This window comes from Loxodonta africana, chromosome 8, assembly GCF_030014295.1.
Source record: "Loxodonta africana isolate mLoxAfr1 chromosome 8, mLoxAfr1.hap2, whole genome shotgun sequence".
Lineage (NCBI taxonomy): Eukaryota > Metazoa > Chordata > Mammalia > Proboscidea > Elephantidae > Loxodonta > Loxodonta africana.
The window spans coordinates 92,045,424-92,189,253 of NC_087349.1; the positions used below are offsets into that span (position 1 = coordinate 92,045,424).

Sequence of the window (143,830 nt, forward strand, 5' to 3'; positions counted from 1 at the left end):
ATAAAAAGGCCCCTTACCCACCCCAGTCAGATTCTCCTGTGTCCTCTCCTCCCAGGCCACTGTCATGGGTCCCCTATTTTTGGGAGAAGTGTCATCAGAGCACAAAGGAATGAGCTAGAAGAGACAATCCCCTTGTGACAGGACTAATCAGGCTGGCTAATTATGAGTAATTGGAAACACTTCTCTCCCCTTCTTCGGTCCCTGGGTGGCCAGTGTGAAATAGGAGTGATGACTTCATTCCCCTGGGATGGAAGAAGGAGCGCTGGGCAGATGCACCAGAGGAAAGTAGCTAAGCGTGCTTGACTGTCCCCACACACCTGGCCTCCTAGCCCTGCTCTCAGTCTGCCATTTGGCCCAGGAAGTTCAGGAAAGGGAGCATCATGGACTTTGGGATCCAACCGACTGACTTGAGTCCTGGCTTTGCTAATGTGCTGGCAGTATCTTTGGACAAGTTACTTAACCTCTCTGAGATTTCATCTGTAAACCTGGAGTCATCATAATTTCTAACCACACAACTTTATGTTTATAATTGTTTATATACCTCTTCAAGTAGCTAGGAAAAGAATTGAACATGGTGCCTGGCATATGAAAGTGCTTATTATTGTTTCAGCTTTGTCATCTGTTGCCTTGGGTGACTTGAAACAGTCCTTTCTCTTCTCCAGGCCTCAGTTTTCCCACCTGTACAATGGAGGTGTTGTTGTTAGTTGCTGTCGAGCCAGTTGCAATTCATGGTGACCCTGTAAACAACAAAACAAAACACTGCCTGGTTCTACACCATCATCAAGCTTGTTGGTATGCTTGAGTCCATTGTTGTGGCCATGGTGTATTTTGAGTGCCTTCCAACCTAGGGGTCTCATCTCCCAGCACAATATTGGACAATATTTTGTTGTGATAACACGGTTTTCACTGGCTAATTTTTAGAGGTAGATTACCAGGGCCTTCTTCCTAATTTGTCTTAGTCTGGAAGCTCCAATGAAACCTGTCCACCATGGGTGACTTTGCTGGTATTTTAAATACTGGTGGCATAGTTTCCAGCATCACAGCAACACGCAAGCCACCACCATACAATGAACAGACAGATGGGTGGTGGACGGTGGAGGTGGAGGTTGGTGATTCACCTTTTTAATCAATAAATACTTCCTGAGCACTGACTTTATGGCCAGCACTGGCTATCAAACAAGACTTTTACAGGTTTTGACCTCAGGGAGCTTCAATCTACAAATTGCACCTACACTAGCCCACCCATTCCAGAAGCTAGGACATATGAATAGTGTTAGGCAGAAATTTAAGATGGCCTCCAAGATTCCTGCCCCTTGGGGTGCACAGTCTACATAAGCCCCTTCCCTGGAGTGTGGGCAGAACCTATGAACGTAAAAGAACTTCAATCTCATGATTAGGCTAGTTATGTGGCAAGGAGGAAGCGATTTTGCAGATGTAATTAAGGTCCCTAATGAGTTGACTTTAAGTTTATGGAGAAGGAGATTATCCTGAGTGGACCAGAGCTAATCAGATGAGTCCTTAAAACAGGGTCTAGAGGGCAGAAATGGAAGAGGCAGCAGAAACTCTCTTCTTGTTTGCCTTCAAGAAGCAGACTGTCATGTGTGGAGGGGGCCACATGGCAGGGAACAGTGGGCAGCCTTGAGGAGCTGAGGGCCCCAGTCCTACAACCATAAGGAATTGAATTCTGTAGAGTCAGGTGAGCTTGGAAGAGGACTCTGAGTTTCGGATGAGATCACAGTCCCAGCTGACACTTTGATTGCAGCTTTGTGAGACCCTGAGCAGAGGACTCGCCCAGTCTCCTGACCCAGAGAAACTGTGAGACAATAAATGTGTGTCTTTGTGAGCTGCTATGAGTGGCAATTTGTTACACAGCAGTAGAAAATAAATATACAGACCCTGCCCCTGAGTGTGTGCAAGGCCTCTGCTCAACCCCATCCTGCTAGGCTCAAACTACGGGCTCAAACCATCTTCCCAGCCCTGTGAGAACCTAGAACCCAAGTTCCCCAGTGTATAACTCACAGACAATTCTCTCATCAGCCATGGCAAGCGATTGTTTCATAAGCTACCCAAAGTTGGTCGTCAAAAAACGTTTTATTTGCCCTAATTTTAATATAATTATCAGCATCGTTTGCACGACACTGAGGCAGGACTCAGCTTGTCACAGGCCCCATATTATCCTGAGCTACTTTTCTGGGAACGGCTGTATCCATGCCTCATGCAGACTGCCTCTTCCCACGCAAATTATCTGTAATTTCCACACCTCCATGCTCGCTGAGACTGTGTGTTAAAGCCAGAAACTGTGTTGGGTTAGGGTGCACTATTCTTCTGTGAGTGGCCAAGCCAGGCTGTGAGGAAGCTGGAAGAACACCAAATGGGACCTGGCCTTGTCTTTGGTACTATGAGGGGTTAGGGAGGACCCAGGGTAAGAGGCTGCAGGTGTCCACCCCAGCAGGAGCTGGAACCAGACTAGGGCAGTGAACTGGCCTCTAGCAATTGAGGGCACCCAGTTGCCTTTGAGTAGACTCCAATTCATGGCAACCACAGTAACCCCATGTGTGTCAGAGAAGAACTGTACTACATAGGGTTTTCAAAGGCTGATATTTTGGAATTAGATCACCAACCCTTTCTTCTGAGGCTCCTTTGGGTGGAGTCGAACTCCAACCTTTTGGTTAGCAGCCAAGCACATTAACTGTTGTCACCACTCAGGGATTCCTAATTAAGAGCAGGACAGGTGTAATATGGCTCTTGAACGCACACAATATGGCCCACTGGCAGGATACCCCGGAGGGGTCCTTTCTACAGCAGGAAAGTAATACGCACAACATCTAGGGTGTGCAGAAGACAGAAGAGGGGGTGTGGAAAGGGCTAAAAGGCTAAGAAAAGAAACCCGCATGGAAACGGCATATATCCTTCTCCTTCACCCATGGGCCCCTGCAACGTGTTCAGCTCCCATCGGTAAGCAGCTGAGTCCGTGGGGAGGGCATAGGGAAGGTGAATGGGAAATGTCACTGCCTAACAAGAAGTGCCTGACAGTGGTGAAGCAAAGCCTCCAGACAGGCCCGCTGCCGGCCTGAGATGTTGCAGGAGAGAAAACATCTCTATCTTGGTAGCAAAGATGTATTTTCATACTGCAAATGTGTGAATGGTGCCTCTGTGTGTGTGTGTGTGTGCACGTGCACGTGCACGCTTGGACCCATGCGAATAAGCCTATGTGGGTGGGAATACCTACGTGTATGTGTGCAGAGTATACTCATGTATACCAATTTGTTGTTGTTGTTCGGTGCCATTGAGTCAGTTCCAACTCACAGAGACCTTGTGAACAACAGAACAAAAACGCTGCCTGGTCCTGTGCCATCCTCACAATTGTTGATATGTTTCAGCCCACTGTTGCAGCCACTGTGTCAATCCATCTCATCGAGGGTCTTCCTCTTTTTTGCTGACCTTCTGCTTTATCAAGCATGACGTCCTTCTCCAGGGACTGGTTCTTCCTCTTAATACATCCAAAGTATGTGAGACACAGTCTCACCATTCTCGCTTCCAAGGAGTCTTCTGGCTGTACTTCTTCTGAGAAAGACTTGTTTGTTCTTCTGGCAGTCCATGGTATAGTCAATATTCTTCACCAACACCATAACTCAAAGGCATCAATTCTTCTTTGATCTTCCTTATTCATTATCCCGCTTTTGCATACATACAAGGTGACTGAAAATATCATGGCTTGTGTCAGGTGCACCTTAGTCCTTAAAGTGACATCTTTGCTTTTGAACACTTGAAAGAGGTCTTTTGCAGCAGATTTGCCTAGTGAGATACATCATTTGATTTCTTGACTGCTGCTTCCATGGGTGTTGATTGTGGATCCAAGTAAAATGAAATCCTGGACAGCTTCAATTTTTTCTCTGTTTATCATGATGTTGCTTATTGGTCCGGGTGTGAGGATTTTTGCTTTCTTTATGTGGAGGTGTAATCCATACGGAAGGCTGTGGTCTCTGATCTTCATTGGTAAGTGCTTCAAGTCCTCTTCACTTTCAGCAAGCAAGATTGTGTCATCTGCATAACGCAGGTTGTTAATGAGTCTTCCTCCAATCCAGATGCCCCATTCTTCTTCATATGGTCCAGCTTCTCGGATTATTTGCTCAGCATACAGATTGAATAAGTATGGTGAAAAAATACAACTCTCATGCACACCTTTCCTGATTTTAAGCCACACTGTATCCCCTTGCTCTGTTAGAACATCTGTCTCTTGGTCTGTGTACAGGTTCCACATGAGCACAATTAAGTGTTTTGGAATTCCCATTCTTTGCAATGTTTTCCATAATTTGTTATGATCCACACAGTTAAATGCCTTTGCATAGTCAATAAAACACAAGTAAACATCTTTCTGGTATTCTCTGCTTTCAGCCAGGACCCACCTGATATCAGCAATGATATCCCTCATTCCACGTCTTCTTCTGAATTTGGCTTGAATTTCTGGCAGCTCCCTGTTGATATACTGCTGCAGCCATTTCTGAATTATCTTCAGCAAAATTTTACTTGCGTGTGATATTAATCATATTATTTGGTAACTTCCACATTCTGTTGGATTACCTTTCTTTGGAATGGGCACAAATATGGATCTTCTCATCAGTTGGCTAGATAGCTGTCTTCCAAATTTCTTGGCATAGACAAGTAAGTGCCTCCAGCATCTTGGACTTTTTCCTTCAATACCATCAATTCTCGATTCTATGCTACCTCCTGAAATGGTTGAATGTTGACCAATTCTTTTTGGTACAGTGACTCTGTGTATTCCTTCCTTTTGCCTTTGATGCTGCATTATTCAATATTTTGCCCATAGAATCCTTTAATACTGCAACTGGAGGCTTGAACATTCTCTTCAGATCTTTCGCCTTGAGAAATGCTGATCACATTTGTCTCTTTTGGTTTTCTAACTACAGGTCTTTGCACATTTCATTATTAATACCTTACTGTATATTCTCAAGCTGCCCCCTTTGAAATCTTTGTTCAGTTCTTTTACTTTATCATTTCTTCCATTTGCTTTAGCTACTCTATGTTCAAGAGCAAGCTTCAGAGTCTCTTCTGACATCCATTTTACTCTTTCCTTTCTTCCCTGTCTTTTTAATGACCTCTTGCCTGTTTCATGTATGATGTCCTTGATGTCATCCCATAACTCATTTGGTCTTTGGTCATTAGTGTTCAACATGTCAAATCTATTCTTGAGATGGTCTCCAAATTCAGGTGGGATATACTCAAGGTCTTACTCTGGCTCTCATGGATTTGTTTTAATTTTCTTCAGTTTCAGCTTGAACTTGCATATGAGCAATTGATGGTCTGTTCTGCAGTAGGCCCCTGGCCTTGTTCTGACTGATGATATTGAGCTTTTCCATAGTCTCTTTCCACAGACTTAGTCTATTTGATTCCTGTATATTCCATCTGGTGAGATCCACATGTATAGTCACCATTTATGTTGTTGAAAAGAGTTATTTGCAATTAATAAGTCATTGGTCTTGCAAAATTCTATCATGTGATCGCCAACATCGTTTCTATCACCAAGGCCATATTTACCAACTACTGATCCTTCTTTGTTTCCAACTTTCACATTCCAATCTCACCAATAATTATCAATGCATCTTGATCTCTTTGTTCGATAAATTTCAGACGGCACAAGTTGGTAAAAACCTTCAATTTCCTTATCTTTGGCCTTAGTGGTAGGTGCGCAAATTTGAATAATAGTCATATTAACTAGTCTTCTTTGTAGGCATATGGATATTATCCTATCATTGACAGTGTTGTACTTCAAGATAAATCTTGAAATATTCTTTTTGACAATGAATGCAGTGGCATTTCTCTTCAGTTTATCATTCTTGGCATAGTAGGCCATACGATTGTTTGATTCAAAATGGCCAATACCAGTTCATTTCAGCTCAATAATACCTAGGATATGGATGTTTACGAATTCCATTTCATTTTTGATGACTTCCAATTTTCCTACATTCATACTTCATACATTCCATGTTCCAATTTTTCATGGGTGTTTGTAGCTGTTTCTTCTCACTTTGAGTTGTGCCACATCAGCAGATGAAGGTCCTGAAAGCTTTACTCCATCCACATCGTTAAGGTTAACTCTACTTTAAGGAGGCAGCTCTTCCCCAGTTGTATTTTGATGCCTTCCAGGCTGGGGGGGCTCTTTTCCCAGCACAATACTAGACAATATTCTGCTATTATTATTATTTTTTTATTAACTTTTATTGAGCTTCAAGTGAACATTTACAAATCAAGTCAGTCTGTCACATATAAGTTAATATACATCTTACTCCTTACTCCCACTTGCTCTCTCCCTAATGAGTCAGCCTTTCCAGTCTCTCCTTTCGTGAAAACTTTGGCAGCCTCCAACTCTCTCTATCCTCCCATCCCCCCTCCAGACAGGAGATGCCAACACAGTCTCAAGTGACCACCTGATATAATTAGCTCACTCTTCCTCAGCATCTCTCTCCCACCCACTGTCCAGTCCCTTTCATGTCTGATGAGTTGTCTTCGGGAATGGTTCCTGTCCTGTGCCAGCAGAAGGTCTAGGGACCATGGCCGCCGGGATTCCTCTAGTCTCAGTCAGACCATTAAGTCTGGTCTTTTTATGCGAATTTGGGGTCTGCATTCCACTGATCCCCTGCTCCCTCAGGGGTTCTCTGTTGTGCTCCCTGTCAGGGCAGTCATCGGTTGTGGCCGGGCACCATCTAGTTCTTCTGGTCTCAGGATGATGTAAGTCTCTGGTTCATGTGGCCCTTTCTGTCTCTTAGGCTCATAGTTATCATGTGACCTTGGTGTTCATCATTCTCCTTTGATCCAGGTGGGTTGAGACCAGTTGATGCATCTTAGATGGCCGCTTGTTAGCATTTCAGACCCCAGACGCCACATTTCAAAGTGGGATGCAGAATGTTTTCATCTGCTATTATTTATAAGGTTTTCACTCATCAATTTTTTAGAGGTAGACCACCAGAACCTTCTCCTTGGTCTGTTTTAGTCTAGAAGCTCTGCTGTACCCTGTCCACCATGGGTGACACTGCTGGTATTTGAAATACCTGTGGCATAGCTTTTAGCTTCACTTCCCCAATACCAGTAAGTACGTATATCTGGATGTGTGCTACTCTGGGCCTGAGAATGCACTTATACTGGAGTCTTGAATGTTTCTGTGCACATGAAGGGAGATTAAAGGCATTCGGCCCTTCACATGTATCTTTCTCTCTGTCGTGGATTGAACTGTGTCCCCCAAAATGTGTGTCAACTTGGTTAGGCCATGATTCACAGTGTTGTGTGGTTGTCCTCCGTTTTGTGATTGTAATTTTCCTATGTGTTATAAATCGTGATCTCTGCCTGTGGTTTATGTGACAAGATTAGATTATGTTAAAGACGATTAGAGTGGGATTATAACATGCTTACTAAGGTCACATCCCTGATCCAATGTAAATGGAGTTTCCCTGGAGTGTGGCCTGCACCACCTTTTATCTCACAAGAGATAAAAGGAAAGGGAAGCGAGCGGGGGGCGGGGGGCCTGGGGGGCCTCATACCACCAGGAAAGCAGCTCCAGGACCAGAGTTTATCCTTTGGACCTGGGATTCCTGGCAAAGAAGCTCCTAGTCCAGGGGAAGATTGATGAGAAAGACCTTCCCCCAGAGTTGGCAGAGAGAGAAAGCCTTCCCCTGGAGCTGATACCCTGAATTTGGACTTCTAGCCTACTAGACTGTGAGACAATAAATTTCTCTTCGTTAAAGCCATCCCTTGTGGTATTTCTGTTATAGCAGGGTTAGATAATTAAGACACCCTCTAACTCTGGACTTCAAGGAGTTTCTTATTTCCCTCACCCCACTCCCAACACACCTACACTTTCCAACTTCTTAGAAATGGATCTTCCCTTCTAAGAGTTATCATGGCTCAGGGGAGGGGTCATAGAAATAAAAGTCTTAAGATCTGGCTCTACCGCTAATTAGCCTTGCAACTTTTAGGAAATCATTTCCTTTCTCTGAGCCTCAGTTTCCTCACCTGTGAAATGGGATGCTAAATGATCAAGGCAGCACTTAGAATTTAGGGTTCTTTGGGGAATCCCAAGAATCCTGAGGGTGAGGGTCTTTGGGGTCACTGGAAAGGCTCTGGATGACACTTTCTCAACTGATGAGGATGTTGCCTCCTGATTCCTTGTTGTGAGTGAGGGCAGGGGGTAGGGTGTATCTGACCTGCAGGAAGCTTCTGACCACCTTGGGAAAGCATTTAGCAGAGGTCTTCAGCAGCAATTCTCAATCCGGGATGCACCTTGCAATGTTGGTGGAGCTTGAAAAAATACTTCGTCTTAAGTGTCACCAAAGACCAATTGTCTAATTCTCTCTGGAGGTAAGGCCTGGGCACGGATATTTTTTAAAGTGGTCCAGGGGATTCTGTAGCACCAGGAAAGTTGAGAACCACTGGCCTCAGACACAGTGAGCATGTTCAGTAATGTCAGCTGTCTACAACGAAAACACCTCTGTGTCCTCACGTGGGCTCTTCTCCCCGCCTGAGCAGCCAAGGGCGGGTGGGGGGACAGGAGTCAAAGGAGGGAACTGCTGCTCTGGAGAGACGAATGCTGGGTAGGGCAGCCTGGCATCCATCTCTCTCAGCCACGTCTCAGAAAATTGAATTAAAACCCATAGTTTTCAGCTGTTGCCCGCCTGGCTGGCTGGCTTGTGGGAAGTAGCTGAGGTGGTAAGCACTGGTAGAAAAAGCTAGGGAGGAGAACCCAGCCTTCTTCCCCGAGAGAGAAGCCAGTTCAAGGGGTCTTCTGGGAGAAAGGCTTTCCCGAGGGTGGTGCTTAAGCCTCCTGCCTTCCCAAAGCCAGTGAGATGAGGTGGGAATGGGGGGGGGGAGTGGGAGGGTGGCTGGTTAGAAGGTCAAGGTTCTAAGACCTTGAGATGAAATTGATTTCTTAGCCACCATCATAGATTGAATTGTGCCCCCCAAAAATGTCTGTTGCCTTGGCTATGCCATGAGTCCCAGTATTGTGTGGTTGTCCAGCATTTTGTCATCTGTCGTGGATTGAATTGTGTCCCCCCTCCGCCCCCCCAAATATCTGTCAACTTGGCTAGGTCGTGATTCACTTATATGACTGTCTACCATTTTATCATCTCATGTGATTTCCCTATGTGTTGTAAATCCTATCACAATAATGTAATAAAATGGATTATCAGCAGTTATACTGATGAGGTCTACAAGATTAGATAGTGTCTTAAGCCAATTTCTTTTGAGATATAAAAGAGAGAAGCCAGCAGAGAGACAGGACTTCATACCACCAAGAAAGTTGCTCTAGGAGCAGAGCGTGTGCTTTGGACCTCGGGTTCCTGGGCAGAGAAGCTCCTAGTCAGGGGGAAGATTGATGACAAGGACCTTCTTCCAGAGCTGACAGAGAAAGCCTTCCCCTGGAACTGATGCCCTAAATTTGGACTGGTAGCCTACTGGATGGTGAGAAAATAAATTTCCCTTTGTTAAAGTGATCCACTTGTGGTATTTCTTTTATAGTGGCACTAGATGGCTAAGACAGGCATTGTTACCACATTGGTGGTCCCTGAGTGGCACAAGTGGTTTGTGATTGGCTGTTAGCCTAAAGTTGGCAGTTTGAACCCACACAGCAGGATTGAGATCCTGGGGATTAGCTTCCATAAAGATTACAGCCAAGAAAACCCTCCTCTGTAACACATGGGGTCACCATGAGCTGGAATCAACTCAGTGGCAATGGGTTTGGTTTTTGGTTACTGTGTTAGACTAGGGCAGAAAAGAGGGAAACCCTGGCCTGAGGAGGCCCAGTCTGGGGGTACAGAATTGGTGTAGCTTCTGTTCAAGAAGACCCAAGATTGTTGAGACCAGAGTCACATGCCTGCAATGGGCAGGGAACAGTCAGGGGCACAAAAGCTTCCCAAATTGTGTGGTAGCCCATGAGGCAGCATAGCACTAACTGGGCACCAGGCATCAGGTTTAGTCCTTGTCTTAGTTTGCTGGTGCTGCTGTAACAGAAATGCTACAAGTGGGTGGCTTTAAAACAGCAATGTATTTTCTCACAGTTCAGAAGACTTAGAAGTCCAAATTCAGGGCACCCGCTCTAGGGGAAGCCTTTCTCTCTGTCAAATCTGGGGGAAGACCCTTGTCTTTTTTAGCTTGTATAGCCCCTATGTTCCTTACTTCCTTGGCACTTTTCACATGGCATCTATCTTCCCCTGTTGACGCTTGGTCCTGTGTCTAATCTGATGATTAGGTTTAGGACCCATCCTATAGTGCTATGGCCTCATTAACATAACAAAGAAAACCTATTTCCAAACTAGATTACATCCACAAGTATGGGGTCTGGATTCCAAGACATATTTTGGGGGACATAACTCAATCCATAATAGTGTCTAGTCAGATAAGAAAGTTACCTGTCTGTCTTGTGCTAGTCCCGTTACCCCTTTGGGCTCAGCCCACAGAGAAGGGGGCTAGACAACCCTCATCAGTCCCAGCTCTCATATTTGCTTCCATGTCTTACCTGGGCCAATGCTACTACTCAGGGCTGGGCTTGGAATCCAAGTCTACAAGGACTGCCAGCTATACAGCAGCCTCCTGGAAATTAGAAAGAGGTGCCCCCTCCAGGTGGATGTCATTTTAGATGAACTAAGTCAGTGCCTGGCTTGGTGGGTGGTGGACAGAGCAAGAGCTGGGTTTCTGCCACCCTCGTCCCCTTGGGAATATAAATATCACTGTATACCTGGGGTCCTGACAGTTTGGGGGTCTGTTCCGCTAGGAGCTGATCCCCTGCTCATGGGTCCTGAATCAAAGAGAGAAGAGGTAAAGGGGATGAGTGTGAGCAGAGGATGGCTGGCTTCCTCTGCTGCCCAACTGGCTGCCCAGGCAGAGAAGAAGGTGTGCCTTATGGCCTGAGCCCTACTCTGCTGGCACCAGGCCAGCCAGCTCACAGTACACACCAAGGCAGACAGCTACGCAGAAAGAGCAAGGGATCCAGAACCCAGAGTGAAGCCTGGAGAACCCAGAGTATGGAGAAGAGAATAAACATGAGTGCAGAACCTCAGAGCCAGAAGGGCACCCATCCAGAACCCGACATCGATTTTTCCAGAGGGAGCAGGCCTATGGTAGTGACCTTGGTCTCCAGTCCTCCCCACGCTCCCAGGCCCCCGTCCTGCATGCTATGTTTCTCTTCTTCACTCTCACCACATTTCACAGTTTACAGAGCACTATCACACACAGCACCTCATTTGATCTTCACAACATCCGTGTCAGAGGCAGGTGAAGGTAGTGGGCTCCCAGGGGTTAGAGGGCCAAGCTAGGAAGAGATATAGTCAGGTTCAGAGGGAGATCCTATTTTACCGTCTGTCTGTCTGACTCTAGAACAGCACCCTGTTCTCTTCTCTCCACCAGTCCTCACTTCTCCTCGAATAGGGTCTCATTCTTTGCTGATACCAAGCCAAAAACTAAACCCATTGCTGCCAAGTCTATTATGGTTCATAGTGATCTTACGTGTTACAGAGTACAACTGCTCCCTAGGGTTTTCTTGGCTATAATCTTTTTGGCAGCAGATCACCGGGCCTTTCTTCCACAGTAGCTACTGAGGGTGAGTAAGAACCAACAATCCTTAGGTTAGTAGTTGAGCACAAACCACTTGTGCCATCTAGGTGCTCCCTTGTTGATACAAAGGGTTAGGATTTTACTCTTCCAGGAAGCTTTCCTGGGCTGAAAGGAATGTGAGTCATGAAGACCAGCAATGTGGTGTTCTAGCAGGGCCAGTGCTCACTGAGTAGTGAAAACAACAAAACAAATCCATTACTGACAAGTCGATGATGATCCCATGTGTTACAGAGTAAAACTGAGCTCTGTAGGGTTTTCTTGGCTGTAATTTTTATGGAAGCAGATCACCAGGCCTTTCTTTTGTGGTGCAGCTAGAACCCACCAACCTTTCCATTAGTACTTGAGTGCAAACTTTGCACCACCTTTGGGCAGTGAAGAGAAAGCTTCAGCTTCCTCTGTGGACTTAGGAACTCATGTCTCTCTGGGCCTCAGGTGCTTCCTTTAAAGTTTCCCTATTGACTCATGACCCACCCACAGGTCCTCTCAGAGAAGTCAGGGAAGTCCCCCAAGGGGAGGCCCAAGTCTCTTTTTTCTCTCTCCTCCTTGAGGGTTCTCAACAAGGTGCCACACTCAGGACATGCGCCCACAGGGAGGGTGGCCAAGATCTTACTTCAACGGCGAAGGACATATCGTGTTTGCAGAACTCACGTTTGGGGATATGAAGTGGGTGCTCAAGAAGCTGGAGCCTGGGGTAGTGAACAAACAGTTCAGAGTAGGTGGGGAGCAGCTGCGGGGCACAGAGGGGTGAGTACCTCACCTGGAAGTGGATAACTGCTCTTAGCCAGACTTTGGCTCCACCATCCACTGGCAACAGGACTTTGGTCTGTTTAGGTCTCTAAGCCTCTATTTACCCATGTTTTTTTTTTTTTACTAGCAGGAGGTAGCACAAGATGACAGTAACAGTAGCAATAGTAACTTATTCAGTATCAGAGCTGGCAACCCTACTATGGGAGGCATGTCCCATTCTTATTTAGTACTGCAGTCAAGACCAGGACTGTGGTTCCACAGGGACTGAGGACCAGGCAGTCTAAATCAAAAATACCAAACCCCTTGTGATGATTCCGACTCATAAGGATCCTACAGGACAGAACAGAACTGCCTCATAGGGTTTCCAAGGCTGTAATCTTCATGGAGGAGCCCTGGTGGGCAGTGGTTAAGAGCTCAGGCTGCTAACCAAAAGGTCAGCAGTTCGAATCCACCAGCCGCTCCTTGGAAACCCTATGGGGCAGTTCTACTCTGTCCTACAGGGTAATCTTTACGGAAGAGATTGCCACACCTTTCTCTCTCGGAGCAGCTGGCAGGTTTGAACCACCGACCTTTCCGTTAGCAGCCAAGTGCTTTTAACTAAAAAAAAAAAAACTCTAGAGCCATATTATTTAAGTCGCCTCTGTCCTGTAATCCCACCCCCCTCTTTTCTTACCATAGAGCATTCTTTTTGTGAGGGACATTTAAGGACATCCAGGCAGGCACCCAAAGCTAGCTGACCCTCTCAGGCCCAGACTGTGGGGGCAAAGAGTAAGGAAGGCTACCTGGAGGAGGAGAAAGGGCAGGCTCTGACAGCCTCAGGACATGAGAGGCAGAAGGAAGCCGGCTTTCTAGCTCTGGGTATCTCCGGGAGGGTCAGAAGGAGGGCGGTGAGCGCCGGGGAAGGCCCGACCCCGAGCCCCGGAAGCTCTGTTCCAGAGAGGGGGTCCGTCGCCTCCGCATCCTCATCCCCAGGCCTCGGCTCCGCAGCTCTTGCTGGTGTTTGCCGCGAGGCCAAGCAAGCGCAGCGGGCGGGGTCCGGGCTGGCTCCCCCTCACTCCCCATCCCTAAGCCCGCCCCCGCGCGCTCATTGGCCTGCACCCGAGCCCCCGGCCTGAGAGGTCCGCGGGGGGAGGAGGTGGTCCAGCGCCTCCTTCCAGCCCCCAGCCTGCCTGCGCCGCGGAGGCGGCGCTTCTCTGTCAGGACGGAGCCGGCTGGGTGGCTGGGCGGACAGGTTGGGGGCGCCGCTCTCCGGCCCCCGGCGCTGACTGACGGCGGCGGCAGAGGCTCTAGGCGAGCGCGGTCCCCGCGTGCGCACACGTACACGCTGCCGCGCACAGACACACGGACACCGGCCGCCCCCGACATACCGACGCGGAGACCCGACTCGGCGCGCGCTTCTCCGCGCACACGCACGCTCTCCATTCCGGGCGGCGCGGGGAGCAGGTCGCCCGCTGCGCGCCCTGCCCGCAGAGTCGCCCCGGACGCGGGTCCGGCGGGCGGCGGCGAACCGGGGCTCCAGGCCGATCGCAACTCCGCAGTCCAGCGGGGAAGCCCCCTGCGACCAGGTAAAAGCCACCCCCGCCGCTCATTCCACACCACGGATCCCCTGTCTCGGCTCCAGAATCTTCGTCCCTCGGGGACCTCTGACCCCCTACTCCAGCTCTGGCGGTCTCCGCAAGCCGCGTCCTCGACCGCGCGGGCGAGGGCCAGCGCGGGGCACATCTCCTGAATCCGAAATGAAGCCTCCTCCCAATGTTGCTCCCATCTGTGTATCAGTCTGACCGCCCCCCTCCAAAAAATGTCTGATTCTGGGGGCTGTGCTTGGGACGACCGATCCCTGCAGACCCCGTGGGAGATGGGGTCGGCCTAAGTACCTCACGCCCCTTCCCGTGCTGCGAAGGGAGCACCAGGGACGGGGAGGGCACTGCGGCCGAAGGGACTCAGAGCGACCTGTTTCCCTCACCCCGAGACGAAAGGACGATCCTACGCGGATAGGGAAAGCGAAGCTAGAGGGTCCTCGGGGGCTGAATACTGTCACCCTAATGGAGTGGGCAAGAGATGTGCTGGTTAGAGGGTATTGCGGCTAGCTAGCGCAGAATGCCTTCCTGTAGTGCTACATTCGGGGTTGTGCAAAAGAGCGCCGTCCCTCGATTCCCTGCGGTGCGGAGGGCTTGGGGTTGGGATGCCCGGGCTTTGGTGGTCCCTCGAGGAAACGCCCTAAGGGGGCCTGCTGGGGAAAGGCGCCTGAGGTGGGGCCGCCCAAGACCCCTTGCCAGACCCCTGCTGGCCGCCTTAAAGGCACAGGTTCCTTCGACAGCTGCGGGAGGGGGCAGAGGCCACATCTTAGGCAGGACCTTACAGGTGGGGTGGAGGTGGAGGTCAGAGGGGACCAGGGCCCTACGAGATGGAGCTAGTCCGTGATGAAGGAGCTTAGCCGGAAACGGATTGCGTTTCACGGTGGAGCTGGGGAGTGGTGCCTTTCCACTGGAAGGGGCTCAGGCTCCCTTTGGAAGACCCTCCAGTGGGGTGGCGGAGCCTTACTGATTCTGGGACCATTCCTATGCTTTTAGTGCCCATGTGTCAGTCTCCCTTTTTGCCTCCCCCAGCCTTGTAGTGCTCCACAAAGCCACCCCCCCAAAAAAAGCAAAACAAACAAAAAAACAGGACATAGTCATTTGGCTTTTCCTGGGAGCAGCCCTGTGGGTATGGGAGGGAGGGTGGGAGGGGTGACACAGTCTGTGTAGGATAGGTTGCCTGGGGTTGCAGTCTGGGCCGAGGCAGCCAGGCGTCCTGAAGGTCAGGATACAGGCCTGGGGTGGCAGTGAGCATCTGAAGAGGACTGGGTACTATGTCCATGCATTTGTGGGGTCAGCAGACAAGCACCCGGGTTTTCTCAGGAGGCTCCAATCTGAGTTTGGTGCTGGGTACAGGTGGGACTGGTGGAACCCCCAGTCCTAAGCTGAGCCTGAGGTTCCTGCTCCCCAGTGACCTTGAGGAGGGCAGGCAGAGGCACCAGTCTGGACAGCAGCTGAAATTTGAACATACAAATTAGAGGCAGAGCACACTGGAGCAGGCCCTGAGCCAGATCTTCCAACCAATTCATCAACAAGTGTGTTTGTGGGGTGACCAGGGAGGTGGAAGGAGACCTGGTCCCTTTCCTCCTCTGCCACAGATGGTCTGTTTACCCATATGTACAGCGAGGGGAGCTGTCTGTGGGGAGCCTCTATGGAGCCATCCAGCCTGAAAGGGTACATGGCTGTCCTATTTTGTGTAAGGTTCAGGCTGGCAGGGAGTTGATTGGAGAAACACTTGGGGGCCATCCTTTTTTTCTAAGCCTCTCCTCTCTACCATGCTCCTCCTGTGGAACACCCCCTCAATTTGTGTTGAATAAATAAGCTCACAAAATGTGTATTTACCAATCAATATGTGCCACTAACAGGTAGGAAAGACATGAGTTAAGGCCACAAGGTGGCTTTCTACATGGGGACATGGCCTCTGGCTTGAGCTCCCAGGAATGAAGATTCCACTGGTAGAAGGCTGACACTGATAGTGAATGGTGCCTTGTGCTGCCTGCCAGGTGACAGAGTCGAGGTGTGCCAAGCACAGAAGCAGGGGCTCAGCTTGGTGCCAGAAGGCCTTGTGTACCTGAGAGCCACCTACCGGGGAGCTGATGCCTAGGGTGGCAGTGAGTTTCTTGTCCTGGGGAGGTGTGTGAGAAGGGGCCTGATGCCCCAGTCAGGTCTGCCTGAGGGCTTTCTACACGGTGGAGGGGCTGGAGGCCTCGACCCCCACTGAACAGAGGAGTCAGAGACTTCAGGGTCTGGACGGGTTGAGCTTAGTGGCCTAGCTGCCTGGCAACCTGGAGCTGGAAACTCCTTAGCTGCGACGTGTTTGTGCCACGTGTGGATGCCGTCAGAAGCACACAGTGACAACCACCCCCACAGTGACACACAGGGAGGGAGTGACACACTGTCAGGGAGGCATGTAGGCCTCCCATGACACCTGCCAGGGAGCTGGGGCAAAACAGAGACAAACACATCAGAAAGACAAATGGACATCCTGACACACCCTCTCACACAGATCTGGACACACCTGGGCACCCACAGGCATTTGCCCAAGGAAGGCCACAGAAATTTTCCTTATAGAAAAGTCCGGATACATGTTGAATGGAGGAAGTGTGTGTGTGTGTGTGTGTGTTGCATGAGGCTAGACCAGGAGTCGCAAACTTTTTCTGTAAAGGGTCTGTCACAAAAAACCACTGCCATCGAGTTGATTCCAACTCACAGTGACCCTATAGGACAGAGTAGACCTGCCCCGTAGAGTTTCCAAGCTGTAAATCTTTATGGAAGCAGAGTGCCACATCTTTCTTCTGAGGAGCAGCTGGTGGGCTCTAACTGCTGATCTTTTGGTTAGCAGCTGAGCACTTGAACCACTGCACTACCAGGGCTCCTTTGTAAAAGGTCAGATAATAAATATTTTTGGCTTTGTCGGCCATATGTTCTATGGAAATTGCTCAGCTCTGCTCTTGTAGTTTGAAAGCGGCTCTTGTAGTGTAAACAAATAAGCATGTCTAGCTTCCAATAAAACTTGGAACACTGAAATTTGAATTTCATACAACTTTCGCATGTCATGAAATATGAGTTTTCTTTTGATTTTCTTCCCCTGACCATTTAAAAATGCAAAAACCATTCTTGGTTTGCTGGCTGTACTAAAATAGGTGACAGGCTGAATATGGCCTGCAGGAAGGATTTGCCGATCTCTGGGTCGTAAGGTTAGAAAAGAGAAATGGTTGAAGAAGGGAGAGGCTTGGAGCTGAGAGCCGAAGAGCTGCCACTGGCACCTGAATATTTTGTTCCATTCTCCCTGGAGTTCAGATGCCTATCTGTGTAATGGGTCAGTCCAAGGAGAAGCTCCGAGCCTGGCCATAGCACCCTACTCCAGATAGGCCTCCACTGTACCAGTGGGATAAATCTCCCACCCTAGGGATCCCTAAGGTCCCTGGGTGGGGGGGAGGGTACAGTTTTCTCTTGGCTGCTAACGGAAAGGTTAATGGTTTGAATCTACTCAGTGGAACCATGGTAGAAGGGCCTGACGATCTACTTCCATAAGGTTACAGCCACTGAAAACCCCATGGAGTATAGTTCTGCTCCGAAACATGTAGAATTGCCGTGAGTTGGAATTGACTCTCTGGCAATGGGTTTGATTTTTTTTTTTTTTTAAGGACACCTGGGAAAAACATTCATGAATAAAAAACTGAGTGAAGTCATTTGAGCTCACCAAATACTTCCTGAGTCCCTCTCCTATTCACCCTCTGTGCCCAGGTGTGTGCCCACCTCCACTGGGAGTGAGACCAGAGAGAAACCTGGGCCTACCCCCCTTGTTTCCAGACAAGAGTCATAACTCACAATGGATAGGACAAGACTTGAAACTGCCCAGGCTCGTCATCTCAGGGCTGGGGGAGCTCAGAGGAGAGGAGTGGTCAGCGGGGCTGGTGCAGCCTGGGAGGGCTTCCTGAAGGTGGTGTTTGGGGGCACACTTTAGTTTTGAAGGCTAGCCAGACACTCTCATCCCAACTCTCTGCAGATTCCATGCGTTGCTTTAGCAGTCCACACCTTTCCTTCTGACAAACGTGCACCGGGGAGGGTTGCCTGAGAAAAAATACATGGCTGCTTCGTGGGCCCCTCCGAATTACTCAGCTTCTGATTTCAGATTTGTGCAGTAAACCAAGTCTTACCTTGTATTTCTTCCCCTCCCGACTGCCCCCTCCTGACCTTTTCTTTCTCCTACCTCCTCAGAGGTGGGCCATGCAAACTTCTCTCCCTCCTCCTTTCCGACGCCTCTGGATTCTGTCCCCAACTTTCCAGTCCAGCTGCCCTTGTCCTGCCCAGGCCCCATTGCCTCTATCCTGGATACAGAAATCGGCATCCACTGTGGGTCTTCTGCCCGCAGTTCCCCTTTCCACTCTGCTCCCAGCCTTCCGAAGGTTATCACCTCAACAGGAAGCGGAACACTCTTTAGTGCCCCTGCCCGTTTCAGCTTCGTGGGCTCCAGGGACTGGCACCAGAGCCTTCCACCCTCTCCTCTACTCTCTCTCCCACCTTCTTATATTTTGCCATGCCCCGAGTCACTTCTCAAATTATCCAGCAGGCATCCATCAGAGTGCCTGCTCCTGTCCCAGGGGCCAGGGCCTGGACGTCCTTTCAGGGGCTCACCCACCCAGAAGAGAGTGCTGGCTCACAAGGCATCACGGTGTGAATGGAGAGGTGCTGGCAGCCTGGCCTGCCCACCTCTCCTGGAGTGTCTTAGCTTCCTAGGGCTGAGATAACAGCAGACCACAAAATGGGTGGCTTCAAAGAACTGAAATTCGTTTTCTCATAGTTCTGGAGGCTGGAAGTCCGTATTAGGGTATCTACCATGACAAATCCTTCTCAGGGCTTTGAGAGAGGGGCTGTTTCATGCTTCCTTCCTGTTCCTGGTAACTGCCAGCCATCCTTAGCATTCCTTTGCTGCTTCTAGGTGCATTTGCCTTTGTGGTCACATGGTATCTGTCCCCTCCCTTACCCCCCCTCCGCCCGCCGTGTGCTACCCTGTTTTCTTGTCTATTCTCCCCTTTTATAAAACACTGCTCAGAAGGGCTTAACATTAGGACCCACCCTACTCCAGTTCGACCTCATTTAACTTGACTGATAACATTTGCAAAGAAAAACCCTGTTTCCCCAAACATGGTCAGCTTCACAGGTACAAGGGTTAGGAGTTCAGCATATCTTCGGCAGGGGCACAATTCAGTCCATAAGGTGGAGCCATGTCTCCTGCTGGGTAGATGCTCAGGAGACATTATCTTATAAATCATCCACGAACAGTTGCCTCCCCTGGCTCTGACTTCTTGTTCCTCTCCCTTCCCCTTGCTCTCCCTCCCATGCCTCCCAGCCCCCTTCCATCAGTTCTCTCCCTGCCTTTCTCTTCCCCCCAACTTTTATCCTCTGCTCTTCTTTTCCCTTCTTTCTCCTCTCTTTTCCTCTTGCTTGGCCCAGGGGAGCTCAGTCTTTGGAGAGCCCTCACGAATCCCCCAGGACAGGAGCTATCCCTGTACTGTTGAGTGTGTGAGGGGCTCCTCGTTACTCAGAGAGAAGGACTTCACAGCGTGACCTTGGGAGGGTCTCTTGGTCTCCTGGAGCCCAAACTCCAACTGCACGTGTGTACTTCAGCCTGGCCCTTCCCTGCCCTGAGCTAGGTTCCCTGAACCTGTTTCTTCCGTGTGAAATGCAGGGCTTGGGTGAGATCATCATCAGAGTCCCTTCCTGTGCCCTGGCTCCTGTCACCTACTGTGAACAGAACCCAGGTGGTCAGGGCTCTGGAGGAGGAAGGTTTGAACACCAAAGAGGACCCTCCGCATAGATGATTAACCCCATGGCTGCTGAGACACTCCTCACCCAGGCATTTGGCTCTGCCCTTTAACCGTTCTGGCCTCTTTGTGAAGGAAATAGATTCTAGAGGCTCCTCCTTCCTTCCTTCCCAGAAACAACTTCAGTTCCCTGGTTTGAAGGGTGAGTTGGCAGGGGACAGTGGTTTCAACTTTCAGCCTTCCCTTCCTCCTTCCAGCTGAGGAGGAAGCCAGGGGTTCAGAGGAGACATGCTAAGGTTTCACTAATAAAAAGAGCACATTGAGAGCAAAGGGGGTGAGTGGTCCGCTTCCCCTGGGCCATATTCTGTCTTGTGTGCAGTCTTGATGCTGTCCTGTGAAGGGAGGGGTGCTGAACAGCTGTAGGGTTCCCATAGGAGGTGATTCAGGTGGTCCCAGTCCCATGAGGGGCAGGTGAGGGACCCAGGGCCGTGTGGCCCAAGGGAGAGGGAGGGTGAAGTGCTGTCCTCCACCTATGTGAGTTTCCACTAGGCAAAGAAGCATGTACTTCTCAGGGCTGGCCAGGACGTGGAGGACATCAGCTGCCCATCCAGGGCCTAGGGACCAGCTGCTGGAGAGGGCTGAGTTTCCTAGCACAGGAGCCAGACCACCCTCCATTGGGGTGCTGCAGAGGTCCCTGCCTGGTTTGCGGCAATGGGGGGATCGCTAGAGGATCTGTGAGCCCCTGCCATTCAGAGAAGTGGAAAGTTGGCAAACCTGGCAAGTCATTGCTCTGGTGTGCAGACTGATGATGCTGCCTTCACGTGTGCAGGACAGCTGCCTGGTGCAGTGGGTGACAGGAGGACATGGGTCTGTTGTCACGTCCCACCCTGGGTACCGCTGGGGTTGGAAGTCCTGAGGAGGGTGGGCCTTCCTGGGTCTGAAAGGGGGATTTGTGTGCCTTTGGGGTCCCTGAGCTTCCCCCAGTCCAGGTATCTGCCATACAGACCCTTGCTGCCTGGTGGGGTACTAATGCTTTATACTGTGTGACCTTGGGAAGTGTCACCTCCTCTGTGGCCTCAGTTTACCCAGCTGTACCATGGGAAGGTGGCCTTTAAAGTCCATTTCATGTCTAAAATGCCATGTCTATAACTGACTGTTCCTATGGTGGATGCTTCAGATAGAGAAATGTGGGTGGAGATAGCAGAGGGCCTGACCAGCCCCTAAAAGCATGAGGCAGGTCACTAAATGGGTACCTGTGGCTCTGTGCTGATTCTCCTTACTGGTAACAGAAAGCAGCAGGACTGTAGGGATGAAGTGCACAAGCTTTGGAGCCAACTGCTTGGGTATACTTCCCAGCTCTACCACATACTTGATGTGTGACCTTGGGCAAGTTGCTTAGCCTCTCTGTGCTTCATTCACCTCAGCTATAGAACGAGGATGATGCTAGTACCTACTTCTTAGGTTTTGGGAAGGTTAAGTTAGTTAATGCAAGTTTAATGCTCAGAAAAGAGTTTAATAAATGTTAACCATTAGCAAGTAAAGCCTGCTGTTCTCATTTTGAATGTGACACAGGGCTGTGGGGGTAGAAGTGACAGTATTCCATTAGGTTCTAAAAGGCTGAACCCAAAGTAGTAAGATAACGGTAATAGTTAACACATGTAAGGCCCTCACCAGGTCCCAGGCTATACTATACACTCTCTCCTAACTTATCGACATGGTTAGGTTACAAAGACCAGGTCGTTATGTGAAATTGGCATTATGCGAAAATAGAGATGACCATATCAGATCACAAAATGGTGGAAGACTACATCATTACATAACTGGTAAATTACAACATTACATAACTGTTAAACCATGGAGAAATCATGGCCCGGCCAAGTTGACACATAACCATCACAGCCAGTGTTACTCTTGCCTCTCACCTCAGTGTTTGTTACTGCCAGACGTACATCATTAATGGGCAGAATACACTGATAGTAGATTTTTTACTATTGTAAATGTGAAATGTCTGATAATGAGATAGTCGATAAGTGAGGAGAAAGTATACTCTAAGGTTTATTTATATGAACTTGTAGACTCCTCACAGTAAGATCTATGAGGTAAGTATTACTATTATTCCCATTTTACAGATGACACAATTGAGGCACAGAAAAGGTATGGCTTGCTCAAGGTCATAAGTCTAAAAACTGAAAAAATGGTCCCTGAGTTCACCACACTAAATACCAGGAAGTAGAGTTAAACAGTTTGTGATCTGTTGCAAAAGCCAGCTGCCCCAGCAGAGCTGACAGAGGAAGAGGGAGAGAGGTAGGGAGGGAGGCTGGAAGGCTGGAAGGCTGGAAGGCAGGGAGGCAGGTAAGGAGGCAGGCAGGCAGGCAGGGAGGCAGGCAGGCAGGGAGGCAGGTAGGCAGGGAGGCAGGCAGGCAGGGAGAACGAGATAATGAGTGCCAGGGGATATTGGGTGGCCAGGTCTTTCTAAGCCGCTTGTGTAGCTGGGCTGAAAGAGACTGTTGTCCGTCCCCAGGGAGGGGAAGACTCCACCCTGGGCTGCAGTGGCTGGGCCCAGCCCTGTTCCCTGTCCCATGAGGGTGTCACTGACAGGTTGGGGGAGTCCAGAGGAGGGAGGTAGCTGGGATATGGAGAAGGAAGAACAGCTAAGAAGGCTGAGAATGGCAGACCCAGAGGACAAATCCTAGAGGGCTGTCCTGGGGCAGAGGAGCCATATTGGTAGCCCAGAGGAGCATAGGTTTGGGGCAGGCGGGGTAAGATCGTAGTCACCTAGCATTATCCACAGGGAATGGTGTAGGGTGGCCTTGGGGTGGGGGTGGGAGCAGGAGTGCCAGGAGGGGCTAAGAGATCCTGCCCTGGAGAGGCTGGATAAGATGGTCCCCAAGCTGAGATGGAGTGTGGGAAGGCAAAGGCCCAGGGACTCCCAGGCACTCTCTCACAACCTCGGAACTGGTGAGCAAGTGTCTGTGTCCATTTTGTGCAGGAGGTAGACTGTACCGTGGGTTGGGGGAGGGTGAAGAAAGTGGGCAACAATGGGAGTCAAGGACCCTGAGGGTGCCTCAACCCCTCGTCCTGCGTCACTCACTTGGGGCACACCCTTCTCCTGGTTCACGTCATTGCTGGAGCAGCCTGCTGACAACTCAGGGAGCTGGGGTGGGAGGGGGCTGGGGACGTTGCTCCTGCTTGTTTGTAATCCACTGCAGCTGTGGCTGAGAAGCCACGAGGCCTGGAACCGTGATGAGCATTCTGCAAGTCTAGGTACTTCGTGGTACACCCGAATCTGAATCTGAATGTGTCTGATTGCTTCTCTACACTGGAGCGTCTTTGTGGGGTGAGCGTGTAAGTGTGTGTGCCTTATCTTGGTCATATATAAAGACTGATAAAAATATCAGAGCAGCCCAGTCGCTGTGGGGTTGCATCTGCATGTCCTTGCTCTGTGAGTGTGCCTATGTCTGCGTTTCTGAAAGTTTGTGTGGCAGGGGCGGTGGGGGGCGTTGGGTTGGCTCCTGAAGGAATCTCACCTTTGTGTGTTCCATCCTGGGTATATGCATTGATACCTTCAGGTAGGTATTCCAGGGATAAATGTCTCTTTGGCTCTGTGGGCTTGTCACAGCTTTCTGCTCATCCCCGTGGACCTGTTTCTCTCTCTCTCTTTCTCTCTGTGCGTGTTTGTATGAGACAGACAGAGAGACAAGAGGAGAAAATGGAAATCAGCCAGCCCTCAAAGCGCAAACCCATTCTCTGCATGCTCCCACCACCTGCTTGCCCTCTAGAGCCACCAGAGCTGTTCAGGCCACTAGCTCTTCTCTGTCGACTCCCTTGGTCTTAATACAGGTTAAAACAGAGGCTTTACAGAAGGTGGAAACAGCCTCAATGTCCGCCACCAGATGAATGGATTAACAAGGGGTGGTATATACATACAATGGAATATTACTCAGCCATAAAGAGAAATGAAGTCTTGGTACGTGTCTCAACATGGATGAACCTTGAAAACATTGTGCTGCGTGAAATAAGTCAGTCACACAAAAGGACAAGTATTATATGGTTCCACTTATATGAAACATCTAGAATAGGAAGGTATACAGAGATCAAGGTTTATTAGTGGTTAGCAAGAGTGAGTGCGGGGGAGGGAAAACGGAGGGCGCTCAGTGCTTAGGGGACCCGGTTAAAGGTGAGGGAAGAATTCAGGAATGGTTATGGTGATGGTTGAACAACAGGACGAACATAATTAATGACACTGAACTGTACATATGACAATTATTGAAATGTCAAATGTTTTGTTACTTATGTATTTACCACAATAAAAAAAAAAAAAGCAGAAAATGAACAAAGAAAAAACCCCCAGAAGCTTTATAATCCTCTCCATAGGAGAGTCATCTGGAAGCTTTAAGCAATGATGACACCTGATTCTAATTCACTTGGGCTGGGTATTAGCCTGGCGCCACATGAGCTGAGCTGTCTGAACCCAGGGCAGGGCAGGGGAGGAGGTGGCGAGTCTCCACGTGGAGGAGCCAAGGCCCAAAGGGGTCTTGCTGCTGCCTTCTTGGTTGTTGCTGAGAGAAAGTAGTGTTGGTTTCACCTCGTCAAGTCTCCTTCTCCAGGAAGTGTTCTTTCTGCCCCAGGGCAGAGATCTCTCCCAAGAGACAGACACTGGGCTGGCTGGCTGTTTCTGGTGGCATCAGGGAAGGAAGCACTGTATGTCCGTTTTGTGGCATGTGCTATGTACCCGTTTCTCATCTCCTCCTCCTGTTTGGGCCCTGCTAGCTGTGAAGTAGGCCCGTAAGGAACGGAGACAAGGAGGTCTTCTATCAGCCAAGGGAGCTGAGACCCAAAGAAGCAGAGGGCCCAGACTGTGGCCACACGATGGGGCCAGAACCCAGACCAACTTGCTTGCACTCCCCAAACCAGAGCAGCTAAAGGGGGTGCTGGAGGCACAAGGGGTAGGGCATTGCCCAGACTAGAGACCTCTCTGACCTCAGGCCTCACTGGCCTTTGACCTGTGGTTGTGCAAGGTGCAAGAGAGGCAAGCCCAGATCTTAGACCACTTCTGCCTTGCGTTAACCTCCCTGACCCTTCACTGGCCAGAATGACTTCAGCTTCTGCTGAGGGTTAGTGGGGCCAGGCCTTCCTCCGTTCCAGCCAGGTGGGTCAGGATTGTCATCTCTCTGCTGGTAGGGCCTTGGGCTGGTGAAGGTGGTGGAGGTGACCAAGCCCTTGGGGATTGCTGAGGCCAGAGCCTGGAGCTCATGCCAAAGGCAGCCAGTGGCCACCAGGACAGAGTGCTGGAGAGGAAAGCGGCTTGAAGGGCCTACATGGGGTATAGAGGCTGGGGTCTGAGTGTCCAGTGTGGGCTGTGCATTGGGGTGCCCATGGCCCCCTGGGCCTCCCGGAACATCTCCTGGGGGACATCCAAGGCCTTCCTCAGCAACTCTGAGTGAGGCCTGGGCAGGCAGAGGAGGGAACAGCTAAGACGAGGGCCACCATTTGTGGAGCCTTCCTGTAACCAGTTTTCTGTCTAATTTTTGGTTCTTGCTTGTCACCAGCTTGAGCTTGGAGGGAATGTGAGGGAGGCAAGGCTAGAAAGGGAGGGAAGTGTGGCTAGGCAGAGCATCGGGGCACCAAGGACTTGGGAGTAATGGCAGCTCTGCCCACTGGTGGGGGATGACAGGACAGGTGGTGGGGACTCAGGTGAAGGAGTTTGCTCTAACCCCACATGCCTCCTGAACAGGCACTTGTGGGCTCATGGTGCCCTGATACGGCCCGCTCCATCTTTTTAACAACTGCCTAGTATTCCACTGTGTGGCCACGCCGTGTCCTAGTTAACAGTGCCTGCATCGTGGACACTTTGCTGCCCCATTTTGCTGTGGTTATTTTAAATTGTGCTGCAGCGAATCTCCTTGCAGATATAGTGAAACCTGTGAGAACCGAAACTCGATAGGACTGTTTTTTTTTTTTTTTTTTTTTCTGGGTCTTGCAAGTTTTCTGCCTTTAACGGAGTGCAGTCTTACCACTTTCCCATTGCATTTTCCTTCTCTGACAGGTTTCCGCCTTACAGAGCTTCTGGCTTTCATAGATTTTACTGCATTTCTTTTTACACACATGTAAATATTTCTCTAGAGTAGACACCTGGATGTGGGATCTCTGGATTGAAGGGTATATGCATTAATGACTGAGTTCAGGAGCAGGGCAGACTCTTCCCTGGGAATGTACCCACACTCCCCCAGTCTCCTGCCCTGTGACCAGTCTGGTCGTCACTAACAGTTCCAGCTCTCCAGTCCTCACAGACCCCCCCCAGGCAGTCCTGCGTTTACTTCATTTTGTACAGCATGGTGTTAAAGGCTTTCTCTTGCAGGATGAGTTGGTCGAGGTAGGGTGAAAGGAGGGTGTATTTGTTAGGCTACAAGGCTAGGCAGCTGTAACGATGTGGCCCTCTAATGTGAGTTAAGTCAGATATAAGCTTATCTCTTTCTCACGGAACCATTTGGACATGAGGAGGCCATTCAGGGTGATGCAACAGCTTGGCTCCATGAGATCACTCAGTGTCCTGGTTCCTTTTGAATGTCACTCCTATCCCTCAGGTGTAGTCCTTGTCTGCACAGTCACAGCTGGGCCAGCACTTGGGACGGAGGGAGGAGGAAGGAGTAGAAGTGGAGAGCATGCACTGACCTTATGAACATGGGGTGCAGAAGTGGTACCGTCGTTTCCATCCACGTTCCACGGGTGAGAACTTCATCACATGGCTACACCTGAGAGCAAGAGAGTCTGGCAGTCTCTAGGTGGACACACGTGCCCCAGCTGCAACTCTCACTGTGGAGGAAGGGGAGAATGAACATATTGGGGGGAGGACAATGTATTTTCTGTAGAGGAGAAAGCCATTCCAGACTCTTCCACTAGACTGATGGAGGCTCAGGCTAGCCTTGCTCCCCACTGTATCCATGGTGCCCAGCATAGGGTAGGTGCTCAGCAAGTGTTTGACGTACAGAAGAGTCAAGAACAGCATGGATGAAAGCATGGAGGTGGGATTACCCTTGGTGGCTGAAAGCCTGGCTGCAGGTAGGGAAGGGGTAATGAGAAAGGGAGCTGGCTGGATCCAGGATGTCTCTGCCCCTCCCTCTTGCACTGGACCCGCAGGAGTCATGCTTTTCCATTCTCTCTAACCTAGAGACATCTGGGGACTGGGCAGCAGCTGCGGGAGTGTGAGACCTGCACCTCCTTTCCTGCCTGAGAAGCACCATGGCCGCCAGCGTCCTGCAGACCTCTCTGACTGCTCTCTTCTTGCTGCCTGTGGTAAGGGCCAGGACCCTCCCACCACCACCAGCTGGAGCCCCCTCCCCGAAAGTCCTCTGTCTCTGTGTGCTCTTGGCCAAGCTCTGTTCACCTGGATGCTGTCTCTGGGATCTAGGTTGATCAGGGGCAGCATCACCACTGGACCATACAATGCCTTTGTGAGAATTAAAAAAGGGACCCCTTACTCAAAAAAAAAAAAAAATCAAGACCCTGTAAATCTCTTATGATGGTGATGTGACTGGCCACCTTTATAGTTGTGCAGTGCAGGTCCTGCTCAACTGTATGCAGCCACCCTGACCAGGGCTTCAGAAGGCCCTTCTGATCTTCCATTGTCCAACCCATGAGGCTCTATCCAGTTAGAGTTCAGAAGCCTGTCCGCTGCTTATGTCTCTCCCTGAGGAAGAGCAGGGTCAGGGGGATGGTTCCAGGGCATTGGCACCACCACCTAAGCTGGGAGTTCAGAACAGCAGTGAGTGAGGCTGTTCTCTGAGCCCTGGGTGCTAGTCCTGACTCACTGTGTGACCACAGAATGGCCCCTCCCTCCTTCTAGAAGCCACCTACACATCTGTGAATAGTCAGGGTTGGGCCGGATCTGCACTCACTGATACCCCCTACAGAACCATCCCTGCACTGGAGTTTTGAGTTAAAGTGAGCACTAGGAGGCTGCTGTCCTGATAGCAAAGCAGGGGCTGTGAAGTCATTTGGTCCTGTGTTTGAATTCATATCTTTCACTACCCAGCTGTGTGACCTTGGGCAGGAGTTTCTTAACTCCTTTGAGCCTCAGTTTCTTCTTCGGTAAAATGGGACAAGAGTAAATGAGAGAGGCGAGCAGGCCCTTTACTGAAAGCTACCCCTGGACTTTTCTGGATGCCTTGTCTGCAGCTCCTGGGTAGTATGCCTCCTTCCTGATCCCCAGAGGGGTGGGGATGCACTTCCAGTCTATCCTCTCCCCCACCTCTAGCTTGCTCCCCTAAAGCGCAGTAGTAGCCTAGTGGTCTCTAGAGCCAGGTTTCCTGAGTTTGAATCCTGACTCTACTGTCTGCTAGCTGTGTGACTTTGGACAAGTTACTCATCTTCTCTGGGCTATGTTTCCTCCATAGGACACTGCCCTGGGGCTTAGGTAGCCAGGCTTGCTGATGGACCTCTCTGGCCCCTCCCACCCACTCATTTGTGTGTCTCCTGCAGGTCACCACCATGCACTCTGACTGCATCTTCAAGAAGGAGCAAGCCGTGTGCCTGGAGAAGATCCAGAGGGCAAATGACCTGATGGGCTTGAACGACTCCTCCCCTGGTGAGAGGGGCGGCGGGGAGGGCGTGGTATGCCCACCACTTCCCAGGCAGTCTTTGGAACTGATTTCCCAGCCTTTAGCGCAGCTCCTTAGAGAGTGTTGGAGACCACTGGTCCCCTGGGTCCTTCAGAAAGCCCTTTGGGATGATGGAATCCTAGATATGCTTTGGGCAGTGACACTGGGGTCACCCTCCTTCGGGCTGGCCTGCCAGGCTGTTCTGAGTGGCTGAATGTGGCTGCCTTCTCTCCCATGGGGACTGGGAGAGAGCTGATGCCTGGGCTAGGCAGAAGCTGTCAGACAGCTTGTTAACAGGCAGCCTGGGCCTGGTGGCAGCAGGGACACAGCTGTTGCCAGTGGCTGATCTGGACAGCACCTGGTCAACCCAGGGCAGGAGGTGGGGGGACCTTTGCCACCTGCTTTGCTTACTCCACCAGAAGTCAGAGAACAAAGCAGCAACAGCAACCCCAGTCCTGAAGGCTGTCTGGTGCAGTGCTTCTCCTGGGGCTGCTGGTAGCCTCTGGGGAGAGGTAATGCTTCGTTGTGCCAGGCAGAGCCGTGCATTGCAGACATTTAGCATCCTCAGCCCCATCTCCACTAAATGCCACTCACACTCCCTGATCTCAAAGACAGCCAAAAAACACCTCCCAACATTTCTCAGTGTCCCAAGGGAGTGGAACGGCCCCTGGCTGAGAATCAGTGGTTCCCCATAACCTCCTGCCTCCTGCACTGTGCAGATGGGAACAAAGGCTCCCTCAGTTTCCTGACTCCCAGTAAAGCCAGGGGAAGGGTCTGAGTGTGTGTGTATGTGTGTGTGTGTGTGGAGGGGGGAGGGTGTTCAGGTAGAGGCATCCCTGGAGACTTCCCCAGCCTCACTTATGTCTCAGCTGCTGGTGGGCCGGCTCTGCAGCAGGCTGAGTATTGGGCTTTCACTCAGGACAGAGGGATCCACTTTTCCCCTCAGATCCTCCCCTGTTTGCTGGGGAACTCTTTGGAGTACCATCTGTTTAAATACTTGATTAATCTGCAGTCCAGTTAGATGTAATAGTCCCACCGGGCCCTAGCTCCCTGGCCAGTTGCTTCTCAGTGAACATTGCCTGCTAATGGAACCTCTCTTGGCCTTGCAGACCTTTCCTTCCAGCCCTGCTCTTGCTCAGCCCTAACCCAATGCTAGTGTAGTGAGGTAGCAAGTCAATTCTAAGGCCCACCAACTGGGGAAACTGAGGCAGGGAAGGGTCCAAATGGGCAGACAGTTGGAGAAGCCAAAAGGATATCTGGTGCAAACCTCTTGTTTGGTGGGTGGGAAATGAAGCCCTGAGGGCAAGTGACTGTTTAGCACACTGGGTGGGCCAGATTGAGAATGGTTTGGAATCCAGGTGCCCTGCCTCCTAGCCCAGGGTCTTTTTCCTGCATGATATGGTCATTCTGGCTCAGATATATTTGTGTTGTGCAATGAAAGTGTGTAGGGGGGAAGGATACAGGCGGGAGATGGGGTGGGGGCAGAGCCTGTGGGGACAGCTGCCGTGTACTTTAATCCCACACCTGTTCATTGAGCCCAGGCTAGGGAGAGGAGAGGATACAAGCCTGCCCCTAGAGACATCCTGGTAGAAGCATGAGAGAGAGAGGTGTGTGGATGAATGACCCTCCCAGGAGGGGCCAGGCCAGTGCTAGGAGGAGGTCGTACCCACCTGGTGGGCCCAGCAGAGGGAGAGAGGAGTTCTTCATGAAGAGGGGGGAAGGATTCAGGAAGAAGGTAGCAATTGAACTAGATCCTTAGCTCTCAAACCAAGGGGAACTTTTAAAAAATGTACCCAAGCCACACCCAACGCATTAAATCAGAGAGACTGGTCACTACTAAGTTTTAAAAGCTTCCCAGGTAATTATAATGAGGAACTAGAGCTGAGAACCCCTGAGCTAGGCCTGAGGGGTGGGTAGGTATTTGGTTGGCAGGTGAGAATGGAGGGCTGGATGGACAGGGAGAATATTCTCAGGGAACTTTAGGGGGTACCTGGCTGAGGGTTAGGTGGCGTAAGCCTGACATTTTGGGGGAGGGCAGTGGGTAATTCCTTGTATTTGGGACCCTGAATTGGAGTAGGTGGGGTTAGGAGGTGGGGCTAGGATGGAGACTTCTGGAAAGGCTGAGGGTCCAGGGAATAGGTATATATATATTTCATGTCCATCACCCCTGGAATTGGTGGGAAGGCCAGCAGAGGCTGCCCCGCTACAGGCTCTTCCCACTTGGCTGACATCCTACAGTTCTCCCCAAGACTTCACCTGACCCTCCTCTAGCCCTGCCTCAGAGGCCTTGACTCACAGGTTACCCCCAAACCTGAACTTGGACAGGGAACCCTGAGCCTACGAAGCTCATTCATCCACCCATGCACCCATGCACCCGTCCATCCGTCCATCCATCCGTCCATCCGTCCATCTATCCATCCAGTCTCCCACCCATCCACCCACCCATCCATCCATCTACCCACCCATCTGTCCATTCTCTCATCCATTCTCTTATTCTTTCGGTTCTCTCATTTATTCCTTCCCCTCACCCTTTCACTCACTCATTCAAGTCACCAAAGGAGCTGGAAGCAGGTCTGGGCTGGGCAGAGAGGGGATAAGGTAGGGGTAGAAGAATGCAGAGAGAAATTGGCACTCTGGTTGCTCTGATTAGTAGTTCAGAGAGGTGAGCCAGTCAGGAGAGGTGGAGCTAGTGCTGTGGGAATGAATTCAGTGGAGGGAGAAAGCACTCCCTTCTGGGGCTGTAGGAGGCAGGATCAGGGAGGAGGAAGTGGCATTCAGGCTGGGCCTAGAGCAGGGCAGGTTGTGAAGGATTATCCTGGGGGTAAGGAAACTGCTCTTCTCTAACCTTGAGTGCCTAAAGGGGAGGGGAGGCAGCCCCTTCCCAGGGTCTGCCTGAGGAGAAGATCTCTCCCCCTCTTCCCTAAATGCCCCTCTGAGTCAGGGGTGGGGCTTTATAGCATACAGCTGAGGCCTAATTAAGCAGAGTCAAAGGGCAGCCATCAGGTGGAAAAGGAGACTGTTGGCCTAAGTGGGCCACCAACAGCAGGGCTATTTTCTGCTCTGAGCCTCAGGACTACTTTAAAATGAGGGACGATGGGTCATGTTAATAGCCAATACTTAGACAGGCTTACTATGTGCCACTTACTGTACTAGTGCTTGGTTGTACCACCACAGCAACCTAGGGAGTAGGGCCCATTATCACCCGTATTTTATAGAAGAGGAAACTGACACACAAGGAGGTTATGTACCTCAATTAAGGACACAATCCAATAAGATGTGGAGGTGGAACTTGAACTCAGGCAGTCTGTGCCCTCAACCAACAGGCTACACTACCTTTGAAGAATGGCAAGTTCTGAGTCCCAGCCTCCCCAGCCACTAGCCACAGGACCTTGTAAAATGAACTTAACACTTTAATTTTCTTGTCTGTGAAATGGAGGAAAAAAAACCTACTTCATAGGATTATTGCATTAAATGGCAAAATCCATGGGAAGTGCTAAGGACAGTGTGTGGCATTTGCTAAGTACTCAACAAATACATTGCGTTAAGAAGAGTAGTACAGTGTTGAGTGCCTTAGATGTATCTCATCTTGTGCTGGATCTGAGTTTTTCTGAGGAAGTTTAGAGACCCCTCTAGGAAAAAGGATGGTGCAGTTTGAAACAGCCTGGGGACGTTTTCTGGAAGAGAAGGGGAGGAATGGGGGACAAATCTGGGCTTCAGAGGGCAGACAGAGAGGCAAGGAAGGTAGGAGAGCAAGCTCCAGGTAGGCGATGATGCGAATGAAGACAGAAAGAGGGCAGTGAGTACGGTGGTTTGCAATTGTAATAGCTAGCACTTAAATACCAGCTTCCGGGTTCTAAATCTTTACACACACACTCATAATCAGCTTATTTAAACCTCACAGCAGACCTATGGGCTGGATAGAGTTTTTGCCCCTATTTTTCAAGAGACTGTTCAGGGTCACTATGAGTCGAAATCGACTTGACGGCAACGGGTTTGGTTTGGTTCGGTTCAGACACAGAGAGTTGAGGTTATTTGCCTGTTACCTAGAAGTTCACATGGAGTCCCTGGGTAGTCCAAATATTGAACACACTCTGCTGCTAACTGAAAGGTTGGGGGTTTGAATCCACCCAGAGACGCTTTGGAAGAAAGGCCAAGTGATCTACTTAGGGAAAATCTGCCACCGAAATCCTGTGGAGCACAGTTCTGTTCTGACGCACGTGGGGTCGCCTTACACAGTCAGCAAGGTATAGCCAAGATCTGCATTTGGGTAGTTTCAGAGTTTGTGCTGTTCACCACTGTGTCGTATTGCTGCTGGAAGAGGAGGGAAGACACTCACATGTGTACACTCGCACCCACTCACACCCCTACTCACTGTGTCCCTACTTCCCCTCTGCTGGAGTGAGTGAAATGTTCAACAGCAGAGGAAGTAGAAGCGGAGCTGGAGAGAGACTTTAGGAGAGCAGGGCCTTAAGTGCACCCCGAAGGCCTGCATTTTGCGTAGCTATGGAAAGACCAAAGGGCGTTTGTTTTTTTAAGGACTGGAATAGCAGAAGGCCTCAGCCTCTGTGGGCCTGCCTGGCTGGCTGGCCCAGCCCCCAGCATTATGCAGCTCTGGTGGAAGAAAGGGGGCCCAGTGAGGGAGGCTGACACAAAATGGCACCCCCCACCCTGGCTTATCCTTTAAAACAACAACAACAACAACAAAAACCAAACCTATTGCCTTTGAGTCAATTCTGACTCATAGCCACCCTATGGGACAAAGTAGAACTGTCCAATAGAGTTTCCAGGGAGTGGCTGGTGACCTTGAACTGCTGACCTCTTGGTTAGCAGCTGAATTCTTAACCACTGTGCCACGAGGGCTCTGGCTCATTCTTAGGGAGGGCTTTATACCTGCAAATTGAGGAGGGAGGACCCCTCTTCAAAGAGGGATTTGGAGCAGGTGGCCTCTGGGTGCCTTTCCAATGCTGAAGTTCTGGGAGACTGTTGACCTTGCTGTCAGTGGCCAGGGGAGGGCTTGTCAGGGGCTTAATTTTCCCTGCATGCATGCTGAGAGCCCCAGGCCTGCCCTCCAGGCCATCGCTGCCCTTCCAGCTGAGCCGGACTTCTTGGCCCCAGAATAAACAGGCTCGTGAAACACAGGCAGCACTTCATCTCATCGTGCGTGCAGCACTTCATCTCATCGTGCGTGCAGCACATCAGAACCCCTGGGGAACATTTGGAGTTCCTGGGGGTGTGAATGGTTCATGCACTGGGCTGCTAACCAAAAGTTTGGAGACTCAGATCTACCCAGAGGTGCTTCGGAAGAAAGGCCCAGCGATAAACTTCTGAAAAATCAGCTATTGGAAACCCGCCGGAGCACAGTTCTGCTCTGACACACCTGGGGTGGCCATGAGTCGGAATCAGCGTGATGGCCACTGGTTTTGGTGGGGACCATTTAAAGATGCTGATGTTCTGGCCCCTTTCCAGACCAAGGTCATCAGTATTTGGGGGTGGGAAGCTGGATGCAGGTATGTGTTAAAAGCTTTGAGATGATTCTAAAGTGCAGCCTAGGTTGAAATCCACTGGCTTGGCCAGAGAACAGCATCCACCAGGGCCCTTACCTCAGACCAGAGAGCAGCCCCCCGAGGGAACGGGTGATCCAGGCCATCAGTCTCAGTGACAGAGGCCTGGAGCTCAGTCCTAGCCCGAATCCTATTTGAGTGTAACAAAGCACCTGCAGTCGTGCGTTAGGTTATTCATTTGTGCTTGGGGTATACTGAGGAGGCCAGTCCCCCCTCTGCAGCCCTTCCCTATACCTTCCCTGACCCTTCTGTCTCCTTAAGGTCCTCAGCCTAGAACCTTGGCTAAAGGTCAGCAGATGTCCCTGAAATGCACTTGGAAATGAACAAGGGAAACCCAGCAGCTTGTTCCAGTGCCTGTGAATGGGACTGCACAACAGTGTTTACATACATTTTTTTTTTGCGTATTTATGCATAAGTTTATACATGTTGTTGTTGTTGTTAGTTGCCATCAAGTCAGTTCTGACTTACAACAAGCTTGTGTGTTTCAGAGTGGAACTGTTCTATAGGGTTTTCTTGACTGTAATCTTTATAGAAGCAGATCTCCAGGACCTTCTTCTGTGGTGCCTCTGGGTAGGTTTGAACCACCAACCTTTAGATTAGCAGTTTAGTGTAAACCATTTGTGCCACTCAGGGACCTAAGCTTATATAGAAAAATATATTATAACGTATATATATGTATTCTTATAGATTTCACGTGTGTCCTCATATCTTTAAAATCCAATAAACCGAGTCAGTGGAAATGAGGATACAGATTTGTCAGAGGTGAGGCTGGGTCTGGGGGCTCCTGGGAAGGCACCTGAGTTCCCGCAAACCTTTACTCCTCACTGGGGCCGGAACCTCTTTTCCAGGGAGAATGTGGGATAGTAAGATGTATAGTATTCCTCAGAGGAGAAGCTGAGGGATGCAGGCGTGCTGAGAGGAGGTATTGGAGCTCAGGAGGCAACTGTAAGGGGGTAAAATGGTAGGTAAGGAGGTGGCCGTGTGGCATGAAAGCAAGCTTGCTGACTAGGTTGCTTTGCCTGCAACATCCTTGGCATATTTTGAAGATGTTTACTGGGACCAGTGGTTTTGTTTCCCACTCCAAACCCCTGACAGCTGAATGAGACTTGAGACAGCAGTGAGTCCAACCTGTCATGTGACACATGGGAAGGCTGATGACCAGATGTGGCAGTCCCCTGGTCGAGTAACAGCAAGGGACAGGGCCAGCTCTGAGATGGGGCCCAGCTCCCTTGCCCAGCCAGGGAATGCCCTTTCTGCTACAGTGCTTGGTGCCCAGAGAGAAGAAGGACTCCTGTGCGTGGGAACTGGTTTTTCTGCTCTTCTTCATTCAGGGCCCATGCAGCCATGGGCACCGCCTGCTGGGCTGGCTGCTTTGTTCTCTGCTCAGCCCAGGCCGCCTGCCTGCCTGCCTGCCTGCCCGCCTGGGGCAGGGCCAGCCTGCGCTTTCTCTTTGCAGGGCTGTGGGCATCTATCTGCCTGGAAGGTTTAAGGAGGGCTGGCCAGGTATAGTCTTCGTGGGGGTCACCCATACTCTGGAGAAGATGGAGGAGGGAGGCCTGAGGAGGTCTGGGCAGGGGCAGGAGGAAGGAGGCTTAGAAAGAGGATGAGAACACTGGCTTATTGCTCTTTGGACCTGGTCTCTGAGCCCTGTCTAGGGTGCAGAGGGCCTTGTCCCAGCCCCCACCTCCACTCCCACCCTGTATCTTTCTGAGGAGAAGAGGAGAAGCCTGGAGGAAGGGGGAGCCACTTCAGGGCCAAGCCCAGGCTTCTCATCTGTGGAGCAAGATAAGCTTCTTGTGTGGACCCGAAGGTGTTCCCAGACTGCATGAGCTCTGGGCACCCAGCAAGGCCCCTCACTCTGAGAAATGTATCCGTTGGACAGCTTGAGGCCAAATCTGACCGAGGATTCCATTTGTGCCCATACCGTGTTTCCTTTAGCCTGGCAGTTCCCTCAGTTTAGCCTGCATCAGAATCCCCTGGTCTGGGATAGCCTTCTCCCCCACTCTGATTCAGTAGGTCTGGGTGGGACCTGAGCACCTGCATTTCTGCCAAGTTCCCAGGTGCCCTTGCTGGTCAGGGGTCCACACTTTGAGAACCACTGCTCCAGCCTTTTTAGACTTCCAGAGGAGAGGGCTACATCTTCTCAAAACCCACTGCTATTGATTTGGATTTATAGTGACCCTATAGGACAGAGCAGAACTGCCCCATAGGGTTTCCAAGGCTGTTATTTTTACAGAAGCAGACAGCCACGTCTTTCTCCCTCGGTGTGACTGGTTGGTTTGAACTGTCCACCTTCCAGTTTGCAGCTGAGTGCTTAACCACTCTGCCACTAGAGCTCCTGCTACATCTTTGTAAATCTCTTGCCTTTGAGTCGATTCTGTCTCATAGCGACCCTATAGGACAGAGTAGAGCTGCCCCGTGGAGTTTCCAAGGAGCGGCTGGTGGATTCAAACTGATGACTTTTTGGTTAGCAGCCTAGCTCTTAACCACTGCGCCACTGAGGCTTCTTTAGTGCCCCCCTTCTTCTTCCCCTCCCCCAGTCCTCATAAGTAGTCCTCATTTGGGGAACAGAAACATTGGCTGTAAAGTAAACCCCAGCAGATAGGATCATTTTTTTTCCCTTGAATCGCATGCTAAAATGGGGGACTTGTTCTTACCATACCCAAGTACCCTCGGTGGCCTCTCAAAGGAAGGACTGTGGCTTTTCCTGAATCCTTTTGATGCCACTGGTCTCACAAGTTTTGAACACTGTGGAACCTGACAAAATCATTGCCATGACAACCCGGGCTTAGCTCCTGATTTTGTTCCAGTCTAAAGGCTAATAGCTTTTGCGTTTTCTCAGAATTCAGCCTCCCTAAATGGACTTTTCCCCAACCTGCTGTCACAAATCACTGCTACTCCTTGCTATTTTATGTATAATGTCTTCCGGGGGAGCAGCCCCAGAGGTTCTCCACAGCACTCTTCCATCCGAGGCAGGAATCCCCCCGGCGCCTGAATTCCTGGGATAAAATTCCACAGTCTCAGGTCTAGTGTAGAGGTGGGGTACAAGGGTAGAGATGAACAGAAACGTTTTGTGGGGGCCTGTGTCAGGAGTAAGGAGATAGGGTGGTACAAGCAGTTTGCAATCTGCCACTAACCTAAAGGTTGGTGGTTCAAACCCACCCAGCAGCTCCACAGAAGGAAGGCCTGGTGACCTGCTTCTGTAAATATTACAGTCAAGGAAGCCCTACTGGGCAGTTCTACTCTGTGACACATGGGGGTCTCCATGAATTGGGATCGACTCGATGGTAATGGGTTTGGTTCTGGGTGTCAAAGAGTGGAGAGGTCTCCCTCTCCCAGGGAGCAGGACCTGTTCGGATTTCCCATTCCTCTGGAGGAGGCAGAGAGGGAGGGAGACTTCCTCAGTGTCTCAATGGAATTTGATGCACTTGACCTCCTCCTCGAAGCATTCTGTTCTGGCTGCCGTGTCACTGGCCTTCTCTGGTTTTCCTTGTGTGGCCCTGGCCACCCCTTCTCAGTCTTCTTTGCCATCCCCATTCTAAACGCTGGCATTTCTCAGAACTTGAGGCCAGGGTCTCTTTTCTTCTGCTCTGATCTACACCCTCTCACCAAACCAGCTCTCCAGTGCCATGTCTTTAAACAGCATCCTTGGGCTCCCAGTCCCAGTCTTCTTTTTCCAGTTCTGACCTCCTCTCTGGCTGGACCCCAGACTGTTATCTAACTGCCTTTTGGAAACCTGTCTCCACTTGCTCTCAGCACCATCTCAAACAAAACATACCCCACCTCACCTAATTCTCCACCACATCTGCTTCTCTTCCAGTCTTCCCCACTGGGGTAAATGGCACACCCATCTCTCTACCCATCCAGACACTAAAGCCAGAAACCTGGGTGACATCCATGCTACCTCCCTCCACTTCCCTATATTAGTCAGGGTAGCCTAAACTATTCTGCAGTAACAAATAAACCCTAACATCTCAGGGACTTGGCATAGTATTATTTATTGCTTGCATACCTCACCGGCCAGTGGAGTCACCAGAGATGGGAGGTGAGCTCCACTTTTCACAGCCATGCAGGGATCCAGGCTCCTTCCATCTTGGAACATTGTTGCTCTCAACATGTGACCTCCAAGCATGCTGCTGAAAGGGAAGAGAGAGGAAGGGTATGAAAGCTTACGAGGGGTGTCTTAGAGCACAGTTCATGACTCTCACCCACTTAGCATTGGCAAAAACTCAGTCCTGGTGTTCCGGTGAGCATAAACAGCTCAGCACACTCACCGTGTCCAACCAGTCTGTCATCAAGCCCTGTCAGCCCTGCCTCCAGACTCTACCCTATGCAAAACTTTCTCCATTTCTGCTGCTATCACTCCAACTCAAACCCTTGCTCCCTCACTTCAAACCATAGTCATATCCTAACAGGTCTCGCCAACTCTGCTTTTCTGCCCTTGAAATATATTATCTTCCCAACCTAATCAGAGCATGTCACTCTTTTCCTTAAACCCCTCTGTGGTAAGCCAAATAATGGCCCCGAAAGATGTTCACATTCTAATCCATGAAACCTGTGAATATGTTACCTTACATGGCAAAAGTGGCAAAAAGGACTTTGCAGGTGTAACTAAGGATTTTGAGATGGATTATTTGGGTGGGCCTAATGCAGTCATGGAGTCCTGGTGGCACATTGGTTAAGAGCTTGGCTGCTAACCAAATGTCAGTGGTTCGAATCCACCAGCCGATCCTTAGAAACCCTATGGGGCAGTTCTACTCTGTCCTATAGAGTTGCTATGAGTCAGAATTGACTCGAAGCCAATGGGTTTCGGTTTTTTTGTTGTTGTTTGTTTAATGCAATCATAAAAAAAAAAAAATCAGTTGCTGTCAAGTCCATTCTGACTCATGGTAATCCCATGTGTGTCAAGAGTAGAACTGTGCTCCACAGGGTTTTCAGCGGGTGATCTTTTGGAAGTAAATCCCCAGGCCTTTCTTCTAGGGTGCCTCTGGGTAGACTTGACCACCAATCTTTCATTTAGCTGCCCAGCGTATTAACCATTTGCACCACTCAGGGACTCTGATTCATAATAAAAACCCAGAGCCAAACCCATTGCCTTTCAGTTGATTCTGACTCATAGTGACCCTATTGGACAGAGAAGAACAGCCCCATATGGTTTCCAAGGAGTGACTGGTGGATTCGAACTGCCAAGTTTTGGTTAGCAGTTATAGCTCTTAACCACTGCACCACCAGGGCTCCCCGACTCAGAATAGGCACTTAATATTTCTTGAATAAATTAATGAATAAGAGAGAGGGAGGGGGAAAAGAAAGTGAGAAGAAAAAGGATAGGAGGAAGAGGGGAAGGAAGAGATGGTAGAGAAGGAAAATCAGAAGAAGAAGGAGATGAGATGTCTTGAAATTTCCCAGTCCCTGCAAAAGGAAGTGTTGTTGGGATTGGCATGTGGAGAAGATGAGGATATAGAAGCTGGATTTATTCTGTGTGAGTGGAAGGAAAAGAAGTTGCCACCCTTTGGTTGAGAAAAACTGAAGGCTCTCTCAGGAGCCAACTCCTACCCTCCTAGGCTCCAGGGAAAGAGCCCTTGGAGGGATCAGATCTGAGGCCAGATCTGGTCCTGTCAGAGGGGAGAGAAGATGAAAGCCTATCTCTCTTTCTGCCTGGGTCAGGCTAGGAGGTGATAGCTGCAGGAGAAATGGGCAGGTAGGCATCCTGGGAAACCCTGAGGAGGCAGCTGTGAGTCTCTCACAACACTGGTGATGCAGGCCAGAGGGATGAGCAGGGGCTGTGAGCTCCAGATGAGGTCAGGGACACTGGAATTTGGGCCCCTGGGGATGGGATCTAGTTCTAGGCTTCCACCTGCCCTGGGGTGGCTGGAGATATCCTTAGGCCTCTTAGTCTCTGAAGGGAGCCCTGGCTGTGGAACAGAAGGAGGCACCAATAGGGCTTGGAGAGTTGTGGGGGATGGACCCTGACAGTGCCAGGGCTGCAGAGTGGAATGGGAACGGGGGAGCCGTGGCAGATGCCCCTTGGATGAGGGAAGGGAGCCCCAGTCTCCTCCAAGCCATCCTTTGAGGCACCAGCAGGTCTCGAGTGAGTCTTTGGTCCAGAATTGAGCTCTAGTCACTAGAGAGCCAGCCCCCCACTGGCACCTGGAAAGACAGTCGTAGGGGATGGAGACTTGCCAGGGTCCTGCAGTGAGCCTGTGGCAGAAATAGACTAGAGCTCAGGTCTTGTGGCCTCCAGTGTAGGTGCTGAGGGGAAACCCTGCCTTTTTCCCTTCCTCTGCCTCAGACATCACCTCCACAGCTTTGTGTTCTTCCCCACCGTAGCCCTGGTGCCTAGATGGTGCCTGGCATATGGTAGGTGCTCGGTAAATAGTTGTTGAAGGAAGAGATGTATCGTCGCCCTGCCACTGCACCTATGATTCCCCCAACCTGGGGTCCCCCTCTCATCTTCCATCATCCTGCCTGACCCCTGCGTTCCTCCCTGACCCTCAACCCTCAAGATTCTGCTCACTCCATCTAAAGTGCCCCCGTGACCTTAAGAAACGTCAGCTGGCAGTAGCAGCTGGCCGTGCTAGGGCCTGTTGTTCCACATCAAGGGAACATCTGCTGGCCAGGGCTCCTGGGGCATGAGCCCAACAAGACCACACTCTACGGCCAATCCACAGTCAACACGGGACACGGCAGCCAACGATGGGGCTCTTTCAAGGACATGGTGTCATAGGCAGCCACTTGCTGGCTTGACATCCCGCTGTAATAATTGCTGTGACACTGGGGCCCGTCTTCCCCTCTCTGGCCTCAGTTCCCTCGCATTCTTGGTTTGTGGTACTTAAAACTTTCCATGGTGCTCTGGCTCCCACATGCTGCCATTCTGTGAGCAGGAGGCTATCTGCCAATGTAACTGGTGTGAATTCCAAAATCATCAGGTCTGAATTCTGAGGGACAGGGTTGTCTGCACCCAGAAGCTGTGGGGTGCCTTCTAGTGCAAACAACACCCAGGAGTCAGGGACACCAACAAAGAGGGTATGAGCATGTGAGGATGCCCAGGCCCCTTGCCTGAGCAACCCCTACCTAGGCTCCCTCTGTGACCTGTGAGCAACCCTCCCCCCTTCTCACTTCGGAGGGCTCTGTTCCAGTTCCCAGCTGGGCCTCTCAGGGAAATGATTCCCAGGGACACCTAATTGCAATAATGAAATAATAGTAATAATAACAATAGTGCAAGGCACTAAATGCTGACAGCCCAGGGAGGCCCTAAGAGGTCTACGTGTATGAGCCAATTCATCCTCACAACATCCTAGTGAGGGGAACATTGGAAGTCACCCCACTTTCCCTTCTCTGGCACAGAAACCCCCTCCACAGCCCATCCTTATAGACCCCTCAGCACGGTATGGCCCTTTTATGGAACTCTGTCTTCTCTGCTGTCTGACCTGCCACACTTCTGCTCCCTCCCTATACCTTTGGCTGCTGGCCTTGGATTTCCTCACTACGTGTGATTCCTCTGCCCACCTCATAAATATGGGGGCTCTCTCCTCCAAACTCTTCTGGCCTTATGCCCTTTCTCTGGTGGATTCTCCCATCCCATGGCTTCACCCACTTCCCATTAAGCTGGAGTGAAAAGCAAAAAGTGGGAGGGCTGAGCCATGAGGAAGGACAGAGGGCCTTAGGTGTCACGTTAAGGTATATGAGGGAGCTAGGAAGCCACTGGAAGGTTTCCGATAATGGTGGTGAGCAATAGGACACAGCCAGATGTTCATTTTGGAAAGACTGCTCTCAGCTTTATGGGTGTGGGGGACTTTGAGTGAGGAGACCACTCAGGAGCCTGTCACCATGGTCCAAGTAAAAATAATTAGAGGTTGGGGAGACAGAGAGTAGGTGGTGGATCCCATAAATATTTAGAGGTAAAACAAGCAGGACTTGGTGACTGATTGGATACAGAGATAAAAGGAGGACTCCCAGGTTGCCACCTGGAGGCTGGACCAGGCAACCAGGTTTTAGCAGGTGAGTCTCTGGCCCTTGAAAATGGGAGTGTCTAGCAGGCCACTGGCGAGTGAGTCAGCCCTCAGGGAGCGGTTGGAGATGGAGGATTGGAAGTCTTCTGGTTGTTTAGTCCATGAGTGTGATGACTTCATCCAAGGTGAGTGGGGCAGGTGGGCTAAGGTCAGGGCGGCGGCAGCATTTGCAATAAAGGAGCTGACAGAGGAATTGGTCCCAGAGAGATGGTGTCCCTTGAGATGGGTGTGGCCAGGTGTGGCCAGTAAAGTAAGAGCTGAACATGTTGGCTGGATTTGTCAGTTAAGAGGTGACTGTGACTCCAGTAAGAGCCATTTCAGTGGAGGGGAGGGGACAGAAATCAGACTATAAGCATGAAACACGAAGAGGAGGTGAGGAGGTGGAGACGGGAGTGCAGAGAGCCCCACTGAGAGGTATGCAGGGCCAGGAAGAGAGAGTGGATGGTGGACAGAGGGATCCAAGGATGCATGTAGTCCCAAGGCCGGAAAATCTGATCGTCAAGCTTGATATTGCCTCCCACCCAGCTCACATCCAACAAGCCACCTCACTACCTCACTGTGTGTGTGAACTCTCCTTCAGTGTGTGTGTGTAAGAGAGAGAGGTCAGTGTGTGTATACATGTGAACCCTCCCTCAGACAGTGTGTGTATGTGAGGCCTCCTTCAGACAGTATTGTGTATGTGTGAACCCTCTCTCACTGTGTGTGTGTGTGCGCGCGTGTGTGTGTATGAGAGAGAGCTCCTCTCAGTGTGTGTGTGTATGTGAGCCTTCCCTCAGTGAGAGAGAGAGTGTGTGTGTGTGTGTGTGTGTATGGCTGAGCCCATGCTCACTGTGGTTGTTTTCCTCACAGGCTGCCCTGGCATGTGGGACAACATCACTTGTTGGAAGCCTGCCCGTGTGGGTGAGATGGTCCTCGTCACCTGCCCTGAACTCTTCCGAATCTTCAACCCAGACCAAGGTATATTTAGCCCAGGGGGCTTCAGGACACACTCGGTTTTGCCTGCTCTGCAAGGTTGGGCCCAGGCCTTCCTGGGTATCAAGCGTCCAGAATACCAGTGGCCTCTGGCAGCAGATGTTCCCTGCTCCGGAGCTCACATGCTGGTGGGGAAGATGAAACCACAGACACACATGCATACATAGGGACATGGAGGTGTCCCTCAGATGTGGCACCAGGTGCATGTGGAGATGCTGGTGTCCCTGGTAGGAGCAAGGCTGTGCTCTCAGATTGGATCGATCCTGACTCTATCACTTACCATCCTAGGGACCCTGAGCAAGGTAATTCACCTTTCTATACCCCAGGTCCCTAACCTGTAAAAGGGGGTTAAGAATAGTGTGGTTACTACCTCACAGGTGGTGTCTTAATTATCTAGTGCTGCTACAAGAGAAATATCATAAGTGGATGTCTTTAACAAAGAGAAGTTTTTTCTCTCACAATCTAGGGGTCCAAGTTCAGGGTGTCAGCTCCAGGGGAAGGGTTTCTCTCTGTCAGTTCTGGGGGAAGGTCCTTATCTTCAATCTTTCCCTAGTCAAGGAGCTTCTCAACACAGGGACCCTGAGCCCAAAGGATGGGTTTTGCTCCTGGCACTTCCATCTTGGTGGTACTGAGGTCCCCATGTCTCTGTGCTTGCTTCTCTTTTTTATATCTCAAAAGAGATTGACTTAAGACAGAGCCCAATCTTGTAGATTGAGTCCCTCCTCATTAACATAACTGCCGATAATCCCACCTCATTAACGTCATAGAGGCAGGATTTACAACACATAGGAGAATCACATCAGATGACAAAATGGTGGACAATCACACGATACTGGGAATCATGGCCTAGCCAAATTGACTGGTGGGACACAATTCAATCCATAACAGGTGGCTTTATGAGGAATAAAATGAAGTGATGCACATGGACATGACTTAGCTTGGGGAGCCTGGCAGATTTTAAATGTTCAGTAATAAATGTGAGCTGATACCCTCATCATCACTCATACTGACACAGAGGTGCTCACTGGTAGAATGAGACATATGAAGAAGGCAGCTGGACACAAAGACACCCACATATACACAGACCCACTCAGGTACTGTCCTGAGCCCCAGGCCTCCCTTTGGGTGTGTGTACAGTGGCTCCCCAGGCCAGTTCCAGCCATTCATCCAAGGCCTTGTGGAGCCCAAGGAAGGTTAATGTCCACTGTGACTCTGGGAAGGATCCTCCCCACCACTGCTCATGGGTGTCAAGGGAGGCAGGGCCAGACCCTGATAGCACTGACTTAGGGCTGGGCAGGAAGAGATGGTGGGGCTGGGCTCTAGGCAGGTGATGTACCGAAAGCCGTGGACTCCTGAGCCCTAGGCTGGGGTGTCAGTTAGAGGAAGATGGAGGGCTAGGGTTCCTGGGGGGATCAGGAGGAGTCTGCTGCATGGCCATACACAAGTCCCTTCTGACCTGGGCCTTGGCACCCTCCTTCATCTGCTTAAGGCTTAGGCCAAAGTCCTCCAAGTGGAGAGTTTCCAAGCTCCACTCTGTCAGGAGTCCTGTCTGCCACAGTCTGCTCACGAGGCTCACCTGACAGGCTCTTTCTGTCCCGTGAGAGGCAAAAAGCAAATTCTCTTTCTAACCTTGGAATCCAGCAACTTTGATTCTGTCCTGGAGGGAAAGGCACTTGCAGGAGGTTGCAGAGGGAAATTGCAGCCATGCTGGGGCCCCAGGCCCCTGTTTTTGGCTCCAGTCCCCAAACCAGAGAAACGAAAAAAAACAAAAAAAAATCAATGTCATTGAATTGATTCTGACATATGGTGACTCCATGTGTGTCGGAATAGAGCTGTGCTCCATAAGGTTTTTAATGACTGATTTTTCAGAAGTAGATCACCAGGCCTTTTTTCTGAGGCACTTCTGGGTAGACTTGAACCTCTAACCTTTTGGTTAGCAGCCAAGTGCATTAACTGTTTGTACCACTCAGGGACTCCAAGATGAGAGAAGGGAGGCTTATGGGTGGTATACACTATCTTGCCTCCCCCCACCTTCTCTCTGGGGCCTCTTTGCCACACCTCCCACCTCCAGGCCTCCTGCCAGCCCAGAAGGAGGGTGACAGTTAAACTCTCCCATCCTGAGGGCTTGGAGACTGGGTATGATCCAAAGCTGGAACTGGGAGTGGATTCGAAAGAGGAGACCAACAAGGAGATGCTGAGCTGAGGGTGCCTGAGACTAGGGGCGGCAGGCCCTGTGGAGGCTGGGATGCAGCCCGTCTCTGATTCATTTCCGTAGAAACCACCTGAATCACTTCATTCGTACGTTCCTTTTATTCAGTCATTTATTGAAACTTTACTGAACATCTACCATGTGTCAGGTACCACACCAAGACTGCTCCTTGTCAACAGAAAAAACACAAAATGAATCAACAGTGAAACAAGGTTTGCTTCAGCTACACTTTTCTCCAGACCGAATCCCCCCTCCCCACTGGTAATGCCACAGTGAGCTTGCTATTTGCAGGGTTTGGTAAGGCAGGGCCTTTGAGCACCTTTATTCCCAAAGCTTGATTAGTGAGACTTGCCTTAAATGCTTAGAAGGGAGGGCGCGCAATTTCTCATTTGATTTCTTGGTTCCCTGGTAGCTCAGGGCTGAATTTCACATTTCCTGTAGTAGCTGTCTCTTTGTGGGGTGTTGTAGTGCTCATCTCTCTCCTGCTCTCCAATGCCCTACTCATTTCTCTCGAACTCTGTTTTTCCTGATCTGGAGGAAGAGGTACAAGTCACCAGTGTCTGCAGCTAGTCCCCAGCTTGTAGTCTTCCTCCCTTCTGGGTCCCCAGAAGAGTCTCTCTCTAGTTTCAGGGGGGTGGGTAGAGGGAAAGTGATCAGCGGGGCCCAGTGAGAGCAGACCACAACTTCCATCTCCTTACTCACCTCTGTGTTCTCTCTCACTCTGTTTCAGCTTGGGAGACCGGAACCATCGGTAAGAGGAACCTTGGTGAGGACAGGCTGCTGTCCATCTGTCCATCCTGTGGGAACCCAGCATCAGGAGATCTCAGTGTCTAGCTGCGGGGATCGGTTCGGGGAGGAATGCTGCCCTCTTGCCCCTGTCTGAGCTCATCCCCCCTTGGGCATACTGGAGTGGTGGACACAGGAAAATGGGAGACACAGTGCTTACCTTAGGGCACCCATGGGCTGGTTTGGGAGGATGAGTTTCAGAAATGGAAGGGTTGAAGAACATGCCCAGATGTTCACACGGGCACATGCCTGTGTACACCTTCAAGCTTCAATGTGTGCATGAGTCCACACAAATACTGACATCACTGGTGGCCGAGAAGTTGGGATGCACAGCAAGTGAGATAACAGAGAGACCTAACTATGAAGCATGCAGACAGAATAAAGAAGAGACTGGGGAAGGCTTCCTGGAGAAGGTGGCCTACCAGCTGGGCCTTGGATTTTGAGAAGTGGAAATGGGGCTTCATTGCTAGTAAGGGATTTGGCATGAGGAAAGGTCAGAAGTGGGAATAAATACTATAGTAGTGAAAGGAGGAAAAATGTTGTGAGAATGAAGTCTTTGGAGTTCTGGGTTCCCTTTAATGACAGCAGTTTGGAGGCTAAGATGGAGGGTTGAGCACCAAAGAAGAAACCCCAAGCCCTGGCACCAGGCTTCTGTTCTTTGCCCCTTTATTGAAAAGACCCAGTTATCCTTTTCCATTTCCTCCCACTCCTCCTGTGCTCCAGAGGCCCTCCGCTTTACATCCTCCTGACTGACAGTGTCCCATTTCCTGTGGTTCCAGAGGGGAAACTGAGTCATGGCCTAGCCTGAGCATTAGAGAAATGTGAACCGAGTGAGGCTGGCTTTAGAAGGTGCAGTGAGCGTGTCAGAAAGGTGTGCACCTGCTGTGTGTGATGCTGCCTCTTGGTCAAGAGCCCACATCTGGTTCCAGGGGCAACCTTGGCCTTCCAGGGTAGAGAGTCAACAGTGGGTAGCCCTGGCACGCTGAAAAACCTGGAGTTTTGACTCATGCCATATCTGTATTTTGCAGGAGAGTTTGACTTCGCTGACAGTAACTCCTTGGATCTCTCGGGTAAGGGAATAAGCTGGGGTTGATGGTGGACTGGCTGGAGGGAGGGGCTCTACCGACCTGTGAGCTTGGGACCCACATTCTGGCCAGGCTCTGCCCCTCTGTGGCTGTGTGGTCTTTGGCAAGTTGCCTTCCTTTTCTATTAAAGCTGTGGATTTTAGTCACCAAAACTTGCACTTAAGCACACACACTAAACATTTTGCATACAATTTCAGGGGAGTTTCAGATCTCTTAAAACTCCTTCCTGGACTTAAGTGAAGAACTCCTGGGTTAGATGGTCCCTAGCAATTTCTGAACACAGACCGTAGCTCTCAAACTTTAATTGTGTATGTTAACCACCTGGAAGGCGTGTTAAAACATAGATTCTTGGGCCCCACTGCCAGAATTTCTGATTTAACACGGCTTGGGGCAGGGACTGGTACTTTGCATTTCTAACCACTCTCCCAGAAATCCCTGAGTGATGCAAACAGTTAAGCCCTCAGCTGCTAACTGAAAGGTTAGAGGTTGGAGCCCACCCAGAGGTACCTCAGAAGAAAGGCCTGGTCATCTATTTGCAAAAATCAGCCCTTGAAAACCCTACGGAGCACAGTTCTACTCTGACACACGAGGTTGCCATGAGTCGGAATCTACTCGAAGGCAACTGATTTGATTTTTTGGGTTAACCAGTCTCCCAAATGATGCTGATGGGCTGGCCTGGGGAGGTCGCACTTTGGAAACCACTGCCCTAACATTCTGTACTCTAAAAATCGCTTGTCCCCTATGAAGTTGCTGGAGCGAAACGGCCTAGGTAGTTCTCATGGAGTAGGCACAGTCAGTGCGGGGTTTTGTCAATCTGGAGAGCACTCTGTGTGCTAGAGATTTCTGTCAGAACAATAGAGGTGCAAATTCATGAAACAGTCCCAAACAAAACGATTTATACTTTTCTGAGCCCACACTGTATGTGTTATAAAAAGAAAGAAAAGAAAGGAAAGGAAACGGCTTTTATCCCTAGGACATTTTTATTATTGTGTTTCCAAGCAGCTTCCTTTTCCTCTTCCCACCACCCTCTTAAGGGCACAGCAGAGAGGAAAGGAGGCCCAGGGAAGGGACAGGACTTGGCCAAAGCAGCAATTCCCCTGGGACATTCAGAGTTTTCAAAGGGGTGTTCAGAGGGACTGGGAAGGAGGTTGCCAGGAGAAGCCTGAAGCGGCTTTGCTGAAAGAAACCAGAGTTTGGCATCACACTGTGGGACAGGAGTGAGCTCCTTTCTCTCGCTGGGCTTGCCAGACCTCCTGCATCTTGTGTCAGAGAACTCACAGTTGGGGAAGTGATGGAGACAGGCTCCCGCTCTGGGGAGAACTGCTTTAGGGACAGCTCAGTCACTCTCTGCTGCTTCCAAAGACCCTGGGAGTGAGTTTCTGGCTCTCTTGGCTTAAGAGAACTGGCCTCAGACCTTCCAGCTCAACACAATGAGGACACACAAGTTGGAAAAATGGAGAGGCCGCTGCCTTTTGCCTGAACATCTCCACTGATCTCCTCTGTGCCTCCGTCCTGAGTCCCCAGAGATGGCCCTTGCTCACAGAGAGGAGAATTCTGCCCAGCAACATCGGTGCAGGGGCTCATTTTCTCCAAGTGTCTCTCGTTTTATATAATCTCCTGGTCCCTGAGTCCTATGTGGGTCTCTGGTGGGCTCGAATAGTTAAGCTCTAGACTGCTAGCAAAAGGTTGACGATTTGAACCCATCCAAAGGCAAGATAAGATAAGAGAAGAATCACCGGGTAATCTGCTTCTGAAAGGTCACTGCCATGAAAACCATATGGAACACAGGTCTACTTGCAGCAACATATGGGGTCACTATGCGTTGGAATTGACTCGAACGCAAGCCCACCCCCCCTTTTTTTTAGTACTATGAAAGGGAGAGGAGTCCCTGGGTGGTGCACATGGTTAAAGACTCGACTACTAGCCAAAAGATTGGCAGTTTGAACCCACCCAGAGGCTACTTGGAAATCAGGCCTGGTGATCTGCTTCTGAAAGTTTACAGCCTTGAAAACCTTATGAACGGTTCTACTCCGCACAGATGAGGCTGCCATGAATTGGAATTGACTCAATGGCCACTAACAACACCAACACCAAGGGGAGAACCATCCCCACTTATAAAGTGAGATTTTCCCCCATCCTGTTATACCAGTCAAACTCCCTGGAAGCCAGTCTGGGAACAGGTGCTGGACTGGAGTAAAAGGGGGCTGCTTGCCTGCTTGCCTCCTCTGGACATCTCTGGCTTACTGTTACAGACAGTCAGGGGAGAGGAGAATGCAAGGAACAATCATTAAAGGCCAAAACAGCCTCAGGCACAGTGGAAAAACAGCCCAGAGCCTACTCTGCAGCCAGCAAATGACTCTTAATGGCCATGACTGGTCCTGCCCGCTTGGGAGTCCCACAAAATTACCTCTAAAGTTGATCAAAAGAAAATTATAGTACGTTAGTGACAGGAAACAGACCCCAAGGCCTGAAAGGCAAAACTTTGTTTTTAAAGCATAACCAGATATCTTAATCAGATCTCCTGCTAGGTTAGTGGAGGCCTGGTGCCGTGTTCACGAAGGCCGGGTCCTCATTTGTCTGTCCCTGCTGGTGGTGAGGATATTGCAGCTGCTGGGAGGCTCTGAGCTCCAGGTGCAAGCATCACCTGGAGCTGTGCTTCTCAAGGTGTGGGAAGGACAGCACCTCACAGTCCCCTGAGGTGATTCTGGGTTTCACCTCTATCTCCTGAACAAGAATCCCTGGGGGTGTTGGGCCAGGAAGCTGCTTTTGAGTCTCCCAGTGGTTGTGTATGCTGACGTTTGAGAAGTGTTGACCCAACGGCTCAGGCCTTCCCCTAGCATTTGCTAGTTCTGGAAGAGAGGGAAGCAGGGATGCTGGATTCAGTCTGGCTCGGTCCCTTCACCCCTTGTTGTTAAGATATCAGCTTGTCCCTTGCCCACCTCTCACCCTCCTGGGGTGTCCTTAGTAAGGGCATAGCTCGTGAGCTCCAGGCCATCAGCAGTCACTGATTGTCCCAGACAGTGGAGGATTTTTTGAGACTTCGGTTCCCATGCTTTCTAGATGGGCACATGGGCTTCCAGGAATTCCCACTAAGAAGTAACTTTCTAATAAGAATTTCAGGGCCCTTTGAAGTCCCCTCGTTGCCTTACCGAGTTCTCTGTTCACTGCAGACATGGGGGTGGTGAGCCGGAACTGCACGGAGGACGGCTGGTCTGAGCCCTTCCCTCACTACTTTGATGCTTGTGGGTTTGATGAGTATGAATCCGAGACTGGGGACCAGGTGAGTGTCTGCCCTGCTGGGTGGAGGGGTAGGGTGAAGGGTGGGGTGGAGGGGCGTTTCCCCAGGACCTTGACTCCTGGTGGAACTGCAGCAAGCTCAGCTCTTTGGGCAGTGAGTGCAATTCAGCCAGCTTTCATGAGCACCTACTGTGTACCCAAGCCAGATACACTGAGGAGAGGATATTCATTCATTCAGCCTGGGCTGAGAATCAGCTGGTGTGCTGCCTGAGCTCCCCACCCCCAACCCACCATGTGTTCCCCGCCAGCCTGGTTCCTCTTCCAGGACATTGGGCCTCCTAATGATCCAGCAATTGAAGGGCTAATACTGGGCCCAGCAGGGGGCCTCCTGGTCTCTTCTCCAGCTCTAAGGCTGGTGCCTGTTCTGATTGGTCAGTGCCCTTGCCATACTAGAATAAAATTCTTGGATTCAACAAGCATTTATTAAGCCTCTGCTGTGTGCATGGCACTGCCCAGAGAAGAGTAAGTAGCTCCGTGCAGGTGGGGGTGTGTCAGGTGGAGGTGGAGGCACTGATTGGGGGTGTGGAGGAGGTGAGATTGGGAAGAGGAGATGGGTGGTGGGCTGGAGGTGGGTGGGTCCTGGCCCTAGAGACTGTTTGGTTGTAATGGGGGACTGGGTGTGGTTCCAAGGGGGACTTGGTGGCCTGGCCTTGCAAGGCACCATGTGGAGCCCTACATGTCCTGTGCCCTACTTTAGGACTACTACTACCTGTCGGTGAAGGCTCTGTACACAGTTGGCTATAGCACGTCCCTTGTCACCCTCACCACTGCCATGGTCATCCTGTGTCGCTTCCGGTAAGACCCCTAGCAGCATTGATGCACCCACAACCCCACCCCTGCTCAGAACCAAGGCCTCAGAGGCCTTGCTCTGTCTCTTCCACCCCACTTGTCCCAGTGATTTCAGTCCTGGAAGTTCCCTTGGAAGGCATTTCCTCCACCCTTAGGATAACAGATGGGAAACTTGACCCCAGAGAGGACAACTGACTCGTCTGGGGCAACACAGCAAGGCAGAACCTGGGCAAGGAGACCTACATCCCTCGCCTTTGGTCTAGGGCTCTTTTCTCTCCCTCGGATAGAGAGAGAGAGGTCGGTCACAGGAGGGAGGAAGTCTGGCCACGTGGAGCAGTGGTACCAGATTGCAGGGGCCAGGAAATGAGTAAGGACCTAGAGAGGTGGAAAAGGGGGTGGTGTAAGTGGGGGGGATCCCACTGTGACAAAGCCGTGGAGTTGCCACTAAGCAGACTCCAGAGTCAAGACTTTGAAATGCTTCTGGGTTCTCTGCTTCATTGCTTTCTCCTCCCCTGTCTTCTCATGTAGGAAGCTACACTGCACTCGCAACTTCATCCACATGAATCTGTTTGTGTCATTCATGCTGAGGGCAATCTCCGTCTTCATCAAAGACTGGATCCTGTATGCGGAACAGGACAACAATCACTGCTTCATTTCCACTGTGAGTGAGCTGAGCCAGTGTGCTGCAGGCTTGAGGGCCCATGCCAGGAAGGCTCCCCAACCTCCCATCAGGAGGAGAACTCTCTCCCTGATTGCCTGGCACTTCACTATCCCAGTGTTTTCCTGAAGAGTAAGGCATTGCCCCCAGTTTACGTGGAAACCCCGACTAACCCATGAGGCTATTAAAAACCAAACCATTTGCCATTGTGTCAATTCTGACTCATGGCGACCCCATGCATGTCAGGGTAGAACTGTGCTCATAGAGTTTTCAATGGCTGGTACTTCAGAAGTAGATCTCCAGGATTTTCTTCCGAGGAGCCTCTGGGTGGACTCGAACGGCCAGCATTTTGGTTAACAGCTGAACACGTTAACTGTCGCACTACCCAGGGACTCCTATAGCCAATAAATCTCTGTATGATGTTATTTCTAGCCAAAATGTTACCCACTTCTTCTCTGGTGTATGTTGTACTTGGCTGAACAGTTGAGGAAGGTCAGATAGGAATAGATTCATTTGACTAATGAGGAAACGGGCTCACAGAGAGGGCTTGACTGGTTCCTAGTCATATAACTAGCCCATGACAGCGCTGAGTGCTGATTTGCTTGAGTTCTTGCCAGGCCATCCCCCAGCTCTCATATCTTTTGCAGAGGTGGTGCACAGAGAAGATGGGCTTTGATGTGGTAGGATAGAAAGAACAGTCCAGAGTTCAGAGCCTTGTCCTGGGCAGGCACACTTTTATGAGTCAGAATCAACTTGATGGCAATAGGTTTGATTTTTTTTTTTTTTTTCCATCCATGAGTGAAATTCCTAGGAGCCAGGGTATCCCCCACCCATGTGGTATCTGAATTCTCTTTATACCAGGGACCCTTCTGCAGGGACCTTGCACTGCTTCTCTTCTACTGGCCTTACCTGTGGGAGCTTGGGGGAGGGGCAGGAAAATGGGGGAGAGTGAGTATGGGAGTTGAGGAGGGGAGGGGGACTGTGTTCGTCCACTCATCCTTTTCCTTCACGTGTAGTTGTGCCTCCATGGGGAGCTTCAGCTCACAGAGCATAGGCTGCTGGAGTGTTAAACTCTTTGAATCCAAGAATGTTGATTCTCAGGTCCTTTGGATATTTTAGCCCTCGTTATGCCAGAGCTGAAGGGCAGTCCTGTTGGGCTACATTTTCATGAGTCTCTCCCTGCAGGTGGAATGCAAGGCCGTCATGATTTTCTTCCACTACTGCGTGGTGTCCAACTACTTCTGGCTGTTCATTGAGGGCCTGTACCTCTTCACCCTGCTGGTGGAGACCTTCTTCCCTGAGAGAAGATACTTCTACTGGTACACCATTATTGGCTGGGGTAGGTCATTCGAGTCGGCCAGACAGGTCAGGTCTCATGGCCAGGTATGTCCTTGGTTCCCCTAGGCTGAGGCAGACTGCTGGTTCTTGGACCTACCTGTTGCTCTTCCTACCCTGAGGAAGCCCACTGTCTGAGGGAGCAGATATGCCCAGGAGTCCATTTGAGTGGGAAGATTGGCCTGCTGCCAGGAACTCTGGGTCTAAGTAGAGACACTTGGTCTGAGGGACAGTTATGGTCCCCAGGAACCCCAGGTTGGAGTGGGAGGCATGTACCCATCCATCAGAGCCCCAAGTCTTAGGGACACACTTGGGCATATTGGTTTTCCTATTTTGAGGCTCCTTTTCTGCTCTGCCAGGGACCCCAACTGTGTGTGTGACAGTGTGGGCTGTGCTGAGGCTCCACTTCGATGACACGGGGTGAGTACACTTCAGTGAGCCAGGGCCCAGAACACAGATAGAGTCTTTCAGAGGACTTCTCAGTCACTGACCTGACTTCAGGTTCACTGTCCCAAACCAACCATCCAATTCTGGTCCCAGACCCCTAGTTCTGGGTACCAACTGAGCCCTAACCCACCTCAGGTGAACCCACCTAGACATCTTAACCGTGAGCCCAGTGACAGAATGTACAAGGTTTTGGAGCCCCTTTCTGCTTCTGGGCCCCAGATCAGGGTGTCTGTTTTCCTTTCCAGGAGGTGGGGGGAGATTGTTGCTGAGGGTGAGGTCACACCTCTGAGAGCCCTAGGTCTAAGGAGAAACAGGGCCCTTTCCCAGGAGCCCATTGGTGACCCCAGACTCAGGCTCCACTCTCTGCCCTTTCTTGTGGCTACATGAGTGGGCAGTGCATTAGGGATGCCTTGGCAGGGTAGCAGAGGAAAAGACAAGGCACAAGTCAAGGGCACCTGAAGAAGCAGGGCCAGGCTGGGGCTGCAGCTGCCTGAGATCTCTCCTTCCAGCCAGCGCCCCTACAGGGAGCTGTAGGAGAAAGTGACACGCAGGGAGTGGGGGGCATTGTCCTGCTGGTGTCCTGGCCCCTGGCCTGATCTCTCTTCTCTCTATGTCTGTATCTCCATCTGTCTGTCTTTCAGCTGCTGGGATATGAATGACAACACGGCTCTGTGGTGGGTGATCAAAGGCCCTGTGGTTGGCTCGATAATGGTGAGTATTCTTGGGGGGAGGAGGAAGGAAAAGATGGGGGCCTGGGCAGAAAAGCATGTGAGGAGGGAAAATAAAAGGTAATCACACAAACCAACCTCCTCCTTTATCATGGCTGTGTCATATTCTGTAATATGATGCATCAGTTATTTAGCTCTGCCCATAGCGTTGGACATTTCTATTTTTCCATCTTTCCTCATTATGCGATAGGTTAGCAGGAATAATTTTGTGCATAATTTTGAGCATATGTGAATATTTCTTTAGCATAAATACCTAGAAGTGGAATTGCTGGGCCAGACGGTATATCCATTTAAATTTTCGGATACCAAATTGCCTTCTAAAAACCATTCAAGAATTGGAAACCCTGGTGGCGTAGTGGTAAAGTGCTACGGCCGCTAACCAAGAGTTCGGCAGCTCGAATCCGCCAGGCACTCCTTGGAAACTCTGTGGGGCAGTTCTACTCCGTCCTATAGGGTCTCTATGAGTCGCAATCAACTCGACAGCAGTGGGTTTTTTTTTTTAAGAAGGGTATTGCCCATTTCCCCATATCATTGCGTCAGGCTATCTGTTTATCTTATCTATCTACCTATCTGTCTATCTACCTGTCTGTCTGTCTGTCTATCTATCTATCATCTAATCATCTATCTATCTAAAACCCATTGCCATTAAGTCAGTTCCGACTCATGGCGACACTGTGTTACAGAGTAGAACTGCTCCATAGGGTTTTCTTGGCTGTAATCTTTACAGAAGCAGATTGCCTGGTCTTTCTTCTGTGGCACTACTGAGCGGGTTTGAACTCCCAACCTTTAGGTTAGCAGCCAATCGCAAACCACTTGTGCCACCCACTTGTAATGATCATTTAAATTTTTATGCAGTCTTGTGGAGGATAATGGCAGCTCATTGTTTTAATATGCATTTCCCCATATTAGTAATACAGCTGAGCATTTTTTTTCAAGTATTATCGACAATTTGTTTTTTATTCTGGATATTACCTATTTATTTCTCTTGCTCATTTTTCTAGCAAATTGTTGTCTAACTTACTGTTTGGACAGTAGTAACCCTTCATCCATTATACATGTCGTAAGTGCATTTTCAAGACTGCATAGCTTTTATACAGTCAAATCTGTCAGCCTTTCTCTTTATGAATTCTGAACTTTATTTCTTGTTTATGGAGGACTTTCCCAGCCTAAAAGATAAAAATATTTTCCTTAATTGTTTCACAATACTGTTGTGGACTGGATTATTATATATACATCTTTAATCCAGTTGAAATTTTATTTCTTTGCCAGGTCTGAAATGATGTCTAATTTTATTTTTCTAAATGGATACACATTCCGCCTTTTCAATTCTTTTTATTGAATAGTCCATCCTTTCTCTATTACAGTGAAATGGCATTTTATCATCAACACTCAATATGCTGTACTTGACTTTGGTTCCAGACTCTCTATTCTCTGTCACTAATCTATTTACATATTCCCGTGGCAAATACTCCATTGTGCTAGTTACTATGAACCTCAAAGCACGTTTTGATATCTGGTATGTTCGTTTCTCCTTCGTTATTCTTTTTTTTTTCAAAAATTGTTTGCACATTTACTCTTTCAGAAGAACTTTCAAATACCCTTGTCAAGTTTCAAAAAATTCTGGTTGAGATTTTTAGAGAAACTGCATTGAATTTATAGAGGGGAATTGATTTTCTTAAAACATTGAGTCTTCCTCTCCAAGAGCCTGACACGCTTTTCCATTTATTCAGTCTTCCTTCATAAAGTCATTTGGGTAAACATTTCTAGCTTGCTTTCTTGGTCTTGTTAAGTTTACCTTTAAAAGTATTTTTCAGTTTACACTTTTATTGGGTCTAGGGATCATTCTGTCATTATATATTATAATGGGTTACTGCGGACGTCAGTAGCTATACGCGGTAGCTCTTGGTTTTTGTGTATTTTTTTGTTTGTTTTTTTGGTTATCCTTCTGAACTCTCTTACCAGTTCTAATTACTTTTTAGTTGGTTCTCCTGGATTTTCTTGATAGAAAAATTATATAATTTGAACAAAAGTAGTTTTTGCACTTCCTTTTGAATCTTTACACTTTTATTCCTTGTTCTTCTTGAGAATGTTTCCTGTAGTTTTTGGCAGTTACCCTTCATTGAGTTAGGAAAATTTCTACTCCTAACTTGTTTCAGTTTTTTTTTGTTGTTGTTAAATCAGGAATGGGTATTGAGTCTTACCAAATGTGATTTGGAGACGTTTATTGAAATGGTCACTCCCCTAGTGATAGAAATTTGTAAATTCCAATTTTTCTTCTCTATGAGCAATGCTACAGTGAATATTTTTGTGTATATCTTTGGGCACCCGTGAATATTTCTTTGGGATAAATACCTAGGAGCGTAATTTCTGGGACAAAGGTGCATACATTTAACACTTTCATGGATATCATATTGCCTTCCATGAGCTGGGAGGGTTCAAAAGTGCCATCTCCCATGTCTGTCAGCATTTGTATTACTGACCATTTTAATGTTTGCCAGTCTTACAGGGGATAATGATAGCATATGGTTTTAATCCGTTAATGTAACTAGTATTAGTAGGAGTTTTGGATTTTTAATATTCGGATAAAACCTTTATGACCATGATCTGTTTATTCTTTTAATGCACTGCTAAATTCTATTTGGTAACATTTTATTTAGAGATTTTGCATGGCCGTTTGTGAGTTCTGTGGTTAGTGGTGTGTGTGTGTGTTTTCTGTCCATGCCTGGGTTTTGTAGCAGGGTCTGTTATCTATCCTCACCGGTAGGTAGTTTGGGAGATTTTTCTTTTTATTCTACATCTTCCTTGAAGGCCTTGTGAAACTGGGTCTAAAAAATCTGGGTCCGGTGCCTTTTAGCACATTCTTTGAGTATTTTTAAATTTCTTCTGAAGTCAATGGTCTACTCAGATTTTCTAAATCTTCTTGAGTTAATTCATATTTTCCCATTTTGTTTGATTTTCTTTCTGTAATTAAAAAATATTCCATGCATAGGTTGTCTTGCCTTGTTTCTCATCCCTAAATTTGTTTAATTGCATTTTCTCCTTTTAGATTGCTGGACACATGCATTTAGCAGTATACACTGAATGTATTCTAGGTAGATTACCTAGAATGCATCGGACAAGATGTCAGAATCCTGCCCTCCTAAATCGTGCTTTATTTTTCTAATTGCTCTGCAAAACAAATAATTAAGATTTTGTTTTTTTAGATCAAGTCTACTGTTTATCATGTTTATTCTGAAGTTTTAGCTATATTAATTCTTTCTTCTTTTATATGTTAAATTTTTGGTAATTTTTCCATAGTTGTTTCGTTTGAATGTTTAATTATTTTATTTTCAGCATTTATTCTTTTTAATGAGTTAGGCTTAGGCTCTCCATTTTTCTCTGAGTGCTGCTTTGGCCGCATCCCAAAGATGTGGATGCGTAGTTCTCTCGTTGTACCAGTTTCTGTTTATTTGTTCCCTCTCTCCTCCCTTTTCACTGTAAACACGGCTCCCCAATTTGTTTAGAGAGCTTTTGTTCCTGATCCTTATCTGAAGGCAGCTGCTGCTATCACTATTCTCCAGGCAGTCCTTTAATTAGTAAAGCTGTGGTCGTCCATTCCTGTTCTCCATATTGCATGACTCTGAACTCAAAAAGTTTCTCTAGAGGGCAGCCCTCATCTCTGCAGTAGCCTCTTCTCTGTGTTTTGGGTTGTAGTTTTTCCATCATCCTGATTCCATCTGTTTCTTCTCTTGTAGAAACTGCTCAATCTTGTGGCTTACTCAGGATACTCTTTTCTGTTTCTCAGTACTACTATGGAATTCTTTTTTCTTTTCTCTCTTCTGTCATTTCAATGATATTGGTGGAGGCTGGAGAGATAAACAAGTGTTCTCATGCTGCCATCTTGAATTAGAAGGCTAGATGGGATCTTGATAGGTGTGGGGTGGGGGGCACTGTTGGGAAATAACAGCCTATGCAGAGACAGGAGTGTGGAAAGTCTTTGCCCAGAGTCATTTCCGTCTGTTTTTTCTTTGCTCCTCAGGTTAACTTTGTGCTTTTCATTGGCATCATCGTCATTCTTGTGCAGAAACTTCAGTCTCCAGACATGGGAGGCAACGAGTCTAGCATCTACTTGTAAGTACCATTGTGTAGACGCTTCAGCCACTCCCACCAGCCTTGTGGGCCCCACACTCAGGTCACAGGCAGGAGAAGGACTGGGCTTTAATGACAGGTGACCTAGCATGGGCAATTGAAAGATTCTTTTTTGATTAAAGTGCCTTCAAAATATAGTTGCCCTCCCAACCTCCAGCCAGCCCAGGGCTTCTAATCTGCATGGTCATTACATGGAAGGGAAAAGAGGGAAAGAGACGAACAATCCTGCATAACTCTAGGAAAATCAAGATGGAAAACAGCAGATTCCCGAGGGCTCTTAGCATCTTGATTGTTTAGAAGTTAGATTTCCTTTGGGGATCTAGTTTCTGTGGGAAGCTCATGAGCACCACTGGGTACACAGTTGTCTGATGTCCCCAGCCCCAGCTTAGTGTGCAGAAGTTGCTCAGCGCCCACTAGAGAGCCAGGGTCTCACTGGTCTGGGTGTGAGAAAGGAATGATTCTTTCTCTTCTCCACCTTCCCTCAGGATAGCTCTACTTCTGTGTTGACCCTATTTCTGCAATCCCCTTTTCCCTGAACAGACGAAAATCTGATTTGTTTGGGACCAATGGGCTTCTCAGGCAACCTCTTAACATTGAGTGTAGAGCTTTTTCTTTTCCTGGCCATTTGATTTCCTAGACACATTTTTGCAGTCACGTCCTTAACAGTTTATCCTGGGGGATTTCTTCCTTTCCTTTTTCTTCCCCATCCCTCTCCAAACCCTTATCCTATTCTGAAGTCCCACAGAGCTCCTCCACCTCATCTTTCTGGCTTTGGAAGCGAGATCATGACCAGCTGGGTGTGTGAGGCATGGGACATTTCTGATGCTAAGGAGGAAGACCTATCCCCTGTGGTTGGCTGGAGGGGCTGGGAGGGCACAGTCTGACTCTGGAGGTGTCCCTGGAGGGTCCGTCCATGCATGATGTAGAAGCATATGTGTTGCTTATTCAGTTCCTTCAGAAGACAAAAGTTAGAAGGAGCCAGGATAGTTTCACAGCATCACTGGGTGCTTGGTCCTACCTTCATTAGAGACCCCAACCTGGGGCTCAGAACCTTGATGACTGCTCACTGGGACAAGAAGTGGGATAGGGGAGGGACCCCAGCAGAGGGCTTCCTACCACCCAGCCATTCTCCTAGAGGGAGGGATGTCAGGAGCTGCTCAGAGACTAAATCCCAGATCTTCCCCTAAAACTCCATGGAGCTTCCATGTTCTTGGTCTGTCTGTCTGTCCAACCCTTCCACTGTGGGTGGGGGATTGGCACAGGGCCTGGGTTGTTCAGCGATGTTTGTCCTACATGCACAACGATTCCATTACATTGGAAAAGACTTTTTTTACATTCCATTTACTGTCTTTTTCCTTCTTAATGTTTCTGCAAGTTTTACCAAACTATCGGCTTCTATGTATATGTTATGCAGTAGAAAATAGTTCATCTATGCCAGTCATAAAGTCTCAGAGACCTGCACTGTCAGGCCAGGCAAGCAGCCTCTGCCACTCACTGACCTGCCCAGGAGAGATCACTCTTGACTTCTTCACCAGCATTTTAAAAACCAGGGCCCTGCTACTCCCTACCTTCCTGTCCAGTGTCAGAAACTACCCTTTCGTGACTTCAGTTTCTCCTGCTTGATTGTGAATCTGAGACGTGTTTGGGTCAGGTCCCTAACTAACAGTCATCTCCAGCATATGAAGACGGTGAGTAGCCCTGTCAGCCTCATGTCTCATTTGACCTCTAGCAGCCCCAGTCCCCTCCCTTTCCTGGTAGGATCTGTTTCTTCTTCTGAGGTCCTCTGGAACTTCTTCTCTGGGGACCCTGCAAGACTTTCACTCTGCCAGTGTAGGGATACACGGAGGGGCTCTAAGGTGGTGCAGTGGTTAAGTGTTTGGCTGCTAACCAAAAGACCAGCAGTTCGAATCCACCAGCCAGCTGCTCCTTGGAAACTCTATGGGGCAGTTCTACTCTGTCCTGTAGGGTTGCTATGAGTTGGAATTGACTTGACAGAAATGGGTTTGATTTAGTTTTGGACTAAGCCTTGGGAGTCCCTAGGAGGTGCAAACCTTTAACGTACTTGGCTGCTAACCAAAAGGTTGGTGGTTTGAGTCTTCGCAGAAGCTCCTTGGAAGAAAGCCTTGGCCATCTACTTATGAAAGGTCACAGCCATTGAGAACCCTATGGAGAGCAGTTCTACACTGACACACATGGAGTGGCCATGAGTCAGAATCAACTTGCTGGCAACTGGTTTGGTTTTTTGTTTTTTTCTGAGCCTTGAACACACGTCGTCAGCTCAGGCATCCTGCTCCAGGCAGCAAGAACGCCCAGGGGTCTGGAGACAGAGAAATGTAGGGCTACGATTTTCAAGTTAGTCACAGAGTGGGAGTTGTAGCGTCCTGTCAGGCCTTCCTAGAGTATAGATAAAAACCATTTGTAACTAGCACATGGTTTACATATGGGAGGGTGGTGTAAGTCCCAGGATATTTAAAGAACCAGCTGGTTGGTTTCCTTCTACAGTCTAAAACAATTCGCTTGCAATCTCAGCAGATATTTTCTTTACAGAAAGCCAAACCTCTGCTAATCTTAAGCCCCAAAGATTAAAAACTCATGTGGATGTGGTCTGCAAGCCAGGTGGGAGGGCTCCCACAGGACAGGGGAGCAACTTGATCCCACTGAATTCAGCAACATGCGTGAGCGTTTTCAGGGTTGAGGAGACCCTGCTGGCGAATGTCAGCTATAATAAAAATGACAGTGCTGCTAAGAACTGCACAGCTGTTAAAAACACTTACAACTCGGCTCATGCACATTTAATGTTCACAACCACTCAGTGAATCTGGTGGGATAGGTCATCAATTGTCAAATGTAATCCCCACTTTACAGCTGTGGGAGCTAATTATCAGGGAAGTGAAATGAATCCGGTAGGAAGAAGTGAAGACATAGCTCAGATGCAGGCAGGCCCTTGACTCCAAGCTTGACTACGCCATCATTCCTGCCCTCAAGAAATTTACAGATGGGAAGATGGTGTAAAGCAAGTATACGAATAAGGTTTCCTGGAAGAAGAGGCCCTGGTGGGTTCCAGCCTTGTGTAAAGGTGACCCCCACCCCAGAAGGCTTGTAAGGGGAGTTGGCTTTGAGCTGGGAGGTGTTTATACTGGTGAGGGTGTGGGGGCTTGGAGAGGGTAAGGCATGGTGGCAGAGGGAGATTCCAGGTGCCAAAGGCCCCTTGGGGCACCAGACTCATGTATTGGGCTGAGAAGCCTCTTCGGTTCTGCCCACAACAGGTCTCTGATTTTTTTCCTCTGTTTCCAGAACAAATTTAAGCCTGGGAGTCCCCAAGAAAGCCCGAGAGGATTCCCTGCCTCTGCCCTCAGACCAGCATTCACTCCCTTTCCTGTAGGTTGGTTCCAGCTGCTCAGATGATAAAGAGCTTGTCCTCCGTAGACAGAGACGGCGCTCCTGACCCAGCCTCAGAAGGACCTGTTGGGGGCTGGGGCCCCTCCGGGGGGAGGGTGGCACTGAGCCATCATACTCTATCACCTGATGCTCCTGGTAGAATGACTGGCTGGCATTGGGTAGGCTTGGTGTAGGGATGAGTCAGACTTGGGCAGTGGCCAGAGATAGGACCGAGTCAGGACCTAGGTTGGGGTCAGCATTGTTCACTCAGGGTCAGACTTGGTCTGGGGCAGGGATTAGGGCTCAGCCTGAGGCTGGGGCCAGCGTTCAGTCTGGAGGCAGGGTTAGCCTGTCTTTTGGAGGGAGCAGAGTTGACGTTTGTGAGACACCAGTGGGCTCAGAAAGAAGAGGGGTGAGGTTTCAGGGGCAGACACCAATTGTGCTGGTAGACGTCATCTCCTGGGTTCATTCCCAGTGGGTTTTCCCCGCTGCAAGATGGGCATTTGGAAGGAGCATCTCGGGTCTAGGTTTGGGTCTGGATGGGGGAGGGAAGAGCCCATCTGTGTTCTCCCCTTGGGGCCCCACTAAACAGTCTCCATGGCCCCTCAGGGTAAAGGAAGGAGAGCAGAACAGACCCTGTGATGTCTGTAGACTCTTCAGCAGGTTGTGATGGTGGCAGGTGCGGGGTGGGACAGTCCTCACCTCCAAAGGACACATTCTTCCTTGGCTAGGCAGGAGAAGTGCAGCCAGCAAATTCTCACTTCAGAAACTCAGCCCACAGCCAGGGGCTCCCAGTCTGCATGGAGCACCTCCTTCCACTTCCGAAGCACCTTCCACCCCCAGCCTGAAAGCATCCCATCCTCACAACTCCTGTTAGGGGTTGGCAGCAGGGAAATTTTGCCCCATTTTTCAGATGGAGAAACTGAGGGCCAGGGGAGGAAAGTGATACCATCAAAGGTCATCCAGCTAGTCAGTGGCCAAACGAGACCTTGAGCTCAGGGGCCCGACTCCCCTCACCATCCTAAGGGTGGGAGGGGTGGTAGGCAAGGACTCTCCTGAGATCTGCTGAGCTGTGTTTCTGGCTGAGGTACCAGTGTGATGGGGAGCGCTTCCCTGGGCACTAGGCTGGGGTGCTGGGGTATGCAGCAGCTTAGCAGTGGGGGAGGGGGCCTATGGGGAACATTCACCTCAAAACCATGTTCTGTAGACCTGCTGACTGTCCAGAGCTATGCTGATCACTAGGACGACTGAGGTGGATAAGACAGGGCTGCTGCCATCACAAGGTCCCCTGCAGGTGTCTTCATCTAGGGTCCCACCACTGTTTCTGGGGCTGCAACCAGCAGCCCTTCACACAAAGGGCACTGAGGCATTCCTGGTGGTTGGCCGGAGGCATAGACAAGCAGGGGCCCGTAGAAACCACGGACCAGGTACCTGGGTGTAGATGTGGGAGCTGAGGCCTGAAGATGGCTTTGACTTTTCTGCAGACACACAGCAAAGTCATGGAAAGGCCAGGTCTAGAAGCCAGGGCTCCCTGACCTCCAGATGTGGACACGGGCCCTACGCCTGCCGTAGGGTCTCCAGCCTTCCGCTTCAGGCTGACACCACACTCCAGGCAGCTCCCACCCCAACACCCTCATCGGACTTTCTTATCTTCCCTTGAATCCAGCTCAGAATTTGTCACATCAGCCTGCCTAAGTTTATCTCTCTATTCCTCTTGATTCAATTCCTTTTCGCTTTTCACTAATTATTCTGATTTATCAAATTCTGGCATCTCTTTCTTTCTTATACCCCTTCCTCTGGCTTCCTTGCCACCATCTTGTTCTAGTTCTTTTCAGGGAGTCCTATGGCTTTTGCACAGAAACGCTGAAGGTTTGGGGAAGGGGGAGTGTGTGGGAGAGGGGCCTCCTTCCCTTTTTCTCTACATTGGTCTCCCCCAGGAGCCTCTCAGGTTTCAGGTCCTTCCTTCAGCCCCTTCCTGCTCCTTGTTATGCCCCTCTCTTTCCCATCAGAGCTACGCATTCTTTTCCAGGGGTCAGGATTGTCCAGCAAAGTTGTCACTCGTAGATCTATAGAATACTTTCAAGAAGTCAGAGGAGCCTACATTTCCTGTCAAAGTAGCCAGGACCCTGGAGGGGCAGGAACAGTCTTGGAGCTCAAGAAAGAGAGGTTTCAGAGGAGAATAGCTGAGGCTTTAGAATTTGGGGCTGGGGCTTTAACTGGGCACATAGGAGGTCACGTCTGGGGTCTGGAGGTCATGGACACCTAGACCCTACTTTCTGTGGTTTACCAAGGCAAAGGATGAAGGAGTCAGTAAGGTCACTAGCTATAAGAGAGACTATCCAAGCTTTCAAATTCTAAGCAAGACAGATAACAAATTTGAAGAATAGAATATTTTTTTCATTCTGGAATGCCCAATTAATCCCTTTTAATTGTCAAGAGCAGCATACATACTTATGTGTGTGTCTGTCTTTGTATGTGTATAATACAGACCTTTGACATTCATTAAGGACACAAGAAGCAACTTCTCAGCTATATGAGTACCTTACAATAGTGCTTCTCAAGCTCTCATATGCATATGAATTACCTGGGGATCTTATTAAATCCCTAATTTTGAGTCAACAGGTCTGGGGTGGTCCCAAGATTATGCATTTCTAACTAGCTCCCAGGTGGCGCTGATGCTGATGGTCCATCTCCATATTCCCAGCAGCAAAGCATCATAATATCTCTCACTTCCATCTTCTGTAAAATGGGGACAGTGGCGCCCACTCACAGTGGAGTATGAATTGAAAGGTGCCATTTATGAAATCAGAACTGCAAAGAGAACATGTACAGGGGGAGCTGTCACAGCTGTCTCCATCTTTAAAGTATATGATTCAGGTTTTTGCCTCAGTCAAATAACACAGCACATGTTGAGGACCTTCAGGCCTTACCCTCAAAGGGAACGAATCACAAAAAGCAAATCTATGAACACCAGGGGTCTCTTCTTTCTGTGTGTCTGTTCTCCTTTGCATCAGAGCCACATCAGATTTATCAATCCAACAGCAAGTCCCAGGAGCCTCCCTGAGGAGCATTTATGAAGTGGGCAATTCTGCTTTGCAGTTTGACAAGATGGCACAGCTCTTACTCCACCTGTTACATGTTTGTCAGAGAAGGGAAAGAAGTGTCCACAGCTTGTGCCACCCCAGGCATCAGCGAGACCATGGAGGCCAGAAGGGATAGAAAGTCAGTTTGAACCCTGTGAGGGGATGGAAGCTCTGTACCTTTCCCAGTAGAATGTAGAGATAGACTGGCTCCCAGCGCACCTGTGGCCCCTCCAGAAGATGACTCCTTTCTAGAGACAGTGGAGCAGTGTCCAGTGGTGCTCCTCAGCCTCATTCCCTGCCCTTTGAACTTGTATTAAAAAGTCTAATTCAGCACCATCTAGTAGAACTCTTCCAAGTGATTGAAATGTCCTATATCTGTGCTGTCCAGTATGACAGCCACTAGCTGCATGTGGCTATTGAGCCTTTGGAATGTGGTTAGTGCAACTGAGGGTCTGAATTTTAAATTTTATTTAATTTTAGTTAAAAATCAAACAGCCACATGTGGGTAGTGGCTACCGTATTGGATAGTGCAGTCATAGACCTGGACCGCCTTTGCTCCTCCTGTATGGCTAACATTGAGGTGCCTGGGGACTCTGAGAGGATGGTGTGGCATGGCAGGAGAAGAGTGAGAGATGTAGGGGAGCAAGACCAGTGGATACCCCAGTCAACCCTCACAGCCAAACCCCAAACTGGCCTGATTCAAGGCTCATTCAGGCCAAGCTCTGCAGCCCGTGAGGTCCATGGCATGAGTTTCTGACCACCCATCTCACTGAGTGACCTCTGGCAAGGCCATGCTCTGAGCTTGGAGTTGACTCTGGAGACAGCCTAGCCTCTGGCTGCCTGCATGAGACCCAGTCCAGACCCTGCCTTCCAAGCACACTCCTTTACTCCCAACCCACCCACCTGTTGGTGGGCAATGCGTGAGTGCTCGTGTGTGTGTTTCTGAGCACACGTGTGCGCACGTATGAACCTGCATTTCTGTGTTCAGAGCTGACCCTGTCTTGGCCCCTGGCTTCCTCATTCTTCTCCCCATGACTGCAGGGGCCCCCTTCCACACCCTCACCTCCTGTATCCTCCCCATGAACTGTGTTGACCTAAATCCAATCCAGTTCCTCCACTGTCCTGATGTCCCCAGCTGACAGAAGTGCTAATCTTGTCACATCCAGCAGCTGCGTACAGAAATGCTACTGCAAGCCACAGCGGGCTCAGCAGCACTCTTGCAAGATGTCAGAACTGTCCACCATTACTCTGTAAGTGTGTGTGGCCATGGCTGTGGCCGGGGCCTCCTGGAGGGGAGGGGGACGCATGCTGCTGCCGCCGCCTCAAGCTTGTGTCCCGCCGTCCTGCCTGGCGGCTGGAGGCCAGTGGAGAGCAGGCTGTGCCTCCCAGCCCAACCCATCCCCAGCTGTTGCATGTTGACGTTCTGGGTGTCTTGTGAGTTCTCTGCAACAGATGCCGTGGGCGGGAGGGGAGGGCGCAGGATGGAACTGTGGCCATTCGGGGGCCGCCTGCCCGGGGCTTGGCCCATGCTGAGGAGCAAGCAGCCCTGCAGCCTCTGCGATGTGTGGCTTTCTGCAAATCCCAGCACTCCCCTGGGCTTCAGTCCCTGCAACTGCAAAATTTTTTCTAAGAGTCTTAGAGCTTGAGTTCATCCAATCCATCCCCCTGCACAGGGCAGGGAGCCTCCAGCGATACAGCATTCTTATGTGCCAACTTGACATTAACTCATTTAATGCCCACAACAACTCTGCGAGGTGGGTACTTGAATGTATTATCCCCATTTTACAAGTGAGAAAACCGAAGCACTGAGACGCTAAGTGACTCACTCAAGGCCACGTGATTGGCAGGCAGACGATTTGAACCCAGGAGTCTGAACTGCTTTGTCACAATGCCTTCCTGGGAGGGAGCATCAGCCTCTATTTGGGCATCTCTTTAAGGAGGGAGCTCACTGCCTCCTGGGCAGCCCACTGTTATCTGGGCAGCTCTGACCAGTAGACATTCTTCTTGGTATTATGGCCTCTTCTGCCCATTGATGGTCCCTCAGGGCAGGAGGACTTGGGGCCAAGCCTCTGTCACTGTCTCTCTGAGCTAGTCAGGTCATACGGTAATTTTTGTCATTGCCCTCAAAGAAGGATCTTATGTTCCCATTCCAAGGCAGCTGGTTAACCCTGAAGTAGAGGCTCCAGACCCCCGAGCCCTAGAGACCTCCTTGTCTGCCCTATTGCCCCGCCTGCAAATAGGGCCACAGGAGTGGCCTAGGTCCCTGGCAGAAGTCCCTGATTATGCTGGGGCTGCTGCAGGGCTGATGGGGAGGGACGTTGCCCTTGAGCTATACTATAGGACACCTTTGCTGCCAGTCACCACTCTGTCTTGTGGCTGGGAAGGGCCTGAGCCCGTGCCCAAAAGGTCACCGTTACTTACTCTAGCCTGTTCTGTCTGATGGTACCATGAGAGCTGGAGAAGTTTGGCCTTTTGGTTCCCAGAGCAGTTTGCAAACTGCAGGCACAAGTGTATGGATGCAGTCCTGTTTGTGGGAGAGGAAGCCAGGAGGGAGGAACGCAGGAGCTGACTCCATAGTCATGTTCCAGGCCAACTTTCCTTCCTTAGCCCCTTGCATTAAGCTTCTTTTTTTAAAGTGACTCCTCTAGGCAGGGCCCCAGAGGAGCCCCAAGATATCCATGGGAATGCAATTCCAGGCCACTTTCCTCTTTGCTTCAGAGTTCATTCCTTCTACACACACTCTCTGCTGTCTTCCTGGTGCCAGGCACTGGGCACCCAGAGATGAGCAAGGCCCCAGCTGCCTTCATGGAGCTCCCGGCCATGCTGTTTTATGGCTCAGAGCCTTCTTTTCCAGCCTCCATGGTCCCTGGGTGCACACACCATTAAGTGCTCAGATGCTAACCAAAAAGTTGGCAGTCCAAGGCCACCCAGAGTGCCTTGAAAGAAAGGCCTGGTCATCTGCTTCCAAGAAATCCGCCATTAAAAATGCTATGGAGCGCAGTTCTACCCTGACACATATGGGGTCACGTGAGTTGGAGTCGACTCAGTGGCAATGAGTTTGCTTTTTTGGTTTTGGTGGTCCATTCGTTCCTTCCTTCATGGAATAGGTATTTTCCAAGTGTCAAGTTCATGCTCACCATGATAACAGACATGAGTAGGCACCACCCCTGCCTTCAAAGAGGCACAACCTGAGAGAGGACAGAGGCGGGATGAAAGGACTGTCCATTCCAGGTCTGTGTCTAGGCTCAGAGCAGGGGCCACTCAGACCCTGGATTCTGTGAAATATGTCTTTGTGGGCGACAGATGTCTGAGGCAGCCGGGGAGCAGGGGTGGGTGGGATGGGCAGGGCGCCTGACCCCAGGGACCCCTTCTCTCTAGGCTGAGCTTTGGCCTACCTGAAGTTCTCCTTAGGCCACTCCCTCTTTGTCTCCATCCTTCATCCCTTCACTTCCCCTCTGCCTCCCTCTGTCCTCTCTCAATAACCCATTAACCCTCTCCCACTCACCATGGGCCTCACACGGGCCCATGGTTCCGCTTCTCCAGAAATCCAGAGTCCCCACATTCAACAGAACTGGTTATAGAACATTTTCTGGGATGAGGAGAGGGGCAGCGTAATTGCCCCAAATCCACTGGCTGCCCCCACACCCAGCTGTCCATCCCTCTGAGACCAGCTGGACCTCCTGTTCCCACCTCACCCCTCAGGGGGACCTGGGCTGACATGGAGAGTGGGCTGACCACCTCTTCAGCCCAGGACTGGGCTCTTTGGGGAGATCCAGAAGAAGCTAGTATGCTGGGTGGGCAGAGATGGGGTCCCAGCCTTGTAGGGCCTCTGGGAACACCTTCCCACCATGGGGCACACAGTCCACATGCTTATGCACACATTCTTGGAGTCTTAACCGTGGGCCTAGGAGCCCCTCCCAGGTAGGAAAGCTCCAGAAGAGCCAGTCTCTGAAGGCACAGTGGTCTCTTTGGACCCTTCCTCCCCTGCCCCACACCTCAGAGCTGACATCTTCTCTTTCATTGACTCACACTTTCCTGAACAGCAGATGCCTCCTACTTAGTTGGCGATTCTTTATGCCCAGGATCAGTAAGTTCTTCCTTGAGTCCACCCCAAGTCTCTCCCATTATGGCCCAGCACCTGTGCACTCCCTCTCCCTGTCATCAGCACCTCCTCGCACCTGGTGAGTGTCCCTATCTAGCCCTAGTGTTAGACAAGCCTACTGTCTGTGAAGCCTTGGGCCACTCTTTCAAGCACATGGGACCACTTTGCAGAGTAGGAGAATGTTTGCTCTGCTTGAGGACCCACCAGGTACCTAAAGCCTTCCTGGCTCCGTCCATGGCTTTTGCCCTGACTTCACTTTGCACACCACACGGGGGTCTCTGAACTGCATACTCCTATGTGCATTTTTAGTGGTGCCCAACTCCAGGGGCCTCCATAGGATAAGACGTGGCTTAAGGGAGGGGTGCCCTCCAGGCTGGGGGATATCCCCCCAGAATAACCCAGGGAAGCCCTGGACCTTGTCGGCCACCATCTCTCCTGGGTCCCTTGTGCTGGCTAGGTTAGGTGGGAATGACCTTGGGCCTGTCTCAGCAGGGTATTAACAGGGCTTCAGCTAAGAGGGAGAGAAATGGCCTGGGGTTGGGATTCTCTGCCTTCAGTCGCTCTGGTCCCAAGCCCCAGCACCCCCCACCCTAGCAAATGTCTCGTTTTCTCCTGACAGACGGCTGGCACGCTCCACCCTGCTGCTCATTCCGCTGTTTGGAATCCACTACACGGTCTTTGCCTTCTCCCCAGAGAATGTCAGCAAGAGGGAGAGACTTGTGTTTGAGCTGGGCCTGGGCTCCTTCCAGGTAGGTGGGTATGAAGGGCTGAACTCACAGGTACCAGGGGCCTGGCTTCTGACCAGCTGGTTCTTCTAGAAACTTCTTTAACCTAAACTCTGGGTCTCAGTATTCCCACCTCTGAACTAAGAGGGAGTAGAATAGATGTGGAGAGCTGAGAGAGCCCTTTCTGCTTTCTCTACCCTCTGGGTTTCTTTGGGGAAGAAGACACATGACTGTCTGGTTGACCCTGCCTCTGGATATCCAAGGCAGGCCACCCTTGGGCGACCTAAGCTGGCAGCTCCCCATCACTCACCATCTGCCTGGTGCAGTGGCCTCAAGAGATGTCCACAGCCTGACTGTGGTGTGATAGACCATGTACTCCACAAGGGCTGGAGCTCCATCTTACCCAAATTGGGGTCCCCAGCATAGGACCTGGCCACAGAAAGCTGAAGGAGCTGAAGAGGTGGATGAGCAAATGAATGCATCAATAAATGAAGCCAGGGACTGAAATAATGACTCAGTGAGCTAAGGAATAAGTAGGCTGGGCTGTAAACAAGTGAGTGAAGGAGTGGATAGACTGGTGAGAGAATGTGTGAGGAGTATGTGAATGGAAGGAGAATGAGTGGACCCATAAAGGCAGGGATGACTCTCCTGAGTGTCTCCAGGATACAGCGTCTCTCCCTAACTCAACTGTTTACATTAGCATTTGATTTTCATGGTCAGAAAGTCACTCTGTGCATCCGACTTTAATCTTCCCTTGCCCCCGTTTTAATTCCGTGTCGTTTTACCTGTTCAGCGTCCTTAGTCTTGATGAGGCTGGGAGCTTTCTAGGCAAAGCCCTGTGTTCCTGTCTCTGTTCTCACTGACATATTCTGGGGCCTGTGTCTTCATTCCTCTATTGCCTCCAAGTGACATCTTGAGGGACAGTGATTGAGAGGAAGCAATTTGTGGCATTTGAGAAAATCCTATCGTTTTGTTTGGTGATGAGGAAAGAATTCCAAATGTAACAAAATATATGTAGAATAGCTGAATACCTACTCTGGGCCAAGTGCTTACTCCGCGTGGTGTTTTGTGTGTGCTGTGTCCAAGAGCGTTGGGTAGAGGGAGGTGGAGGATAAAGATGGCACAGGTCTGCTCTGTCTTGGACAGAGGAAGAAGAGATGGGGTTCTGCCTTCAGGAAGCCTGCAGGCTGATTGGGGAAACCAGAGAACAGTACCAGCTGCAGTGGGAACTCAGGCTCTCAGGACTGGGGCTTCTGGGGAGGCCAGTGGGGGCTGGGGCATTCAGGGAGGTTTTGTAGAAAGGTTTTGTAGAAAGGGGACTTTGAGCAGCCACTGGGCTTCATGAGTGTGCCCATCTTCACAAAGCAGAACTGTCTCATCTTACCCCAGACCCCCAGGAGCGGTGCCCCCATCCAGGTCATCTAGGCAATTGTTACTTTTCTGCTTCTTGGTATTCCCCCTTCTCCCACACACACCCCATGCAGTATTCTGAAAGATTGTTTGCTAGCATTCTCAGGTTTATTTTTGTATTCTCTTCCTAGGGCTTCGTGGTGGCTGTTCTCTACTGTTTTCTGAATGGGGAGGTAAGACCCTGGCCCTTTGGCTTCTTGGCAGAGGATGTGGGGCTGGCTGGGGAGTAGACAGGGGTGTGAGTGGTCTGCTGGCAGCACAGAAGAGTTTATTCTCCAGGTTGGGGCTCTGCCAGGGCCCCAGCACCTGGAGGAAGGGGATAGAAGCTCCCAGCATATGGTGGACACCCCCGCCCTGGGCCAGAACCTCTCTTGCTTTGCCTGCTGTGCAGCTAAGGCCCCACTTCTGGGTAGAGCTGCCTGCAGGGGAGGCATCAGCTCTGCAGAGGGCAGATCACCCTGGGGAGGGAAGGCTCTCATGATATGTGGTCACCAGACACACCTTAGTGAGGAGGAATTGATAGCAAGGAAGAGCATGGGCCTGGACGTGGTACCCATGGTTCATGAGGCTGTGATGGGTAGAGGTGCTGAGTGTTGGGCCAGCTTGCCTTGCCCAGTCCCTTGGTAGAGTGGGAACTGTGGAGACTTAGGAAAGGCCCTGGGGGAGAGGCCTGGAACCCTCTAGTAAGGTTTCATTTCCAGAGCTATGACTTGTTTATGTCTAGCCTGTTTGGGGTGATGCTTCTGCGCAGACACCAGAACAGAGGTGCTGGACAGGGGCGGGGGCTTGATGAGTGGGATGGATTCAGAGAGTGGGGGGGTCAGCGCCTCAGTGCCTGGGTCTTAGCTGTGTGACCTGGTGACCTCGGGAAGCCCCTCCTCTCTTTGGCATCTGAGAAACAGGAAGGTTGGGCTCAGTGATCTTGGAGACCAGCTACAGGAGGGTCAGATTAGGACAGACAGGACCCTCCAGGGTGGTCTGCCCAGCTAGGACACGGAAGGGGGAATCCATGCAGCTTGTTAAGGTCCTGGTTCAATCTACAGCCATCATGGGCATGGCACAGGACAGGAAGCGTTTCCTTCCATAGTGCATGGGGTCTCCATGAGTTGGATGTCAGCTGACAATAGTCAGCTGACAACAGTCGGGGCCTGTGGGACTGGGAGGTAAAGGAGAGGGTGGGGGGTCCACTTACAGCTGGGCAGTTCTGCACCCACAGAGGCACTTGGCTGAGGTAGAGGCTGAAACTCACCCTGCACCCCTTCGCTGTGCTGAGAGCTACATGGGGGCCTGTTCACCCAGAGAGGGCACTGTTCAGGAGCTCTCCACCCTGACTGCACACTGGAATTGGACCTGGGAAGATGCCTGGGTCTTACCCCAGAGATTTTAATGTACTCATTTGGGAGCTTGATCCCAAATCTCTTCATCTGGGTATTTGAAAGCTCCCCCCGGGTTATCATAATCTGTGCTTGATGGTCAGCTGAGAGTGAGATCCTTCCCTGATCCACCTGCCCTGACGGGCTGCTTCATAGAGATCCCCTGAAAGACCCCAAGGGCTAGACTCTGGCTGTAGAAATGTTAAATGCCAGAAGCAGAGGTCCATAGACCACAGTAAGCCGTTAGGGGGCTTTGCTCAAACAGCAACTCACAAAGGGCTATTAAGGCCTGCTCTGCAACTGTATTAAGCCTCCCTGGTGACCTCAGGGCTGCAGCTGCACTTGGGAGTCAGTGGGGAGCGGAGAGGTGCTGGCGGTGGCAATGCCAGCATAGAGGCCTGGTGGTGGAGACCGTGAGCATGGCAGTGACTGCCAGATCTCTCTTTACAGGTGCAGGCAGAGATCAAGCGTAAGTGGCGGAGCTGGAAGGTGAACCGCTATTTCACCACGGACTTCAAACACCGACACCCATCCCTGGCCAGCAGCGGGGTGAACGGAGGCACCCAGCTCTCCATCCTGAGCAAGAGCAGCTCCCAGATCCGCATGTCAGGCCTTCCGGCCGACAACCTGGCCACCTGAGCCCCGCCCTCCCCTCCTCCTCTCCTCCATAGCACAGGCTGGGGCTGTGGGCAGGCAGGCGGGTGGCCCACAGCATGTTTGCCTCTTCTCTCTCCTCGGGTAGGCCCTGGGCTTGAAGCTTGGCTCCCTGTGGGGGGAGGAGGATGCAGGGTGCAGACTGGTATTTCACCTCCCCATTTTTGACACTGGCCCCCACCACCATGGTCCCCCAGGCCCTGATCCCAGACATGTAAATATTACTCAGATTTGGAAAAGTTGCCACATCCCATGCCCCTTTGCCCAGTGACCTTGCTCACTTCTGGCCCGCTCCCCAGCTCCACCCCACTGTGTCTCCACCAGCTTCAGTGATGGTCTGATCCCGTGTGTGAGGCTTTGTGAGCTGAAGCTAAAGAGATCTTGCTTTTGGGGGGGCCTGCAGGGCCTGCCTTTGCAGCCCCCATCACTGTCTGACGCTGGGCGTGGCCTCCGTGTGAGTCGGCTTGCATCACGGACTGCCCTTCCCATGACTGGGCCCGGCCCTTGAGCCTGCCAGAGGTGCAGCGTGGTGGCCAGTCCAGAGGCTTCCTGGTGCCCACCCAATGTCTTGGTGTCCAGGTGCCCAGCTCCTGGATATCAGGGCTGTGGAACAGCTCCAGAGCTCTTCCATTCAGAGGCTTCAGCTTGAGCAGGGGCTCAGGGAAAGCTCTGGTGCTTTTCATGTGGCCCAAGAAGAAGATCTGAGAGCCAGAAATATGAATCTGATGGGAAGGAGATGGAAGGAGTTTGGGGGATCAATGGAAGAAGGCCTTCATGTCTCTGTCATTTCACTGCTTCCCTTCCTGCCAAGATGGCCAGGGATTCAGCTGGTAGCCACCCTTCTGCTGCTCCCACTCCCAGCATCGGCTACAGAAGGTGAAAGATGGTTGCCTCAGAGACGCTGTTCCCCAGTGTGGCTGCCACAGAGGGCCCCTAAGCCTTCCCCCTCCCCATTTCTCTCAAGTGAAAGCCATGACTAGGCTGAACCAATGAACCAGCCGCCTTCCTGTGATGTTAGCGAATCCTGAATTACCTTCCATGAGCCCAAATCCAGGGCACCCCCTGCCCCCACCCACCATGGACAATGAGAAGCCCCAGCCACCAGCTCCTCCATCCTGAACTCCACCACTGAACTTCTGAGACCTCTGAAAAGACTGCCCTCTTGTGTACCCTTGACATTGGATCACCAGGGGGCTCTAGAATGTCTGGAGAGGAAGCCATGCCCACCATGTTCACTAAGCAGATGCTGCTAATGAGTGAGGAATGGCTGGCTCCCCAGCTGCAAGTTGCATAGTCACAACCTAAGAATTTAAAACAAGGCAGGACTAGGTTTGGGGAAGGTAGAGATGAGGGCTGGATTTCTATGGCCCTATGTGGGCCCAGCTAATTCCACATCTGCTCTTGGTGTTGTTACTGTCCAAATATGTGTGCGGACTTGTCATGATCGTGTTCTGGAGTGTCTGGAATTTGGGTAGAGGGAGATGTTGCTTTGCTGTGTTATAAAGAAGAAGGGGCTAAGGGACAGGTGGAAATGTTTCTGGAGAGGCCTTCGATGACTAGTGAAGGGCTTGACTGCTGTGGTTTAAAGATGAGCCCTTGTCCTTGGCCAGAAAAGTACAGTTGGTTACTGAGTCTTTGACAAAACAGAGGGAGGAAAGGAGCAGTCACCTTTCCTGGGCACATTTGGTGACTCAGGCTGACCATGGGGTGCACAGTGGCCATCTTGCACCTGACTTCATTACCCCCACCCCACTCTGGGGGCCATGTGTATTACCCAAGCAAGCGTCCACTGGCCACCTCACACTTTGGACACCCTTAGGGGCCTGGGCAGCTTGGAGGAAGCCATGGCCTGGGGTCCAGAGATCTGGGATCTGCCCCAGTCAGGCTCAGATTGCTGTGACTGTGGACACAACACTCCAGCTTGGAGTGTTTCCCCATTTGTGAGATGAGGCACTGGCTTCTAATGCTTCTCCAGGGTCTGTACGTCAGTAATTGTTCAGTTCAAAGCCAAGGCAGGTGAAAGGGCATGCATCATTGTGTGTATAATCCAAAATCTTGATATGTATATGTGTGTGTGTTGGGTGGTGCTATTTATTTTCCCTTTCTTAGAAATGGAAACTTTCTCTTCCATTTGGACACCACAAGGGAAGCTGGTGGAACAGTTTGTGTTCCAGAGGGAAGGACCAGGCCGTGGATGTTTGAACAGGTGCCTTGATCATGACGTTCAGACCCAGCCGTACACTGGGCCGTGGTGGAGCTCCACGACAGTTGGGCAGTAGGAGGTTGAAGGAGCAGTCAAATGGTTCCTTCGTCACTGCCGCCATAAGCAGGTTTGCTTCACATGGAAGAAGAACCCTTGACTTTATAGATGCATCATCACAAAATAGCAAAAACACAAGCTTGACCCCCACAGCCTGTGTTGCTGCCTGATCCCTGAGCCTGCATCCTCACAGAGGTTCCGGTTCCTGTTGGTGTGTTTTTCTGTGTGTGTGAATTACTGCCAGCCGTGTGAGCAGATGTGCCTGGTGTGTTCTGAATGTTCCAGGGGTTTAGGCAGGTGGCCTTCAGGGTCACAGGCAGTGTGGGGACAGCATGAGGTTTAGGTAAGACCCTGCCCTTTCTGACCCTCTGTCTCCAAATTTGTAAAATGGGCAAAAAGACTAGATGGTTTGTACAGCCCATTGCATCTTTGAAGCTGTCTGTCTAAATACCAGCCATTGACACAGAATAGGTCCCAGGTAGGACTGATGTGTTTGCCTGGAACAAAACTCATGTCTTGTGACAAAGAGTTGAGGGACTTGGAAATGTTTAGGCTGGAGAGGAGCAGACCTAGAGCTGCCTGACTCCGTGTCTCTAGAGGATCATTACTGCAAAGGGGGTTAGTTTTGTTCTATGTAATCCTAAAGAACAAAGTGCAGACCCATGAGAGGCTGAATGCTGCTTGGGACAAAGACATTTCTCAACCATGTCACAACTATCCAGCCATGGAAGTATCTAGAGAATGACTCTAGGCCAGTGGAGATGGGATTCCAAGTCAGGGATACTGAGGCCATCAGGGAGCCCAGGATAGGGTCAGAATGTGGGACTGAGGTGCTTCTGTGGCTTTCTGGTGGTCCCCAACACTGGGGGCTTCATGAGTCCCCACCATGCTTAAGGCCAGCCACATTCTCTGTCTCGATGGGCATCTCTGTGGCCCCTTTGAAACTAGGCCAAGGATCTAGAGTGATTCCTTCTCTAAAAATCTCTGAACTGGGTTCTCTGGGGAATAGAGCCTGGCTCAAGGCTTGAAATATCTTGAAATATACCCTGCATCCATCATCACCCACCAAAGCCACTGGCTCACCTCCTTGCTCAGACTTTCTAAGTCCCAGCAAGGGAACTGGAAGAGACTTTGTTTGGAATTCTGTGATTATCCATTCCCCCTTCACGGCCACTCCAAAGTGAAAGCAGTGAGTAATTTGTCACCATAAATTCCTACTTTAGCACAGGCACTGTGAGAGCTGGTTGGAAGAGCTCTGAGCAGGGACTGGGGGACCTGGGCTTTTCCCAGCTTTGCCACCGACCTGCTGTTTGACTCAGTCCCCATATAGATTTGGGGAGACTCACAGAATATTAGAGCTGGGAGAAAACTTGTAGGCCTTCAGATCAAACTTCCCCATTGGGTGGATGAGAAAACACTTAACAGGAGAGCCTAGCATGGAGCTTGGTGTTCAGTATGTTTTATAATGGCCCACAGATACTTGCACAGCCTTGCACATGAGCCAGAATAACACACTCAATACAGCATCCAATAAACATTGAGCCTTGCACAAGAGAAGGGCTCCAGCTACCAAGTGTTTGTTCAGGATTCTGGGTGCAGGAAAGGCAATGGAGCCAGCGTGGTTTGGGGAGGCCTGCTTTCTAACTCAGGCTTCACCACCTGTTGGAATCCAAGGCTTAACCTCTCTGGGCCTCGGCTTCCTAATCTGAGAAACAAGGACAAGATTCATATGGTCTGCCTCACAGGCCAGGGATGAGGTTCAGTCAACATCCCCATGTGTATAAAAGTGCTTTGGAAACCATACACAGGTGTGGGCTGGTTACTGGGGTGAAGGTGCCCCACCAAAGAGTCCCTTAGCTGTTTATCTACTGCTTTGAGCCCTCCCAGATTAAACTTTGCCGCATTTGTAAAACCACCAGCATCAGGGACAAGGGGAGGCCAGGAGGCTCTGGCAGACACAGAATTCTAGTATTATCTTTTTCAGCTGTGTGAGCTTGCTCTTGGGATTAGGATGGGGAGACTTCCATGTGGGCGATTCAGCATTTCTATGTGATCCCGTGAGAATCTTTCAAGGATTTGGAACATCTCTCAAGTGGGCTGGGATCCATTCCTTCTTTCCTTGAACTTGACGTCTGGCATGCGTGTCTTGTCTGATGTCTGTCTTCTGTGGCTTTGCTCCTGTGAGGGCTTGAGTGGTGCAGCCCCTGGCATCCCAGACATGGCTCCAAGCTCACTTGTGGGAGCTGGACCAGCCTGGGTTTCATCTCCCACGATCAAGATAAGCCCCACAGACCTCACTGCTGTTGCTGCTGCCATTAATGCTGTGCTCACAACCTGATCCAGAATCTTAAGGATGTCAAACTGCTGTAGATGATTCAATAAATGTCTTATCATTTTTCCTGTTGGCTTGATAGAAGTGGATGGGCAGGGAGGAGAGGTGGCAGAAGGGATGGGGCTCCTCCCAAATCTAATCACTCCAGAGTGATTTCATCTCCAAGCTTCTGTGGCCTTTTAGATTGATAAGACAAGGAGGATGGGCTTGGAAAAGTAAAAGAGCCTTGACCTCAAAAGTACCTGCAAGGATCATGCAACTTGAATTGAATCAAGGTCATTTGGAGGCCTTGGATTCCTAGAAATGGAAGAAGCCAACTCCACAGACTTTGATGCCTCTTGGCCTTCATATTGTTCAGTGGGAATGACCACTGGATCTCCCTAAGCCTGCCTGCAATGGGCATTTTATTCCAGCTAACTCTAGGTGTGTCATGGGCTGCCAGAATCCCATCCCCTAATGCTGCTGGATATTCAGAGCCACTAGGACCTTCTGGAACAGGTAACCAGTTCTAGGTAACCCTCACTTCCTTGAGGTTCTTTCAATTGCCACATACTCCGATACCCATGTTTATATTAGTCAAAATTTTTAGTGGTTAGCAGCAGAAGTTAATTGTGGCTGAAAAGGAGTTAGTTATGAAAGGGATGCTGGACAGCTTGAAAATTGTCTCAAGGCTGAAGAAACCAGAAGAGGTGTCCCAAACCATATCATGCCAAAAAGCCAAGGAAGAAACTGCTGACACAGCTGCTGCTACCAGCCAGATGGTGTCTCCTGTGCCAGGGAGCCAACCTCATAATCGCCACTATCTCTGAAAGCAGGAAGCTCTGCTGCCATTCTCACCAGCACGTTAGATTCCACATATAACTTCTTTCCTCAACGTTGTTCACTCCTGAATCAAGTCTCACATGACTCCATTGAATGGGCCGTGTCCTAGCTGCAATGGAGGCTGGAAACCTGATTTTTTTTTTTTAAATTCTTCTTTGGGAGGTAAAATTTTATGAGTATAGCAATAGTATTAGAAAGTCCTGAGAATAACACATGTTGCTGCATCAGCCCCATGGCAAGCACAGGGCCTGTCCCAAATCTGTGAAAACCAGAGACCGAGTGGCTATATGACAATCCTACTTATGCTCCACTTTGCTACATTAGACCAAACTAGTGCAGTCTCCAGCCTGGACCATAGAAAGACTCCAGAGGGTCCTTTGGTCAGAACTGCTGTTGTTAGCTGCCATCCCATAGATCCCAACTCATGGTGACCCATGTATAATGAAACGAAACGCTGCCTGGTCCTGTGCCATCCCAATGATCGCTTGCAGTTTGGACTGTTGTGATCCACAGGGTTTTCCCTGGCTGATTTTCAGGCCTTTCTTCCTAACATGTCTTATTCTGGAAGCTCCGCTGAAACCACATGATAGCAACATGCAAACCAGCACCGACAGACGGGTGGCTGTGCAGGACGTGCATTGGCAGGGAATCAAACCCAGGGCTCCGGCAGCGAAGGCAATACTTCTGGCACTGGGAAAACTGCTGATCTCACTGTTGGGACCTAGTTTCACGTCAAGGGATGGAGCATGTCTGCATCACCCCTGGCTTCCTCTGTCCTCTGTGCTCTCTCTCGGCTATCTTTCATGAGTGGATTCTGCTTTCGTATTAACTCATCTATTTTTAATTTATGTGAGGGGGGGATAGTAAGTTCCCTGCCCATCCGGTCTTTTAGTTCTGTCAGTTGCCCTTACGTGAACTCCACTGAGGCACTTCTGAGCCTCCTAGCCGTACTATACTGCCCCCTGGTGGATAGCCCGTTGCAGCCATTCCTTTAGTCTGAACATAGAAAAATTTTTTTTTTTCTCCATCCAGGATGCAAAATTATGAATTCAGCGAGTGAAACTAAGTCACCAAATGCTCTTCATATGCTCATTCTGGGTCATAGAGGCAGCCCTTAGCAGGTGACAGTCCTTGTGATTTTGTGTTCTTGTAGAGATCATTGTTTTTGGTCTCTGAAACTGTTCTTCTCTGAATTTCCCTAAAGGAGAGGCTTAAACAAACAAACAAGCAAAAAGCCTTCTGCTGTTGAGCCGATTCCAACTCATAGTGACCCTATAGGACAAAGTAGAACTGCCCCATAGGGTTTTCAAGGAGTGCCTGGTGGATTCGAACTGCTGACCTTTTGGTTAGCAAATGCTTAACCACTGTGCCACCAGGGCCCCAAGGAGAGGCTTAGAGGTATCAATAGTATTAGAAGGAGGATGGTAGCAAAAGGGTATGTGATTTTTATCTATTCGGTAAATAATTCTCGACCATCTACTTTTTATTTAATGAAAATTTCTTAAGTGCCTACTCTGTGTGTGCCAAGCAGTGTTCTCAGGCACTGGTGAGCATCACAGATAAGCCCCCTGTTTTCAGGAGCTTGCATTCTACAGGGGAGGATAAGCAAGGCAAGAAAGAAAGAAATTTAGATGAGGCAAGTGTCATGAAGAAAGTAAAGTAGTTAATAGGTAGAGAGTATGGGGCGGGGGCAGTGGTGGCTGCGTGGTAGAATTCTCGCCTTGCGTGCACGCCTGGGCTCTATTCCTAGCCAGTACACCTCATGCAGACCCACCACCCGTCAGGGGAGGATTGTGCGTTGCTACGATGCTGAGCAGGTTCCAGCGGAGCTTCCAGACTAAGATGGACTAGAAAGAAAGGCCTGGCAGTCTACTTTCAAAAATGAGCCAAGGAAAACCTTATGGATCATAACAGTCCAGTCTGCAACCAATCAGGGAAAGAGCACAGGATCAAGCAGCATTTCCATCCGTTATACTTGGGGCCACCATGAGTTGGGGGCTGACTCAATGGCAGCTAACAACAGCAATAACAACTGGGGATGGGGTGGGCAGCCAGGAAAAGTCCATCTGATCTGAGATGAAGATATCCACACACCTGAGCGTTTGGAGCTTCCCAGCCTCATTAGACCATCTCCTGGAAGATTCCTGCAAATACCTAGGTGAAGAGCAGAGGGACCGTAAACCCATACCTATTGCTGCTGAGTTGATTCCAACTTATAGTGACCCTATAGGACAGAGTAGAATTGCCCCATAGGGTTTCCAAGGGGCAGCCGGTAGATTCTAACTGCTGACCTTTTGGTTAGCAGCTGTAGTTTTCAACCACTTCGCCACCAGGGATCAGCAGGGGTGAATGCACTGAGGTATGGAATGGTCTAGCATGTCCAAGGGAGGGCAAGAAAGGTTGAAGCTGCACTGGCTGAGCTGGCATACAGCTTTTCCTTAGATTGTTTGGAAAGGGTTTGGGTTGATGATGGATAGGTGGGGTGAGGGGGGCAGTTAAAGCCTAGTCTCATCTCTGGTCACCTCTTGGCACCACCAATGCATTTCAGTGAAAAATCATGTATCAGCCTTAATCTAAAATCCTCCCGCCCTGGCCCTGGTATGGTCCTTCCTGAATATTTCCCATGTTTCTGGTGGAAATTATCTGGCTTCTGAGATTCCGTTGCCTGCCAGATCACAACTCTCATAGCAGCAGCCACATCTTTAGGGGACTGAGTCTCCACTGGTGAAGCTGGATGAAATTCCTAAACTCACCTAAGCCCAGGCTGGGCACTGACCTTCTTTCACTATCCAAAGCAACTCCTATTTTTAAAGACACAGAGTGCTTATTTTAAAACAAAATCAAAATTGAAAAAAATTGACACTCATGCACTCCAAAAGACTCATATGAAATCATCATTTTGCATTTATTCAAACTCATCCAGACTCTCGAATCAGTGGGGATTTGGGACTGACACCTCAGCTTCAGTCAGATTATTTCCTACCAACTCAATGGGAGAAGAATTTGTTCTAGTCCTCCCACGGGCTTTCTCTCATGGCCAGCCCTCTCAGTCACTGTCCTCTCCCTTTCTTTGCCAGAGCCCCCGCTGCCTGTCTCACTTCCCTCTCACTCACTCCAAGTACCTCTTTCCCTTTTCCCTGCTCTGGACTCAGATATGGCTTGGCACTCAGTGTTTCCTTGAGCTTGGCGCCCCCATCTTCACGTTACCCTGACACTTGGGATTCACCTGTAGTTTTTTTTTTCAACCCTTTTATATTTAGACACTCCCTCATGGGCAAAAGCATCCTTTTCAGTAATGCTAACCGTGACCTCAGCTGATATCCCTGACTCTTCGTCTCTGGTCCCAACCTATTGGCATTGGCAGGGACTTGTGTATGTAAGTACCATGGAGAGTAAGTACCATGGAGAGAGGCAAGTGAGCTTTGGGTCCAGCACCACAGACAGTTCCAAGTTACCAACTTGAGAATGTAATCTTTGTGTGGCCTATTTATCTTATCTGAACAAAGGCAGATACGGGTTTTATGAGGCCCAAAACTCATGTAATTTTGTGGATCTTTAAGAATAATTAGACATTTTAATTTAAAAATTAGGTTAAAATACTAGTTTGTTTTATATTTTAGAATGAGAAAAAAGTTGACAACTATCCTAAACATTACAAAGTCCAGAGAAATAACATAGAAATAACATAATCACTGCTATTTATAACATGGGGCCCTGGTGGTGCAGTGGATAAGGGTTTGGCTGCTAACCAAAAGGTTTGCAGTTTGAATCCACCAGCCACTCCTTGGAAACTCAATGGGGCAGTTCTGCTTTTCCTATAGGGTTGCTATGAGTCAGAATCGCCTTGACAGCATTTTTTTTTACAGGTTATTTATAACATAAATGAAGGTATTAATTACTGCTATGAAACTTTCTGCCTACACTTTTTGACTGCATACTCTTTGATCACCTCTCGTTTGAAAAACAGTTTTTATTATCATTTTCTATACGCATCATTGAAATATATCAGTCACATGGTTAATCAAAATAAGTATTTTAATATTGATACTTTGGTCTCAGCATCAGTGAGAACAGAATCCTCTACTTACAGTTTTGCACGTCTGATAATTGGAAGATTTTTCCACAGACTGACTTCTGGCTCCATACATTTCAAACTTTGTTCTCCACCACTACTCACAGTGCCAGGCACTGTAGGATACTTTCATATTATGACATGATCTCTGGCCCTGTACCTTTGTACGTAATGCTGAGTGGACAATGGAAGTATTTCTGGATGGATAATGATAATCTAAATGTATAACAAAGCAGCCGTACACCGTTAAATGTAACCAACTAAATTCAAACTGGATCTCTCTTTAACTTCCTCTTAGCTGGATCCCAGAAATACTCATGGCTAGTTTAACATACCCAACGTGTGAGAAGATGTTATAGAGGAGAAGTTGGCTTGGAAATAGATAGCATTCTTAACTAATTGGCAATAAATACCTCACTTTTGAAAATTTTACAAACACTTAAGAACTTGTAAACACATTTCTGAGGCCAATGCAAGTGATAGGTCCCTGAAAAGAAATGCTGAGTATGACCCAAGTTGACTTGTTTGTCATCATTGGAAGACTTTCACCAGTTTTAAAGGACTAAACCCTATAATGCAGAGAAACGTACACTTCTGAGGCTTCTGTCTTCACATAATGTCATGTGCCACCTGAGGCACTCAAGTAACCCGCCAGGTTGATGGTAGTTACCCCTCCATTCAAAAACTTCATATTGAGTGCTCTGTGGTAGATGCTTTGAGGGGAGACTTTGGCATTAAGAATGAACAAGGAACATTTTGCCCTCTCTGTCAGGTGGAGAAAACTGAAAAGACATTTCTTGTGATAATATTATAATGAAGGCATTAAGGGATTCCAGGAATGTGTCAATAAAGTGAATATTAGTAATTGCCACTTCCGCCTCTGTTGTCCACTGCTTCTACCAAGAGTTCCCTGATTTTGTTTAAGGAAAGCTGCTTCCTCATTCTCAGACACAAGCTTTGTGTGGTGTTGACCACACCCACATAACCTTCTCCTATTTTATAAAGACACAACTGAGATTGGATTAGGACCTTTCTCTAGTATAACCCTATGTTAACTGATAACATCTTCAAAGATCCTATTTCCAAACAAAGTCATGGTCACAATTGCCAGGGATTAGAACTTCAACATGTCTTTTTTTTGAGGGCGGGGAGAGGCATAATTTGCTCTGTAAGGAGCACCTTCACACTATTATTGCCACTGGGATTGATTATTTCTGATGAGGAAAATGACATAAGATCTTTTTTCTTCTTTGGTTGCTTTTAAGTTGGTCTTTATTATTGATGGTATATAATTTTACCTAACCCTGCTTGAGACATGGTATGCTTAGGCCCAGTGTTGACAGAAACAGGGGAAGATCCTCCCATGAAAGCCTAAGCCTCATCTATCTCCCAGGGGGAGGGGAGGGCAAATTCCAGGCCTCAGAACCAGCCCTGGAAACAATGGAGGAGATGGCAGAACAGGTCTTTTCTTGGAAAAGAGACCTGTCATTTTGCAGCCCTTATTTGCCCTCAGAAAAGGGTTTTGCTGAAAGGGAGTCCTTTCAGTGTAGTGAAAGGGATAAAGCAGGAAGGAATTAGGTTGCGGATGGAATGATTTCCATCATCAGGCAAGTTTAAGAAAACACGGTCCTATGTGGTCCACTCAGGCAATCAAAATGCTCGGCCTAGCCCTAGCCCTCAGAGTGCCCACATGACGGGCTTTGAGGGGGCCCCCAGGGCTGGCTGGAGCCCCATCCCTGATTGGGATTGCCCGCTTGGTTCTGTGAGTCTACGTGAAACATGTACATTCATACATTGCAGTAGACATGTCTGGTGGACTTTGCAAATGGCCTGGCAGGTGGCTTCATCATTCATTTGCCCCACAAGCAGAGAAATACTTACAGCATGTGATGACACAACTACAGTCACTTAACCTGAATGGCGATGAGGTGAAGTAGCAGCTCTAGAACACGCCCAGGACTTGAGAGCCAATTCCTCCCCTAGCCAGAACAGCTTTGAAACAAATTCCCTGTTCTTGATGATTTTAGATGAAAATCAGTGCGTAGGCCTGCACTGCCCTCTGTCGGTTGTTTAGCTGTTAACAATAGAAGCCCAGCGCCCCCTTCTGGAAATTACAGGAGCTCCTCTGTGCCGGGATTTCTTTGCCGCCAGGCTTGTTTCCACACAATGACTCATAAATGAGTTAATGAGGGGCGATAGCAAGTTAAATATTTACTATAATTAACATCTGGAGGAAAAGCTTATATCTTAAATTGCTTGTGAAAAGAATGTGGCCTGTAGAGGAATGTGCTGTGGCTTAACCCGATGTATTTCCTGCTGATGAAAAACATTTAAATTTTCTCCCCATCATACAGAACATTTCGTTCCAAAGCCCACATAAATATGAGGATGATGTCTTTGGTGTCATTTAGGAAGTGAGCATGTGTCTAAGGATTCAAACAATTAATTGTAAATGCTAATATACTCATCTGTCCATTCATTCGGAATCCCTGGGTGGGGCAAATATACTGGGCTGCCAACTAAAAGGTTGGCAGTCTGGATCCACCCAGAGGTGCCTCAGAAGAAAGGCCTGGATACTGCTTCCAAAAGGTGACATCAGTCAAAATCCTGTAGAGTACAGTTCTACTCTGACACATATGGGGTCACCATAAGTGTCGAAGTCAACTCCATGGCAACTGGTTTTTAACTGATATCCATTCATTTGTTGAAATATTTACTATGTCCTCCCTACCATGCTACGGGGGATACAAAGGTGAAAGAGATAAGGATCCCTGCTCTCCGGGAGCTTATTGTTTGTAGGGAAGTTAATACTCTAAAAGTAGGCAGACACGGAAATGTGCTATGGCAGACGCTGTTGGTGCCGCGCCCAGAACTCCTTTACCTGCTCAGCTGCTGTGGCTGTGGGCTGCTAACGGCTTACCCCTGAGCCCTTCTCCAGACAACTGCCTGGAGAAGGGAGTGTCTGTTTAACTGAGAGATGCCTGAGTAGAACCCCAACCCCATCCATCTAGTGTCCCAGAAGATGATTTGTAGGGGTCTGCCTACACTAGGGCAGAGCCGGATGCCTCCGGGAAAGAGGCTTGCCAGCAGAAGTAAAAGAGCTGTGACACTTGGTTTTGCAGGGCAAGAAAGGCCTAAGTCTACCTGGGAAGTGTAGCAGCAAAGAAGCCCTGCACACCCAGTAGTGTAGTGGAGGCCAGCAGCAGAGGCTTAGAGAGGCCCAGCGCAGAGGCTTGGGAGACCCTGTGCAGGGGTCTTCCTGTGCAGGGGTCTTCCCAGCCAGTGAGGCAAGGTGCAGTGAGGCCAGTGGCAGAGCAGAAGCCTTGGGCAGCATGGTGGTAGCTGGCGGCAGTGGTGGCAGGAACACAGCATCTGACCCGAGCCACGGTGAGCCTGCCCAGCAATGTAAGAATGGACAAGGGTAATTTCCTCTTTGAGAATTTGTCGTTAATTATTTACTGTTTGCTTTCTCTAAATAATAACAATGGCTTTCACGTTGCCAACACCACAAGTGTCTCGTGTGTCCAGCTCGATCACGGATGAACGGCTGATGCTAGTGGCTCAGTCGTATGGCTGCCTGGAAGTTTGAGGCATAGCCTGTCTGCATGTGCCGTGCAGACAGAGCACACATCAGGCTCTGCTTCCAGGGAATCCAGACAAAGACATGTACCGTAGAAGAGGTCCAGGAAGGATGGTGTCCAGTTTCAGGGTCAGGGAAAACCTGCCTTGAATATTAGATGTTAGATTTGGGTGTGTAAGATATTTTTTCATTCCACAAACACATATTGACTGAGTGCTTTTTGTGGACCAGGTACTCCTCCAGGCCTTGGGAATACAGCAGTGAATAGACAAAGTCTGTTATCACCGGCACTTAACTTCCGGTGTGAGGAGAAACAGACAATAAAAATAAATGGCATAAAATTAATTCAGAAAGTTCTACAGTGACAATAATGCATGGCAAGGAGTTAGAGGAGTTACTGAGTGGTGCAAATAGTTAGTACACTCAGCTGCAAATGTATGGGTTGGAGGTTTAAGTCCACCCAGAGGTGCCTCAGGAGAATGGTCTGGCGATCTACTTCTGAAAATTCAGCCACAATTGAAAACCCTATGGAGTACAGTTCTACTCTGATACACATGGGTTCACCATGAGTCACAGCTGACCTGAAGGCAACTTTTAAAAAAAGTTAATGTCACCAGTTTTCTTTCCTACAAGTCTCCAAAAACTTACCCTTGGGGGAATCAGGTGATTCAGTTCAACCTTCTTCCCAATAGTTATTTTTTTTACAACCAATGGTTAAGGTTTTGATCAGTGTTCATTCCCACTGAGTTCCTGTTGTGGACAATTATTTTTAAACTACGGCATTTTCCAAACACTCTGTCTTAGTCATCTAGTGCTGCTGTAACAGAAATACCACAAGTGGATAGTTTTAACAAAGAGAAATTTATTCTCTCACAGTCTAGTAGGCTACAAGTCTGAATCCAGGGCATCAGGTCCAGGCGAAGGTTTTTTCTGTCGGCCCTGGAGGAAGACCCTTGTCATCAATCTTCCCCTGTACTAGGAGCTTCTACGCGCAGGAACCCTGGGTCCAAAGGACTTGCTCTGCTACCAGCGCTACTTTCTTGGTGGTATGATGGCCCCCCCATCTCTCTGCTTGCTTCTCTTTTTTATATCTCAAAAGAGATTGACTCAAGACACAATCCAGTCTTGTAGATTGAGTCCTGTCTCATTAACATAACTGCCTCTAATCCTGCCTCGTTAACATTATAGAGGTAGGATTTACAACACATAGGAAAGTCACATCAGAAGACAAAGTGGTGGACAATCACACAATACTGGGAATCACGGCCTAGCCAAATTGATATACATATTTTTTGGGGGGACACAATTCAATCCATGACAACTTCCAAAGCCTACATTTGGGATCTCAGAACATTCTTTAGGTTTTCCAGATAACATTTAAACCAATGAATATTTCATTTAGGCTCTGGATTCAGAGCAGAGAGGCCTTCTAGAGAATGAGGGATGCTGACAGCATGCTAAGTAAGGGTTACCATTGCAGGCAGCCAATACCAGTGGCCACCTGACAGATGTGCTTTGGGGTAGGGTGAAGTGGGCCTTTCTGGAAGTCCAAGGTTGACTCATCCTGCATGGCTGTCAGTTCCATTCTCCAAGCCAGAGTCCTGGAGCCACACACTGTTCTTTGTTCCAATATTCCTTCCTGGAGCCTTAGGAGCTAAAACTTCTTTCTGGATCCCGAGCTCCATGAGGTTGGGGCAGGTTTTATTTATCTTCTTGCTCTTCATGAGTGGGGCCCTGATAGCACAGTGTTTGGCTGCTAAACAAGAGGTTGGCAGTTCAAATCCACCAACTGCTCCTTGGAAACTCTGCTCTGTCCTATAGGGTCGTTATGAATCAGAATCAACTTGATGGCAATGGATCTTTTTTTTTTTTTTTTTGGTGGGATGCCCCAGGGGCACTAAACAAATCTTATTACACAGGAGTTAACTAATGAAATTTATGAAAATACAGTAAAACTTGGGAAAGCCAAAACCTGTGTAAGGTGGCAATCTGTCAGAGAAGGAAAACTCAATTATTTTCCACTAAAACGAGCGATAGAAAAGTGGTAAGACTGCAATCTGTTAGAGGCAGAAAACTTTTGAGACCCAGAAAAACAAGGCAGTCCTGTCAAGTTCCGGCTCTCACAGGTTTCACTGTATAAATGAATTCCTGGGTCTTCCATAACCCTTGGAGCCCTAGTGGCCCAGTGGTTAAGAGTTCGGCTGCTAACCAAAAAGTCAGCAGTTTTAATCCACCAACTGCTCCTTGGAAACCCTATGGGGCAGTTCTACTCTGTCCTGTAGGGTCGCTGAGTCACTATGAATCAACTTGATGGCAACGAGTTTTGGGTTGGTTCCATAATGCATGGAGACAGTGATGGTTGAGCGGTAGATTTCTTGCCTTCTGTGTGGGATACTCTGTTAGAGTCCCTGCCAACATGCCTCAAACACAGCCGCCACCCATCTGGTAATGGAGGTTTACGTGTTGCTATGATGCTGAACAGGTTTCAGTGGAGCTTCCAGACTAAGAAAGGTCTGGCAATCTACTTCTGAAAATCAGCTAATGCAAGCCCTATGGATCACAACGGTCAGATCTGCAACCGATCATGGGGATGGCCTAGGAACAGGCAGCGTTTCTTCCCCTTGAGCATAGAGTCACCATGAATCAGGGGTTGACTTGATGGCTTGTAAAAAAAAAAAAAATTCCATTGCCATTGAGTTATGACCCTACAGCACAGAGCAGAACTGCCCCATAGTGTTTCCAAGGCTGGAATCTTCAGAATAAATGTAGACTGCCACATATTTCTCCCATGGAGCAGCTGGTGAGTTTGAACTACCGACCTTTCAGTTAGCAGCCAAGCTCTTAACCATTGTGGCACCAGGGCTCCTTGACTTGATGGCAGCTAACAACAATCATTATAATTCCTACTTGCCCACTTGCTCCTCCGATCCCCTGTGGCCAGATCAGAGCTCTCTCCATTTGACGAGCCTCATGCCCATCCAGCCGTCGTGCCTTTGCCCAGTGTGGTCTTCTGCTCAGAGGCTGCCTGTGTAACTGAAAGAGACCTCCAGGCTTTGGGGCTAGCCAGGACTGCATTTGAGTCCCAAAGTGGATGACCTAGGGCAAATGGCTTCTACACAGAAGAGATCGTGCCTGCAGTGATCAGTTTCTGCCTGTACATAATAGGCACCCAACCTGTTCAGTTCTCAAGTCTCCTCCCATTTTCCACCCACTTCACTTTTGAAATGTCCTTTTCCGTTCCCATAACTACGTAGCACCCAACTTTAAAATCTTACCTCCTCTTCAAATGATCACCCTGGCATAGGCTGACTTTAGAGTCAAAATTATTGTTCTCTAATTTGTGTGTGATAAGATCTTCCTAACATAGGGCTCAGAGTGGTAAAGATCCTATAAAACTCAACATTCTTTTTTTATAACACTCTGGTTGTTCAGGCTTTTCACAAATATTCTGATCTGTCACTTTCTAGAAATAGAGCAGCAGGGCAGTCACCCATGGTCCTTGAGGTTAGATGTGATCGTATGACCTGTATTGGTCAAAGAACTATGCACAGAAGTGAGCTGGTCTACTTTCCTGCTGAAGCGTCATCGCTAAGATGACGGCTAACATTTGCCATGTTCCGTTCCCTCTGTCATGACAAAGAACAGGTGGACATGTTATTTGAGCCAGAAATAAACTTTTGTTGTTTTAAGCCAGAGAAATTAACGTAGTGCTGTGAATTTCTGCAGCAAAATCGAGCTCATTGTGATGATACACCCATTTTACTCTACTGAAATGAAATTCATGGTATATGTAAGTGTATGATATATGTATTTATTTAATTTTTAAATAGCAATACCCTGCTCTAACTGTAATATCAAGGAGAAAGAAAGGGCACTAAATTGTAATAATATGTATTTGATATATAAACGCTCTCACCTGACAGCGCTAAAAGGCATAAACAGTAGACACCTGAACCTAAACATCTTATTGCCATAAATGCAGCCGCTACAAATGCTGGCTCTTAGAGACTCTTGTAGAGGAACCGGAGTCCCTGGGCAAATGGTTAAGCACTCGCCTGCTAACAGAAAGGTTGGACTCAACCCAGAGGTGCCTCGGAAGAAAGGCCTGTTCTGCTGCTGAAACACCAGCCGTTGAAAACCGCATGGAGCACAGCTCTGCTCTGACACACCTGGGGTCTCCTGAGTTGGAAGTAACAGGGCTACAAACGGTTCTGGCTTTATAGAGGCACTGGTGACTCAAACACCATTAGCTGTGCCGTTGTCGCTGAGGAAGTCAACTCCATTGCAACAAGAGAATGTTTAATCCTCCCTTGCTTTACTAAGTAGTCGCATTCTTGAGAAAATCCAATGTGTTTCAAAACTATACCCCAAACAATATTTAAGTATAAACAGAATTTGAGTTCTTGGCCCAGGTTTAAGTGTAAACAGGTTTTTACTTACATGAAGGACCATTAGTAAGTTTGAAAGTTGTGCAGGATGTGGGACAATTCTTTATAGTGTGGAGCTTCCTTGCACATTGCAGGAAGTCTACTGTCCCTGACCCTTGCTCAGTAAATGCCAATCATATCCCAGCCCCAAATGTTGTGACAATCAAAAGTACACTGAACATTTTGATCAAAGATTCCATAGAAGAATCCTGATCAAAAGGGGGAAAATGTAGAACAGAATTTAAAATTCTCATGAATTCTAGTCCTTCTAGAGCCATGGAGGGTGGATGAATCCCTGAAACAATTGCCCTGAGATAATCTTTAAACCTTTAGCCAAAAATGTCCTATGAAGTCATCTTGAAACCAAACAATACTTTAGCTTTACTAGTAAAAAAGGCCTGTCTTGAGCATTATGCTCTTTTAAGAACTATCTATATGGGATCAAAGTGACAACAGCAACTCCAAAGATTAGATAGGAACCTTAGGGGGCAGTGAGTTTATATTAATGGAGAAGGAACAACTCAGAAAAGGAGGGTGAGAATGTTTGCACGACTTGAAGAATTTAATCAATGTCACTAAATTGTGCATGTAGAAACTCGAATTGGTGTATGTTTTGCTGTGTATACTCTTGACAACAACAAAATAAATAAAATTTAGAAAAAAAATACACTCACGAATTTCCAAAGTGGCTGTTAGAGGCTGGTTTTTCTCTCCTTAAGAAGCACTGCTGTCCTTTCACAAAAGGAGGCTCTGTCCTATACTTCTTCCAGATGCCTGATCCATCCAGAAGAAGGTTAAGAGTAGATTCATGACTGTTCAGTTGAGTTTTTCTCTTTTTTTAATTGAACTTTAGATGAAGGTTTATAGAACAAACTAGTTTCTCATCAAATGGTACACACGTTGTTGTGTGCATAACATTGGTTAACAACCCCACGATATGTCAACATTCTCCCTTCTCAACCCTGGGTTCTCTACTACCAGCTTTGTTTTTCCCTCCTACCTTCCAGTCCCCGCTCCAGGGCTAGTGCTCCCCTTTAGTCTTGTTTTTTTCCATGGGACTGTTCAATCTTCGGCTGAAGGGTGAACCTCAGGAGTGGCCTCATTACTGAGCTGAAAGGGTGTCCGGAGGCCATATTCTCAGGGTTTCTCCAGTCTCTGTTAGGTCAGCAAGTCTGGTCTTTCTTTTTGAGTTAGAATTTTGTTCTGCATTTTTCTCCAGCTCTGTCCAGGACTCTCTATTGTGATCCCTGTCAGAGCAGTCAGTGGTGGTAGCCGGGCACCATTTAGTTGTATTGGACTCAGTCTGGTGGAGGCCGTGGTAGATGTGGTCCATTGGTCGTTTGGGCTAATCTTTCCATTATGTCTTTAGTTTTCTTCATTCTCCCTTGCTCCTGAAGGGGTGAGACCAGTGGAGTATCCTAGATGGACACTCATAGGCTTTTAAGGCACCAGATGCTACTCACCAAAGTAGAATATAGAACATTTTCTTTACAAACTTTCTTATGCCACTTGAGCTAGATGTTCCCTGAGACCATGGTCCCCATAGCCCTCAGCCCAGTAATTCAGTCCTTCAGGGAGTCTGGATGTGCCTATGGACCTACCATGGCCTTGCCTTGTACAGGTTGCGCTGGCTTCCCCAGTACTGTGTACCGTCTTACCCTTCACCAAAACTACCACTTATAAAATTTTTTTTTATTGTCTATTGTTTTCCATCCCCACCACTCCCCTCCCTCATAACCACCAAATATTGTTTTTGTATGTAAACCTTTTCTTGAGTTTTCACAGTAGTGCTCTCATACGATATTTGTCCTTTTGTGATTATTTCACTCAACATAATGCCCTCCAGATGCATCCATGTTATGAGATACTTCAGATTCATCCTTGTTCTTAGTCCTTGCGTAATACTCCATTGTGTGTACCACAGTTTGTTTATCCATTCATCTGTTGATGGGCATCTAGGTTGCTTCCATCTTTTTGCTATCGTGAACAATGTTGCAATGAACATGGGTGTACATATATCTATTCGTGTGACAACTCTTATTTCTCTACGATATATTCCTAGGAGTGGGATTGCTGGATCGTACAGTATTTCTATTTCTAACTTTCTAAGGCAGCACCATACTGTTTTCCAAAATGGTCATATCATTTTGTATTCCCACCAGCAGTGCATAAGAGCTCCGATCTCCCTGCAGCCTCTCCAGCATTTGTTATTTTCTGTTCTATTGATGCGTGCCAGTAATGCTGGGGTGAAAAGGTATCTCACTGTGGTTTTGATTTGCATTTCTCTGATGGCTAGAGATCGTGAGCATTTCCTCATGTGTCTGTTGGTCGCTTGAATGTCTTCTTTGGTGAAGTGTCTGTTCATTTCCTTTCTCCATTTTTTAGTTGGGTTATTTGTCTTTGTGTTGTAGAAGTGTTGGATTTTCTTGTAGATTTTAGAGATTAGACTTTCGTCTGATTTGTAATAGCTAAAATTTTTTTCCCGGTCTGTAAGTTCTCTTTTTACTCTTTGGAGAAGTCTTTTGATGAGCATAATTGTTTAATTTTCTGAAGATCCCAGTTATCTAGCTTATCCTCTGTAGCCTGTGCGTTGTTGGTTGTGATTTGTATCCTGTTAATGCCGTGTACTAGGGCCTCTCGCCTTGATCCTATTTTTGCTTCTATGAACTTTACAGTTTTGGGCTTTATATTTAAGTCTTTGATCCATTTTGAGTTAGTTTTTGTACATGGTGTTAGGTATGGGTCCTGTTTGATTTTTTTTTTGCAGATGGACATCCAGTTTTACCAGCACCATTTGTTAAAAAGACTGTCTTTTCCCCATTTGGTGGACTTTGGGCCCTTGTCGAAGATCAGGTGACCACAGGTGGATGGATTTACATCTGGGTTCTCAATTCTGTTCCATTGGTCAATGGATCTGTCGTTGTACCGGTACCAGGCTGTTTTGACTACTGTAGCTGTATAGTACCTTCTGAGGTCAGGTAGTGTGAGTCCTCCTACTTTATTCTTCTTCAATAGTGTTTTACTTATCTGGGGCTCTTCCCTTTCCACATAAAGTTGATGATAAGTTTTTCCATCACTTTAAAGAATTTTGTTGGCATTTGGATCAGTATTGCATTCATTGTATTTGTAAATTGCTTTGGGTAGAAGTCATTTTCCCAATGTTGAGTCTACCTATCCATGAGCATGGTTTGTTTTTCCATTTATGTAGATCTCTTTTGGTTTCTTGCAGTATTGTTTTGTAGTTTTCTTTGTATAGGTCTTTTACAATCCTGGTTAGATTTATTCCCAAGTATTTTCTTTTTTTAGGGGCTATTATAAATGGTATTATTTTTCTGATTTCCTTTTCATCATTCTCTTTATTGGTGTATAGGAATGCAACTGATTTTTTTATGTTTATCTTGTATCTTGCTATTTTGCTGAATCTTTCTATTAGTTCCAGTTGTTTTCTCGTGGAGTCTTTTGTATTTTCTTGGTGTCATATTATCTGCAAATAGGGGCAGTTTAGCTTCTTCATTACCAGTTTGGATGCCCTTTATTTCTGTTTCTTGCCTTATTGCTCTAGCTAAGACTTCCAAAAAAAAAAAAAAAAGACTTCCAACATAATGTTAAATAGGAGTGGTGATAAAGGGCATCCTTGTCTTGTTCCTCTTCTCAAGCGGAATGTTGTCAGGCTCTCTCCATTGAGAATGATGTTGGCTGTTGGTTTTGCATAGATGCCCTTTATTATGTTGAGAAATTTTACTGAGAGTTTTTATCAGGAATGGGTGTTAGACTTTGTTGAATGCCTTTTCTGGGTCAATTGAGATGATCATGTGATTCTTTTATTTATGTGGTGGATTACGCTGATTGATTTTCTAGTGTTGAACCATCCTCGTGTACTCGGTATGAATCCTGCTTGGTCATGATGTATTATTTTTTTGATATGATGCTGAATTCTATTGGCTAGAATTTTGTTGAGAATTTTTGCATCTCTATTCATGAGAGATATTGGTCTGTAATTTTCTTTTTTTGTAGTGTCTTTGGTTTTGGTATCAGGGTTATGCTGGCTTCATAGAATGAATTTGGAAGTATCACTTGCTTTTCTATGTTCTGAAATAGTTTGAGTAGTACTGGTGTAAGCTCTTCTCTGAATGTTTGGAAGAATTCTCCAGTGAAGTCATCTGGGCTAGGGTTTTTTCTGGTTGGGAGTTTTTTTTTTTTTTTTTTAATTACTTTTTCAATCTCTTCTCTTCTTATGGGCCTGTTCAGATTTGCAATGTCATTTTGTGTAATTTTGGGTAGGTAGCGTGTCTCTACAAATTTTTCTATTTCCCCTAGGTTTTCAAATTTGTTGCAGTATAGTTGTTTATAATACCCTGTTATGATCCTTTTTAGTTCAGTTGGGTCTGTTGTAATGTCCCCATTTCATTTCTTATTTGGGTTATTTGTGTCCTCTCCTGTTTTTCTTTTGACCAGTGGTTTGTCGATTTTGTTGATCCTTTCAAAGAACCAACTTTTGGTTTTGTTGATTCTTTCTATTGTTTTTCTATTCTCTATTTCATTTATTTCTGCTCTGATATTTATTATTTCCTTTCTTCTGGTGGCTGTGGGCTTCTTTTGCTGTTCTCTTTCTATTTATTCAAGTTGTGTAACTAATGTTTTGATTTTGTCCTTTTCTTCTTTTTTGATGTGTGCATCTGGTGCTATAACTTGACCTCTGAGGACTGCCTTTGCTGTATCCCAAAGGTTTTGGTATGATGTGTTTTCTTTCTTGTTTGATCCTAGGAATTTTCTGATTCCATCTTTGATTTCCTCTATTACCTGATGGTTTTTAAGCAGGGTGTTATTCAGTTTCCATGTAATTGATTTTTTTTTTCCTTACTCTTCCTGTTGTTAATTTCTACTTTGATGGCTTTGTGTTCAGAGAAGATACTTTGTATTATCTCAGTGTTTGGGATTTTGTTGAGGGTTGCTCTATGGCCTAAGATGTGGTCTATTCTGGAGAATGTTCCATGTGCGTTGGAAAAGAATGTGTATTTTGCAGCTGTTGGGTGGAGCGTTCTATATATGTCTATGAGGTCAAGTTGGCTGATTGTACTCTTTAGCTATTTTGTGTCTTTGTTGAGTTTTTTTCTAGACGTTCTGTCCTTTACTGAGAGTGGTGTGTTGAAGTTTCCTACTATTATTGTGGAACTGTTGATTTCTGTTTTTGGTGCTATTAGAGTTTGTTTTACGTATTTTGAAGTCCTGTCATTGGGTGCGTAGATGTTTATTATGGTTAAGTCTTCATGATGGATCGTCCCTTTAATCATTATATAGTGCCCTTGTTTGTCTTTTATGGTGGATTTTGTTTTAAAGTCTATCTTATCTGAGATTAGTATTGCCACTTCAGCTCTTTTTTGGTAATTATTTGCTTGATATATTTTTTTCCAGTCTTTGATTTTTAATAAATTTACATCTTTGTTTCTAAGGTGTGTCTCTTGTAGACAGCATATTGATGGATCCTTTTTTTTTTTTTTTTTTAATCCATTCTGTAACTATGTGTCTCTTTATGGTTGCATTTAGGCCATTTACTTTCAGTGTACTTATTGATAGGTGTGAGTTTATTGCTGTCATTTTGTAGTGCTTTTTTTGTGGTTATAACACTTCTTTGTTCCTCTTACTCTCCTGTGCTGAGTTCCTTTTGTTTGTGGATTTATTTATTTTTATTGAGAGTTTATGTTTTTCTTCTATATTTTGATGAGTAAGTTTGTTAACTTCCTTTGTGGTTACCTTGAAATTTACTCTTATTTTCCTAGACTTGAAGGAGTCATTATTACTTGGTATCACCTTGCCTTCCTCTCCTTTAGAAAGTTCTATACCTGCACCATTTATTCCCTCTTTTTATTGTTCTGACATTGTTTTCCTTTACAGATTAACCTCTCTGGTTCCCTGTTGCAATTCTTTTGGTTTTGGATAGTCCTTGGGAATTCATTCCCTAGGTTTTATCTGGCTAGTACAATCTTGCATCCTAGATTCAGGCTGTGGTCTGATGTTGTTTGTTATCAGACCAAAGAACTCCCTTTAATAATTCTCATAAGGTTGGTCTGGTTTTTACATATTCCCTTAATTTCTGTTTATCTGGAAATGTCCTAATTTCTCCATCATATCTGAGTGAGAGTTTTGCAGGATATATTATTCTTGGTTGGCAATTTTTTTCTTTCAAGGTTTTATATATGTTATCCCATTGCCTCCTTGCCTGCATGGTTTCTGGTGAATAGTCAGAGCTTAGTCTTATTGTTTTTCCTCTGTAGGTGACTTATTGTTTTTCTCGAGCTGCTTGCAGGACTTTTTCTTTGTCTTTGGTTTTAGCGAGTGTGATTATGATATGCCTTGGTGTTTTTCTTTTGGGGTCTATCCTATATGGGGCTCGTTGAGCTTCTTGGATGGTCAGCTTTTCATTATTCATGGTATTAGGGAAGTTTCCTGTCAGCAATTCTTCAATGATCCTCTCTGTGTTTTCCATTTTCTCTCCCTGTTCTTGAACTCTGATCACTCACCAATTTTTGCTTTTGATTGTATCCCACATAAATCCCAGGGTTTCTTCATTTTAATTCATCCTTTTTTCTGATTTTTCCTGAAACAGAGTTGTATCCAAGTGTTTGTCTTAAATTTCGCTGATTCTGCCTTCAATCATTTCAAACCTGTTTCTCAGCACTTCTATAACACTATTTCTGAAATCTTGTTATCTTTTGGATTTCTAATTGTTTTTGTATGATTTCTAGCTGTGAATTTATTTTGGCATTTTGTTCCTGTATTACTTTCCTGAATTTTTCCATATTTTTGTCTGTGTTTTCCATGAATTTTTCTTCCTTTTCCATAAATTTGTCTGTTTTTTCCTCATTTTTGTCTGCTTTTTGCTTCAAATCTTGGATTGCTCTGAATATTAGAGATTTGAATTCCCTATCAGGTAGTTCTATGCTTTTTCTTCTACTGGGAAGTCATCTGGTGTTTTATTTTGGATGCCTACTAGAACCATCCTGTCCCATTTTTGTTTTCATGTATTTTGATATTGTCTGCTGTCTTCGTGGGACATTCAGCAGTTATTTTCTTTGTTTCTTGATTGTAGATTTGTTTGTTTCATCCTGCTTATTTGTTTTATTTGGTTATGTCTGAGCAGGTAGGCTGTGCATTCTTTGTTGTTTGCTCATCTGTAGTCATGATACTTTTCACCTCCTTGCCCTATGGGCAGGGCCAGTCATTCAGCTGTGGTGCAACAGGGCAGGTCCCCTGAAGGGGAGGGGCTGGGATGGGTTGTTTGTGGCATGTACTAGGGACCAACAGGGCAGGCCAGGGATCAGGGCTGGGCAGGTTCTAGTAGGCCATGCCTGTGCTGCTCGGAGGTGTGATGTTTGATGCATGATGCAGGTAGGCAAGAAAGAGAGGGGAGGCTGTGATGTATGGTGCTAATAGGGGTATGGGTAAGAGGAGAGAGAGGAGAGAGAAACAGGAGCCAAAACCAAAGAAAGAAAGAAAAAAGAGTGTTAAGGGAACTTGCTGTTGGAGTGGAGAGATGAGAAACTGAGAAGAGCAAAAAGAAAAAGGGAAAAAGAAAGAAAAAAATAACTAGATAAAAATTTGGAAAACAAAAGCCCCTGGGAGACCAGGAGTCCCACTGGTGGGGCTGCTAAGCCTGGGGAAGTGGCTCCCAGGCTGCACAGTATAGCCTGGCTAGAAGAGGTATAAATGTCACACAGCACTAGGTATTCAGGAGACAGGAAAAGACGGTAAGTATAGTGAGATGAGAAATGAAAGAAAGGGAAAAAGAGAGAAAAGAAAAAAAAAAAAGGGAAATACCCCCAGGGATCCCAGCCATGGGGCTGCACATATTGGGGGAGTGGCTCCTAAGCCGTGCAGTGCAGTCCGGCTAGAAGGGGCTCCCAAGGTGTGAAAAGAAAAAGAAAACAAACAAACAAACAAAACAGAACGAAGTAAAAAAAAAAGGGGGGGGAAAAGCCCCAGGGATCCCACCAGTGTGTTGTTGCTGGCCGGGTGAGTGGTTCCCCAGTTGAGCGTGGCTTCAGAGCCTTTCGAGAAGAAGCAAAGATGGCACATGGAGCCAGGTCTTCCAGAGAAAGGAGGGGGAGGTGGTAGGAGGCATAGAAGAAACCGAAAGAGACAGAAAGAACCAACACCACCTCTGGCCCGGCCAGTGTGGGCAGGGTGAATCCAAGCAGCCTGAGGCCAAAGCAGTTGCCTCCCAGCAAAGAGACTGGGGCTAGCGGGAAGTAGAGGAGGCCGAAGCGGGGTAGGAAGAACGGGGGTTAGGAAAGCATATATCACTCCTTACCAGGTGTTCTGTCTCCTACTAGGAATTTCTTGAAGCTGCTTTCGCTCCCTGTCTGTGGATCTCTGATGTGCGTGGGGGGAATCCAAGCGGCATGGACGCTGCACTTCCTGGTGGCTGAGCCACCGCAGGTCAGCCGGGAAGCTCGAAGGTAGAGCAGCAGGGAGAGAATGGGGTGGGGGAGGGGTGGGAATGTGTGTATCACTGGTTACTGGCTGGTCTGTCTACTGCTGGGAATTCGGAGAAGCTGCTTTCCCACGCTCCCTGACTGCCGATCCCGACAGGAGTCCAAGATGGCGGATCCATGCTGCATTAGCTGATGGAGCCCTGGGCAGGTATTGTTACCAATTGCCGATCTGACACAAAGGCTCCTTGTCTTTTCCCTAGTAAGAATACACTCCAAAGACAAACTTCAGCTTCAGCAAGCTTTCTTTTGCTTGAGTCAAGCAAAAGGAGTCAGCGAGGATCTAAGCCTCTCCAAAAGACTGACTGGAAAAGGGAAGCAAGCCTAGGGCTTTTGTGGGTTTGGTGGAGACAATAGAGTAATGAATATTTAGTGGGCTTTTTTCAGTGGGCGGGTATTTCTCAGAATGGCGGTGCATGTTAATTAGGTTGAGTTGCACACGCATCTGGAATCCAAGATGGAACCCTCCAATATTCAAGATGGAGTCCTTTCCGTAGCCCTTGGCATCACTTATAATGGGATATAGCACAAGTACACTGATCTTTGGCACTACATCACAATCTTTGGAGGGCTAATGAAGGTTAAATAGCAGTCACACTTTGTACTTCGGCGCATGCAGGAGCCTGTAAAGGGGGAAGGGACTAGATAAACACTAAGAAGGAGATAGTAATTCACAGGTTGTTTTAGCCTTAACTCATGTTGACAGGGTGTGGTTCCTGTTTACCCAGCTTCTAGATGGTAATCTTTTAACAGCTCTTTTGTTCCGCCAGCACAGTTAACCCTATCTGTCTCAGTATCTCTCCTCGCTCTCTGTCCTCTGTCAGTTTCTTATTCCATTTGGTGCTTGGCTGAGTTATTTATCTCTTCATTTGGCACTTCTGGTTCCAGGAATGACATTTATCTGTTTTACTTAGTTTTTCTGGTCTATGCTGTGGAGAGACGGCGTGGTGCTTCTGTCTATGGTGCCATGTTGGCTGGTAGTCCTGAGTTGATTTTTTCTTGTCAACACATGCTGAATAATTGCTCCTATAGTCTGATTTTCTAGGACTCTTTCTCTGATGATGGCACAGGGGTCTGTTATATAGGGCAACACAGTGGGTTCCCAGAGGGCTGGGTATACAGATAGTCTCTGGTTCAGCATCCTCAAATTCCCAGATATTTCCTGAGCATCCCTCACTTTTCTTTATTCGACTGTTAGAGTTTATCACACAAGTCTTTCCCTACTTTCTATGATAATCCTTGGGGTTTCCACTACATCTCAGTGCCTAGTATTCCTAGTCATACTCTCAGATATCCCAGCTTTGGTTCAAGAGATACTGGTACTTGGGCTGACCTGGCTCAAGTGGGAAATAGGTGTCATGGGAACAGAAGCACATTGCAAGCAGCACATGTTCTTAGCTGCTTCTAGAAAGATTGGGGTTGCCAGATTCTTATGGTCCTCTGTGTCCCACCCTCCCCCAACCCATCATTCACCATACCTGGCTGCTCTTAAGTTTGACTGTTGGACGGGTTTCCTTCATTCCCTGTTTCCCGTGACCATGCTGCTATGTTTAATAGCTTACTTTCTGTTGGTATTCGTTTGGGAACTAGGAAGTGTTCTTGGGGATAAGCAGGGTTTTTTTTTTTTTTTTTTTTTTTTGCCAGTTTTGGGAATTGTCTGCAAATCTGCTTGAAGACTTTGTCCCGGGAAACTCTGTTTTCTACCATCCAGTTTGGGAATCCTGTTGCATTGTGGGAAACCCTGGTGGCATAGTGGTTAACAGCTACAGCTGCTAAGCAAAAGGCCAGCAATTCAAATCCACCAGGCACTTCTTGGGAACCATAAGAGGCAGTTCTGTTCTGTCTTATAGAGTCACTATGAGTCAGAATCAACTTGATGGCAATGGGTTTGGTTGCATTGTGGCCCTTGAATCTGCATCCTGCCTGTGCCCTTCCTGTCCCTTAGCAGCAGGACCTTAGAGCTCTTGCTATATCCTTGTTTTTGTTAGTTGACGTTGAGTCAGCCCCCAACTCATGGTGACTCCGGGCACAACATGGGTCTTTTCTTCCTAGTCTGTTCTAGTCTGAAAACTCTGCTGAAACCTGTTCAGCATCATAGTGACACTCAAGTCTCCACTGACAGATGGGTGGTGGCTGTGCTTGAAGTTCACTGGCTGGGTATCAAACCCAGGTCTCCTGCATGAAAGGGAAGAATTCTACCACTGAACCACCACTGCCTCTTGCTATAGCCTAGGTGTCAGCCGAATGGCTACTTTCTTGGCCTCTGCTTCTGAAGATTAAGCGATAGACTTGTGGTTGGCGGGGGATGGTAGAGCTCATCTGTTCCCTGCCCTAGACCCTGTCTCCAGGACTGGCTCTCCATGGTGGCGACAGGCATTATTTCAGGCAGCCATACTGCAGCAGTGGGCAGGAGGGGGCTGGGGATGGCCCCTCCCTCCTATCTGGTTTCTTCCTGGCCCCAGTCTTATTCCCTGCCATATTCCTACCTTCTGCCTCTGTTCACATAGGCCTTAGCACCCAGCAGACATTTAGCTTTTGCAGTTCCGCAAGAGGTTTGATTCTCTGATTCTGGCCTTTTCTTTACAAGTCTGAATTCTGTTTTTATCCTCCTTTCAGATGGGCCAGTTTGAACCAACCATATTGCTTTCATGAAGAAATTTACTGAAGCAAAAGAAGCAGCCAATATACCACAATTTTCCTACCAAGTAGCCCAAAGCCCCAGCCTCAGCCAACACAGGGCGGAGTCTCAAATACCACAGGCAACATCACCAGCTGCTCTGCTCCTTAGCTAAAGAATCATCAGTTTTCTAGCTAAGGTGGGGTTATTCTCTTTGTCACTCCCTTTGCCTTCCACTAAGACCCAATGTCTGCAGTTTGCTGAAACACACCTCTAGTTGTCAGAAGACTAGACTCAAAAGTCAAGTTCCTTTCAGTATCAAGTGTCAGAAACCCAAATGAAATTGGCTTAAGAAGGATCAAAAGAATTTACTGGCTCACCTAACAGTAGTAATTCCCAGGATCAAAGGATGAGCTTCAGAAAGCAAGGCTGCAGGGATTGAAACATGAAACTCAACAATGCTAGTTTTCTCTTGCTCTCTTTTCACTTCTCCGTGCTTCTGGAATTTTTGTTCTGCTCTGATTGTTTCCTAATTCCAGCTGACTTTCTCCTTGTGGCAAGGACCTGATTGTCACTGGAAGTTCCAGGCATTGTTGTTGTTAGTTGCCGTCAAGTTGATTCCAACTCATAGCAACTCCACGTGTGCAGAGTAGAACTGCTTCATAGGGTTTTCAAGACTGTGATCTTTCCGAAGCAGATTGCCAGGTCTTACTTCTCAGATGCCTCTGGGTGGGTTTGAGCCACCAGCGTTTCGGTTAGTAGTCCAGCGCTTACATCCTGATAAGTTTTGATCTGAGAGGCAGAGACAGCTACCTCAACTGTGTCCAACTTGGAAAATTCTGGGGAAGCAATCTGATTGACCTTACTTAGGTCATCTGCCCATATTTTGGGCCAATCATGGTGTCCAGAGGGAGGGACACAATGATTGGCCCATTCAGAGTCAAACAAGAAAGCAGAGGACTGTGGCTGACAGCCCCAGCAAGATTACCTCAGAGGACAGGGGATGTCATAGTAGAATAAAGGGATAGGGAATGTTATGGATTGAATTGTGTCCCCCCAAATGTGTGTCAACTTGGCTAGGCCATGATACCCAGTATTGTGTGATTGTCCACCATTTTGTCATCCTATGTGTTATAAATCCTACCTTTATGATGTTAATGGGAGCCCTGGTGGTAAAGTGGTTAAGAGCTTGGCTGTTACTCAAAAGGACAGCAGTTTGAATCCACCAGTCACTCACTGGAAACCCTATGGGGCAGTTCTACTCTGTCCTATGTGGTCGCTATGAATAGACTTGAAGGCATTTTTTTTTTAATGATCTTAAAGAGGCAAGATTAGAGGCAGTTATGTTAATGAGGTAAGACTCCATCTACAAGATTAGGTTGTATCTTGAGTCAATCTCTTTTGAGATATAAAAGAATTGAGTAGAGAGAGAGGGGGACCTCATACCACCAAGAATAAAGATCCAGGAGGGAAGTGTGTCCTTTGGACCTAGGGTCCCTGCACTGAGAAGCTCCTAGGCTAGGGAAAGATTGATGATAAGGACCTTCCCCCAGAACCAAGAGAGGGAAAAAGCCTTCCCCTGGAGCTGGAGGCCTGAATTTGGACTTCTAGCCTCCTAGACTGTGAGACAACAAATTTGTTTGTTAAAACCATCTGCTTGTGGTATTTCTGTTACAGCAGCACTAGACGACTGCGGCAGGGAGGCAGGATGGCTACAAACAAACAGTAGCTATCACACAGACCCCTATAGGGGGGCAGACTCTGTAGCGAGAAGGATGTGGTATGAAATGTATGAAATGGCATGCTCAATAGTATCAAAGTTTGTATTTGGCAGATATAAAAACTATATAAGACAGTGCATGATGGAATCTTGGCTAACGGGAATATGTAGAAAGGTTGTGATTTTTATGGGTTATATCAGATCTCTATGGAGGGGCATGGCTGTTTTTCTTTGTTTATTAAAAGGGAGCACTGTGCATTGGGTTTTAAATGCTGAGACATGGAAGATTCTGGGATATAGGCAGCAGTGGCGGCATAGATTTTAAATCTCTCAATTCTCACATGTGTATATACAGAGCAGCTAGATAGAAAAATATGAAACCTGTGGATACTTTTACAACCAAATCAAATAACAAAGTGTCCTGATGAACCCCAAAACAGAAGTGGATGGGGACATACTGCTCAAGCCACAGGCCCTGCGTGGTATCAACGTCTGTGCAGGAAGCAGTAGAAGGGACCATGGAGCATCTGATGGACCTGAGAACAAGAAAGCCCCCAAACAGCTGACTGGCAGTCTGTAGAAGGAGTCCCTGGGTGGCGTAAATTGTTAAGCACATGATTACTAACCAAAAGTTTGGTGGTTCAACCCTCCCCAGAGATGCCTCAGAGGAAAGGCCTGGAGATGTGATTCTCAAAGGTCATAGTCATTTGAAAACCCTATGGATCTCAGTTCTACTCTGAAACACATGAACTTGCCATGAGTTGGGATCAACTTGACGGCAACTGGTGAGGTTCTTGGAAAGCATGGTGGGACAGCTAGAGGATAACTGCTAACACTGTGAGGATTTTCCCCAGCCACTGGTGGGTGATGGGAAGGGGTGGTAGTTAAGTTCTGAAAGGGGTCTCAAAACTGCTCAGCCAGGACACTTCTAGGACAGTGCCCCACACCTAGGAGAAACTGCTGAATGGAATCAAAATCGACCAGGACAGGGACAACTGAAACAAAGGCAAGGAAAGTGTCAAACAACTCAAGGAGCGGCACAGAGCTGGAGTGTCTAGAACACTGCACAGGAAAAAAAAAAAAAATGAAAGAAGTTGCTCTGTGCAGTTAGAAGAGTTATTCTGAACTACCCCTTTTTTCTAATGTTCAGGGTAACTAGTTTCCTATTAATTTAAACAACAGAGGAGTATCAAGGCCAAATTGGATACAATGTTATTATAAGAAAAAAGAGGGAAATGAGACTATAAGGGGCACACCAGCCCAGGGACAAGGACCAGAAGGCAGGAGGGGACAGGAAAGCTAGTAATAGGGAACCCAGGGTTGAGAAGGAATAGTGTTGACATGTCAATGTCATAAAACAATATGTGTGTTAACTGTTTAATGAGAAGCTAGTTTTTTCTGTAAACCTTCATCTAAAGTACAACCCCCCCCAAAAAAGCCAAAAAACCCAGAAAAAAAAAAAAAGGTATAAGAGAAAATCAGAGGAGTAGACTATCATCCCTACAGATCATGAAAGCGTGACCAAAAGACATGCCCTTAAAACCGATCAAAACTGTAACTTTTTGATTTTTTAGTTTTTAGGATTTCAGACACCTTTTTCACAGCTGATATTTTTGTTTAGGGGAGCCTGTCTTTGAAATTATTCTCCTACTTACAGAAGCCAACTCCTACCTAAGTCACGACTGTCTTTACAAGAGCTGTATCATTTCCATTTGCCATTTACCAGACTTGCAAACATCCAGGCCAGGTTTAATCTGGCCTGGCTACAGCCACACATTCAGGGGCTAAATCTTGCAGTACTACCTACTAGCCTGATGGAATTAGTTTCTGCATAGTATGGATAATAATAGCAGTTAATCTATTTTATTACTGAAGGATTTTACCCCATTGTGTTCCCCATATAATTTATAAATAGGACAAATTATTTCTTAATTTTTTTATATGTGTAATACAAACAGCATCATTGATGATGGAAGCTATGCCACCAGCATTCAGATACCAGTAGGGTCACCCATGTAGGACGGGTTTCAGCTGAGCTTCCAGAGTAAGACAGACTAGGAAGAAGGACGTGGTGGTCTACTTCTGGGAAGAATTATCCAGTGAAAAACTTATGAATAGCAATGGAACATTGTATGATATAGTGCAGGAAGATGAGCCCCTCAGTTTGGAAAGTGCTCAAAAGACGACTGGGGAAGAGCTGTCTCCCCAAAGTAGAGTCGGCTTCAATAACAAAGATGGAGTCAAGCTTTCGGGACCTTCATTTGTTGATGTGACATGACTGAAATTGAGAAGAAATAGCTACAAACACCCATTAGTAATCAGAACATAGAATGCATGAAGTATGAATCCAGGAAAATTGAAAGCCATCAAAAATGGAATGGATGCCTAAACATTGATATCCTAGAGCTGAAATGAACTGCTATTGGCCATTTTGAATCAGACAATCATATGGTCTACTATGCCAGGAATGACAACTTGAAGAGGAATGAATGGTGTTGCATTCATTGCCAAAAAGAACATTTCAAGATCTATTCTGAAGTATAATGCTGTGAGTGATAGGCTACTATTCATATGCCTACAAGGAAGACCACTTAATAAGACTATTATTCAAATTTACACACCCACCACTAAGACCAAAATTGAAGAAACTGAAGATTTCTGCAGTCTGAAATTAATTGAACATGCTATCAGGATGCATTAATAATTACTGGTGATTGGAATTTGAAAGTTGGAAATAAAGAAGAAGGATCAGTAGTTGGAAAATATGACACTGGTGATAGAAACAATACTGGAGATCGCACGATAGAATTTTGTAAGGCCAATGACTTCTTCATTGCAAATACCCTTTTTCACCAACATAAATGATGACTGTACATGTGGACCTTGCCAGATGGAATATATATGAATCAAATCGGCTACATCTGTGGAAAGAGATGATGGAAAAACTCAATATCATCAGTCAGAACAAGGCCAGGGGCCAATTTCTGAACAGACTATCAGTTGCTTATACTCAAGTTCAAGTTGAAACTGAAGAAAATTAGAACAAGTCCATGAGAGCCAAAGTATGAACTTGAGTATATCCCACCTGAATTTAGAAACCATCTCAAGAACAGTTTTGAAGTGTTGAACGCTGATGACCAAAGACCAGATGAGTTGTGGAATTATATCAAGAATATCATGCATGAAGAAAGCAAAAGGTCATTAAAAAGACAGGAAAAAAAGAAAAGACCAAAATAGATGTCAGAAGAGACTCTGAAACTTGCTCTTGAACATTGAGTAGCTAAAGCAAATGGAAGAAATGATGAAGTAAAAGAGCTGAACAGAAGATTTCAAAGGGTGGCTGGAAAAGACAAAGTATTATAATGAGATGTGTAGAGACCTGGAGACAGAAAACCAAAAGAGAAGAACATGCTCAGTATTTCTCAAGATGAAAGAGCTGAATAAAAAATTCAGGCCTGCAAAACAGAGGTTGCAAAACTGAAGGCTACTATGGGAAAATATTAAACGACACAGGAAGCATCAAAAGGAGACGGAAGGAATACACAGAGTCACTATACCAAAAGGAATTGGTCGACATTCAATCATTTTAGGAGATAGCATATTATCAGGAACTGATGGTACTGAAAGAAGAGGTCTGTCTTAGTTATCTAGTGCTGCTGTAACAGAAATACCACAAGTGGATGGCTTTAACAAAGAGAAATTTATTTCCTTGCAGTAAAGTAGGCTAAAAGTCCAAATTCAGGGATCAGCTCCAGGGGAAGACATTCTCTCTCTGTTGGCTTCCTCATCAATGTTCCCTTGGAATAGGAGCTTCTTCACGCAGGGACCTGGAGTCCAAAGGACGTGATCTGCTTCCGGTACTTCTTTTTTGGTGGTATGAGGTCCCCAATTCTCTGCTTGCTTCCCTTTCTTTTTACCTCTTGAGAGATAAAAGATGGTGTAGGCCACACCCCAAGGAAACTCCCTTTACATTGGATCAGGGAGGTGGCCTGAGTAAGGGTGGTGTTATAATTCCACCCTAATCCTCTTTAACATAAAATTACAATCACAAAATGGAGGACAACCACACAATACCGGGAATCATGGCCTAACCAAGTTGATACACACATTTTTGGGGGGACATAATGCAGTCCATGACAAAGTCCAAGCTGCACTGAAGGCACTGGTGAAAAACAAGACTCCAGGAACCGACAGAATACCAATTGAGATGTTTCAACAAACAGATGCAATGCTGGCAGTGCTCACTCGTCTATGCCAAGAAATTTGGAAGATAGCTACCTGGCCAACCGACTGTAAGAGATCCATATTTATGCCTATCCCCAAGAAAGGTGATCCATCTGAACGCGGAAATTATCAAACAACATCATTAATATCACACACAGGTAAAATTTTGCTGAAGATCATTCAAAAGTGGCTACGGCAGCACACAGACAGGGAATTGTCAGAAATTCAAGCCAGATTCAGAAGAGGATGTCAGATGGGTCCTGATGGAAAGCAGAGAATACCAGAAAGATGTTTACCTGTGTTTTATTGACTATGCAAAGGCATTTGACTGTGTGGATCATAACAAATTATGGATAACATTGCAAAGAATGGGAATTCCAAAACAATTGTGCTCATGAGAAACCTGTACATAGATCAAGAGACAGTTGTTCAGACAGAACAAGGAGATATTACAGGGTTTAAAGTCAGGAAAGGTGTGCGTCAGGGTTGTAATCTTTCATCATATTACTCAATCAGTGTGCTGAGTAAATAATCCTAGAAGCTGGACTATGTGAAGGAGTATGGGGCATCAGGATTGGAGGAAACTCATCAACAACCTTGCTTGCTGAAAGTGAAGAGAACTTGAAGCACTTACTGACGAAGATCAAAGACTACAGCCTTCAGTATGGATTACACCTCAACATAAAGAAAACAAAAATCCTCACAACTGGACCAATAAGCAACATCACGATAAAGGGAGAAAAGAATGAAGTTGTCAAGGATTTCATTTTACTTGGATCCACAATCAACATCTATAGAAACAGCAGTCAAGAAATCAAATGACACATTGCATTGGGCAAATCTGCTGCAAAAGACCTCTTTCAAGTGTTCAAAAGCAAAGATGTCACCTTGAAGGCTAAGGTGCACCTGACTCAAGCCAAGGTGTTTTCAATTGCCTCCTATGCATGCAAAAGCTGGGCAATGAATAAGGAAGACCGAAGAAGAATTGGCACCTTTGAATTGTGGTGTTGGCAAAGGATATTGAACATACCATGGACTGCCAAAAGAACAAACAAATCTGTCTTGGAAGAAGTGCAAACAGAATGCTTCTTAGAAGCAAGGATGACGAGACTAAGTCTCACATACTTTGGACATGTTGTCAGGAGGGGTCAGTCCCTGGAGAAGTACATCAAGCTTGGTAAAGCAGAGGGTCACTGAAAAAGAGGAAGACCCTCAACAAGATGGACTGACACAGTGGCTGCAACAATGGGCTCAAGCATAACAATGATTGTGAGGATGGCGCAGGATCGGGCAGTGTTTCATCCTGTTGTACATCCAGTCGCCATGAGTTGGAACCGACTGTACAGCACCTAACAACAACAACAATAGAAACAATCAAGACTGGTGATAAAGGAAACTTCAAACAAACAAACAAACAAACAAACAAACAAACAAACAAACAAAAAACAATGGAGTTCCCTGAACTCTGCCTCTTTCTAAAGATGCCTCAGTCTGGCTGATGTCATCCTTTGCTGATGTTTTCTGAGTTCATAGTAATATATGTATGTTCAAAATGATTATCTCCAGAAGATGATAAGAAACAAATTCACTATTTTGAAAATGAAGGGGAAAAATCAAGAATTTCATCTTGCATTTCTAATATGAACTATACCACTTTGAAACTAAAGGATAAATAGTATTCTGAGATGGGAAGCCTATGTTCATAAAAATATTCCAGCTAGTAAATGAAAAAGAAATGATAGAGTATTAGCAGTGGTGAGAATATGGCTTGCAGACCTCTAACTACGGGGGCATAATTGACCAAAGGTTCCAGCTTCTGCGCTCCAAAATCCATCGTACTGTTTGCACTGAGGCCGTACCTCTCATGGGAAGATTTGTCCCTGGGAGATTTGGGACTCCTCTGACAGCCAGCTTTGGTTCAAGGAGGATTCCCCAACAGCCTTGCTAGACCTTCTTTAGGCTGCACAGAGGTCTAAGGCGCTTCTGCCCAACCTTCCCTTCCTCTCTCCTTCACTCGGGGTCAAGGTTGCATCCTGGTCTCAGCTCTTTCCACCTTCTCCTGGTCTCTCTCCATTTTCTCTCACCTAGATGCTTCCCCTAATAAAATACTTGCATGTTTAATCATATCATGACACCTGCTTCTTGGAGGACTTGGAATAATTCCAAATATCACCTTTTGTGCACCCCACCCCAAATTAATGGATCTAGACATTGAGCAGCCCTGGTGACACTGTAGTTAAGTGCTCAGCTCCTAACTGAAAGGTCGTTGGTTTGAACCCACTGGACACTCCACAGGAAATATGTGGCAGTCTGCTTCCATAAAGATTATAGCCTTGGGAACACTATGGGGGCAGTTCTGCTCTGTCCTATAGGGTCACTGTGAATCAGAATCAACTCGATGGCAACAGACTTGGTTTTTTGGTTTAGACATTGAGCATCAATGAGTGCTGACATCAGAAAAAGACATGATCAAACATTCTGTTTCTCCTGATGAAAGAACACATTACCACTTGGTCTGGCCAAAGGGTCACACCTGAAACTGATCCAGCCTGTGGCTCCAGCTACCAATTTCCAGAAAAGAAGAGGGGAAAAGAACAGGATGAACTGCACCAGGATAAAGCAATCACAAGTATGGTTGAGAATTTGCTCATGTGATTGTTCGCTAATTTTGTTTCTAGAGACTTTTTTATGTAGTAGAAATAAGGAGATTTTGAAGAATTTTTAGCAGAGGAAAAACATATTGAAAGAAATATTTAAAAAACAAAAAGAATTGGTCCTATTGTAGACAACAATATAAATTGAAGTAGAAAGAACCTAGAGTAAGCAAAACTAGCTGTTACAAAGGTGCGAAATAAATAAGAATTTCAGTAAGTATATTTTAGTAATAACAGGAATCATAGTTTACTATAATTTGATCTAACTAGCTAGTGGAAGATGGAAGAGAGTTGGTTATGCTCAGGGTTAAATGACTCCAAAGGGAAATCAGAAGACCCTTACTAGGTACATTAGGGAGTGTACTCTCCTAACCCCACCTGGCCTGTCTCATAGGGGTGATTGATCTTTTTTTTTTTTTAATATATCGTGGATTCCCACTCTGGCAGGAATATGAGTTTTCTAAAATGCAATTTATCTATAAATGTATCAGTTAACCAAAAAAAAAAGAAAAAGAAAGAAACCAAAACACAAAATCCGTTACCGTCGAGTAGATGCTGACTCATAGCGACTGTGTAGGACAGAGTATAACTGCCCTATAGAGTTTCCAAAGCTGTAATCTTTATGGAAGCAGACTGCCTCACCTTTGTCCTGTGGAACCCACTGGTGAGTTCAAACCACCGACCTTTTTGTTAGCAGCTGAGTACTTAACTTCTGTGCCATCAGGGCTCCTTTATATCAGTTAGCTATTGTTATATCACAAATCACCCCAGAATTTGTGTCTTAAAAAAAAAACAACTATTTTTTAAGCTCATGATTCTTTGATTGTCAGCTTGAGCTGCCAACCAGCTGGGTGGTTTTTCTGTTTCTACTGGGCCCTGTCATGCCTCTGTGGGTGACTTCGCTGATCTCGGGGGGACTCTGTCACATGTCTTGGTGATTTAGCTTAGAATGGATCATCTCTGCTCCATGTGGCCTGTTGTGCTCCACCAGGCTAGCCTGGGGTGGTTCACCTGGCAGCTGGCAGGGTTCTAAGAGACTGAGTGGAAGCATGCGAGGCCTCTTGAGGCGCAGTCTCAGAATTGGCAATGTCTCTCCCACTGTATTTTATTGGACAAAACAGGTCAAATCCAGCCCAGATTTCAGGGGCAAATACAGGAGGGGAATAATTGTGGCCATTTTTTTGATAAACAAGCTATCTCAATGTCTTGAGATAAGGTCATCTTCCTGGCATTCCTTGGAAAGAAAAGGATCCTAGAAATCGTTCTTCTGGGAGCTGATGGTGAAGGAATTATTTCTAAGAGGAACGTTCATTAGATTCATTATTGCAGGATCTGGGGATGTTAAAAATGAACCAAAATTAGGATCTAAAGTGGAAATCCCAGTTCTTGTTAGTTTCCTCCCACATGGATAGGAAACAACTGCATTATTAAGTGCTGTACTTTGCTACAAATATTAACCAACAGCAATTGACCCTCTCTGGGATTTTCCATTTAGTTATTTACTGGAAGCTGTTCCTGTAATTTTCAACAGTGCTGTTATCTATGAGATTGTCTTTCTTTTAGCTGTGCTGGGTTTTCAGATGCATTAATATAGCTTAATATCTCTTCCTGTTGCTTCTCTAATTAAAAGCTCGTTGGATTTCCGAATAAGAAATAATATATGCAAGCACTGGTAATAAAGACTTGATAATCGGGAGAAAGCCTCAGCCAAGGCTGGCATCAAGGAGACAAGTTCAGGCAAATGAAATGCCCCTGGGTGGCCGGGGCCAGGGGCTGGGGGCAGGGTTTCAGGGCAGTGCCCGGCTCTGAGAAGCCAGCTTCCAAGGGGCGGGGCCGCTACAGATGAAGGACGGCCAACAGGCAGCCTGATGTAGTTGACGTGTTCTTTTCTAAGATGTATGTATGAATCTGGATCCCGGAAGAACAGCTCATGCCTGTCGCCTTCCAATCACCACCGCTCTCCTCTCCTGCTTCTCTGACATCTCCAACCTCCCCATCCAGCTACCTTTGCCCCTTTTGGTCCTCACTGCAGGTAGCAGTTCCACTGCTTATGAGAATCAGCCACTAGATGGCACCAGCTCTTCGGGTTCGAGTGCGTTCCTGAGCTCTTGGAGAATGATGCCTTTGCAGGGTTTAAAGACAGCTTCTTCTTTCTGCCACTGGCATTCTCATTCTCATTCTCTGTGCCCCACTTGTCCCCCAACCCCTACTGCATTAAAAATTTAAATTTCTTTCAGCGACAATTTTATATAATTTTGAAGTTAGAGGAAACAAGTGTGTGTGTGTGTGTGTGTGTGTGTGTGTGTGTGTGTGTGTTTGGTATGGGGTAGGGTGAGGGAGGGAGAGGAAGTTTGTGCGATGGCCCCTCTATGGGCACAAATTTAACTTTGGGAAAGAAAGAAGGCAGAGCAATTGCTTCCCATTCTCACATCTTGAGCCCTTGCCCCTTTTGAGTATCCCCAGTGGCCTGTTGTACGGTCATCTGGAATCATCTTTTCCAAAAACTTTTTTCCATTATTTTCTTCACTCCATACTCTCCCACCCTCATCTACTCTTCTTTATTATAGTTCCTAATATCCTTATTAATAATGTCTCATCTACCCAGTCAGTTCATAAATTTAGGAGTCGTCCTATTTTCTTGTACAACTCTCACGCCCCTATCCAATCTGCTACCAATGAGTGCTGCTCCACTTCATGTCTAGCTCTTCGGTTCATCAGTTCCTCTCCACTTATACTGAATGATGCTGCCATTTGTTTGAGCATCTCTTTGTTGATTGCATGCACACTGGTCTTGACACTGGGGATGCAACAGTGACATCTAAGCTCAAAACTCAAAGATGAGTTGCAGTTAGCCAGGCAAGTGAGAGTAAAAGAATTCTTGTTAGGAGTGATTTTCTCCCTCTGGGACATTTGATAATGTCCAATGTTTTGGTTGTCACAGTTTTGGAGACAGTTTTGGTTGTCACAACTCTGGGGGAAGGGGGTGTAGGGTTGCAACTGGCATTTAGTGGGTAGAGGCAGGGATGTTGCTTAACATTGATCCACAACAAGGAATTCTATGGCACAAAAGGTCAGTGGTTAGTACTAAGGTTGATAGACCTCGTGATGGGGAAACAGCAGAGAGGCAAGAGAATAAGCCTTTATTGAGGAACCGGAGGTGATTTTTATGGTGGAAAGGAGTCAGGGGGTGATGTGGTTAGACATCTAAGTAGAAGCCAGAGGGTGCGGAGTTGCACTCAGGAGTTTAGATTCTCTCCTAAGGCCAATGCAGAGTACTTGAAGCCATTGGAGCCAATGGAGAATTTATTCTAAGGGCCAGTGAGAGCCATTGGTGGAGCTATGGAGGCTCACAAATACTTAGTGAATGAATAAGCACCATTTCAGTCACTGGTTTGAACCAGCTCCTCTTGTCCAAACTTCTGTGCAAAAGAAACATTGGCGTGTTAAAATTCTTCTGGAATAAACTAGAAGTAATCATATGTATTTATTTCATTAAACAAATAAACAGAACTTACTTTATGCCTAGCACTGTTATAAGCTTTCACAGAGGTTTTCATCTTTAATCCTCCCAAAAGCTAAGCCAGTTGCCTTTGAGTCAGTTCTGACTCATGGCGACCCTGTGTTTCAGAGCCAAACTGCGCTCCGTAGGATTTTCAATGGATGTGACCTTTGGAAGTAGATCTTCTAAGGTGTCATTGGGTGGATTCTAACCACCAACCTTTCAGTTAGTATCCAGGCACTTTAACTCTTTGCACCAACCAGGGACTAAACCTCTCAATGACTCTATGTAATAAGGACCTTAAAAAAAAAAATCCTTGTTTTCCTCAGATAAGGAAACAGAAGCTCAGAGAGGATAAGTAACCTCTCAAAGCTCACACATCAGTTAAGTAAAAAGGCCAAGATTTTCACTGACAGCTGCCAGGTAGCAGAGCCCAATTTTTTAAACAGAAGGTATACTGATATCACGCTATTCTGTGGTATTTCCAAAGAGTAATGCAGGGTAAATACAGTCATCTCCCTTTTATATGTTTCCAGTAGTCTTGAAAATAGAATACGGACTTCGTATCTTTCTTGGAAAAGTTTACCATGTGCATATCTATGTGTATTTATTTTTAAATAGTATAAGTCAATGATATTTTGAAAGAATTAAAAAAAAACCTCAAGTATTTATGGTCATAAACATAAATACTGAAAACAAATTAAGCATTGAACTCAAAAGTTAGAAAAGGACCAATAAAATGAGTCCAAGAAAAGCTGAAGGAAAGAATTAAAAGGTGAAATTAATAAATTGGAAAACAGAAAATTTTTAAAGAAACTCAAAATTGCACATTTGTTATGTGAAAAGTTGGAGAAATAGATAAACAATTGCAGTTGTTAGTTGTCCTCGAGCCAATTCTGACTCATAAACTATTAGGTAATCTAATTGAAGAAAAGGAAAATGTCCAAAATCACATATTAGAAATGATAAAACTAAAAAACCAAACCAAATCCGTTGCCATTGAGTCAATTCCAACTCATAGCCACCGTATAGCACAGAGTAGAACTGCCCCACATAGTTTCCAAGGAGCACCTAGTAGATTCAGAAAAAAAAAAAAAACAAAACCCAAACCCTTTGCCGTCGAGTTGATTCCAACTCATAGTGATTCAAACTGCCGACTCTTCGGTTAGCAGCCATAGTTTTTAACCACTATGCCACCAGGATTTCCAGAAATGGTAAAGGGGGACTCATTGTAAAACCAGAGGAAATTAAAAGAATCAGAAAAACACTATTTTTGTTCAACCCTATGGAAAGTAATTTGAACACCTATTTGAAATTGATTGATATTTAGAAAAACACAAAGTACCAAAACTGATCTTAAAAGAGCTAGAAAGCATAGAGATCAATGCTATAGAAGAAACAGAAGTGTTTGTTGATTTTTTGCTCATTTTAAGGTTAGTTTATTTTTTTATTATAATTTGTAGAAGGCTTTTTATATACTCCAGATACAAGCCCTTTTTCGGATACATGTATGGCAAATATTTTACCTGGTCTGTGGCATGTCATTTTTTAAATGGTGTCCTTTAATGAGTGGAAAATATACATTTTGATCAAGTCCAATTTATCAGACTGTAGCTTTCTTTCATGCCCCATTTTTGTGTGCGTGTGTTCTGTACAAGAAATACTTGCCCACTTAGAGTTACAAAAATATTCTCTTGGATTTCCTTTTCAAAGTTTTATGGTCTGGGTTTCATGTTTAAGTCTCTGATCTCACTTGAAATAATTTTTATACATAGAATGAGAAGGAGCTCATTTTTTTCCTATTCAGATACTTAGTTTTTTCTGTTGTTTCCTTTATGATAACTCATATTTTTCTTATTTTTTAAGAATGTATTGATTTAAATATAGCCAACATAACAGAAGAATGCATAAATCATAAGTATACAGGCTGATGAGTCATTGTTAGGCAAACATCTTCATCAAGCGATCACTCAGATCAAGTAAGAATATTACCAGCACCCAGAAGCCACCCCCGTGCCCTCTTGCAATCACTTCTCTTTCTCTCCTCCCCAGAGGAAATTACTGTTGTGACTTTGAATACCATAGATTAGCTTTTCTTGCTTTGGAAGTTTATATAAATAGAACCAGATGGCCTGGAATCATATTTTATGTCTGGATGCTTCTACTCTACATTAGGTCTTAGATCGATGTTGCTGCATGTAGAAATGGTTTGCTCACTTATATGGACATGTAATATCAATTACATGTCTTATCAATATACAAATTATTTACCCATCCCACTGTGGATGTTCGGCTGTTTTCAGTTTTTGGTTACTACAAATCATGCCAACATGGACACTCATACACACATCTTTTAGTACATATGCATGCATACGTTCCTGTTGGGTATGTATGTAAGAAATGGAATTTCTAGGTCACAGCGTATACATATTTGTTAAGCTTTAGGAAATGCTGCCAAATACTTTTCCAAAGTGGCTGTACAGATTTACATCCCTACCAGCAACATATGAAATTTTTAGTTGCTTTATTTCCTCACCAACACTTAGTATTGTTGGTCTTTTTAATTTTAGCTATTCTCGTGGGTATGTAGCGGTATACTTCATTATGGTTTTAATATTTATTCCTCTGTTGGATAATGATGCTAGGCACCTTTTTATGTCTATTTTGATATTTGGGTATCCTCTTTTGTCAAGTGCCATTGAAATCTCATTTCTATTTTTCTATTGAGTTGACAGTCTTTTTTATACTGATTTGGAGGTGGTATAAAAAGTATTTTCTCTATACACATCTCTTAAGAATTATATATATTGATAATACTTTTCCCCATTATATGGTTTCCATATTCACTCTTTTAATCTTATGTTTTGAGGAATGGACGTTATTGTTGTTGTAGTGCAACTTACCAAGCTTATCTTTTATGGTTAGTAATTTTGGAGTTTTATTTAAGTAATCTTCATCTACCCCAAGTTCATGAATATGTTCTCCTATGTTATCTTCTTGGTGTTTGCCCTTAAGATTGTGTTATCTATGCCTAACCAAAAACCAAGCCAAAAAAAATGCTGTCAAGTGGATTCCTACTCATAGTGACCTTATGCCTAGAGAGGGTTTATTTTGCGTCTGGTAGCATATGGGCTGACCATAAGTCACAATATCAACTGGGCAACATCTAACAACAACATAATAACAAAGGCAGATAGGGTAGTATTACCCAAATCCAGTGCCATTGAGTCGACTCTGACTCATAGCGACCCTGTAGGACAGAGTAGAACTGCCCCATAGAGTTTCCAAGGAGCGCCTGGAGAATTCGAACTGCCGACCCTTTGGTTAGCAGCCGTAGCACTTAACCACTACACCACCGGGGTTTCCAGGGTATTAGATCATCTAAATTCAATCAGATGTTGATTGAATTTGAAGCTGGGCTTCAATCTTTGTAAGGGATGGTGTTTTCATTACTTAGTGCTGCTGTAACAAAAATGCCACAAATGGGTGGCTTTAACCAACAGAAATTTATTTTCTCACAGTTTAGGAGGCTGGAAGTCTGAATTCAGGACATCTGCTCTAGGGGAAGACTGTCTTGCTATCTGTCCTAGGGGAAAATCCTTGCCTCAGCTTCTGTAGCTGGTCATCCTTAGAGTTCCTGGGCTTGTAGACTGGTCTGCCTCAGTTGTCTTCAGATACTGTGGGTCTTCCCCCTGTGTCTCCCTTCTTCTGTGCCTAATCTGCTCTTTTATGTCTCAAAAGAGAGTGGCTTAAAACATACACTACACTGATAGGGCCTTACTAACATGGCAAAGAAAACCCTAGTCCCAAATGGGATAACATCCACAGATATAGGGGTTAGGAGTTACAACACATACTTTGGGAGACACAAATCAATCCAGTACAGGTGGTCTACTTCCGGTTTATCCCTATCCTTAGAGTATCTGTCCTTTAGGGCACTCAACCATAATCCTGGGAAGTTCATCATGATCCCTACTCCAATTGTTTTCTTTTAGTCTTGGAAGACTATAGTAAATCCATGGCTCAGCCTCTCTGCCTCTTAGCTATCGTTTGTGAATCAGCACATTCTTTGACCAGAAAAACAGTACCACATTAATGCCAGGGTCACCTCTTTGTAAATTATTTCTCTCCAGAATACTGGTTCTTCAGATTTTCACTGACTTTGTAACTGTCCAATATCTTCAAATACATATTTTAAAAACATATTCCCAAGTATTTCTAGTCACTTTTTGTGAGAGAATTGGTCTGAAATCAACTACTCTGTCATTACCAGAAGCAGAAACACATGATTACTAAACTTTGAAATGTATACAATTTTCTTGGAGTAGCTATTTACAAGACGTTTCTGTAGAAGAATGGTCAGAGGTTTGTATAAAACTAGATAATTTTTTTTTTCCTTATGACCCTGAATTTGGTGTATCAGTTCATTTACTTTTTATTTCTTTTCTATAAACTGGATAGGCATGTGTGGGATCTTTCACTCTGCAAATTTCCTCTTTTTCTCCATTGCTACAAAGAAAAGTGTCTATGGCTTCTGTGTTTATAGTTCCCGTTTTACCTTCCGAAGATTTCCAGGAAGATGAAGGGAGAAGCTCTAATTTATAATCCTACACCTTCAACCAGAAGTCTGCTCTCATTCACATTTTAAATTGATCACTCTGGCTATCATGTACATTTGCAAATAGCAGAAGACTGGAATGAACCTAAATGTACATGAATACAGAACAGTTAAATAAATTATGATACAATTACATAATAAAACTTCACAGCCATAAAAATCATTAAGTAGCTTTCTATGTAATGGCATGGAACTATTCACCATGGTGTGAAAAAAGCCAGGAGGGAAACAATGTGTGTAAATACTACTGCTAGCACTTGCGTGGAAAAAGAATATGCGTACTTACCTTTATAAATGCACAGGCTGTTTTTGAAAAAAAAAAAAAAGACTAGCAAATGTTCCTAATTTTCAGAAAAGTTACTTCTAGGAAATGGAACAAGTTCACTGGGGGAGCAGGTCCAAGACAGACGTTACATTTTCAATGCCTATCCCTCTGAATCTTTCGGATGTTGTACTGTGGGAATGTGTTACGGATTCAAAATGTAAAGGAAATATTTTTTTAAAAGATAGCATGCATTTTACTACACTTTAGTGAAATAATTTTCATTTATGGGCACTGGTAAACTACATATTTCCTTCCATTATTTGTTTATTAACATGCATATTTCATGCAATTATAATCACAGAGATCTTTATGTTATTTTTTCTTAATATTATAAACATTTTTCATTGTCTTCAAAACCATTATTTTAAAATTTTCCATATGCTTGTGTACCATAATTTACTTAATCTTTCTCCTATTTTGGTCATTTATGTATTTACATATTTCCATCTTATTGGTTACGTGGCAGTGAGTATCTTTGTGAATGTACGTCACATTTGGTCCCTATAATTGGCTCTAATATTTTATGGTTATCTGACAAGGTTGAATGAAAATAAATTAAGTACTATTTGGAGTGGAAAAAAAGTCAGAAATAACTATAGATGAACGTTTTATATACTAGTGATAAGCATGGCAATTCACTCATTCTGACATTTGCCTATAGGGGTTAAACGAACAAAGTTGTTACTCTTTAAATAAACATACAATGAAAATTGAACTCATAGGAAATAATGCACTTAAAGAATCATTAATTATTACCCAATTACTTGCACCATTGTGGCATGGACAGAAAAGTGCTCTGAGATGATGAAGTTGTCAATTACAGTTGATAATTAAGGGGCCAGGTGCATGTTTAACTTAACAAGATAAATATCTGCCCAGATGTTGTTTGTCTGCTGCTTCATTACCAGGTAGGTTAGAAGATTTTCATAAACTAGAAAGACTATTAAATGCATAACCTTGCTACATCAAGAAACCTTTAACGAATCTCTTACTAGAGCCAGTGCTCATTTAAGAAGGCTATTCATCAGATTTCCTAAAGAGATGAAGACGTAAACACACGTATGTAATACCTTCTTTGCAGATCTCAGTGAAATGGGTATGTGAATATAAAATAAGGTAAAATATACAGCAGTACTGAGAACTAGAGAAACACGAAACAATTTCATGCATGATTTAAAATGCCAGATTAAAAGAAGACAACAAAGAATCAGTCTATCGGTAGACCATTCCAAGGAACTCAAGGTTCTGGGATGTAAGAAATGATGGTTCTGGCAGAATCGTTGTAAGATATCCTAAATTGGAGGAGAGAGACTGGGAAAAAACTATTGGCTATGGGGAAAAATGAAAGCCAAGGCGTGTTATTACTGTCCTTAAAACTCTTGAAGTCCTTCGAATGGCCTACAAGACCCAATATGATCTGGCTCAGTGTTCCCTCTCCAGGATTTTCTCCTAACACTCTTCACCTTTGTTACTCTACTCCATCCACATTGGCTTTCTTACTGTACTTCTGACACCAAGCATGCTCCCACTTCAGGTCCCTTATAGTGGCTGTTCTCTGTCCCCAGGACACTTTGCCTTCAGATAGCCACATAGTTAAATCCTTTACTTTTGTAAGATCCCTGGTCAAATAGCTCCTTGCCAATGAGGTCTTTTTCTGACCATCATATAGAAAATAGAACTCACTATCATTTTCTTTTCCTTCTTACCTGGCTTTATTGGTTTTTTTTTTGTTTGTTTTGTTTTGTTTTTCATAAGCTTAAATCTTGTGATGTATATTATCTATATATTCCTAGCAGACTGTAGGTGGTAACTTACATGAGGTCAAGGAATTTGTCTATTTCTTTTACTGCTACAGTAGCTAGAAAGGGAAGACATGACTTACGAAAGCACAGTTGGATTGACAGCAGATGTCAGCAGCAACAATAGAAGGCAGAAGGAAATGGAATAATATTTTCAGTTTGCTGATAGAAAACATCAACCTAGAAAATTGTCTTGAAAGACATTTTCAGGTAAACAAAACCAAAAATAATTTACCTTTGGAAGACCTTCTTTAGAGGAACATTGGCTCAGGTAGAAAGAAAATATCCCAGAAGGTCTTTGGTCTAAGATGCAAGAAGGAAGGTGAGAAAATAAAATAAAGTTTATAAATCTAAAAAAAATTGTTTAAATAATAACCTATAGTTTGTGAAGTTAAAATAAAGACAAAAAATCAAAATACTGGGCAACATTAGCATGTAGGTCAGTATGTGCATAATCTAAAGTCCTTATAAATATCTGGAGGGTGGTTAAAATATTATTTAGGTTTAGACTTAAACATGAATGCTGAATTTTCATGAGTAACCACTAAAACAGAATAAATAGAAGTATAAAAATTCCAAACCAGTAAAGGAGCAAAATGCAATAAGAAAAGAAAGGGGCAAAAAGCTGATTAATTGTAAAAAGAAGAAGAGAAAAGAGTGAGAGAGAAGCATAGGAAAGGTGGGACAAATATAGATCAAGTATTCAGATTGTAGAAATCTGTAAAAAATACCAAGGATCAAAATAATAGATTAAATTCACCAGTTAAAAGATGAAATTTGTCAGATTGGATTAAAAAAAAAAGCTGTTTATCTGATTCATAAGAAAGTAAACAGAAAACCTGGAAAGGTTAAAAGTTAAAGGATAGAAAAATGTACACCCTGCAACACTAACCAAAAGACAGCTCTCTGTTGCCATTGAGTCGATTCCGACTCATAGCAACCCTATAGGACAGAGTAGAATTGTCCCATACGGTTTCCCGGGAACAGCTGGTAGATTCCAAATGCTGAACTTTTGGTTGGCAGCCCAACTCTTAACCACTGCATCACCAGGGCTCCAAAAGAAAGCTAGAGTAACTCTATTAAATTTAGACAAAGCAGAATTTAAGAAAACCAACGCATTAAAGAGGACACATTCACGATGACCATATATGATTGAAAACACTTGTGAAAAGAATAACATAGTATCATATATATTAAGCATAATGTTAAAAGTTTGAGGACAAATTGACAATTACACTGTTGTATCTGGATAGTTTAACAAGGCTTCCTTAGCCTCTGATAGATTCACAAAGCTAGAACGAGAATAACCAAAAACCAAACTCACTGCCTTGAGTTGATTCCAACTCATACAGGATTTCTATTCATTCCATGGTGCGAATGCTTTGTGTTCAACTACTAACCAAAAGGTTGGTTATTTGAACCCACTCAGGAGTAAGAAAGACCTGGTGATACGCATCTGTTAAAATTACTGCCAAGAAAACCCTCTGGAGCAGTTCTACTTTGGAACACATCAGCTGCCATGAGTCAGAATAGACTCGAAAGCAACCAGTTATTCATTCAAAAGGTTCCTGGGAGACAGAAGCCATTTGAGCTTACCTACTAATCTGAACGTTATCAGTTAGAACCCACTCAGGGGCACTGTGGAAGAAAGCCCTGGCAATCTGCTTCTGTAGACGTTGCAGGCAAGAAAACCCCATGGAGCAGTTCTACTCTGACTTCAGTTATATCTCTTTCCGAAATGGCACATACTGTTGGGGACTCACGAGCTAATAAACGTTTTAAGAGCAAGAAGGGGTTATGTTTACTTACATAGCCACAGCCCCTAGCATGGGACCTCACATGGAGTTGCAAATCAATAAATCTTCAGGGAATCAACGCATGAATGAATAGCATGTTAATTGACAGGCCCTTTGTATCCATTATCTCATTTGGCCCTATCAAAAAATTAAATGAAGTTCATTTGAAGTAAACAATATATTCTCTTCCACTACTGTATTTAAGTAATACTAATAGATTAGGATTGTTTCTATGTGCTTTATGCAGAAGCCAGATGTTCTTTTTTATGTATTATGCTGATTTATCTTCCATTATACTCTGCTTTTACCATTTCATGTGGGCACTTTTCTCTCCTGCCCAATTTAAAGCCCTCTAGCTCCATTCAGGATTATTGCCTGTTGCTGTCAAATTGATTTGACTCATAGTGACCCTATAGGACAGAGTAGAACTGCCACATAGAGTTTCGGAGGAGCGCCTGATGGTGTCGAACTGCTGACCTTTTGGTTAGCAACTGTAGCTCTTAAACACTATGCCACCAGGGCTTCCATTTAGAAATACAGTGCCAAAATTTTCTTCTCAGTACTCATTGGATGCACTCTGCCTCTTGTCAGTAGTTACCGTGTTGGCATTGCAAAATGCAGCTTAGAAATCCAAGTGTTCTTCAACATCTTCTCTGTAGCCAAGTGATCAGTTACCCTGGCCTTTTTTCTCTTCCAGTCAAAACCACTACTTGGAATAGGAGGTGAAAACGCTATCTGAACCCCTTCAGCTTTCTACCCAAGTTCTCTGGGGATACACTCTATGTTGTCCCCGGCGTTGTATGTGTTCTCTGTGAAATTGTTTAAGTAGGAACAGTCTGTGGGTTTCATGTACTTTGGTAGTTTCTCTTTCACACGTGGATAAATACATGCTGTTTTTTTTTTTGTTGGAAGATGGTAGATATGGGGGCAGCCATTTGATCTCATCAGAGTCTCCCTACAGCCACATTCTGATTCTTTTATCTCACTTAGGAGATCTTCACCTGCCCCACAGAGGGTCAGACTCGATGCAGGCTGCTGTCCTCTCTGACTGAGTCCCATCCGCACAGAGGCAGCCCAATTTCAAGCCTCTCACTGATTTATAGTATGGCACGAAGAAGTTGGTAGACCGTGTTTGATCACCTGGGAAATAAGACTCATATCAGAAAAAGAGCTAGTAAATTCTGAGTTGTGAAATTACAGGTCTAAAAAAAAAAATCAGCTGCCAAAGGAGTTAATTATGCCTGTATTTCTCCACCCATTTTGTTGATAAAAGAGCTTTCAAATCTTTGCCTGTCAATCTGATCCTTCAGATAAAAGACTTCCTTTGAAAACAATCATATGAAAATCTGGGAGCCAGTATCAGCATTTAGTAGGAGACGTACAACCCTCCTGTCCTGTTATATCATGGATTTATAGCACAACCAGTTATCCTGGGCTCCCTAAGCAATTTCAAGAATTGTGTTGAAATTAAACCTGTCGGCAATTCCTTGGAAAGATAACAAAGTTTCAGACATTTGTGTAGTGACTTGACTTCAGAAGTATAGAAGCAGTTTCTTCTTTTTCCTTCCTTGCTTTCTTTCCTCCCTCCCTCCTTTCTTCCTTTCTCTCTGTCTCTCTTTCTTCTTCTTTTTTGATATCCATTTGGTAAAACAAATTTCTTCTTTTTTCCCCTGCCATTGTGATTCCTGATGATTGGCATCTGAAGGCCTGGGTTTCTTTGGGAGTGACTGACACATTCTTCTGCAACTGTTGTTTTTGTTGTTAGGTGCTGTTGAGTAGGTTCCGACTCTTGACGGTCCTGTGTACAACAGAACTAAACACTGCCTGGTTCTACACCATCCTCACAGTCGTTATGCTTGAGCCCATTTTTGCAGCCACTGTGTCAATCCATCTCACCGGTGGTCTTCCTCTTTTTCGCTGACCCTCTACTTTACCAAAGCATGACATCCTTCTCCAGGGACTGGTCCCTCCTGATAACATGTCCAAAGTATGTGAGATGTAGTCTCACCACCCTTGCTTCTAAGGAGCATTCTGGCTGTATTACCTTCCAAGACAGATTTGTTTGTCCTTTTGGTAGTCCATGGTATATTCAATATTCTTTGCCTACACCATAATTCAAAGGCATCAATCCTTCTTTCATCTTCCTTATTCATTGTCCAGCTTTCCCATGCATATGAAGCAATTGAAAACACCATGGCTTGGGTCGGGTGCACCTTAGTCTTCAAAGTGACATCTTTGCTTTTGAACACTCAAAAGAGGTCTTTTGCAGCAGATTTGCCCAGTGCAAAGAGTTGTCTGATTTCTTAACTGCTGTTTTTATTTTATTATTTTTTTTGTTTTTATGGGTTTTGATTGTGGATCCAAGTAAAATGAAATCCTTGAAAGTGTCAATCTTTTCTCCGTTTGTCATGATGTTGCTTATTGGTCCAGTTTTGAGGATTTTTTTCTTTATGTTGAGGTGTAATTCATACTGAAGGCATTGGCCTTTGATCTTCATTGGCAAGTCCTTCAAGTGTTCTTTGCTTTTAGCAAATAAGGTTGGCCTTGAAGAGGAGATGCTTTAAGGCTGTGGAGGAACATCATAGCTGTCTTTAAATATTTGAAGTCTTAATGAATTACATAAAAATTAAGTAAAAAATTGAGCACCAACTCAGGGCCAAGCACTGTGCATGTGCCAGGGGTATGAAAAAATTAACATGAATATGTTCCTACCCTCTAGGTTCTAATTCGGGAAAGAAAAGGAGACTTACTCTGCTCGTTTCTGAAGAGCAAACTAGGGATAGTAGTGGCAGTTATAAGAGAGGAAGATTTCAGGTTAATAAAAGGAATAGGGTCCTTATAACCATGCCTGTCCCAAATTTGAAAGGAGTTTCATAAGAAACAGCAAGGTTTTCTGTTGTGGTGGGGAGTGTTATTTTAGCATAATCAGGTAACTTAGATGTCGTGTAATAACTATTTCAGTAGAGACCAGATGATCACCTGTTTGTGATATCCCTGGACTTGATTCTCAGCTCCCTTTCACCTTTCACAAATCTGTGTGTCCTGAGTCCTAAAGTTTGGGAAAGAAAGAGTACAGGGTAGCTAAATAGTAAAGGGTAAAAATAATAAAAGGTGCATCCAAAAAAAAAAAAACCCAAACCTGTTGCTGTCAAGTCATTTCTGACTCATGGTGACCCTATAGGACAGAGTGGAACTCCACAGAGTTTCCAAGGAGCGCCTGGTGGATTTGTACTGCCAACCTTTTGGTTAGCAGCCGTAGCTCTTAACCACTACATCACCAGGGTTTCCAAAGGGTGCATAGCTTGAGATTATTAAAGCAGAAATAATCATTGTTAAGTTTTAGGGAGAGCATACAGTTCAGCAGAGTTGGGCATTACCTATTCTATGAGGTGGTGCTATTTTATCCTCTTTTAACAGCCCTAAACACGGAAGTAAAGTAACTTAGTGACCCAGCAGGTAAATTAGGATATGAACCTAGGTGCGAGTTCTCACCCCCAGGTGTGCTCCCTCCCTTACTGAGACTTTGCTGCATTTCTGAACTCAAATCTACACTATGTGCCTTTCAGGAATGTGGCCTCCAAGATTCTTGGAAATGTTTCTATTTTTTCTACAACTTGTATAAGCTTGTGTGAATGCATATTAAATATTATAAAACTGTGGGAATGTGAGGAACTGTGGAAAGTTATCTACAGCAGGGGTTCTTAATATGAATTTGGTGTGCATGTGTGTTTGTGCCTTCCTGTGTGCATGACTTCGCAAAGAGATCCTGTAGCTTTAGCTACCCATGTTGTTGTTGTTAGTTGCCGTTGAGTCCATTCTGACCATGAGGACCCCATGTGTGCTGAGCAGACTGGCTCCATCTGGATTTCAAGGCTATGACCTTTTGGTCTGAGGTGCCTCTGGGTGGGTTCACACTGCCAACCTTTTGGTGCTTAACCATTTCACCACCAGGGACTCCTTAATTGCCCATCAAAAAAAAAAAAAACCGTTGTCATCAAGTCGATTCCAATACATTGTGACCCTGTAGGACAAAGTAGAACTGCTCTGTAGGGTTTCCAAGGAGCACCTGGTGGACTCAAACTGCCAACCTTTTGGTTAGCAGCCATGGCTCTTAACCACTACACCACCAGGGTTTCCTAATTACCCATACCCTGTAACCCGTTGCCGTAGGGTCGATTCCGACTCATAGTGACCCAATAGGACAGGGTAGAGCTGCCCCTAGAGTTTCCAAGGAGCGCCTGGTGAATACGAACTGCCGACCTTTTGTTTAGCAGCCATAGCTCTTAACCACTGCACCACCAGCGTTTCTTAATTACCCATATATAAGTGGAAACCCTGGTGGCGTAGTGGTTAAGTGCTACGGCTGTTAACCAAACGGTCGGCAGTTTGAATCCGCCAGGTGCTCCTTGGAAACTCTGTGAGGAAGTTCTGCTCTGTCCTATGGGGTCGCTATGAGTTGGAATGGACTTGATGGGGCTAGGTCTGGGTTACCCATAAATACCCAAAACCTCTGGGCAGAGAAGAGGGTTTTCCCAGATATAAACTTGTATTCACAAACAGAAATCAGCTAGTTTAAAAAAGAAAAACAAAACAAAGCAAGAAGAACAGCACTTGAGGTTATTAAACCAATTCGTTCTGATTATAGGAGCCATCTAGACATCTCAACCGAACCTGTTGGGATTCACTTTACTGGGTATTTTAGACCCTGTGCTAGGAGGCATTTAATGGATTTTTTTTTCTTCCTTAAAGGAAGTTGGAAAATGCAGGAAGCACACAGGAACTGACTCTGAGGAAGAAATGAAGATTTCTCACTGGTTTTCTTAAGCATCCCTCCCCTAGGCTTTTGCAATATTCAACGGTGGAGTCTCTGAGCAATCATTTTCTACCCACAAAACTTCATTTTTCCTGCCTTTGGTTCTGGCCTAACATTGTCAAGCTTTCCATACCAGCACACACACGAACAACAAAATGGAAACCACCTAGCCCTTCCATGACCACTGGTACAAAAAAGTACCCTTTACATTTTCCACCTCTGAAGGTTTATTGGCAGGCTTCTGTACCACTTACAGTATTTGCTGGCATTGGGGTAGGGACTTTTGTTACCGTGTAAAACAGAAGGAAGTTGTCAGCACCATGTTGCTGTGGTGAGAGGGTATTGTAAGAGGTGATGCATCCTGGTGGAGTGATTGTGCAAAACTTTTTCTCTTTAGGCTTCTGTACAGTGAAATAAGGCTTGTAAGTGTATTTACTGTTTCCCGTGTTTTATTGGGAAGGTAATATTCGAGTGAATAAGTGTAAGCATGCATTCTTGACATACTCCATGAGCACTGGTACAGATAAGTACCACTTACATTTTTGACTCACATGTCTTCGATGTACTCCATGACCACTGGTACAAATAAGTACCACTTACATTTTCAACTCAAAATAAAATTGCTACAATAAAACTGTTTTTCCCTGCCTCATTCCACCTATCCTACCTCCAGAATCCATTGGTACCTATGTGTGCCACGTAAGATTTATAAAAATCCGTCTCACGTAACAAAAATTTATCACTCAATGATTCATCATGCATTCTATTAATGAAAAAACATTACATCACCAAAAATTTACAAACAGAAAATAATTTGGTCATGAAAGGGATAGGTCAAAATCAGTCATATTTCCAAGTGGAAAAATTCATCCTTGTTTCTGAGCTTCCAGAGAAGACTCTCAACATTCTTGCTGAATTTTTTTGATGCCAGATAACTGCCAGAGGACAACATGCTCCTTACATGATAACCACATGCTCATTTGCACTTTCTGTCGAGATTGTTCTTTGGCAGAAAAGCTTGTGCAGAAGCTATTGGGAGAAGAGAGGGTTTGGTTTTATTAACTAGTTTTATATCAAGCATTTACTGATTAAATTTCCGTATTTATGTTACCATTACATAAAATACCAATACCATCTTGCCTTTTTATTAACAGTTGATTGTCTTGCAGGGAACCACCCAGAGAATAAAGGAATTAAAAAAAAAAAATCAAATAGCTTTAATTAATGGGGAAAAAAAAATCCACTTCTATTTTGAGTTAGCTTTCTTTTTCCTTGCTTAATCCTCACATTCGCTTTGGAAGGATGGGCCTTTTGCTTACGTGTACATGCCCACTCCACATTAACTAGCTAAAACCTCCCTTATGTAATCTGCATTGGGCTTCTCAGTTTAGCTTTTATAAATTGAGTTTTCTTAGTTGACAACAGCAATATTTGCTGATCTGTTAGCCATGTACTGGTTTGATTGATTACCTCAAAGTGCTAATAAGGTAGAATAATATAACTGATATAAATATGTCACAGTTTCTAAACTGTTTTGATATTCAGATTTTCTTCTAGTCCTAATGAATTGTATGTTTTCTTAGGAAAAAAAAAAACTCATTTTCTCAGCAAAACATTACATTATGTTGTTGTCTTGCAAAAATGTGGGAAAAACGAGCAGACAGGTCCATACTCATCTGGATAATATGATTAATCAGAATGTTTCCAGATCCCTCCCTGAACCCAACCCTGCACCTGCCATGGGAAAAACAGAGAGCCTAACTAAAGGAGTCCATTGCCACCATCAGCACTCGAATCAAACCCCATGAAAAACCCTTCGGGGTGGGGAGATAAGGGTAGGCAGAAGGAGTTTAGGCCATGGTGTGATGGGCAGAGGGAGCTGTGGTGGCACAGGGTGTCCTAGTAGTATATGATTAAAGCACTTGGGTGTTAACTGAAAGGTTGGTGGTTCAAACCCACCAGCAGCTCTGCAGGAGAAGGATGTGGCAATCTGCTTCCGTAAATATTTACAGCCTTGGAAACCCTATGGGGCAATTCCAGTCTGTCCTATAGGGTTACTGTGAGTCCAATAAAAAATCGATGACAGTGGGTTTTTTTTTTTTTTTTGGTGACAGAGAGACAGCAGCAAAGTCCAGAGACCACAGAAGGGCAGGACCTGCAGAGAGGGTCTCTCCCCCCATGTTGCCCTTCGATGACCATTGACCATTGTTTGCCCTACCATTATCGCCATCTGACAGACCATTTTTCTTAAAATGATGGATTATGATGGTGTTGGGTTTGTCCTATAAATACAAAGTGGCAGAGGAAACAGCAAGTCCTAGGCCTTCTGAAGAGAAGGGGACTGTGTTGACATACCAGAGGATTTGCAAGGGGGTCAGTATGGCTGGAAAAGTGTAAACAGGGGAATGGTAGGAAAAGTTGGAAATGAGGGCAGAGTGGGTATCAAGAGTCACTCTGTAGGGTATATACCTGTCGGATACTGTAACCATAATAAAGGATTTGATTTCACTCTTTTTTGAGCTGAAAACCATTGGTGAGTTTTGAGCAGAGAAGTCACATTATCTGACTTACATTTTAGCAGAAACATTCTGGCTACTGTGTGAGAAATGGACTGGAATGGGACAAGAGGGAGCAAAGAGACATTAGGGACTATTGAATGGCTCTGGGAAGGAATTATGATGACTCATTAGGGCAGTGAGATGGTGAGAAGTGGGTGGGCTGGGGTGTATTTGAAAGCAGAGCTGACAGGCTTTGCTAACAGATTGGATGTAGAGCGTGAGAACATGAGAGGAATCACAGGTGCTCAAGGATTTTGACATTGAAACTGAAAACGTAGATTTCCCATTTACTGACCTGAGGAGTGAGGGGGATGTCTTAGTTTCCTAGTGCAGCTGTAACACAAATACCTCATGTGGGTGGCTTTACAGAACAGAAGTTTATGTTCTCCTAGCTCGGAAGTATAAAAATCTGAATTCAGGGCACCGGCTCTAGGGGAAGGCTGTCTCTATTGGCTCTGGGGGAAGATCCTCGTTTGTTTCAGCTTCTGTAGTCCTGGCATTCCTTGGTTCCTTGGTGACCTTCACGTGGTAGCTGTCTCCCAGTAATTGGGAACTGCATATTACTGCTTATCTTTGAGCTTTTTTGCACAATGCCTGGCATATCTATAAGCATAATTGAATTTTAGGTTTATGGATTGAATGATTCAAATATATATGTCTCAGATGGACAGATCAGTAACATTGTGGAGAAACGGCATTATATCTTCCTTTAAAAAAAACTTTATATTGTCTTGTTTAATATATTTTGAAAAGGGATTTTTGAGGGTTAAGAGACAAATCTCCCATGCCAAAGAATTCCAAATAATTTATGTAAAGACTCTGGGGACTGTAATTCCTTAATCTTTAGGTGTGGGCTGTGCATAGTGACTACTTTCCAGAGCGTATAGCATGGAAAGGGGGAAAAAAAGAGTAGCTTTTCTGTGGAGAAAACTGACAAACACTACGCCTGCCCGCTGACCAAGGTCAACATCAGCAGTCACAAATCATGTGATAGTAGGTACTCTTGATGTAATATGATAAGCATGACACTTTACCTCTGTGATCTTCCTTCCGGAAACCCATAACTCTGGGCTTATCATGGGAAAAAAAAAAAAAAATTCAGACAAATTCCAATAGAGGGACACCCTACAGAATACCCAACCAGTACTCCTCAAAACTGTCAAAGCCATCAAAAATGAGGAAAGTCTGAGAAATTATCATAGCAAAGAAGAGCCTATAGAGACATAACAACTAAATATAATGTGAAATCCAGGGTGGGATCCTGGAACAGAAAAAGGACATTAGGTAGATACTAAAAACTAAGGAAATCTGAATAACATGAATTTTGGTTAATAATAAAGCAGCAATATTGGTTCATTGGTTGTAACAAATGTACCATACTAATGCTGGAGTTAAATAGTAAGGGAAGCTGAGGGCAGAGTATATGGGAAATCTTTTACCTTCTCAATTTTTCTGTTAATTTAAACTACTATAAAAAATAAAGTCTGAAAAATAAATGAAATAAAAAAGTGATTTCTGATATTGTAAGAGAAGTAGCTTATGTGTTTGCAGTTATTATTAGCATCGATAGCCCTTTGGAGCAAACCAGGTGCTGCCCCTCATCCCCCGGATGTGCAACTAGTTAAACCTATGTGTAATGAATAAGGTCACTCAGCTATAACCTAAGGAAACCTAAGGAAGCATCAGGAAATAGGTGCTGAGGAGACAAGTTGATCCCTGGCTCAGAGATAGTGGAGCAGCGTCAGAACTAGGAAGTCCCCAAATCTCTAGTGGGTGTGTGAAGTGAGTCTTCCCAATGGAAAAGACGACCCAGCCAGTTTACTGCATTAGTGCAAGGGAGATGTAATCAATCCCCAAGAGAGGAGGTGTGTATGTGTATGTGGTAGAGAGAGACAGAGAAAGACAGAGAGGGAGAAGAAGAAGAGAGAGAGAGAAGAGAGAGGTGCCTAAAGAAGGAAAACTTAACCCTTCACTTCTCTCACTGGAAACTCCATTGCCTAGGACAACAGCTGAATTTTTTCTCCTTCTTGATCGATATGTAGCACTTCTCTTGAAATGGGGTGTGTGTAAATGCTGTCGAGCAGCATTTGTCTCTGTCATTCGAGTTTCACAAAGACTCTGTATACCGTGTCTGCAGCTGTGTGCAAACACAAGCTAGAGAGCACTGACAATCGTCACCGCTTAGATTACCCAGGCTGTATTCGGTGTATGCATACCCTGCAGGTCACAATAAAGGAAGATGACCTGTACAAAGCATAGAGAAAGCTAGCAGCTGAATACCGCAGATTTGTTGGCAATGCTATCCCTACAAGTAGATGAAAAGATGTTGCGCGATATTACCCATAGACTTTTCTAAGAATCACCCGAATTGTTATGATCTGGCTGTATACTCACTGCAGAATACGCTTTTATTTTAACCTGACTTTGCACAAATATGAGCCTCCTGGTCCACTGTATTTCTCACTGTTGATGGATCAACTTGCATTCTAGTGGCTAATACCTGTCACTTCTAAATTTCTGTGCGTGGTACAATGTCTGGCTTCTGAGCTCCCTTGACGAAATTGAATTCCTGAGGCAGCATCCGTAAAGGTGGCCCTAGCATCATGGACCTATAAATTACAATGGTGTTTATTGATATAAATGACCCTTCTTCTAAAGGTACTCACTTAGATAGAAATAAAACAATTATTTTTAATATAGCAAGAGAAGTCCAGGAATTCCAACAGTTTTTGGAACAGTTCTAGTGGCTAAAAGGAAGAGAAAAGACAAGAGTGAATTTTTTTGTTGTTAGGTGCCGTCGAATGTTGATGTTGAGGTGTAATCCATGCTGAAGGCCATGGTCTTTGATCTTCATCAGTAAGTGCTTCAAGTCCTCTTCGCTTTCAGCAAGCAAGGTTGTGTCATCTGCATAATGCAGGTTGTTAGTGAGTCTTCCTCCAATCCTGAAGCTGCGTTCTTCTTAGTATAGTCCAGCTTCTCAGATTATTTCCTCAGCATACAGATTGAATAAGTGTGATGAAAGGATACAACCCTGGCATACACATTTCCTGACTTTAAACCGCTTGGTGGATGCTATGAGTCTGAATTGACTTGACAGCACCAGGTTTGTTTTTTTTTGGGTTATCTCCTTATTCTGTTCGAATGACTGCCTCTTGATCTAAGTACAGGTTCCTTATGAGCACAAGTGAGTGTTCTGGAATTCTCATTCTTCTCAATGTTATCTATAATTTGTTATGATCCACACAGTCGAATGCCTTTGCATAGTCAATAAAACACAAGTAAACACCTTTTTATGGGGAAACACCTTTCTGATATTCTCTGCTTTCAGCCAGGACCCATTTGACATCAGCATTGATACTCCTGGTTCCACATCCTCTTCTGAATCCAGCCTGAATTTCTGGCAGTTCCCTGTTGATGTACCACTACAACTGTTTTTGAATTATCTTCAGCAAAATTTTACTTATGTGTGGTATTAATGATGTTATTAGATAGTTTCCACATTCTGTTGGATCACCTTTCTTTGGAATGGGAACAAATATGAATCTCTTCCAGTCAGTTGGCCAGGTATCTGTCTTCCAAATTTCTTGGCATAGCTGAGGGAGCGCTTCCAGTGTTGCATCTGTTTGTTGAAACATCTCAATTGGTATTCTGTCAGTTCCTGGAGCCTTGTTTTTCAGTGCATCTTGGAATCCTTCTTTCAGTATCATTAGTTCTTCATCATATGCTGTCTCCTGAAATGATTGATCGTTGAGAATTATTTTTGGTTCAGTAACTGTGTATATTTCTTCTATCTTCTTTTGATGCTTCCTGCTTTGTTCAATATTTTGCCCATGGAATCTTTCAATATTGTGACTCAAGGTTTGACTTTTTTCTTTAGTTCTTTCAGATGAGCTCTAAAACTCTTGAAATAATAACCATTGTTTCATTTTATGGTAATTCTTTATGTGGTAAAATTTAGTTTCTGTCATATGCAAACATATTTTATACACACTATTATATATATACACCCTGTGGGGCATTTCATATACTGTTTTATATATATATATAAAGGAGCCCTGGTGTTACAGTTTGAATCTACCAGCTGCTCCTTGGAAACCTTGTAGGCAGTTCTACTCTGTCCTATAGGGTCACTATGAGTTGGAATAGACTCCACAACACTGGGTTTGCTTTTGGTATATACATAAAGGAGCCCTGGTGGTGCAGTGATTAAGTGCTCAGCTGCTAACAGAAAGGTAAGTAGTTTGAATCCACCAGCCACTCTACAGGAAAAAGATGTGGAGTGGCAGTCTGCTTCTGTAAAGATGAAAACCAAAAAAAAAAAAACAACCAAACAAACAAACTTGATGCCATCAACCTTATAGGGCAGAAGAGAACTGCCCAATAGGGTTTCATTGGCTGTAATTTTTACAGAAGCAAACTGCCACATCTTTCTCCTGCAGAATGGTTGGTGGGTTCGAACTGCTGACTTTTGATTAGTGGCTGAGCGCTTTAGCCAGTGCACCATCAGGGCTCCAGGGTTCCTTCCACTATGGAAGGAAATACTATGGGCAGTTCTACTCTGTCTTATAGGGTCATTAGAGTTAGAATCAACTTGACACATATATGTTGTTGTTGTTAGGTGCTGTCGAGTCGATACTGACTCATAGTGACCCCATCTACAACAGAACAAAACAGTGCCTGGTCCTGCACCATCCTCACAATTGTTGTTATGCTTGAGCCCATTGTTGCAGCCTCTGTGTCAATCCATCTCGTTAAGTGTCTTCCTCTCATTTGCTGACCCTCTACTTTACCAAGCATCATGTCCTTCTCCAGGGACTGGTCCCTCCTGATAACATGTCCAAAGTATGTGAGATGTAGTCTTGCCATCCTTGCCCTGGTAGTGCAGTGGTTAAGAGTTCGGCTGCTAACTAAAAGGTCGGAGTTGAAATCCACCAGCTGCTGCTTAGAAACTCTATGGGGCAGTTCTACTCTGTCCTATGGAGTCACTATGAGTTGATGGCTGTAGGTTTATATATACATCTATCTAGCTATCTATCTACCTATACACACACACATATAGCTATACTTAGGTATTTGTAACTTTGCATATATAATCTATCTAGATACATAAACTTGAACTATGTATTTCATTTAACCATACATATACATTCATATTATGTATATATTAATTATATATGTATATGTATATATGTTTGTATATGTGTATGTATACACGCACATTTTTATAATTAAATGTCCTGGGTCCTGAGAAATAAAAGTACCCAATTTTACTTAAAACCAAAAATAAAGTATTACATGGTTATGTTCAGCCCTCAGGGGTTCCAAGTTTGGAACCGGCCAAGATGAAGAGCAAATCTGGCTGTGGGGAGTAATGGGAATAATTAATTAAAGGACTATATTTGGAGCAGCAGCTGAGCCAATTCTCCTAGTTCCCTCCCCCACCCCCTGTGTTTACAGAGGGCCTGGCTACAATGATTTCAGCCCCAGGCTAAAACTAAAAGTCAGCTCTGAAACGAAATTGAACTATCTGTGTAGGAAGGGCATTGGTTCCTACTGGAGGAACTGGATTCCTAGAAGCTCTTTAGGGCTTCTGGTTTTGTCAGGGGAAAAGTGGAGGCAGGTATAGCCTGGCCTTCTCTAACTGCCTACCTCACTAGCCTACCTGGAGAAGAGTCTGCTACTGGACACAGCCTGTCCATGTTACCGAGGTCCCATTCAAAGGAGACGTCTGTTAGGAAAATATATCTTCCCAAGACCCAAGGGAATCCATCTAGCCACCGATTCAGCCCTTTATTCTTCAATGTAAAAAATCAAGGACCATCACATTTTTGAGAAAAAAACTGGTAGCATAAAAAAGGGCTAAGAGAACACAATGGAACAGCTTACCCCAGAGAGCATGCCTATCGTTCAAGAAAGTTAAAAAAAAAGAACTGTAAAAAATACCATTATAATTCTTAGAGAGGATTATAGTAAAAATCAAAGCAAAAACAAAAAATAGACCAATAATAATAATAATGATAAGAATAAGCTTCTATTCTTATCATTATTATTATCATGAATAAGAATCAGAGAACAAGAAAGAATTATTAAAGGCTAAAAGCATGACTGCTTAAGTAAAACATTCACTAGAATGGTTTGAAAATGAAATTGAAATGATCTCTTAGAATATAAAACAAAGGCAGAAGGTGGAAAACACAAGATAAAAGATAAGAGATGCAGTGAATCTATACATGAGGTTCAACATCCATTTAATAGAAGGTACAGAGAGAAGAGAAGCAGCAGATGGGTACAGCTTTCTAAGGAATTACAGAAAAGTATTTCTCAGAATTAAGAAAGACATGAGTCTTATTGCTTCCCTTAGCACACAATCAAATGTGAGAAAATAGGATGTGGATAGAAAATAGTGACATTTCAGAAGTCCAGAGATAAAACAAGAGTTTCAAAAGAGAAAAACAAAACAAAACAGATCACCTTCAAAGGAATGAGAATCAGAATTGCATCAGACATCTCATTAGTAACACTAGCTGCTAAAAGAAAATGAGAACTACATTCAAAATTCTGAGAGAAAATGACTTTGATCCCAGGATTTCATATCTAGTGAAATTACCTATCAGAAATGAAAGCTGAACATGCAGGGGTTAGGAATGATTGCCTCTCACAGGCCTTTCATAGAAATTTATGCAAAGGAAAAATAAGAGCAAACAAACAAAACAAAAAAACAGTACAGGAGAAAGATAGTGAAAGAAGTCCTTGGACAAGAGCTGTACAGTTGATGGAGGGCCCAGGAACATCTCTGGGGGGCAAATGGAACTCCATGCAAAAGACAGTATAAAGGAGAGGAAGGAAAGCTTGAGGCAATGATAACAGCTCATTATTCATGAATAAAAAAGAGCTATAAGGACAAACTCTAAGATAAATTAAAAGCTACAGAAGAAATATGTGTTCCAAACAATAAGCAAACAGGAATGTGGTATGGTTAGAAGCAAGCAGTGGAGAGAAGTCTGAAAAAAAGAAAGGAAGGAAGAAATGAAGAAAGGAAAGGAAAGAAGAAATGAAGGAAGGAAAAGTAGAAAAAGAAACAATGTAAATGGCAGCAGAATCAACAGTGGTCAAGAGCAAATTACTTACGTGGAGGCTGAGAGAGGAGGGCGTTAGAAGGAATGGAAAGTGTGCTAATGCCCTCTTTGTATTTAGAAGGAATTAAGATACTGACCTGTGGTGCAGTGGTTAAGCGTTTGGCTGCTAACCAAACGGTTGGCAGTTCAAACCTAACAGCAGTTCTTTGGAAATCCTATGGGGCAGTTCTACTCCGACCTATAGGATCACTATGATTCAGAATTGATTTGACTACAGTGGGTTTTGTTTTTTGTTTTTTTAAGATACTGACATGTTGATGGAACAAAGCAAAGAAACATGGTGTTGGATGGAGGCCAATTTATTATCTCTTGACTTCCAGGATGAGAAGTCTATGTGTTAAGGAGTTGGGGTGAGTGATGAGTAAAGCTGGCAACAGTGCTGAGAGAGGAGAGCATTTAACCGAAAATCTGTCTAGCAGTTTCTCAATGGAGGCACTTCTGGCATTTGTATTAGGTAAATCTTTATTATGTAGAACAGTCCCATGTATTCTGAATTATTTGACATCCCTGAGCCCTCTCAATAAATTCTAGTCCCAAAGATTTCCCACGCATCGCGACAACTAAAAATGCCCCCCACGTTCCCAAATAGAGGGTGGATTGGTGGTGGTAGCTGCCATAGAGTCGGTTCTGACCCCTGACAACCCTGTGTACAACGGGATGAAATGCTGTCCAGTCATGCATCTTCATGGTGTTTGATACGCTTAAGCCCCTGTTATGGCCACTGTGTGTTTTGAGTGCCTTTCAACCTAGGGGACTCATGTTCTGGTGCTATATTGAACAATATTCTGTTGTGATCCTTAGGGTTTTCACTGGCTAATTTTTGTAAATAGATCACTGAGGCTTTCTTCGTAGTCTGTCTTAGTCTGGAAGTTCTGCTGAAACCTGTCCACCATGGGTGACCTTGCTGGTATTTGAAATACCAGGAGCATAGCTTCCAACATCACAGAAACACTCGAGCCACCACAGTACAACAAACTGACAGACGGGCGGTGGTCCTAGTGCTTGGCACATGGTGAATGGCCAGTAAATGCTATTATTTGGCAGACTCTACAGGGGTACCATGAGGGAATTTCCATGGTATTTCTGTATTCTGGGGAGCCCCTCTTACTGTTTTCCTTTCTGCCCTGAGCTTCTTTCCTGCTGGGTGGCTGTGAACACCAGAATGGCTGGTGAGGGCAGCCAAACTGCAGACAGAAATGTGGAAAGCTATGCACCAATCATGACTGTGGAACTATTTTCACCCCGAATACTATTCTTATGGAAATTTTTACCCTCAGCCGTCCAACACCTTCAAATCATGTGGTCGTGTAAAATGCCAGAATTCAAGCTCTTGGGAGCGGAAGTCTTTGAAGCTAGGAGAAAAATTTATAGAATTGAGATCATATGCTATTTGTTCAGCTTCAGTTACAAATGAGTTAGCAAAAACAAAGTTTAAAGTTCCCAACTGAGCATTTAAAGTAAAAACAGAATTTTTCAGGGAGCATAACACCTTTCATTGCAAGAAGGGAGATGCAAGCAAAGAGCCTTTTCTGAAAAATGGCATGACAGAACAATCCAAGGTGGTTGCCCAAGGTGACTGGAAATTTGTGTGGAAAACTCAAACACTCTAGTGACCAATAACCTCCTTGCTCTTGCAATACTGATAGAGATGGTCAGCAAGTTACATGCTTGGCTACAAACACCTCTTAAGTTCTTGTATGTCTAAGGAGCTGAGTGGGAGTAAGTTATTTAATTGTGGCTATTTTAGCTCCATGGAGCCCCTGGGTAGTGCAAGCAGCTGACACACTTGGCTGTTGTTAACCCAAAGGTTGGAAGTTTGAGTCCATCTGGAGGTACCTTGGAAAAAAGGCCTGGAAATCTACTTCTGAAAAATCAGCCATTGAAAATCGTATGGAGAGCACAGTTCTAGTCTGACACACACGGGGTCACCATGAATCAGAATTGGCTCCATGACAACTCGTTTGGTTTGGTTCATTTTAGCTCCATATATTGAAAGTTTACTTCCTTGTACTTTTGTAAGGCAAAAGGAAGGCTTATTTTTCTACCATCTCGCTCATTCAGTAACTGGCCCATAACTGAACAATTTTAAGAGTCAGTACTAACACAAGTAGTCATGTGAGTGTCCTAAATCCTTCCTTTGGGAGTGACAACGATCAGAGCTATGAGCCATCTGCTATGCGAAGCCACAAGAAGCTGAGGATTCTTTCCTGCTGTCTTCAAACTTGCCGTACGTTTTCCTACTCCTGGGAATGATATTTCTCCAACCTGGTAAATTTATCTCATGTGAAATCTACTCAGGTGTCACTTCGAGTGTGCAGCCTCCTTTGACCATCCTTCTCCTTAAGATGGAGTTAGTTGCTTTCTCCCCTGAACCCCACTAAACTTTTTCATACTTCTAAAAAAAAAAAAAAAATTTTTTTTTTTTTTTTTATTGTAGACCCTATCGTATATAAGTGTTTATCTGTTTCTACCATTTACTAGATCATTAAGTTTTCAAGGATAGGGACCTAAGTCCTCTTCATTCTTAGATCTCAGTGGCAACGAAGATTTGTCATCTACAATGCACCTTGATCAACTATCACTCCAATTTTATGACCGAATTCTTCCACATCACAATCTGCTCTTCTCGGTCTGGTGCTACTGCACTGTACATGGGTGGCTTCAGTGTAGCAAAACTCCTTCTCTGCCAACGTGATGGGAGTCACACTGCCTCCTACTGGTATAATTGATCACTGCTACAAGGCACACTGCTGTGCCTTTCCTTCACATTTTGGAGACATCCCAGCAGACCACAGCGTCTTAATATTCAACCTTTTCCAGATGCAGATCCCAGGCATCATATCATTTCATCCATAAGTACTTCAGTAAATAACTCTAAAAGATAAGCAATCTTTGTAAAAACATAACCAGGATACCATTATCAAACCTAAGAAAAAGGAGCAACCATTCTTCAATATCAAGTATCTTGACAAGATTTAAATTAAAAAAAATTTGAGACTGTGGTCCCAATCCTCCAAACCCAGAAAACCAGTCCTGTGAGGTGTTTGGTTATGTCTAAGAAGTACCCGTAACGGTGCCCCCTGCATGCTTTATTACATATATGACTATATATGCATAAGTCACATGCATGTGGTTTGAAACCACGACTTGCTCCATGGGAGGAAGATGTGGCAGTATGCTGCCATAGGGATTTATAGCCTTGGGAATCCTATTGGGTTGCTGTGAGTCGGAATTGACTCAACAGCAGTGGGATATACTCACATATGCATACTTACACACATGTATGCCTACATACATGCATATACACCCACACATGTATTTTTTGGTTGTTGTTGATGTTGTTTCAAAATTACTTATGCCATACCCTTTGCCATTGAGTCCATTTCAACTCATAGCAACCCTATAGGACAGAGTAGAACTGCCCCGTAAGGTTTCCAAGGAGTGGCTACTGGATTCAAACTGCTGACATTTTGGTTTGCAGCTGGACTCTTAACCACTAGGCCACATATGCCATAGCAATATCAAATAGTCTTTTTCTTGTGTACATTTTAGTAGCATTGTTTACCTTGTCAAGCTGTTCACAGTTGACTCTCATTCAGTGTTACCTTTCCCACCACCAAAAAAAAAAACAAGTGTCTGCTATCTAGAGGGTGAATCCCTCCTACTCCTCCTTCCCCTCCCCCAGAGCCTTTTAGATGTGGGTCTTCCTTCCCCTTTTGTCTGTACTGGGCTTCCTGAGAGAACAGTCCATGTCTAAATCAACATCCTAAACTTCTTTTCCTCCACCACCCTGATCCTGCCAGGTTTCACAAAACTAACGATGATAACAACCACAGTAAAAAAATCATGTACCTCTTCTGAGGGCTTACCCTGTACCATGCGCTGTGCTAAACACTTCATGTGGATTCTGTCATGTAATTGTTCTCCAGGTGGCACAAGTGCTTTATGCTCGACTGCTAACCTAAAGTTTGAACCCACCCAGCGGCACTGCGAAAGAAAGATCTGAGGATCTGCTTCTCTTAAGATCACAGCCGAGAAAACCCTAAGGAACAGTTCTCCTCTGTAACACACGGAGTTGCCACAAGTCAGAATCTACTCAACGGCAACCAACAACAATTTCACAAGAACTTTGTGACAGGTATTTTACTCTTCCCATTCTTGAGGAAGATGAGGTTGAGTCTAAGAACACCATTCAAAGGAACATCTAAGTGCCTCGATAACTGGGATTGACCTCTGGTGTTGCTGGGTCCTCATTTGTCAAAGGGAGCAACCCTGTAGATAACTGTGTTTTTTCCCTGCCCCCCACACCCCCATGAAAAGCCCTTGACTTTTCCTTGTGAATTGGGATTGCTGGGTTATCTAAGTGTTGGTAGTTCTATTCATGGGTGAAGACATTGAAAGAGTACAAATTCAGGTTTGAGAAGGACTTTGAAAGCTGTAACTTCAAGGGAATTGTAATATAGTAGTTAAGAGAGAAGGCCATGGAGTATGACTGCTTGGGGTGGAATCCTAACTCTGCTACCTGCCTGCCGTGTGACCTTGGGCAAGTCACTTAGCAGCTCTGTGCCGTAGTTGCCTCCTAATAAAATGTACATAGTAAATGTAAAGCATTTGGAACAGCGCCTTGCATGTACCAAGCCGCCAGAGAATGTTATCAGCTAATCATCATGATGACTCAGTGTTTGAACAATTGCTGGAAAGGAACAAATAAAATCCTTCAAAATGGCATATTTTGTATCTCCCCTTTCCTTTAACTTTTTTCTTCTTCTTTTCTTTCCCAAAGAGGGATTAAGAATATGGAGATCTCGCCCCACCTCCTCCCCTCAATACACACATTTTAATTAAGGTATCTTTTGAGAAGAAATACTTTAATCCAAAGTGATCATTTTGATACTCAAAACGACACATTTGGAGGCTACTTGGCAAGGAGGAATTAAAGACAGAGAAGCTGAATAAATAGCAAGCAAAATGTTAATGTTTTGGCTTTGTGGTGTCTGCATCTGAGAAGGCTGGATGCAGATTTTCCTGGCCGGCTCCAGCTGGAAGCCTCCAGCGGCTCCTTTTGTGTGTGCGGGAGCCCGGGCTGCGGATTGCTGCGCTGCCCCTAGAGGTCAGTCTGATCCAGGGATTGTTCTAAATCCGCGCGGAGACGCTCAAAGCGGAGCACAGTGCAGCTGCCCAGAGCCAGGCCTGGCTGCTGAGCGAATCTGTGAGCTGTGCTGAGCGCCCAGTGGGTGCCAGGGGCCACCCCGCGGAGGCGGCTAGACGCCTTCCGGGCTTTAGCAAGCGCTTGCCCAAGTTCTCTTCTAAGTACAGGTTTTGCCAAAGTCAGAAGAGGTCGGATTTTTCTTCAACTTTATAGGTGGCTGGGGTTAGCCTCACTTCTTAATGGTTAAAAAAAAAAAAAAAAACTATAAATCGCTTAGTATTTTCTAATAAACTGTGATACAATTTTTGCTTATGCTACGTTCAACCTACTGCAAGGAGCACAGAATGTCAGAGCTGTGAGAGGCCTCAGATACCTCTTACATCAACTCCTCATCTTAGAAACTAGGTCCAGAGAAGAAGAAGAACAAGAAGAAAGCAAAAACCAATCCAAAAAGATAAACCCTTAGTTATCACATTTGAGGAAATCCTGGTGGCGTAGTGGTTAAGTGCTATGGCTGCTAACCAAAGGGTGGGCAGTTCGAATCCGCCAGGTGCTCCCTGGAAACTCTATGGGGCAGTTCTACTCTGTCCTTATAGGGTCGCTATCAGTTAGAATTGACTCGATGGCACTAGGTTTGGTTTTGGTTTTATCACATTTGAAGTCTTAACGAAGGGGTATTTCTACTATACATAATCTTATTAGTTTTTTAGTAAATATTATGAACGACTATTAGTTTTAAAGACCTTGAAGTAGCACAAAAAGGAGCCAAATGGGTAGATGGCAAAGTAGCACCGTGGTTAAGCTTGTGGTTGGAATCAGATTGTTCACATTGGGCTGGGAAGTTGGGTAAAGGGTTATCACTAACTGTTTGCGAGGTTAAAGGCAAATTACTTAACCTCTTGGTGCCTCAGTGTATTCATCTGTAAAATGAGGGTAAATTGAGAGAATCTGTTAAAAAAAACTCTTCTGAATAATTCAGTGAGCACTTAGTGAATGTTGGCTGATACTATTATGATTGGAAACATCACAAGAGAAGGTCTTGAACCTGGAGGGAGGTGGAGGAATGCTGTGGTTTATCTTGGGGAGCCCAATCTTTCCTTTTTTTTAATGTTGAAAATATACACAGCCAAACATACACAATTTCAATTTCTACAATCCGGTGACACTGATTACATTCTTCAAGTTGTGCAACCGTTCTCATCCTCCTTTTCTGAGTGGTTGCTCCCTCACTGACATAAACTCACTGCCCCCTAAACTTCCTATCTAACCTTTCTAGTTGCTGTTGTCAATCTGATCCCGTACAGAAAGATTTTAAAAGAGCACAAGGCTCAAGGCAGACAGTCTTTCCTAATTAAGCTAAACTGGTGATTTAAAAAAGACTTCAGGAAATATTTTTGGTTTTAAAGATTATGTTAGGGCAATAGTTTGAGGGATTTATCCAGCTTCAATGGAATGAAATTGTGTTTCAAAATTTTCTTCCTTTTGATAAGGATTCCTATATAGAATCTTTGTCCAAAACTATCAGAAACCATAGTTGGGCATCATCCAGTTCTTCTGATCTCATGGCAAAGGAGGCAATGGTTCACGGAGGCAATTAGCCACATATTCCGCTTCCTCCTCCTATTCCTGACTCTTCTTCCTCTGTTGCTCCAGGCAAATAGACAATTGTACTTTGAATGGCCACTTGTAAGCTTTTAAGATTGGGAGTCCAATCATATTTCTTCCAATTTGCCCCTTACTTACTTTTTTTTTTTACCTGCCAATGTGATTTTCCTTAAATACTTCTTGTGAGGTCTCTTCTCCTATCCCAGTACAAAAGCTCAATGTCTTACTAATGCAGAGGGAATGTCACTTAGGAATCTGGTGAAAGAATCAGGATTGATGTGGTCACAACCAGAGTGGCAGG

The 143,830-nt window shown here is 46.1% G+C and overlaps 1 protein-coding gene across 5 annotated transcripts; it reads left to right on the top strand.

Moving 5' to 3' along the window:
• Positions 1 to 13,831: 13,831 nt before the first annotated feature.
• Positions 13,832 to 78,539, top strand: ADCYAP1R1 (ADCYAP receptor type I). Of its 5 annotated transcripts, XM_064290121.1 has the most exons (18): positions 13,832 to 13,931; positions 26,877 to 27,001; positions 28,187 to 28,292; positions 42,725 to 42,832; positions 45,787 to 45,807; positions 46,871 to 46,912; positions 50,098 to 50,207; positions 50,922 to 51,019; positions 51,542 to 51,674; positions 52,857 to 53,010; positions 53,366 to 53,426; positions 54,095 to 54,164; positions 58,200 to 58,291; positions 61,604 to 61,687; positions 65,937 to 66,020; positions 69,492 to 69,621; positions 71,139 to 71,180; positions 72,831 to 78,539. In XM_064290121.1, the coding sequence occupies exons 2-18, from the start codon at positions 26,948 to 26,950 to the stop codon at positions 73,017 to 73,019; spliced, it is 1,578 nt and encodes a 525-aa protein (XP_064146191.1). In that variant the 5' UTR covers positions 13,832 to 13,931; positions 26,877 to 26,947; the 3' UTR covers positions 73,020 to 78,539. The 5 variants fall into 5 exon arrangements, with proteins under 5 accessions (XP_064146191.1, XP_064146188.1, XP_064146189.1 ...); XM_064290118.1 differs by lacking the exon at positions 61,604 to 61,687; XM_064290119.1 differs by lacking the exon at positions 65,937 to 66,020 and having other exon boundaries at positions 72,831 to 78,538.
• Positions 78,540 to 143,830: the final 65,291 nt, after the last annotated feature.

Bases quoted from the DNA above. Each gene is read 5' to 3' on its own strand.
- ADCYAP1R1 (XM_064290121.1), top strand. From the start codon at position 26,948: ATGGCCGCCAGCGTCCTGCAGACCTCTCTGACTGCTCTCTTCTTGCTG. The intron at 42,833-45,786 runs GTATATTTAGCC...ACTCTGTTTCAG, and splicing joins AATCTTCAACCCAGACCAAG to CTTGGGAGACCGGAACCATC. The intron at 71,181-72,830 runs GTAAGACCCTGG...CTCTCTTTACAG, and splicing joins ACTGTTTTCTGAATGGGGAG to GTGCAGGCAGAGATCAAGCG.